General features: G+C 36.6%; 1 protein-coding gene, 1 long non-coding RNA gene and 4 pseudogenes across 2 annotated transcripts; all 6 read left to right on the forward strand.

Moving 5' to 3' along the window:
* Nucleotides 1–7,404: 7,404 nt before the first annotated feature.
* Nucleotides 7,405–22,595, forward strand: LOC128579432 (uncharacterized). The gene is made up of 4 exons (XR_008378149.1): nt 7,405–7,435; nt 7,517–7,598; nt 10,442–10,509; nt 22,538–22,595. It is a non-coding gene; the product is annotated as an uncharacterized LOC128579432 (long non-coding RNA).
* An 844-nt stretch (nt 22,596–23,439) lies between these two features.
* Nucleotides 23,440–98,497, forward strand: LOC128579437 (protein MCM10 homolog; annotated as a pseudogene).
* LOC128579458 (docking protein 4-like) lies at nt 31,535–32,846 on the forward strand (annotated as a pseudogene).
* Nucleotides 66,660–68,967, forward strand: LOC128579454 (protein lin-54 homolog; annotated as a pseudogene).
* Nucleotides 98,498–101,187: 2,690 nt separating the features above from the next.
* On the forward strand, nt 101,188–133,926 carry LOC128579438 (ankyrin repeat domain-containing protein 26-like). Its single transcript, XM_053581534.1, has 5 exons — nt 101,188–101,258; nt 113,142–113,212; nt 123,648–123,814; nt 133,162–133,195; nt 133,768–133,926. Exons 2-5 carry the CDS (start codon nt 113,156–113,158, stop codon nt 133,924–133,926), a joined length of 417 nt encoding a protein of 138 aa, XP_053437509.1. The 5' UTR covers nt 101,188–101,258; nt 113,142–113,155.
* On the forward strand, nt 103,133–105,487 carry LOC128579455 (protein lin-54 homolog; annotated as a pseudogene).
* Nucleotides 133,927–144,179: the final 10,253 nt, after the last annotated feature.

The raw sequence follows: 144,179 nt of genomic DNA on the forward strand, positions 1-144,179 counted from the left end.
CAAGAGGTTCTGGAAATTGGTGTCTTCATTATCTTTTTGTTCCAAAAATTTGGTAATTTTCTTCTTAATCTCACCTATGACTCAGCTATCATTCAGCATAAGATTATTTAGTTTTCATGTTTTTGTATGAGTATGCAGATTTCTCTTGTTACTTAATTCAACTTTTGATGATGATGGTCTGAGAAGATGCAAGGAATAATTTATATTCTTTTAAATGTACTGAGTTTATACTTGTGACCTAAGATGTGATCAGTTTTGGAGGATGTTACATGGGCTGATGAAAAGAATGTGTATTCAGTTTTCTTAGGATGGAATGTTCTGTAGATGTCTGTTAATTCCAAATGTTAAATGGTTAGGTTTAAGTCCAAAATGTCTGTGTGTACTTTCTGACTGGAGGATCTATCCAACACTGCCAAAGGAGTGCTAAAATCTCTATTATGGTGCTGTAGGAAATCAAATTACACATATCTGTTAGAGTCTCTCTTATAAGTTGAGGTGCATTCTGGTTGGGTGCAAAAATGTTAATAATTGAAATCTCATCATGTTGAACGTTTCCCTTACCAACAATGAAGTGACCTTCATTATCGTTCCTTGCTTTTTGGTATAAAGACTATTGTATCTGTGAATAAATTGTCAACCCCTACTTTTTTTCTGATTTCCATTTTCCTGTATTATAGATGACCATCCCTTCACCCTGAGTATATATTTATCTTTTAAGGTAAGAGGAGATTCTTGCATGCCACAGATATCTGACTTGAGTTTTTGTATCCGGTCAGCCAACCTGTGCCTCTTTAGAGGACACTATCCATTCACATTAATTGACAATACTGAGAAGCCTAGTAGTATTTTGGGTATCATGTTTTTTCAAAAGTCCACTGGGCATTTTTAATCCTTTTTCCACTGCGAAGTTGGAATTTTATCAAAAGTTTCTGAGTGAATTGACTTTGGTGGTAGAGGATTGTGCTGGTCACAGTAGAGGATATGATTGAGAATATCCTGGAGAGGTAGTTTCGTTATGGCAGATTTCTTCAACATGTGAATGTCATTAAAGTATTTAACTTCTCTATCATGAATGAACCTCGGTTTAGCTGGATACAGGATCCTGGGTTGAAAGTTATTTCATTGTAGGAAGTTAAAGTTCGATGACCACCCTCTTCTAGCTTGAAAAGTTTCAGTAAAGAGATCTGCAGTCATTCTAATATTCTTACCTTTGTAGGTTATGGTTTTCTTATGTCTGGCTGCTTGTAGAATTTTCTCCTTCATATTAACTTTGGCGAAGTTAGTTATAATATGTCTGGGAGATGCTTTATTTGGGTTGAGTCATGTTGGGGTTCTGAAACTGTCTGCTCTCTTAATTTCAGAATCTCTTGCCATGTTTGATAAGATCTCAATTATCCCTTGCAGTAGAGCATCTGTGGCTTTCGAGGCAACCTCATCCCCTTCAGGAATTGGTAACAGGCAAATGTTAGTTTTCTCTGAAGTGTCTCAGAGCTCTCTGAGAGAATGATCCATTTTTGCTCTCCCTTTCTCTCCACACTGAGCATTTGGGAGCATTCAAAAGCTTTGTCTTCAATGTCATAAATCCTTTCTTCTGCCTGCTCCACTCTGTTACTGAGGGATACTACTATATTTCTCAGATCTTTGAGGGCTACAAGTTCTTGCCTCAATGTGTCAAAACTTTGTTGACTTTGTCTTTGAATTCATTGAATTCTTGAGACAACTCAATTCTCACAGAAATTGCATTTCTTTCCTGGGTATATTCTCCTGCAGGCCAGGTGCTATTTGAGTTAACAGAAATTGTGACTGCCCTATATCACTCCTGTTGCATCAGTTCTCATGGAGCTGGCATCTCTGTCTCCATTACACTCTGTGTTGGGGCAGGTACAGTTAGAGCTTAGATATGGCTCTAGTTTCAGCCCTTCCCTGGACTGATGCTGCTGCTCCACCTGCTTTTGTCCCAGCTATGCTCCTCTGGGGGCCAGTTGCATCTTGGGCTCTCAGAAGCAGCATTTCTGACTCAGCCCTGCCCTGGTTGTATACCTTCTCTGTGTTCACGTGGATACTATTGTCTGTCCCTGTCACGCCACTCCAAGGCAGGTACTGCCTCAGGCGTATCCTTTGGTCATGGGCCTGTGTATCCATCTCAGATCTGTTCCACCCATGGCTGCCCCCAGAGCAGAAGCCAGCTGCCTGTTCTTGCTAAGAGAGGCGGGAAGTGTTTCTTCAAAACATCACCAGGGGTGTGAGCCCTATTGTTCATGCCACTGCCACTGCTGCGCTGCCCCCATGGAGTGCCATCTCTTCTTCTCTTGTATGGCTCCCTTGCTTCACAGTCCCCACTTTCCACCCATGCCTCTGTTTCAGCACAGACTCATAACAGCCCATGCCCTGTCCACAGCTCTCGAGAAAATGCCCACAAATCTGGACTCCATGGGGGACAGGCTTTCCAAAATATAGGGTGAGAGTGGAGGGGAGTGGTGGGAGTTCAGAATTGCAGGTAGAGTCTATGTTCAGTTTTATGCCTCATGGGAGAGCACCATGGCACACTAGTGGTACATCTCTGGGGAAGGAGTTCTGGTTTATAGAGTGTCTCTCACATGGGATAAAATAGGAGGAGATCTGAACTCTGTTTGCTTGTTTGTAGAAAGTATCCTGCGAGGTATTCTCATGGGGGAGAGGACTTACATCCACTTGGTGATGGGTTTTGTACTTATTGTTTGTTTCCTTGGGTTCTTAGCTCGCCTCAGCAGGGGTGATGTGTTCTTCAATCTTCACTCCTGGCTCAGCTCCAAACCATCAGCTTACTTGCTAAACTTCTGTCCTTTCACCCTCCTTTTGGACGGGTGCCTCTGTGGAAATCTTGCCTCCTCCCCGACAGTGGACATTTTCAATCCTTTCACTATGGTGGATGTTAGATTTCATTCCAGGTTTTCTGGGTGAGTTTACTTCAGTGGTAGACCATTAATCTGATCATGATGGAGGATGAGTCTGAGAATTTCATTGATACCTGGCTTAGTTATGGCTAATTTCTTCCACATGTGTGTGTCAGTGAAGTATTTGGTTCCTCGATCAAAAATGAAAGTCAGTCTAGCTTGATACAGGATCCTAGGCTGAAAGTTATTTTCTTTTAGGAGATTGAAAATGGATGTCCATCCTCTTGTGACTTGAAAAGTTTCAACAGAGAGATCTGCAGTCATTCTAATATTCTTCATCTTGTAGGTTATACTTTAGTTACATCTGGCTGTTTGCACAATTCTCTCCCTAATGTTTACTTGGGCATAGTTAATTACAGTGCATCCAGGAGATGCTTTATGTGGATTGAGCTCTTCAGAGAAGAAAAAGTTCAAGTTTAAAATGAGGTAGATGGTTCCCTTTGCCTCTGCTGCTTTATCCTTTGTCAGTGGTCTGGTCCATTCTGATTTTCCAAGTTTGAATGTTTTATTAATTACATCTAATTAATAAAGATTTGATTAGCAGAACTGAGGGTCACCATCTTCATCATGATTTTTATGTTCATTTGTATAATGTGTAGAAAAGAAAATGTACAAGTAAGTGCCCAGAACATTTTAGGTGCTTCTAAGAGATGTGTTCTCTGTTCCTATCCTTCCATTTTTATTAAGGATTGCCATACTTTCTTGAAGTTGTTTCCTAATTGGGAAGGAGATGCACAGTTTATGTACTGTTTGCTTGCTTTTACTTAAACATAAACATAAGGCAAGTTGTTCTTATGAGAGAATTTCTTTTTCTTCAACAAATTTTCCTATCAGTAAATATTTTATCACAAAACATTTTGATGTCTTCAAGGCTTTGTTTAGCTAAATGAAGCAGCATTGACATTGTTGAGCTTATACTCAACATGACATACTCCAAAGTTGCCCATTATGCCAGTATCTAACGTCAACACTGAAATATTTCTAGAGTGAGAAATATGTTAAGGATGTAATGCCAGAAGTATGATGGCCCATGTATTATATTATTCACAATGTTCATCTGTGTTTGGTGGAGAATGCAAAGTAATGTTATGGAAGGTGAAGTAAGATCCTTGTTGCTATATAACATGAGTTAATGTTGTGTTTTCGAATATGTTTCTTTTGGCTGCCCATGCTCAATTTACAGAACCTGTAGCCATACAGAAGTGGAAGGTAAGGTTCATCTCAAGAACATATGTATGGCTGCAATGCTCTGGTTTAGAAGACATTCTTTTTTTCTTTTAAAGTTAAAAAAAAATTATTCTTAGAGTAGAAAATTCAAACATTTTTTGGGCAGCGCCTATGGCTCAGTCGGTAAGGCGCCGGCCCCATATACTGAGGGTGACGGGTTCAAACCCGGCCCTGGCCAAACTGCAACCAAAAAATAGCCAGGCATTGTGGTGTGCACCTGTAGTCCCAGCTACTCGGGAGGCTGAGGCAAGAGAATCGCTTAAGCCCAGGAGTTGGAGGTTGCTGTGAGCTCTGTGAGGCCATGGCACTCTACCAAGGGCCATAAAGTGAGACTCTGTTTTTTCTAACATTCCATTAGAAATTTTGTGATTTTAAATGCCATTTCAGTGTGGAATATGTGACTGGGAGGAATGGAAGGCTGTATTCCAAAGGATATTTTTAGGTAAAAAAATGTGGACTCTTTAAATACAAAAAAAAAAAAAAAAAAAGAAAAGAAAAGAAAATTCAAACATTTTTGACAAAAGTGATTAGGAAATCTTGATACCACTTATTGTAACTATAACATACTTGAAACTTAATAGTTGATGTTAATATTAACAGAATTTATTGGAGAATCTTACCAAGGATGATTTTGGTGGTTCTTCTCGAAATGGAAATTCAAATGGAAACAAGAAAGTATGCAAACAATTATAGGGTAAACAATGTATCTTATGAAAAATGTCATGTGAACGAATCTTTATTGAGGAACATGAGCACCAAAAACAACCTTGTATTTTAGATATGTATGGTAGAAAAAAAAAAAAAAAAGAAGAAGAAGAAGAAGCAAAACAGTGATAAATTGTATCTCTTCTCAGGTGTCAGCAACAGATGATGATGAAATCAAGAGTATCACTAAATTAATGTAATCTTTAGTTCCATCTCAATATAGTGCAAGAGCTGAGCAAAGTCAGTAAATGAGGAAAAGGGCAGGTTTACAAAAGGGAATGAAGAACTGGGAAAGCAGACAGTACAGGGAATACATAGAGACAAAAGGAGCAGATGGATGTAATGGCAGAGTGTTCCAATAAAATACTTCTAAATAAAAGGTAGATTAAGGAGTTAGACAGGTGGGAAGAATATAATAAAATGAGCTTCCAGGGCCAAAATGAGTGAGACAAGTAGCACCAACTTCCATGTTCTCCCTGTTTCTCTCTGTTGGGAAGGCATTAAAGTCTGTGGCCCCTGGTCATGCAGGAGTGTGGAACTGTACTGGTATGCAATTTCTCATTGTATAAAGTGATGTTTCCTCATATCATATGGTTCAATTCAATTGATAGAAGACAATAGGCTTATTCATGGAGAGGTCAGGAAAGCTGTTGCCAAGTAACATTCCCTTAGAAATTTTGTGATTTTAAATGCCATTTCAGTGTGGAATATGTGACTGGGAGGAACTGGGAGCTGTATTCCAAAGGATATTTTTAGGTAAAGAAATGTGGACTCTTTAAATACAAGAGCTTCTCAAAACATTAAGAAATCATTGGGGACCATGTTAAAAATGCACACCGTGATTGAGCAGGTTTGTGATTCTACAGTCGTAATGCATTCTCATTTGTTTCCAGTGCTCTTGGTCCTCAGAATGCCCTGAATAACTAGGGTGTAAAGTTCTCTGTAGAGAAATGTGTAAGAGGCACCACTGAAGAACACTTCCAACGGAGAATCAAGGGAAAGCATTATTTTGCTCTTATTTCTGAGCATCTTCCTAGCTGGAGGATGACAATGAATGAGAGAAATTGAAATACTAGATATATGATGTTATTGCAAATAAAGAGGAAAGAGGTGGTGGAAATAATCCATCAAAAGAATGCAGATGGCAGATTGCAAGATTTTTTTTTTTTTTTTTTTTTTTTGGCAAACCAAGATTGGATTACTGCAGCTCCAGAGATTACTGGAAGGAGGAGGAAGTGCTGGGATTAGGGCAGAACACAGAAAGGCATTTCTTTTCTCCAGAAGGATCAGGCATCTGAGATATATGTTGCATTGATACTAATTAATAAGATGAGGTTACATTGAACAAAGATGGGTGGCTTTTTTTGCAAATGCTATTTTTTTCTATAAAGTAGGTGTTTCGTAAAATCCCTTAATGAGTTAATGTGAGATCTCCAAGAACATTCATTTTAGAAACAGTACACTTATCATTTGATTCAATCTGTATAAAAGTAAACTATGCAAGCAAAATATGTATCCCCTAATATTCTGAAAATTTAAAAAAAAAGCCTAAAAGCTTATTTTTTCTGAGTTTTAATGTCACGTGCAGTGAATATTCTAGTGATTTTTGAATACAAAAATTCATTAACATCTAATAATTCTTTTTTAAAAACACTTGAACTTTTTTTTTTTTTTTTTTAGGGCCAGGGCTTGGTTTGAACCTGCCACCTCTGGCATATGGGGCCAGTGCCCTACTCCTTGGAGCCACAGGAGCCACCCAACATCTAATAATTATATGGCCATTCAGTGTTTCCTTTTTGATAAATAATTCACCATAGATAGCTCAGTATAATTTCTCACATACCTCTTATATGAATTGAGAAAGAAAGTTAACAGCACAAAAGTAGAGGACCTAAGAAATATTGGTATACTTGCGTCTCTTGTGGGTGTGGAAAAGATCAAATTTTTAAAACTGCTATTCTACAAGGGTCTAGCCATGCAGATCGATTGAACCCTTCCTCTAATGAGAAATGGATTATATGCCCTCATCTGAACTGTCATCATAGCTGTGTTTCTTCCTAAATGACGTCCACAAACTGAAGAACTTGGCAGTTAATTGCAGCCTATTGTACAAATGATGTTTTGGGTTGTAGTAAAGGCATGCTGTAAGCTTCTGCCATCGGCCTTGCCTTTTATGCTCTCTGGGTCATGATTTGCTCCTTCAAATAAAGACCACTCTTCACTCTTCTGTATGTACACTTTTCTATATGAGTGATTTTCATTTGAAACATAATCTCACTTTTGAAGTTTTAACTGTATATTATATTAAACTTGTATTCCTGTTGTCTTCACTTTTCGTCTGTTATGCTCCTGTCTGCCCAAAAATCAATAAATCCACCAATAAAAGAGAGAAAAAGCAGCCAGAAACCTAAAGTAATTATTTTCAAAGCCCAGCTTGAGGCTTCTGCTCAATAGGAACTCTCCTCCACTGTATGTTTGGCTTTGTCATATTTACATTTACAGTGTCATTTACACTGATTGTATATTCTCTTTGTTTTTCAGTGCATGTTAAGACACAACCTCAGTATCAGGTAATAATATTCATTGTCTTGAATTATTTTCTGTACATTATGTGAAATTATGCTTTACTTATGATACAATTTGTTTCAAAGCTTACTGTGCGTGATGTTGATATAAAACCTCCTATTCCAAAAAAAGGAGTACAAAGGATTAAAGTTAAACCAGCTGCAACAGGTAATTTTCTTTTGTTGTTGTTGTTATTCTGCCTCCCATTGTTCTCTGATTTGGCATCCCTGTCCTTGTTAGGGAATTGACAGAGGTGAATTTGGTGATTCCACAACTTTCCAAGTGCTTCTTGGAATTCGAATCTTTACTTAGAGGAGCACTTCATGTTAACATCTCAGTCATGTTTAATTATTCCATCTTACTGATTTTGCACTGGTGATGCAAAGGAAGTCAGATGATCCAATTAGCAGAGTGTGTTTGTGTGAGGGAGTATGCTTATTAGTAAAATAATTAATCATTCCTTTATGACTATATGGTAGACACAGTCTTAAAACCATGATCCTGAAAGGTTGATAGTAGGAAATAGTGCTTCCGTACTATTGAATATATTACACAGAAGTAATCAACACTGGGAGTTGTCTGGACATTATTTCCATAGACTTTCAAAGTGTGTCTGGTGATAAATATTGCTGATAATTAGTCTTTGTGTCATTAAACTGTACAAAAATGGTATACATTGCAACTTCTTTATTTGCTCAACTTTACATTTTTTGCATCTGTTGAGAATGACACTAGTATCCTTGTTTAATTTAAGCTCTCTATACCTTTCCAACATATGTGTACCACACTTAACTGAACACTCTGAACGCAGATTAGAAAAGGGGCATTCGTAAGTAAATGTGATTGGGGATCCCTAGGAGCCTTTGTATACAGTCCATTGTAAACATTAAAGGTATTTGTACCAGAATGTTTATTGCAGCCCAATTCATAATTGCTAAGTCATGGAAGAAGCCCAAGTGCCCTTCGATCCATGAATGGATCAATAAATTGTGGTATATGTACACCATGGAATATTATGCAGCCTTAAAGAAAGATGAAGACTTTACTTCTTTCATGTTTACATGGGTGGAGCTGGAAAATATTCTTTTTAGCAAAGTATCTCAAGAACGGAAGAAAAAGTATCCAATGTACTCAGCCCTACTATGAAACTGATTTATAGCTTTCATATGAAAGCTATAACCCTATTAAAGCACAAGAATATGGGGAAGGGGGTAAGGGAGGGGAGGGAGAGGATGGGTGGATGGAGGGTAAATGGTGGGATCATACCTACAGAGCATTTTAAAAGGGTACAGGTGAAACTTACTAAATGCAGAATATAAATGTCTGAACACAACAATTAAGAAAATGCCATGAAGGCTATGTTAACCAGCTCAATGAAAATATTTCAAATTGTATATAAAACCAGCACATTGTACCCCATGATTACATTAATGTACACAGCTATGATTTAATTTAAAAAATCTTACTATACTGAGCATTGAAATTGAAAAAATTATAATACAAAACTCAGATTATTTTATTCATTCCATAAAAAACCACATTACACTGGAGGCTAACACTATGTGAAACATTTCTGGAACCATTCATATATTTCAGAAGTGCATTTATTTTGCAGTATAGCCTGTAAGTCATCTTCTGTTTATACATGTGGCCCTGGAATTTACCTTCCCTAACTGTGGTCCCTCTCCAGGGCCATTAGGATGATTAAGCAGACCTTGAATTGGTAATATAGTACCTACAATAGTACCTTAGGTCTCACATGGGGTTTTCACAATCTGACTTTTTCTCAACTTTCCATTTTAGCCCTTTCCCTGTGTGTCTGTCTTTTCACTAGCATTACTGAACTACCTCTGGGAGTGCCCTCTGAACCAATCCCTCTCTGTTGGACAAATGCACATCCTCTTTCAGACTTGTTTTTACTCCTGCTGCTTCCTGTCCTGCTCTCCCTTTTTCCTGGCCTCTCCATCTTTTCATCTTGCTCATCTTACCCTTTACTTCTCAGTTCAGACATGACTTCTGGAAAATCCAACCCTGACAGATCTTATTTATTTCCCTTTAACCACAGTATAATTATCAAGTAGAATAGATAAAAACTGTGTGCCCAACAATGCTGTGGAATATTGTGACCTACAGCCTTGGGATCTGGGGAATAGAAATGGAAAGAATTAACTTATAGTTCAGGTGGGGAAGGTGCAGAAGAGAAATCCATAAATGCTGAGGCCTCAGTGAGAGAGTAGATGCCGTTTGTCCAGGGAAAGAGCTGTAATTAACAGAGTCCTCACATAGCAATCTGTGTCCAAAAATAGAGAAGGAAAGAATGAAAGAAAATAAAAGAAAGGAGAAAAATAACAAGAAGAAAAAAGTAAAGAACAAACGGAATAAATATTGTCAGCATATTAGAAGGAAAGCATTTCACACGTAAGTCACAGGGCATACACTGATTATGGTATAAAAAGTAACAGCAACTTAGTGAATAACATGTGCAATGCCTGGCAGGTTCTATTAAGTAGGAGAAAGAAGTAAACAGGGCTACTTCATATGTTTTCCTGGATTGAAAATTTTTTCTTTGTTTATGATGGCTTTGTCATTTATGTTGGGTGGATGAATTTCTGCGTGAATCTGTGATCTTTGTGTGCCTTTTACACACTAATGCCTAGTAGTTTCTGAGTGGTTTTTCAAGTGTTAGATAATTAGGAGTATTTTTTAAAGAAGTATATAGTCTGCTAAAGACAACTTCATCTAACTCTCAATCTATAAAATAAAAAGAAATTTAGCTTTCTATCCATTTTTATAAAGCTGATAGCTTTTACCACATAATTCTAAGCAACTCATTGTTAGATTAATTAGGAGTATTTTTTAAGGAAGTCTATAGTCTGCTAAAGACTTAACCTCATCTAAACTCAATTTATAAAATCAACAGAAACGTAGCTTTCTATCCACTTTTATAAAGCTGATAGCTTTTATCACATCATTCTAATCAACTCATTTACCTAAATATATGAAATTTACAGTATACAACTTTGTTACATCAGAAGAAGAGGAAGAAGAGCCTAAAGGAGATGAAAATGACAAGCCACAGGTATAAACAAATTTACATTTATGTTTCTGGTTTAATACTGTTTTCTTTATGTGAATGATGTGACATTGTCCAAGGGACATTTCCTACTGGAATAGTATTTTAGAATTCATATGTCATAAGCTAATGTTTAAGTTGAGGGAGTTTTTTTAACTAGTTATAAAACTTAACCCTTGCTAGAGTGAGGAGTGACTTATAACTAATCTTTGTCCTTGGAATCGAGGCAGAGAATTTCTGATGTTTTTCTGGTTCTTTAGTTTTATAACCTTATATAATAAGGAAGGTATTGCCAAGTACAGAATCATATTACTAAGCAAGAGAAATTATGAGCAATTTCACCAAAATGGCCACTGAGTTGGACTCATGTTCAAAGAATCACCATTCCCAATGTCCCAAACTGTAGTGCAATTTTACACTGCCAGTCATTCATGCCAGGTAAAGTATTTCTTTCTCCTTATGGCCTCTGACTCAGTTCAGTGTGTGTTGAGTGAGGGAAAGGGGTCATTAGACTGTGCCTATGAAGATAATCCTACCTTAAGAATGGGACTTTGATGTGAGGGTGCAGCAGCAAGTTTGTAGCTACTTACCTGCAGGACATTATTAAATGGTATCAAGGTTCCTTCACGCACTGTCTTAAGAGGACATTAGAATATCTTAGTCATAGGCTTAAGCAGATAGATAGTCTGTGTCAGAAAATAGCACTGTCATATTATGGATATCATTTGAATTTACATTTGAGGATTGGCTTTTCTTTCTGATTGCTATTGATTTTATCATGTAATAATGTATAGTTTCCCAGGTTTGAGTTGTCATCAGTTTTTAAAAACAGTTTGGAAATGCAGTCTTGGGGGGGGCCACTATTGAGGTTAGAAGGTTTTAGTTAGGGAGGCTCTGTATTCACACTAGTTATCTGCTGATGCATTTGGTCGTTTTTAAAGATAATAAGTTAATTCTGGACTGAATGAGAATGTTACATTTGCTAGTTCACAATTTTTTTCTATGTGTTATTTAAGGAATATTACTTTTTAACATGTATTTAGAATCCAGTGATTTCAGAGTAGATAAATACATTTAGGAAGTTTTCCAGTACGATTCTTATTTTCTAATTTTATTTTGGAAAGAACATTCTCCTTGACAGAAAACACAACTGAGAAACAAAATAAGCACAAGAATATTGCATGTTTGCATATGAAAACATGTCTCCTGACTAGGAATAAATGAGGACTGATAGAATATATCTGTATATTCAGAACTTCCTTGTGTGCAAAAGTATGAGCAAATGTGGGGTCAATCAAGGTGAAGTGGAATGGGGAAATCAATAAAAACACCTAAGAAATGAGTTGTAACAGTGTTCTGACTAAAACTATGAATAATACAAAATTCCTGCTTGCCCTATAGCTGAGTTACTGTAAGGAAGAAGCAAAGTTTTTAAAAGCACCTTCTGTAAGTGTCCTTGTGATAAACGGATTTTTTTTTCTTTTGGGTAGATGCCCAGCAGTGGGATTGCAGGGTCAAATGGGTAGTCTAGCTTGAGGTCCTCGATGGTTCTCCACACTGCCTTCCAAAAAGGCTGTATTCATTTGCAGTTCCACCAGCAGTGTAAAAGTGTTTTCTCTCCTCACACATGCCAGCATCTACAGTTTTGAGACTGTGATGTGAGCCATTCTCCCTGGGGTTAGATGGTATTTCAGGGTGGTTTTCATTTGCATTTCTCTAATTATTAGGGATGATGTGCAGTTTTCATATATTAATAAGCCATTCCTCTGTTTGTCTTCTTTAGAAAAGTTTCTATTCATCTCTCTTGCCCAGTGATCTAAGGGATTGTTGACTGTTTCAATGTTTATTACTTCAAGTTCTCTGTAGATCCTAGTTATCAAGCTTTTGTCTGAATCAAAATATGCCAATAACCTTTCCCTATTTATTCCAGCCTATTTATTGAAGCTCAATTTACTATCACCAAAATGTGGAAGCAGCCTAAATGCCCACCAACTCAAGAATGGATTAAGAGCTGTGGTATTTGTATAGCATGGAATACTACTCAGTCACTAAAAAAGACGGAGATTTCACATCCTGTGTATTAACCTGGATGCATGTGGAACACATTATTTTTAGTAAAGCATCACAAGAATGGAGAAATAAGAACCCTATGTACTCAATTCTGATATGTGGACAATTAAGGTCCTAGTACACAATGGGGGTGAGGGATGGGGAGAGCTGAGAAAAGGAAGGAGGGAGGGCGTGGGGGATAGATTTCACCTTTTGTGGGGCAGGACACAAATATAATAGTCTCCTTATCTGACAAAACCAATTAATGTAACCTACTTCTATGTACCCTCAATGAGTCCCCAACAATTAAAAAAAAAAAAAAAGAGCTTCATCCAATTTAACAAATAGTATACCAGACTGTGAGGGGAAAGATGCACCTGGAGTGTCTGCTCCTTAGTGCTTCAGGCATTTTCTCAGAAAAAGTCCTCAGTCATAAAAAAATATCTTTTTATCTCATGCCTACATTGTGTCCCCTAGGAATACTCACCACTCACCCTCTAAACTTTATTTAAATGAAAAAAATAAACTCTGAAAATTATAACAATCCAGATAGACATTAGGAATACACTTGACGCAGGTGAGGAGAAATGTGAATATGTTACAGACAGTAAATAAGCAAGAAACTCAGAAGTTACAGTTGAAATGAATGGACACTAAGTTTTTTTTTTGTCTTTAATATGATGTTTTTATTTTATTTTTTTATTTCATAATTTTTTTTCAGTCATAACTGTGTTCCTTAATGCCTTTATGGGGTATAATGTGCTGATTTTATACACAATTTGGAATGCTTACATCAAACTGGTTAACATTGCCTTCACCTCACTTAATTATTTGTTGTGTTAAGACATTTATACTCTACTCCTAGTAGATTTAACATGTACCCTTAATATACACCATAGATGATGTCCCACCAATTATCCTCCATCTACCCGGCCTTCCCGGTCCCCTGCCCTTCCTCTCCTGTTCTCTGGTTCATTCTGGGCTACACTTGTGTTTTATCATTTGTGTAAAAGTGTGTGGGATTATATGTTGGTTTCATAATAGTACTGAGTACATTGGATACATTTTTCCCATTCTTGAGATACTTTTCACTAAGAATAATATGTTCCAGCTCCATCTATGTGACATAAAATAAATAAAGTCTCCATCATTTTATGGATGTATGATATTCAATTATACACACACACACATACACCATAAGTTGTTAATCCATTCATGGGTCTATGGGCACTTGGGCTTCTTCCATGACTGAGCAATTATGATTTGGGCTTAAATAAACATTGTGGTACAAATATCTATGTTGTAAAATGATTTGTGGTCATCTAATATAGACCTAGTAGAGGAATTGCAGGATCAAATGGCAGGTCTCCTTTCAGTTCCCTAAGTGTTATCCAAACCTCTTTCCAAAAGGAACATTTCAGCTTGCATTCTCACTAGTAGTGCAGAAGTGTTCCCTTCTCCCCACGTCCACACCAACATCTGCACTTTTGGGGTTTTGTGATGTGGGCTACTCTTACTGGAGTTAGATGATGTTTCAATGAGGTTTTGATTTGCATTTCTCTGATGAATAGGGATGATGAGCAGTTTTTTTCATGTGTCTATAGGCCATGCACCTGTCTTCTTCAGAGAAGCTTCCATTCAAATCTTTTGCCCACAATGAAATGGGATCACTTGTTCTTTTTTTATTAATTAGCTTGAGTTTTCTGTGGATTCTAGTTCTCAAAACTTTGTCAGAAACATAACCTGCAAATATCTTCTCCCATTCTGAACTTTATTTAAATGAAAAGAAGTATAATGTGAAAATGTTAATAATGCGCAAAGAACCTGGACATGTATTTAACAAACATGAGGAGAAATGTGAAAATTATACTGACACTAAAAGAAGGAAGGAACTCAGAAGTTACCACTGGAATGAAGGAAGACCATGACTTTCAAAGTGTAGTGGCAAGAAATAGGAACCAAACACCATTAATTGGATATTAGATATCAGAACTATGGTTCAATCTAGCAATGCAAAATTTGTGACTTGATAACTTTAGAGAAATGAAGTGTGGGCTTGTTCAAGTGAAAGGGCACAGTGCTTCTGCTTCTACAGGCACTTATGAAGAAGGAAAAGCAGTACATACTGCACGTGTTCCTGAGGCATGAATCAGAAAATATTCATCCCATCTTTTTTAATGGCTGGATATTATTCCATTGTATACTTATACCACAGCTTATGAATCCATTCTTGGGTTTGGAGGCATTTAGGCTGTTTCCACATTTTGACAATTGTAAATTGAGCTGCCGTAAACAGTCTAGTGCAAGTGTCCTTATGGTAAAAGGATTTTTTTTTCCTTCTGGGTAGAAACCAAGTAATGGGTTTGCAGGATCAAATGGGAGGTCTACCTGGAGTTCTTTGAGGGTTCTCCACACTGCCTTCCAAAAAGTTAGTATTACTTTGGCAGTGTAGAAGTGTTCCCTTCTTTCCACATTCATGCCAGCATATGCAGTTTTGAGATTTTGTGATGTGTACTATTCTCACTGTGTTTAGATGATCTCTCAGGGTGGTTTTGATTTGCATTTTTCTAATAATTAGAGATCATGAGCATTTTTTCATATGTTAGCCATTAGTCAATCTTCTTTAGAGAAGGTTATATTCATCTCTCTTGACCAGGGATTTATGGGATTGTTGGCTTTTTTCTTGTGGATTAATTTGAGTTCTCTGTAGATCCTAGTTATCAATCTTTTGTCTGATTCAAAATCTGGAAATATCCTTTCCTATTGTGTAGTTATCTATTTGCTTTGGTTCTTGTCTCCTTAGCTGTACAGAAGCTTTTTAATTTAATTAAGTCCCATTTGTTTATTTTTGTTGTTGCAATTGCTATGTAAGTCTTCTTCACAAGGTCTTTCCCCAGGCTGATATCTTGCGGTGTTTTTCCAATGCTTTCTTTGAGGATTTTTATCATTTCATGCCTTAAATTAAGGTCTTTATTTCCATCTTGAATCATTTTTTGTAAGTGGAGAAAAGTGTGGGTCCAGTTTCAGTCTCTTACATGTGGATATCCAGTTCTCCCAGCACCATTTATTGATTACAGATTCTTTCCTCCAGTATATGTTCTTGTTTGTTTTATCAAAGATTAGGTGGCTGTACCATGTTAGTTTCATTCCCTGGTTTTCTACTCAAATCCAAATGTATATGTCTCTATTTTTGTCAGTGTCATGCTGTTTTGACCACTATGGCCTTGTAGTACAGCCTAAAGTCTGGTATGCTGATGCCCTCAGGTTGGTTTTTACCCTCAAGAACTGCTTTGGCTATATGGAATTTTTTATGGTTCCATACAAAATGAAGAATTATTTTTTCCAGCTCTTGAAAGCACAGCGAGTACTTTAATAAGAATGGCATTGAATCTGTAGTTTGCTTTGGGATGTATAGACATTTTAACAATGTTGATTCTTCCCAGCTATGAGCATAGTCTGTTCTTCCATTTGTTAATATCTTCTGTTATGTTTTTTTTAGGGTTCGTAGTTTTCTTTGTACAGGTCGCTCACCTCTTTGGTGATGTATATTTCTGGGCATTTCATTTTCTTTTAAGCTACTGTGAAGGGTATTATGTCCTTAATTACCTTCTCATCTTGGCTGTTATTGGCATTTGCATAAGCTACTGATTTTTGGACATTGGTTTCATATCCTGAGACATTACTGTATTTTTTTTTTTTATCGCTTCCAGGAGTCTTCTGGTTGCATCCTTATGGTTATTTAACTATAAGGTCATATCATCAGCAAAGAGGGAGAGCTTCACTTCTTCTGCCCCCTTTTGCATCCCCTTTATTTCCTTCTCTTGCCTCATTGTATTGGCTAGAACTTCCAGCACTACCTTGAATAGTAGTGGTGATAGAGGACAACATTGTCTGTTCCAGTTCTGAGTGGAAAAGTTTTCAGTTTTATTCCATTCAGTATAATATAAGCTGTGGCTTTGTCATAGATAGCTTCAAGCAGTTTAAGGAATACACCACCAATGCCTATATTCTTCAGAGTTCTAATTAGAAAAGGATGTTTCATTTTTACCAAATTTTTTTTTTCTGCTTCTATTGAGAGCATGATATGGTCTTTGTTTTTGGTTCTATTGATATGGTGAATTAGATTTATGGATTTGTATATGTTAAAACAGCCTTGCATCCCTGGGCTGAATCCTGCTTGACCATGATGTATGAATTTTTTAATGATAAACTGTCATCTACAGGCTAGGATTTTATCGAGAATTTTTGCAACTATATTCATTAGTAAAATTGGTCTGTAGTTCTCCTTTTTAGTTGGATTTTTTCCTGGTTTTGATATCAGAGTTATGTTTACTTCATAGAATGTTTTAGTGAAGATTCCTTCCTCCTCAATTTTTTGGAATAATTTTTTCAGTATGGGTATAAGCTGCTCTTTGAAAGTTTGATAGAACTGTGGTGTCAGGCCATCTGACCTGGGCATTTTTAGGGTGGGGGTATATTTTATTGCTTCTTTGATCTCAGTGCTTGAAATTGGTCTGTTCAGAAAGTCTATTTCTTCTTAAGTCTAGTACAAGGGCATGTTTCCAATTATTGATCCATTTCCTCCACATTGTCAAATTTCTGGGCATAGAGTTTCTTGAAGTATTCAGTGATAATATATCTTATATCTCTGTAGCATTTGTTGTTATTTCACCTTTATCATTTATAATTGAGGTTACTAGAGATTTTACTTCCCTGTTTCCAGTTAGTGTGGTCAAAAGTTTATCTGTTATTTACTTTTTCAAAAATCCAACTTTTTATTTCATTCATTTTCTGAATTTTTGTTTTGTTTTGTTTTCAATTTCATTAACATCTGATTTAATTTTGGCTATCTCTTTTCTTCTGCTGAGATTAGGGTCTTTTTCCAATTCCATAAGATGACTTGTGAGTGTGCTGATGCACTCAATTTTGGGTTTTTGAAGGTGGGCTTGTAGCACAATAAATTTTCCTCTCAGGATAGATTTTGTTGCATCCCAGAGGTTTTGGTAACTTCTGTCATAACTGTTGTTATGTTTGAAGAAATTAACCCTTTCCTTTTTTTTTTTATCTCTTTCTGAACCCAACTATCATTCAGCATAAGGTTGTGAAGTTTACAAGACTTTGTGTGGGCATGAACAATTTTATTAGAGTTGATCATCAGCATTATAGTCTTGTGTTCTGAGAAGAAGCATGATATAATTTCTATTCCTTTAATTTTGCCGAGATTTGATTTGTATCATAGTATGTGATATATTTTGGAGCATGTGCCATGAGCTGATTAAAAAAAAAAGTATATTCTTTTGCTTTAGGATGGTGTATTCTACCCGTTTGTTCTAGAGTCATATTTAAGTCATTTGTAGCCTAGTTTAGTTTCTGTTTAGAGGATATGTCCAATTTTGTCAGAAGGGTGTCGAAGTCCTGACTGTTAAGATTTTCTGGGATATAGGCGGCGCCTGTGGCTCAGTGAGTAGGGCACCGGCCCCATATGCCGAGAGTGGCGGGTTCAGGCCTAGCCCCTGCCAAACTGCAACAAAAAAATAGCTGGGCGTTGTGGTGGGTGCCTGTAGTCCCAGCTGCTTGGGAGGCTGAGGCAAGAGAATCACTTAAGCCCAGGAGTTGGAGGTTGCTGTGAGCCGTGTGATGCCATGGCACTCAAATCAAGAGCGGTACAATGAGACTCTGTCTCTACAAAAAAAAAAAAAAAAGATATTCTGGGATATCACATTGCTGAGACCATTCAAGGTCTGTTGTATAAATCTGGGAGTATTTAAGTTAGGTGCATAAATGTTTAAAATTGAGGTCTCTTCTTGTTGTGTTGTTCCTTTTACAACTATGAAGTGTCCTTGTTTGTCTTTCTTAACTAAAGTTGCTTTGAATCTGATTGTATCTGAGAATATAATTGCAGCCCTTTATGATTTCCATTTGCTTGGTGCACTGTTTTCTATCCCTTAACCCTGAGGCTTGATTTGTCCTTCAGGGCTAGGTGTGTCTCTTGGAAACAGCATATGGATGTCTTGGGGGTTATTATTGTTGTTTGTTTGTTTGTTTTCGTTTGTCTTTTTATCCAATAAGACAGCCTGTACCTCTTCAGTGGGGAATTCAATCCATTTACATTTATTGAGAATGTTGATTAGATGGTAGAATTCTATTCATGTCATTATGAGATGGTTTGTTCTGTAATTTTATTCTTTCTGCCATTGTGGAAGCTAAGCTTTGGTTTTTGGCTGCTAGGTATTTTCTTTGTTAGTGGTTCACTGTGGTGTGCAGTATTGAGAATAGGTCTAAGTATTTCCTTTCGAGCTGGTCTTCTTGTGAGAAATTTCCTCAGTGCTTGTATGTCAGAAAAAGATTGGATTTCTCCATCCATTTTGAAGCTAAGTTTAGCAGGACACAGGATTCTGGGCTGAAAATTATTTTGTTTAAGGATGTTGAAGGTGTATGACCATGCTCTTCTGGCTTGGAACGTTTCAGTTGAAAAGTCTGCTATCAACCTACTGACCTTGTAGGTCAATTGGCACTTATTCCTAGCTGCTTGCAGAGTTTTCTCCTTCATCTTGACTTGTGACACGTTGATCAAATTGTGTCTTGGAGAGGCTCTGTTAGAATTGAGATGACTCCGGTTTGATATCCATCTGAAAAGTGTGTGTCAGGATCTTTAGTAAAACTAGGAAAGTTTTCATTTATCATAGTCTCCAGTAGGGCTTCCTTGCCTTTGGGTCAGTCTTCTTCCTCTTTTGGTATTCCTATCATCCATATGTTTGAATGCTTCATGGCATCTCCTAGTTCTATAAGCTCCTACTCTGCTATCTCTCTCTTCTTTTCTGACTCTGTAACATCCTGTGTTAACTCAAAGACTTTATGCTCTTAACTCTGATGTTCTTTCTTCTCTGTGGTATACTCTATTTGATACTTTTGACTGCTTCTTTACATTCCCAGATTGTCTGCTTCACTTATTTCAGCTCATCTGCATCCTATATTCTACCTATCTCTCATCTGACCTTTGGTTTTGTCTTTCCATTTTCTTATTCAATCCTTTTTGTGTCTTAATCATCCATATTTTCAAATTGCCTTTCTGTTAAATCCATTAATTCCTTATAGGAAGAGTCTTCCTTAAAAATTTCTTGACGGTCCCTTGGAAGAGTTGCTCTATTTTGGTTCTTCATGGTGCCTGAGTTTTCTTTTCGTCCCTCCTCATTTGTGCTCTCTTCTTGTTCACTTCTTTTTGCTCCTTTCTCCTTCTTACTTCCTCCTCTCCTTCAAGTTACCTTGTCTCAGATTTTAGGCCTCAGAAGAGGCCTCTTGTTGTGGGGTCAATAGGCAGAGGAGAGTAGGAGTAAGCAAGGAGAGGCAAGAGAAAAGAAAAAGAGAAAAAAAGATGGAAAAAAGAAGGAAAGAGTAAGAGAAAAGCAAAAGAAAGGAACACAAAAGGAAAAAAAAAAAAAAGCCAAAGTGTGTAGGGGGAATAATGGAAGAAAATTGAAGAACAGGTGAAAAGGAGAATAGGAAGGGAGCATGAGAGTGATGGCACAAATGTTATTTTTCAGCAGGTTATATTTCATGCATGTTATGGCCAAGCCTATAGCTCAAGGTTTTTGTGGAGCTGGGCTGGGTGGATTCCTCTAGTTCAGGCACTCCTTACAAGCTTGAACACATCCTGACTCTTCCTCTGCCATTAATAAAAACAAACAAACAACAATAACAAACCCAAAAACCAAGAAGGAAAAATTGAGTAAGGATGAAAAAAGAAAGAAAAAAATATATAGCAAAATAGGAAACTTTTACAGCATGATCTTCCCAATACTATCTTCCTGGGGCCAACACTAGAAAGTTTTCCTGGCTTCTTTGAGCCAGACTACTGCTGAAATCGACCTGCCAGACCACCGCTGTGTCACACCCACCCTCAGAAAAGAAAGGATGGAAAAAGAAGAAAAAATAAAAATACAAATATGAGAATAGATACATAAAATTAAATGTACTGTTTAATCAAAGGGGAGAGAGAGGAGACAAATAAATAAAGAAGAAAGAGAACACACCAAGAAGAAAAAAAAAATGTGGGAGGGGAATATCCTAGCTGATGCAGAAGCACTTTGGGAGAGGTGATAGATAAGAGTCTCTATCAACTGAGAGAATGCTGAGGAGTGAAGTGCGGACAGAAAAAAGCAAGCTAAAATTCAGCAACAACAACAGCAACAACAACAAAATACTGGAAACCTTGCCCTTTTTGAATGTAAAAATGAAAGTTAGTTAAAGAATCAGCCAAACAACTTAACAGGAAACAAAATACATTGAAATAAGATAAAGTGGGGGGGGGAAGAAGTTCAAATAGCTTGATGTAAGCAATCTCAGCCACCAATAGAGGAAGGAAAGAAGAGAAATAAAAGAAACAATGATATCAACCCAAAGAAATTGTGTGTGTGTGTGTGTGTGTGTGTATATATGGCTGATTCTTTAACTAACTTCAATATTTACATTCAACAAGGGCAAGCGTTCCTGTATTTTTTTTTTTTGGGGTGCAGGATTTTAGCTTGTTTATATAGTACATGTATATAAACATACACATGTATATGAGGTAGGGATACAACTTTAGTAGGAATATATTTATGTTGCAATATGTACTTCCTGAACACCTGATGGTGCAGTGAATATGGGGGACAAACAACACAACTGTTAACTTCTCTCTGATCCTCAGGCTTAGAGCTGTTTCCCAGGTTAGCTGTTGGTGATCACATGTTCACCTGCGATCAGGCTCTGCTGATCTGAGATTCCACAGCTCTGAAAAATTCTTTAGCCACAGGTCTGACAGATTTCTTCTACAACAGTTCCCATGGAGTTCGGGAGCCCCTCATGAGTGTAGGTCCACTCCTCACAGGCAGAACACAGATTACCACATCATAGGCCCCCAGCAAGAGGGTCCCCCCACAACCATCTGGTGCCCTTTATGACAATGGTGGCATTCTATATGGGGACTTTCCCCATGAGAATATTTCACCCACTGCCAAACTGCAGCAGAACTGCGCTAAACAGCACCCTACTCTGACCATCAAATTCTGCTCAGGAGTACACACTACAATCTTTTCACTCAATGCCCAGTTTCCCCTAAGAACCAAAAACCATGAAAGGCTTCTTCTGGGACAGCTGTGGGGAGACTGGATGTCATGGAGGCCACTACTGGTGACTCAGCCTCCACTGAAGCCAGAGTGGACTCACAGAAACTTGCCTGTTGTGGTGGGGCTTTACTGTTCCGGCAAATCCAATAGTACACCACATCACCATACACCCTGAATTACCACTCATGCCAATATTCCATGCTGGCAATGGTCTGGCCTTCTCCAGGAGAGCTCAGTTAAATGTCTTTCCCATCCACTGTCATGCTCTGGCCCATCAAGTTTTTCTTCTCATAGGGTTTCCTTTCTTTAAAGCATTTTCCCTATCAGCAAACATTTTATCAAAAATATTTAGATGTAGTCAAGGAATTGTTCAGCTAAATAGAGGAGTGTTGACAATGGTGGTGTTATACTTAACATAGTCCAAAGTTGTCCATTATGCCAGTATCTAATGTTAACATGGAAATATTTCTAGGGTTAAAAATATTTTAATGATGTAATGCCAGAACTATGACAACCCATGTGTTAATCTTTTGCAACATTCACTTGTGTTAGAGAATACAAAGTAAAGTTATGGAAGGTGAAGTAAGTTCCTTGTTGCAATATGACATGAGTTAAGATTTTGCATTTGAATATGTTTCCTTTGGCTGTCCATGTGAGGTGACAGTATCAATAGCAACACCTAGGTGAAAGGTAAGGTTCATCTAGAGAGCATATGTAAGGTTGCAAAGCTTTGATTTTCAAGAAATTCTTCTTTTATTTAAAGGTAAAATTATTGTTTTTAGAGTAGAAAATTCAGACATTTTTTAAGAAAGTGATTAGGAAATCTTGGTGCCACTTATTATACTGTAATTGAAACTCAATATTGATGTTACTTTTAACAGAGTCATTCTTCTGGGACTGGCAATTCAAATGGAACCAAGACAGTACCAGAACAAGTAAATGGTAAGGACTGCATCATATGGAAAATGTCATGTGAAAGAATATTTATTGAAAAACATGAGCACCAAGATCTCATAAATGCCAAAGGAAACCACCTATTACATGTACAATTAAAAAAAATAAAATGAAAAAGCGAAACAGGTGTTAGCAACAAGTGAGGATGAAAGAGAGAGTATCACTAAAGGAGCAGAATCTTTATCCCATCTCCATATAGTCTGAAAGCTGAGCAAAGTCAGGAAATCGGGAAGTGAACAGGTTTACAAAAGGGAATGAAGAATGGGAAAGCAGACAGTACAGGGGTACATGGAGAGAAAAGGAGCAGATGGATGTAATAGCAAAGTGGTTCAGTAAAATACTTCCTAAATAAAAGGTAGATCAAGGTGTTATACAGGTGGGAAGAATATAATAAAATGAGCTTCCAGTGCCAAAAGGAGTGAGAGAAGTAGCACCAACTTCCCTGTTTTCTGTGTGTTTCTTAATGTTGGCAAGGCATTAAGGTCTGAGGCCCCTGGTCATGCAGAGCTGTCTGATGGAGAGTGGAGATGTTACATGTATGCAATTTCATGTCGTATAAAGTGATGGTTCTTCATAACATATGGTTCAATTGGATGCAATTGGATGGAAGACAGTAGGCTTAGTTGTGGAGAGGCCAGGAAAGCTATAAACCTCTAACATTCCATTAGAAACTTTGTGATTTTAAATACCATTTCAGTGTGGAATATGTGATGGAGAGGAACTGGAGTCTATATTCCAAAGGATAATTTCAGGGAAAGGAATGTATATTCACACTCTTTAGAGACCAGAGCTTCTCAAACATAAAGACATCAGTGGGGGCCATGTTAAAATGCACATTGTGATTGAGCAGGTTTGTGATTCTGCAGTGCTAATGCATTCTCAGGTGAGTCCAGGGCTGCTGTTCCTCACACCACCTTGAATAACTAGGGTATAGACTTCTCTGTAGGAAATCTGTAGGAGGAGCTATTGAAGAATACCTCCAACCTAGAATCAAGGGAAAGCTTTATTTTGGTCTTATTTTTGAGCATGTTTCCAGATGAAGGATAACACTGAATTATAGAGAGATTGAAATTCTAGGTATAAAATGTTATTGCTAAATAAAGAGGAAAAAGGTGGTGGAAATAATCCATCAAAGGAATGCAAATGTCAGAATGTCAGATTTCAAGTTTTTTTTTTGCAAAGCAAGAGGGTTTGTGAGTGGGCACAGAGGCAGGGAAGAAAGAAGTTAGCTAGGTAATTTCTCATTCCGGATGCGCAAACGTGATAGAACTCAGTTCAGGTGGCTTCAGGAAATTGGCACACACATAGAAGATTGGATTATTGCAGCCCCAGAGATTACTGGAAGGAGGAAGAAATGCTGGGATTGAGGCAGACCACAGAGATGCATTTCTTTTCTCTGGAATTATCAGGCATCAGAGATATGTTTTTCATTGATACTAGTTAATCAGATGAGGTTACTTTGAAAATAGATGACTGGCTTTTAAATGCTATTTTTTCCTATAAAGCAGCTGTTTCCTAAAATCCCTTAATGGATTAATGTGACAACCCAAGGACACTAATTTTAGAAACAATACACTTATCACTTGATTAAATCTGTATAGGAGGAAAGTAGGTAAACAAAATACGTATCCCTTAATATTCTAAAAATGTGAAAAACTGCCTAAAAGCTTATGTATGCCTTTTATAAATTTTAATGTCATGTCCAGTGAATAGTCTAGTGATTTTGGAATATAAAATTTCATTTATAGCTCATAATTCTGTGGCCATTCAGTGTGTTCCTTTTTGATAAATAGTTCATGATTGATAGGTCAGTATATATAATTTCTTGCATACCTCTTATGTGAGTTGAGGAAGAAAATTAATATGACAAAGTAGAGGACACAAAAAATATTGGTATACTTGTGTATTTATGGGTATGGAAAAAAAATCACATTTTTAAAACTTATTTTACAAGGATCTATCCATGTAGATCGATTGAACCCTTTCTCTAATGAGAAATGGATTATAACCTCCACTGAACTGTTATCACGGCTGTGTTCCTTCTGAAATGGAGCACAGGCTGCAGAACATGTCAGATCCTTGCAGCATATGGTATAAATGATGTTGTGGGTTGCACTAAACACATACTGTAAGCTTCTTACATCAGCCTGGTCCTTTATCCTCTCTGGATCATGATTTGCTCCTTTGAATAAAGACCACTCTTCACCCTGCTGTATGTGCACTTTTTCATTTGAATGTTTTTTTTTTATTATTTATGTTTCATTTGAGTGAAAGATAATGCCACTTTTGAAGTTTGAACTGAACATGATATTAAAATTATATCCTATTGTGTTCAATTTTTGTCTGTTATGTTCCTGTCTACCCCTAAATCAGTCAATCAATAAAACAATCAATACAAGAGGGAAAAAGCAGACCCAAACCTAAAGTAATTACTTTTAAAGCCAAGCTGGAGGGTTCAGCTCAATAGGAACTCTCCTCAACTGTATGCTTGGTTTCATCATATCTACATTTACACTGTCATTTACACCGATTTTATGTGTTCTTTGTTTTTTAGGGGATTCTAAGATAGAACCTCAGTTTCAGGTAACAACATTCATTGTTTGTCTTGAATTATTCCCTGTATATTTTGTGAAATTATGCATTACTTATGATATACTTTTTTTCAAAGTTCACTGTAAGTACCTGTGACACAGAAGCTGTTACTCCAGATAAAGGAGTAGAAACAATTAAAGTGCAAGAAGCCACGACAGGTAATTTTCTTTTCTTTTGTTGTTCTTCTGGTTTTGGTTATTCTGCCTCACATAGTTCTCTGATTTGGCATCCCTTTCCTTGTTAGGGAATTGACTGAGGTGAATTTTGTAACTCCACAATTTTTCAAGTGCTTATTGAAATTCAAATCTTTACTTAGAGCAACACTTCATGTTAACACGTCAGTCATGTTTTAACTTTAATTATTCCATCTTACTGATTTTACTGAAATCAGATGATCCAATTAGCAGACTGTGTACGTGTGAGAGTGTATCCTTATTAGTAAAATTCTGCAACTTCTTTATTTTCTCAACATTACATTTTTTGGATCTGTTGAGATTGACCCTAGTGCCCTTGTTTAATTTAACCTTTCTATACCATTCCAACATACGTGTACCACACTTAACCCTCTGAGTTCAGATTAAAAAGGGGGCAAATGCAAGTAAAAGTGATTGGGATCATTAGGAGCTTTCGTATACCATGGATTGTAAACATAAATACTTAGTGTAATTAAGTATTACACTGTGCTTTAAAATTGAAAAAAAAAAAATGAAATGCCAAACCCAGATTCTTTTATTTATTAAATAAAAATCCACATTACACTGGGCACTGACACTATGTGAAGCATTTCTGGAAACATTCATATATTTCAGAAGTGCATTTTTTTTGCTATATGGCCTGTATTATTTATTCATGTGCCCCTAGAATTCATCTTCCTGACAGTATTTACTGTGGCCTCTCTCCAGGGCCAGTAGGATGATTAAATGTTTTTAAATTAGTAATATCCTAGTACTTTTAAGTTTCACAGAAGGCTTTTGTAATCTGACTTGTTCTCAACTCTCCATTTTAGCCCTCTCCCTGTGTGTCTGCCTTACTCTAGCACTACCGAAGAACCTCTGGGAGTGCCCTCTGAGCCAATCCCTCTATTTTGGACAAATGCACACCCTATTGCAGGCTTCTCTTTCCTCTTGCTGCTTTCTGTCCTGCTCTCCCTTTTTCCTGGCCTCCTCACTTTTTCACCTTGTTCATCTCACCCTTTACTTCTCAGCTCAGACATGACTTCTGGAAAAGCCAACCTTGATGCATTTTATGTACATATTTTTAAACTTAGAGCCAAGAATAGCCACACAAAACAAGATTCAGACTATTGGTCTAATGGGACTTTGGAAGATTTCACCCTTAAATGGCTTACAAGACAAAGGGATAGAAATGGAAAAAAAAAAAAAACGGTTCAAAAGCAATTTAAATAACCAATAATTTTATGGCTCTATAATTTTCTGTAACAGATAAAGACAAGACAAAAAATCAAAAAATTTAAAAAGAAAATAAATTTATTTAAATTATATTGTGAAGCAAAAAGGAAATAAATGAACCACAGTTCAGGATTAAAAGTTGCAGAGGAGAAATCTAAGTAGTAAGGCAGCCCCAAGAGAGGCTAGATAGCTGTTCATCTGGGGAAAATGCGAGAATCAGTGAAGGCTTGATATAGCAGTCTAACAGTGCAAGGTGATTTGTCAGAATATTAGAGGAAAGCATTTCTCATGTAAGGAGCAGGACATACACTGATAAAGGAATAAAACCTAATAGCAAATTTGAGAACTATTATTTTTTATTTATTATTTTTATTGTTGGGGATTCATTGTGAGGGTACAATAAGCCAGGTTACAATGATTGCAATTGTTAGGCAAAGTCCCTCTTGCAATCATGTCTTGCCCCCATAATGTGTGACACAACGTGCACACTATGTTACAGGTACTATTTTGAAGTAGACCAGAGTATACAGTGATACCTTTATGTTTTACTAGATTTGTAAATCTTGCTTTCTTTATGAATTTTTTGCCATTTTTATTGAGTGGATGAATTTATGATATTTGTGGCTTTTATCCTCATAAAAGCTATCTAGTAGCATTCTCAGTGGTTTAAAGTGTTAGATAGTTAGGGCAGGAATGGTGGCTCATGCCCGTAATCCTAATACTCAGAGGCCAAAGCTGGTGGATCACTCAAGCTAAGGAATTTGAGATCACCCTAAGGAAGGACAAGACCCCATCTCTACTGAAAATAGAAAATCTAGCCTGGCATTGTGGTAGATTCCTGTAGGCCCAGCTTCTTGGGAATCTGAGGCAAGAAGATGGCTTGAGCCCAAGGGACGGAGGTTGCTGTGGGCTCGGAAGCCATGGACCTTGACTCAAGGGATCACAATGAGACTCTGTCTGAAAAGAAAAATGAATAAAAATAATGTGTAAGCTAATTAGTCATATTTAAAAAGAAGTATGTAGTCTGCTAAAGATTTACCTTCATCTAAACCCTCAATTTATAAAATAAAAATAAATTTTGCTTTCTATCAATTTTTATAAAGATGATAGCTTTTATGAAATCATTCTAAGCAACTCATTTACCTAAATATATGAAATTTACAGTACTAAAGTCGGTATCCATATCAAAGGAAGAGCAAGAAGAGCTTAAAGGAAGTGAAAATAACCACCCACAGGTATCAACAAATTTTAATTTCAGTTCCTGGTTTAATATTATTTTCTTTACATGAGTAATGTGACATAGTCCAAGGGACATTTTCACTGGGATAGCATTTTATAATCCATATGCTGAAGGTAATATTTAATTTTAAGAAGTTTTTTCACTAGTTTAAAACTTAAAGATTCCAAAAGTAAAGAATGACTTACATCTAATCTTTGCCCTTGGACTAGAGGTAGAGGGTTTCTGGTGTTTTCCTTGTTCTGCAATTTTATAACCTTACATGATAAGGAAGGTAATGCCAAGTAAAGAATCATATTACTAAGCAAGAGAAAATATGAGTAATTTCACCATGATGGCCACTGAGTTGGACTCATGTCCAAAGAGTCACCATTCCCAATGTCCCAAACTGTAGCATAGTTTTATACCATCAGTCATTCATGCCAGCTAGTGTACTTCTTCCTGCTTGTGGCCTCTAACTCAGTTCAGTGTGTGTTGAGAGAGGGAATGGGGTCATTAGACTGTGCCTCTGAGGAGAATCCTACTTTGCAGAATGGGACCTTGTTGTGAGGACGCAGCAGAAAGTTTGTAACTCACTTACCTGTGGAAATCTTTAAACGGTATCAAGGTTCTTTCACCCACTGTTTTATGAGGACATTAGAATCTATTAGACGTAGGCTTAAGCAGATTGCCTGTGTCAGAACATAACACAGTCATATTATGTCATATTATTTGAATTAAAATTTGAAAGTTCACTTATCTTTCTGATTGTTGTTGATGTTCTTTGCTGGCAATGTAAAGTTTGTCCAGTGTCTCATTGTTAACCTTTAGAGAAAGTACTGAGAAGCAATGTAGGGATCTGCTATCAAAGGTATATGCACGAAAGTTTCTCAACTGAGGAAGGCTTTGCAGTACTACAAGTCTTCTGCTAATACATTTTAGTAGGTTTAATAGATAATCAGTGAATTATAGGCAAAGAATGAAAATGCTGAAGTACTCGTTCACACTTTTCTGTCATGTAGACTATGGAAAATTATTTTTTTTTAACTTTTTATTTGCAATCCAATGATTTGGGAGTAGCTAAATATAGATCCGAGGTGTTTTCCTGTTCCATTTTTGAATTTTCTGTTTTTTTTTTCTAACTTGGTGCACACATGATTGGTAAGGATATATTTATTTGGAAAAAAAATGCTCCCTGATAGGTGAAAATACAACTGAGTAACAAAATAAGCACATTGAACTTGCATGTTTGCATCTGAAAACTTGTTTCAAGTAATAAGAATTAATCAGAATTATGGTAGAGAGAATATACTTGTATATCTGTCCTTGTGTAAACAAGTATGAGAAAGTACAGATCAAACAAGGCAAAGGAGAATAAAGAAATTAGGTAAATCCCACGTCAAATGAGTTAAGCCACATGGTTAGTGATAAAAAAAAAAAAGAACATTCATGTCCTGTACCAGAGTATAGAAGCAAGAAACTAAAGGTGAAAAAGATTTAATTTTTAAAAAGCACCATTTATTTTGAAAAATAATATAGCTGATTGTGAAGGAAAAGATGCACCTGGAGTGTCCACCTTTTTAGTGTTTCAGGTATTTTCTCAAGAAAAAGGCCCATGCACCTGGAGTGTCCACCTATATAGTGTTTCAGGCATTTCTCAAGAAAAAGGCCTCAGTCACAAAAATATCTTTCCATCTCATGCCTACTTTGTGTCCCTGAAGTATACTCACCACTCAACTTCTGAACTTTATGGAAATGAAAAAAAAAAAAAAAGATAGAGTGAATATTGTAACAATGGAGACAGACACTCTGGGCATGTGTTTAAGATAGGTGAGGAGACATGTGAAAAAGATACAGACACCAAAAGAAGCAAGGAACTCAGAAGTCACAGTTGAAATCAAGGGACACCGAGAGTTTGGTAGTGAAGTGGCAAGAAATAGGTGCCCAGACATCATTAATTGGATATTAGATATCAGAACTATGCTTCAGTCTAGTGATGCAAAATCTGACTTGATAACAACAAAGAAATGAAGTGTGTGCTTGTTCAAGTGAAAGGACACAGTGCTTCTGCTGCTACAGACACTTACGAGGAAGGAAAAACAGTACATACTGCACATGATCCTGAGGCATTAGATGAGGACAACAGTGCTACTATGTATAAACCATGAACCTGAATCAGAAAACTTGCATCTCTCCCCACCACATAGAGACAGATCATCAAAAGCATATGTGTTTATGAAGAAAGAAATACAGCAAGAGATGCTAAGGGTCAGGAATGAGGAAGGCAGGTTACCGGTAGCATTCCCATGTTTGGAGAAGAAAAAGTTCAAGTTCAAAATGAGGTGGCTGCTGCACTTGTCATTGCAGCTTTGTCCTTGGTCAGTTGCCTGGTCCATTCTGATTTTCCACTTTGTCATGCTGTATTAATCACATATTTTTACCATTTTACTCTTATCTCCTACATCGACCAGAAAGCAGAACCTGGGGTCACCATCTTCATCATGATTTTTATTTTCATTACTATAATGTGTAGAGAAGAAAACGTACAAGTAAGTGACTGGAATACTTTAGAAGTTTCCAGAAGACGTCTTCTCTGTTCCCATCCTTCAATTTTTATTAAGCCTTGCCATACTTTCTTAAAGGTGTTTCCTAATTGGGAAGGAGTTACATGGTATATATACTTCTTTTGCTTTTACTTAAACATAAACCATAAGGCAAGTTTTGCTTATCATAGGTTTTCTGTTTCTTCAGCAATTTTACCTATCAGTAAAAATTGTATCACAAAACATTTAGATGTTTTCAAGGCCTTATTGTTGAGCCTATACTCAACATGACATACTCCAAAGTTGCCCATTATGCTGGTATCTAGTGTTAACACTGAAATATTTCTTGAGTAAGAAATATTTTAATGATGTAATGCCAGAAGTATGATAGCCCATGTATTAAACTTTTTGCAACATTTGTTTGTGTTGGTGGAGAATGCAAAGTAATGTTATGGAAGGTGAAGATAGTTCCTTATTGTGATATGACATGAGTTAATGTTTCCTTTGGCTGCCTTTGCTCCATTTACAGAATCAGTAGCCATACACAGGTAGAAGGTAAGGTTCATCTAGAGAGCATATGTAAGGTTGCAATGCTTTGGTTTTCAAGACATTCTTCTATTTAAAGGTAAAATTAATTGTTTTTAGAGTAGAAATTTCAGACATTTTTGAAGGAAGTGATTAGGAAATCTTAGTGCCACATATTATCATTATACTGTAATTGAAACTCAATACTTATGTTATTTTTAACAGAATTTATCAGAGAATCTTACCAAAGAGGATCTTCGTTGTTCTTCTGGGAGTGGCAATTCAAATGAAACCAAGACAGTACCCAAACAAGTAAAGGGTAAGCAGTGCATTTTATTGAAAAAGTCATTTGAAAAAATGTTTATCGAAAAACATGAGCACCAACATATTCTAAATGCCAAGGAAAATGACCTATTAAATGTATAGTAAAAAAAAAATGAAGAAGCGAATAGTGTTAAATTGTATCTCTTCTCAGGTGTTAGCAACAGGTAAAGATGAAATACAGTGTATGACTAAAGGTGCTGAAGCTTTAGTCCCATCTCAATACAATTTGAGAGCTCAGCAAAGTCAGGAAATCAGAAGAGGACAGGTTTACAAAAGGGGATGAAGAATAGGGAAAGCAGACAGTACAGGGAGTACATGGAGAGAAAAGGAGCAGATGGATGTAATGTCAGGGTGGTCCAATAAAATACTTCCTAAATAAAAGGTAGAGCAGGAGTCTCAGCTGGAGCGTGAGCCTGCTGGCTGCATCTCCGTAACTACCCTGCCTGCTCTGGCAGTCCCCAGCAGTTAGGCGGGCATGTTCCTGCCCTGAGGCCTCGCCCAGCGGGCTCCAGACCCGGCTTGGAGCCCAATAGGCGCCTGGTGAAGGAGCTGCTAGAATAATACTGAGGCGGGGAGGTCAGGAGTGGCCAGCAAGAGGAGTATCTGGAAGTGGTGATCTGAGGTGCCCCAAGCCGGGCCCTGGACATCCCTCCCCTCACCTCAACAAGCCTGGTGCCCAGGGATGGGGGAGAAACCATTGAAACTGATTTCAGTCACATTCTCAAGCAAGGCCACATGATGAAGAGCAGGAAGCTGGGAATCTACCAGCGGTGCTGACTGGTGTTTTGCAAATCCTCCAACAAGGGGCCTCTGTGGCTGGAGAAGTATCCAGATGAGACGTCAGTGCACCTCCGAGGCTGTCCCAAGGTGACTGACATCAGCAATGTCAAGTATGTTACATGGCTTCCTGAGGAGACCTAGCGGCAGGCAGCAGCCATCGCATTCACCAATGACTGGGCACAGGCCTTCACCTGGGACCCAGAGCTGGAGGCTAAATAGTGGTGCAAGACACTATCTGTGGAGTGTCTGGGATCGGCTGAATGACACCAGTCAGGGAAAGCCTGACCTGGCCCCAGGGGCGCATGGCATCTTCCTGCCTAACTGCCCCCACCTGGACGTGTATGGTGAGTGCAAACTGCAGATCACCTAGGAGAACAGCTTCTTCCTCTGGGACACAGCAGTCTGAAGCTTGTCTCATTGCATCTCTATGACTGGGACGCAACATGCTTTACCTTTGAGGCTGGCAGCTTGTGCAACACTGGAGAAGAGCTCTGCACCTTCCAGACACAGGAACTGGAGTGGATTTACCAGCAGGCCCACAGTGCCACACTGGCCATCGCCAAGCATCACAAGTGGGTCTTGCTGGAGATGGAGAAGAATGTGAGGCTGCTTAACAAGGAAACAGAACATTATTCATGTCCTCACACACCCACCACCTTGCTGCCCCGCATGCTACTGGCACCACAACACAGATTAGCAGAACATGGCTGAAGCCTCCAGCTACACTCCTGAGGGCTATGCAGCAGCCCAGGCGAGTTCAGAAATGGCCCTCCTCTACAGATTCATCTTGCTTAAGCCAAAACCCAGCCAGAGGGAGAGCAGCGAGGCCAAGACCCCCTTCCTGTGACAGCTGTGCTGGTGAACAGAGAAGGGTGCAGGGGGCAGCCTGTAGCCTTCCATGGACAGCCAGCCTCAAGGGGCTGTTGGCCAACAGCCTGAAGAAAGGGAGGAAGCGGTCCCGCTCCTTGACTCCAAAGGGGAGACTGGACCAAGGGAAAGGGCTGGCCACACCACCCGAGCATGTGTGATGCTGATTTGGGGTATAAGGGCAGCAGTTTCCATTGCCTCCATGGCACACACCTGTTTCTCTTTCTCTCAATGACTTTATTTTGTTTTGTTTTGTTTTATTTTAGGTACAATGTGCTGATTTTATGTAGAATTTGGAATGCTTACATCAAAGTGGTTAACCTAGCCTTCACCTCAGTTAATTATTGTGTTAAGGCATTTATACTCTATTTTTAATAGATTTGACATGTACCCTTGCAATATGCACCATAGGTGAGGTCCCACCAATTATCCTCCCTTCCCTCCCCTCTCCCTCCTCTTCCCTCTGTCATCTTGGCTATATTTGTGTTTTATCATTTGTGTAAAAGTGTGGGGGATTATATATTGATTTCCTAAAAGTACTGAGTAAGTTGGATACTTTTTTTTCCATTCTTGAGATACTATACTAAGAACAATATGTTAATTGGCCTGGAAGAATACTTTATGAGGAGCACCCCCCAGGGAATTGAAGCAACCCCAAAAATATATTACTGATCAAACTAAACAGCTTCTGCACAGCCAAGAGCACACTTAGTAAAGCAAACAGACAGTCCTCAGAATGGGAGAAGATATTTTCAGATTATGTTCCTAACAAAGGTTTGGTGATCAGAATCCACAGAGAACTCAAACTTATTAATAAGTAAAGAACAAGTGATCCCATTTCATTGTGGACAAGAGAGTTGAACAGAAGCTTCTTTGAAGAAGACAGGTGCATGGCCTACAGACAAATAAACACATACTCATCATCTTTAATCATCAGGGAAATGCAAATCAAAACCAGTATGAGATATCATCTAACTCCAGGAAGAGTAGCCCACATCACAAAATCCCCCAAACTACAGATGTTGGCATGGATATGGAGACAAGGGAACAGTTCTGCACTGCTGGTGGGAATGCAAGCTAATATGTTCCTTTTGTTTTTTTTTTTTATACTTTGAAAGTTACTTTAATTGATAATTTATTTATTTATGACATTTATTTTTAAAACATAAAGATATTTAGAAAAATCACTAACAATGTCAACTCCCCAAGAAGATACTATTTTTTTTTATTAAATCATAATTGTATACAATGATATGATCATGGGGCAACATACACTCGCTTCATAAACCATTTGACACATTTTTATCACAGTGGTTAACATAGCCTTCCTGGCGTTATCTCAGTTACTGTGCCAAAACATTTACATTCTACATTTACCAAGTTTCGCAAATACCCCTGTAAGATGCACCACAGGTGTGATCCCACCGATCCCCCTCCCTCTACCCACCCCCCCTTTCCCACTTCCCCCTATTGTTAAGTTGTAGCTGGGTTATAGCTTTCATGTGAGAGTCCCAAATTAGTTTCATAGTAGGGCTCAGAACACAGTAAGCAGAGCAAGCAGACAGCCCTCAGAATGGGAGAATATATTTGCAGGGTATATCTCTGACAAAGGTTTAATAACCAGAATCCACAGAGAACTCAAACACATCAGCAAGAAAAAAATAAGGGATCCCATCGCAGGCTGGGCAAGGGATTTGAAGAGAAACTTCTCTGAAGAAGACAGGCGCAAGGCCTTCAGACATATGAAAAAATGCTCATCATCTTTAATCATCAGAGAAATGCAAATCAAAACTACTTTAAGATATCATCTAACTCCAATGAGACTAGCCTATATCACAAAATCTCAAGACCAGAGATGTTGGCGTGGATGCGGAGAAAAGGGAACACTTCTGCACTGCTGGTGGGAATGCAAATTAATACATTTCTTTTGGAAAGATATATGGAGAAAACTCAGAGATCTAAAAATAGATCTGCCATTCAATCCTGTAATTCCACTGCTGGGCATATACCCAGAAGACCAAAAATCACAACATAACAAATATATTTGTACCAGAATGTTTATTGCAGCCCAATTCATAATAGCTAAGTCATGGAAAAAGCCCAAGTGCCCATCGATTCACGAATGGATTAATAAATTGTGGCATATGTATACCATGGAATACTATGCAGCCTTAAAGAAAGATGGAGACTTTACCTCTTTCATGTTTACATGGATGGAGCTGGAACATATTCTTCTTAGTAAAGTATCCCAAGAATGGAAGAAAAAGTACCCAATATGTTCCTTTTGGAAAGAGGTTTGGAGAGCACTTAGGGAGCTAAAAGTAAACTTGCCATTCGATCCTGCAATTCCTCTACTAAGTATATATTCAGAAGACCAAAAATCATTTTACAACAAAGTTATTTGCACCAGAATGTTTATTGCAGCCCAATTCATAATTGCCAAGTCATCGAAGAAGCCCAAGTGCCCATCAACCCATGAATGGATTAATAAATTGTGGTATATGTATGCCTGAAACTGAACACAACCCTCTTTCTGCCAGGCCTTGTTTGAACTGTGAGGGCCAGAGGAGGGGGACAGTCAGAACTTGAGGCAGGCTGGCACTCTGAACAGCCTGGGGGCCAGATAACAGGTGGGTTCTCAGTTTCTCTGGGCCTAGAATGGCACAAGAAGGACCTAACCTTCCTCTGTGCTACTTGCCAGTCTTGGGCTTGGCATGTTAAGCAGGGGGATATCTGGGTTTGCCTCAGGTGAAAATCTGTTTTTGCAATGTAATTTGCACACAAACTCTTTCCTGCTTAGAACGCGGAGAAGATGCCCTTGGGGTGGGGTGTCAATTACCTCAGCCTTGCTGAGGAAGGCTAGAGCTTGTTTCTTCCCAGGGCCAGGCGGGAAGGTTACAGAGCACTCCTGCTGCCCTCTGTCACTGACCAGGGGTAGACAATGCCCCAGCAGAGGGAGGCCCTCTGCCCAGTGTCTAGCCACACTTGGCCAACCAAAAGCACTCAGAAACCAAGACCTTCCCATTTTCTCCTCCCTACATGGTGTTGAGGCTCCCTGCTGAAATGCAATTAAAGCAATTGCTTTTCAAAAAAAAATTAAAAGGTAGAGCAAGGTGTTAGGTGAGAAGAATATAATAAAATGAGCTTCCAGTGCCAAAATGACTCAGAGAAGTAGCACAAACTTCCCTGTTCTTCCTATGTTTCTCCCTGTTGGGAAGGCATTAAGGTCTGAGGGCCCTGGTCCTGCAGAGCTGTTGGATGTAGTGTGGAGGAGTGGAAGCAGAGAAGGTGAGCCGTACGTGTCTGCAATTTCATGTCATATAAAGTGATGGTACTTCATAGCATTTTATCATGTAATTGAAGGTTTGTGAAGCAGGAAGAATACAGTAGTTGTATCTATCAAGTGCTCAGGGCATCTCTCACCTTATGAAGATTGCACTGAAATCTGTATTATTTTTGATTTCCTTTCTATTTGGAGGATGTGATAGGGAAGAACTTGAGGTTAGACTCTAAATAGGTAAATTCAGGTAAGTTATGTGTTATACCCACTCAGTATAGATCAGAACTGTCAAATTAGAACTGTGCTGGGAATCTTGTTTAAAATGCACATATTGATTTAGTCGGCGTGGGCTTCTGCATTTTTTATACATGTGATGTTGGTGCTGCTGGTTGTTGGGCCACCCTGAGTAGCAAGTGTGCAAACTTTGTTGTAGAGAAATCTGTAGAGAGAGTCATTGGAGAGCACTTTCATGATGTGTTAATCAAGGAAAAGCATTGTTTTTCTGTTATGTCTGAGCATGTTTCCAGCTAGAAGGCACGGAACAAAGAAATTAAGACTTTGAAATAATAGATACAATATATTTCTGCTAAGAGAAAAGACGTGATGAAGATGATCCAGCAGGAGAATGCAGACCTCAAATCTGAAGGTTACTCTGCAAAGGAATAGGCATTTTAAATGGGGACAGAGGGAGGCTAGAGGGTGTTAGCTGGGTAACAATGCAGTTAATGATGAGAAAACAGGAGAAAACTCACTGCAGATAGATTCAGCAGATTTGCACTCAGAGGTAAGATTAGGCTCCAGATATCTCTAGAAGCAGGAGGGAGTGCTAGATTTGGGACAAACCACAATAACCCATTTCATTGCTCCATAACTATCAGTCATTAGAGATCTGTGTTTCATTGATATTATTTAATTGGAAATTAATTTACATATACAAGCATTGACTACTATTTTCAGAACTAGCTATTTTATAGAAATAGCAATGCACTCAACCCTACTATGAAACCAATATATAAGCACCCACCCTTCCATATGAGAACTATAACCCAACTACAGCCCAAGATGAAGGGAAAAGAGGAAGGGAAAAGGAGGGGAGGGGGAAGGACAGGTGGAGGGAGGGTAATTGGTGGGACCACACCTATGGTACATTTCACAAGGATACATGTCAAATCTGTAAAGTGTGGAGTACAACTATCTTAGCACAATAAGTAAGAAAGTATGGTGAAGGCTATGTTAACCAATTTGATGAAAGTATTTCAGATTATATATAAAACCAAGGCATTGTACCCTATAAATGCATTAATATACACAGCTATCATTTAATGAAAATTATACTAGTATAAGAATATTAACTTTTACTAAAATTAATGAAATGTTCAATGCCTGACACAACACTCTTTATGGTAGGGTCCTTAAGATAACTGCAGATGTAATTAAAGGCAATATTATTTAACAGAATTTTATGGAAGACAGAAGAAACTCAGTTCCAAGAATGCACGAAATGTGGATGATATAGCATCTTTTCTGTGTGTGTATCAAGTACAAACACGCAAATTAACCTGAATGTACATAAATGCTCATTTAGGGCAATTTTAGAGATGAAATTCCTTAAAGATCTGAACAAATATAGATAAGTGGTTGTATATTCAAAACCTGGAATTTATCAGCAGAATTTCTCTCCCAACTTGCAATCACTTTAAAGAACACAGAACACAATGTGGCAGATGATATTAGTCTTGTAAGTGTCAGACCTCTTTATATGACTTCTACAAGGAAAGGACTTGTAAGATAGCTAAAGAAGAAACAAAAAATATGAACTTATGGTATCCTAAAAAGGACTTAGCTATTATCTTGCCTAGGATTTCCATTCCATTAGGAGGGTACGTAGGAAGATCACTTGCTGACCAAATGATAACTTTGTTTTTTCTTTAATCTTCTTATAAGAAATAGCTCCGTGTTGTGATTATTTTAAATCTTTTTTTTTTTTAATAAAAGACATTGCTTCAGGTAGATATCATCTAATTCAATCTAGAAAATATTCATCTGACTGCATGTCAAAGTATTTTTTAAACGTACGGATCCCATTAATATTGTATTACATATAATCTATAATCCTATTTATGATTCTTCTTATTTAAGATTTACGTGAGTTTGGGAGATTGCTGATGTTTTTATATTATTAAAATTTGCTAATTTTTAAACTTAAAAAAGAAATTATTAAGTCATTAAGATATAGAAATAGTCATTAAGCCATTAAAGTGATATGTCTACTCCACTAAACAAATTTTAGAAAAGATAAAATTATATAGGTTATTTCTTGATTTTTTTGTTATTTTCAATTAATTTTCCATTTATCTTGAATTATGGTGGTTATTAATGAAATTTGTAGTAATTTTATGGCATTCACTGTCTCCTTTTTGATAAATATTTTAATAATGACAGCTTATTTTATGTAATTTCTCCATTATATCCTATATACCGCTTGATTGGGTCAATGAAAGTCTTTAAAATGACAAAACTAGAGGACATAAGACATGTAGTCCTATTCTTAGTTCACATGAGCATGGGAAAATGTGAATATTTTTCTCTGCTGTTATTCTACAAGAATATATACATGCTTGTCAATTAAAAACACGAAACGCAGTATACATTCAACTAAATTGTGATCCCAACTGTGTCCTTCCTAAATAACATGACAAACTGAAGAACTTATAGTGTAATGGTATAAATAATTCTTATGTGTTGCTCTGAAGATATCCTATAGGCTTCAACCATCAGCCTTGTTATTTATCTTTTAGGTTTATGGTTTGTTCCTCTGATTAAAGATCACTGCTCACATTGGCATACGTTCAGTTTTCTATTTAAATTTTCTTATTTGAAACATAATCTTTCTTTTGAAATCTTAGCTGCTTATTGTATATTATATTCCTATTTTTCTTCTACTTATTTCTGTCACATTTCTGTCAGCAGCAAGAAAAATAATAACAATAATAGAATGATCCAAAACCTAAAGTAATTAAATTATTTTCTTACTTGAGGATTCAGCTCAATAGAAACTTTCCATGAATGTATGTTTGGCTTTGTCATATTTGCATTTCTACTGTCATTTAAATTGATTATATGTTCCTTTTGTTTTTTAGGGTCTTTTAAGAAACATCCATTGAAGGTAATAACATTCATTTTTTCATCTGGAATTATTCATGGCACATTGTGTGCAATGTTCATTATTTATGTTACAATGTGTTTTCAAGGCTATTCAGAGCACTATTAACATGACAGTTTCCAGTCTGAAGAAAGCAGTAGGAAGGAGGAATGTGAAAATATCCAGATCAGGTAATTGGTTTTTTCTTTGATAAAAATCCTTTCATTGCAATACAGCATTTAAAGTTTATATAGCCATGTTTACTATGAATTATTTTTATTAAAATATCTGTTAGAATATTGAAGTGTTACTAATAACAAATGTTAACATTTTTTTAATTCCATAGGCCATGACATTTTAATATATGGATAAAATCCCCATTTAAAAGACTTTAAGCATAACTGTACACAGGGAATCTTTTATAAAATGTCATTATTTACTGTTCATTGAGTCTTATAGAAATTTAGTTTTAAAAATGCATTTGTTAGTTGTCTTCTGTTTTGAAAAACCTTTTTACACTGTATAGTTCTCACTAGATGATCATCCTTACTCTTCTCCAGTGAGTAAAACAAAAACTCAGTAAATATTTTTTTAAGATTGCTCTTCTTCTAACATATTTTAGGTATATAAAGCAGGAGATTCATAATAATAAAAGCAGCAATATGAGAAAAATTAAATGGTTGTTTCATATTTACTGAACAAATTCATTGTGAAAACTCTACACAACTAGTTGTGGTGGCTTTCTCACATCATTTGTAATGAAAGGAAGGGAGGGAGGAAGGGAAAGAAAAGAGAGAGAGGAAGGGATGGAGGAAAGAAAGTGTAGGAAAAATGAAACAGAAAAAAGAAAAAATAAGCAAAGGAAAAGAGAAAGAAAGAAATTGCTACAGGTTCTTTTTTTAACCCCTTGCCTTTATTTTTTATTCATTTTAAAAATTTTATTATTGGGGAATCATGGAGGGTACAAGACCAGGTTATGCAGCTTGCATTTGTTAGGTAAAGTCCCTCTTATAATTGTGCCCCGCCCCCAAGAGGTGTGTCACACACTGTGAGCTGCCAACCCCCTCCCCGCTTCCTTCTCTCTGTTCCCCAACTCCCCCACCCCCAAAATCCCCCACCCCATAATTAATTGTCCTCATATAGAATTGAGGACCTTGCTTTCTTTCTTTTCCATTCTTGTGATGCTTTACTAAGAAGAATGTATTTCAACTCCCAAGTTAACACAAAAGATGTAAAGTCACCATCTTTTTTAGTGACTGAATAGTATTCTATGGTGTACATGTACCACAGCTTGTTAATCTATTCCTGGTTTGGTGGGCATTTAGGTTGTTTCTACAATTTGGCAATTGTAAATTGAGCTTCAGTAAGCAGTCTAGTGTAAATGTTCTTATGATAAAATTATTTTTTTTTTCCTTTCTGGGTAGATGTCCAGTAATGGGTTTGCAAGATCGAAGGGAGGTGTAGTTTGAGTTATTTGAGGATTCTCCATACTTCCTTCCAGAATGGTTGTATTAATTTGCAGTCCCAGCAGCAGTGGAAAAGTGTTTCCTTTTCTCCCCTTCCACATCAGCATCTACATCTTTGAGATTTTGTGATGTGGGCTATTCTCATTGGGGTTAGATGATATCTCAGAGTGGTTTTGATTTGCATTTCCTTGATGATTATAGACAATGAGCATCTTTTCATATTTGTTATCCATTCATCTATCTTCTTTAGAGAAGGTTCTATTCATCTCATTTTCCCACTGATATAAGTGATTGTTGGCTCTTATTGTTGTTGCTTAATTTGAGTTCTTTGTAGAGTCTATTTATTAAAGTATTTTTTTTTTGTTTCTTTTTCTTTTTCAAGAGGCATAGTTACACTTTGTTGCCTTGGTAGGGTGCTGTGGTGTCACAGCTCACAGCAACCTTCAGTTCTTGGGCTTAGGCAATTCTCTTGCCTCAGCCTCCCGAGTAGCTGGGACTACCACACCTACCACAATGCCCAACTTACTTATCAAGGTTTTGTCTTATTCATAATATGAAAATATCTTTTCCCATTCTGCTGGTTGTCTGTTTGCTTTGGTTGTTTTCTCCTTCGCTGTGCAGAAGCTATTCAGTTGAATTAAGTCACATTTGTTTTTCTTTTGTTGCAATTGCCCCAGGGCCATAACTGCAAGTGATTTCCCCAGAGTTTCTTCAAGGATTTTTATTGTTTCATGCCTTATATTTAGATCCTTTCTCCATCTTGAATCAATTTTAATGAGTGGAGAAAGATGCGGGTCTAGTTTCAGTCTTTTACATGTGGATATCCAGTTCTCCCAGCACCATTTATTGAATAGGGATTCTTTTCCCCAGTGTATGTTATTGTATGGTTTGTTAAAGATCATATGGCTATAATAGTTTCATTTCATGATTTGCTATACGGTTCTAGATGTCTATGTCTCTATTTTTTGCCAGTAACATGCTGTTTACATTATGATGACATTGTAGAATAGCCTAATGTCTGGTAGGTTGATACCCTGACTTTGCTTCTGTTACTAAGAATTCCCCCTTGGCTATCTGGAATTTTTTCTGGTTCCATACAAAATGAAGTACTATTTTTCCCAAATATGTAAAGTATGACAAAGTTATTTTAATGGGGATTGCATTGAATCTGTAGATTGCTTTGGGAAGTATAGAAATGTTAACAATGTTGATTCTTCCCAGCTATGAGATGGTATGTTTTTCCATTTATTAATATTTTCTGCTACTTCTTTTCATACAGTTTTGTAATTTTCTTTAAAGGGTGTTTCATCTTTTTGGTAGGTATATTGCAAGGTATTTCATTTTCTTTGAAGTACGGTGAAGGGAATTATTTCCTTGATTTACTTCTCATTTTGGCTATTATTGGCATATGCAAAATCTACTGATTTGCAGACATTGAATTTGTATCCTGCAATATTACTGTATTTTTGATCACTTTTATGAATCTCGTGGTTGAGGCATTGGGGTTTTCTAAGTATATCATCAGCAAAGAGGGAGAGTTTCATTTCCTCTGCCCCCATTTGAATGCCCTTTATTTCCTTCTCTTGCCTGATTATTTTGGCTGGGACTTTTATCCTGATTAGTAGTGACAGAGGACAAACTTGTCTTCTTCCAGTTGCTGAGTGGAAAAGCTTTCACTTTTACTTCATTTAGTATAATATTAGCTGTGGGTTTGTCATAGACGAGAACATTTCAGACATAGGAACAGGATATACACTGATGAAGGTATAAAAAGCAACGCCAACTGTGTGAACCATTAATATAAGAACACACAGGCAATGTTTTTGAACATACAATTATGAAGTAGAGACTAGTATACAGTGATACTTCATATGTTTATGATAATTTTAAATTTTGTTCATTTATGTTGGGTAGACAAATGGAGGAATGAATATTTGAGATGTTGGTATGCCTTGAATCTGGGGACATCAGATGCCTCCCTGAGTGTATTTTGAAAATTTTTATAAGAAAATAAATACTCTTCTAAAGATTAATTTCCATTTAAACTATCAGTTTATAAAATGAAAAAAATTCTCTCTTCTTTTATAAACACTATAGCTTTAATTGGATCATTCTAAGTAGATTATATTAACTAAATTTATGGTTTTGACAGCAAAACAAGACTTTATGGTAATATCAGAGGAAAAAGAAGAAAAGCAGGATGGAAGGAAAAATAATCATCCACAGGTATAAAAAAATTGAAATTTTAATTTCGGGTTAATTATGGTTTTATTTGCATTGGTAACATAGAATAGTTGAAAATAAATTAAAATTTGGACTAGCATTTAAGAATTGATAGGTTATAATTTGATATTAAATTTTAAAAATCTATTTAACTATTGTAAAGTTTAAAACATTTTTTAAAATAAATAATAAATTATAGATAAATTTGCCATTGGTATAGAGGCAAGTGTTTTCTGGGATTTTGTGTATTTTATAATTTTTATAATTATATTCCTTGTATTATAAATTTCTTATGTGATAAGGAAGGTAACATCAGCTGTTTAATCATATTGCTAAGCAGTAGAATTTGTGAACAATTTTACAGTGGTGGCCACTGAGTACATTAAAAGAATAATCATTCACAGTGTTTCCAAATTTACAATTTTATGTTGCCAGTCAGTAATGCTTAGGCTAAATATTTCTTATGCCTAGTGATCCCTAACTCACTTCAGTGTCTATATTGAAGGAGAGATTTGAGTCATAAATATTGTGTCTACGAAGAGAGTTTGTATCATAAAGTATGAGGCCTTAGGTGAAACTTACTAAATGCAGAATATAAATGTCTGAACACAATAACTAAGAAAATGCCATGAAGGCTATGTTAACTAGTTCGATGAAAATATTTCAAATTGTATATAAAACCAGCGCATTGTACCCCACAATTGCATTAATGTACACAGCTATGATTTAATAAAAAAAGGAAAAAAAAAAGAATGAGGCCTTTGGTAACGGGGCTCATTATTCTTGGGGTAACAATAGCAAGCTTATAACATATTTACATGTAGCAAATCAGTAAACAGTATCAAAATGATTTTATTCACTGTCATTAGAGGACATTAGGATGTATTAGACCTAGACTTAAGCAGTTAGGCTGTGTCACAACATAGCACTGTCATATTATTTTATATAATTTTAATTAAAGCTAAATAATTGACTTTTATGTCTGATTGCATTGATTTAGTCTGCTAATAGCATAAAGCTTTCCAAGTCTCCAAATGTTGCCCTTTAGAAGAGTACTGAAGTACAACGTAGAGGTTTACTATTGAAGTTAGGTAAAATCATTTTAAGTGAGGAAGGAAGGCATTGTAATATTACAAAATTACCTGCTTATTCAGTTTTGGTAGATTAAAATATAATAAATTAACTTAATTTCAAACAGAGAGTGATAAAGTTGTCTAGTTCCTATTGGAGGCTGAGGAAAACTATTTTTCACTTGTTAGTTGCAGTCCAGGATTTGGAAGTAGCTAAATACAGATTTAAGAAATGTGTTAGTTAAAGTTTATTTATTTTCTGAATATCTTTGCCCATATTTGGGTGAGAGGATCACATCATTTTGAAAACCTGTAACCTGACAGAAAACATAACTAACAAAATAAACACATTAATCTTTTATGTTTGCATCTGCAAACAGTTCTCAAAAACTAGAAATACATAGGGTTTGTGGAAGAGGGGATATACTGTATATTATGGATTTCCTTATGTGCAAAAGTTAGAGTAATTGTGGATAGATCAAGGCAAAGTAGAGTGGTGAAATAAATTAAAATTTAAGAAAAATGAGTAAAACCAAAGGTTTGGTTAAATTTGTGAATACATATAACACAAAAGTCCAGTTTGTCCTTAGGCAGTTACTACACAACTCTAAAAGAGTAACAAGCTTATATTAAAAAGAAAAAAAAACCCTGTAATTTGGCAAAATTACAGATTCCTCCTGATTGTGAGGATAATAGGTCCACCTGAAGTGTCCATCTCTAAAATACCTCATGCATTCTCTGAACAAAAGCACATCAGTCTCAGAAATGTCTTTTCATCCCATTTCTACTTTGGGTCCCTGAAATAAACTTGACACTTATCTTCTAAGCTTTATTTAAAAGAAAACACAGTATATCGGGAATATGAGAACAGCCCTGGCAGACCCTGGGTATGTTGTTGTTGCTGTTTTTTTTTTTTTTTAATTTCATATTACTATGAGGGTAAAAATGATTAGGTTACATTGTTTGCATATCTTAGGTAAAATTCAGGTTGGAGCTGATCCCTTCACCCACGGAGTGTGCTGTGTGTCCTCACATTGTGTACATTTGATGAGAGCAAATGTGCACACTATGCACTCTCCTTCAGCCCTCCCATTTCAACTCAATTGTATTTTTCTCTCCTGTGGGTGTGTAGTTCTTTATGTAATTGTTTCATATTAGTATTGAGTATATTGGATACTTTTCTATTCATGCACACTTTGCTAAGAAGAATGCTTTTCAACTCCATCCAGGTAAAAGCAAAATATGTAGTTTTCATCTTTTTCTTTTTTATGACTGAAAGGGGTCCATGGTATACATATACCACCGTTTTTTAATCCATTCCTGGGTTGATGTGCACATGGGTTTCTTCTACATCCTGGCAATTATGAATTGAGCTGCAGTAAAGATTCTAGTGTGGATGTCCTTATTGTAAAATGTTGTTTTCTTCTGGGTAGATACCTAGTAAAGAGATTGCAGGATCAAATAGAAGGTATACTTTTAGTTCTTTGAGAATTCTCCATAATTCTTTCCACAGAGGCTATGGAAAATATCTGTTTGCAGTTTTACTAACAGTGTAGAAGTGTTCCCTTCTCTCCACATCCACACCAGCATCTGCATCTTTGGGACTTTGTGATGTGGGCTATTCCACTGGGATTAGGTAATACCTTCATGTAGCTTTGAATTGCATTTATCTGATGATAAGTATTTTTTCATGTGTTTTTTGGCCATTCATCCATCTTCTTCAGGAAAGTTTTTGTCCACTTTTGACATAGGATTGTTTGTTCTTTTCTTGTGAATTAGTTTGAGTTCTCTGTAAATTCCAGTTATCAGCTCTTTGTCCGAGTCACAGTGTGCAAATACCTTCTACCATTTCATAGGCTGTTTTCTTTAGTTCTTGTACCTTTAGTTGTGCAGAAGCTTTTTAGTATGGTTATGTTCAATTTATTTATTTTTAATATTGCTGTAGTTGCCAAGGGGGTCTTGTTCATAAGCTGTTTTTCAGGCTGATTTTGCCAAGAGTTTTTTCCACCCTTTCTTCCAGATTTTTTGTCATTTAGTGTCTTAAATTTAGATATTTTATCCAATGAGAGTCACTTTTTGTAAGTCGTGAGAAGTCTAGTTTTAGTCTTCCCGTTGTGGCTAACCAGTTCTCCCAGGACCATGTATTAAATATGAATTCTTTTTCCCAGTGTATGCTTTTGTTTGGTTATCAAAGATCAGATGGTAAGTGGCTGGGTTCACTTCTAGGTTCTCTGTTTTCTTCCATAGGTACCTATTCTTTTGCCAGTATCGTGCTGTTTTGATCACTGTAGATTTGTAGCATTACCCGAAGTCTGGTGATATAATGCCTCCAGATTTGTTTTTATTGTTTAGAATTGCATTTATTATTTGTTTTTTTTCTAGATGCACAGTATTATTTTTTCTAGATCTTCAAAATATGACATTGATGCTTTGATGGGGATTGCATTAAATCTGTAGATTGTTTTGGGTAGTATGGACATTTTATGATGTTGATTCTTCTCAACTGTGAGTGAATATGGTGTGTTCTTTCACTTGTTAATGTCTTCTGCTATTTCTTTTCTCAGGATTTCGTAGTTCTCTCTGTAGAAATTCTTCACATCCTTTGTTAAGTATATTCCCAAGCATTTCATTGTTTTTTTTTAAGCTACTGTGAAGGAATAATGTGTCTTTGACCTTATTCTCACCTTGACTGTTACTGGCATACCATTCTGGAGGGGCCTGAGTTGTGGACCTTGATTTTATGTACTAATTTTTTTTTTTTTTTTTTTTTTATTAAAAAGTCAAATGGGTTTTTTATTTTTTTTTTTTTTTTTTTTTTTTAATTTTTTTATTAAATCATAAGTGTATACAATGATATGATTATGGGGCATCATACACTCACTTCATAAACCATTTGACACATTTTTATCACAGTGGTTAACATAGCCTTTCCGGCGTTATCTCAGTTACTGTGCCAAAACATTTACATTCTACATTTACCAAGTTTCGCAAATACCCCTGTAATATGCACCACAGGTGTGATCCCACCGATTCCCCTCCCTCTACCTACCACCCCCTTTCCCACTTCCCCCTATTGTTAAGTTGTAGTTGGGTTATAGCTTTCATGTGAGAGTCCCAAATTAGTTTCATAGTAGGGCTGTGTACATTGGGTATTTTTTCTTCCATTCTTGGGATACTTTACTAAGAAGAATATGTTCCAGCTCCATGCATGTAAACATGAAAGAGGTAAAGTCTCCATCTTTCTTTAAGGCTGCATAGTATTCCATGGTATACATATACCACAATTTATTAATCCATTCGTGGATCAAAACAAAAGACGTGAAAGATCTCTATAAAGAGAACTATGAAACTCTAAGAAAAGAAATAGCTGAAAATGTTAACAAATGGAAAAACATACCATGCTCATGGCTAGGAAGAATCAACATTATCAAAATGTCCATACTACCCAAAGCAATATATAATTTCAACGCACTCCCTATTAAAGCTCCACTGTCATATTTTAAAGATCTTGAAAAAACATTACTTCGTTTTATATGGAATCAGAAAAAACCTCGAATAGCCAAGACATTACTCAGAAATAAAAACAAAACAGGAGGAATCACACTACCAGACCTCAGACTTTACTACAAATCGATAGTGATCAAAACAGCATGGTATTGGCACAAAAACAGAGAAGTAGATATCTGGAATAAAACTTTTTATTCCTTGCTCACTTCCAGGAACCTTGTAGTTGAGTCTCTGGGGTTTCCAAAGTATAAAATCGTATGATCAGCAAAGAGGGAGATCTTGACCTCCTCTGCTCCTATTTCAATGCCATTAATATCCATCCCTTACCTGATTGCATTGGCTAGATCTTTCAGCACTAGGTTGAGTAGCAGTGGTGATAGTGGACCTCCTTGTCTGGTCCCAATTCTAAGTGCAAAAGCTTTCAGTTTTCCTCCATTCAGTATGCTATTTTCTGTAGGTTTGTTGTGGGGTGGTGTCTATCAGTTTAGGAAATGTCCCATCTATGCCTATTTTCTTAAGTGTTCTTGCAGAAAAGGATGGTGACTTTTGTTGAATGCTTCTTCTGCATCTATTGAGAGGCTCATATGGTCTTTCCTTCTGAATCTATTTAAACAGTGAATTATATTTATGGATTTATGAATCAACTTTCTATCCCTGGGATAAAACTCATTTGGTCATGATGTGTAATTTTTTAATGTGTAGCTGTACTCTGTTGGCTAGGATTTTATTGAATATTTTTGAATCAATATTTATTAATGATATTGGTCTGTAGTTTTCCTTTTTTGTTGGCTCTTCCTCTGGTTTTGGAATCAGGGTGATGTTTGTTTCATAGAACGTGTTGGGGAAGTTTCCTTCCTTTATATTTTGGAATAGTTTCTGCAATATAGGTATTCTTTGAAGGTTTGGTAGAATTCCGGTGTGACACCAGCTGGTCCAGGACTTTTTGAGGGAAGATTTATTGTTATTGCAGATTTATACTGGTCTGTTCAGAGTTTCTAGTTCTTTATGGTTGAGCTTAGGGGAGATGATATGAGTCCACATTTTGGTACAGTTCCTCTACGTTTTAGAATTTCTGAGAATATAGATTTTTGTAGAGTCACTGAAGATTTTTTGTATCTCTGTGGTTTCTATTGTTATTTTCCCTCTTTTATTTCTGATTGAAGTTATTAGAGATCTTTTCTGTTGCTAGTCAGTCTGGCCAAGGGTACTTTGATTTTATTAATATTTTAAAAGAAACAACTTTTTCTTTCTCCGATCTTTTGAATGGTCCTTATGTTCTCAATTTCATTAAATTCTGATTTATTTTATGTCTTTTCTCCTACTAGGTTTGAGATTGGATTATTCTTTCTTTTCCAGTTGCTTCAAATGGTTTATTGGGTTATTGATTTGCATTTTTTCTGTTTTTTGAATGAGAACATTTAATCCAATAACTTTTACCCTTAGGACTGCCTTTCCAGTATCCCACAGGTTTTGATAGTATGTGGCTTCGTTGTCATTTTTTCATGAAAGATAATGATTTATTTCTTTATCTCCTCCTTGACTCAGTTCTTTGCTCTAAGGTTACTTCATTTCCATGACTTTGTACAGGCATGCAGGCATAAGGATCTTTTTTTTTTTTAGTTGAGTTCTGCCTTTATTCCCTAATGATCTGGAAAGATACAAAATATAATTTCTATTCTTTAGATTTTGTTGAGGTTTGATTTGTGTCCATTTTTTTTTAATATAATCCATGAGCTGGAGAGAAGAACGCATACTCAGTAGTTTTTGGATTTATGTTCTGTATATTTCCGTAAAACCCAATTGTTCTAGGCACACATTTAACTCCCTTGTTTATTTGTTTAGTTTCTGCTTGGAGAGTCAGTACGGTTTTGTCAGAAGAGTGTTGCAATGCCCACTTAATATGGTTTCACAGGATATCATGTTGTTCAAATTGGTTAGGGTTCATTTTAAATGTCTGGGAGTGTTTCAGTTGTGTGCATAGATATTTAGGATTCAAATGTCTCATTGTTATATTGTTCCCTTGACCAGAGAATAGCATCCATCTTTGTTTTTGTTTATAGGTTTAAATCTAATAAACATCTCATAATATCTAAAAATACAATTGTACCCCCTACTTTCTCCTGATTTCCATTTGCCTGAAATGTTTTTTTTCCTACCATTCACTCTCTTCTTATCCTTCAGAAATCCCAATGATTTGAATGCTTGATCTTTTGGAGTAGTTCTATAACTTGCTCAGATAAAGCTGTTTTTATTCTGCTTTTTTCCCCTGTCTCTTTGAATGATTAGGTTAGTTCAAAATTCTTGTCTTCCATTTCTGAGATTCTTTCTTCTCCATGTTCTGTTCTACTGCTGAGACTTGTCGCGGACCGCCAGTCGATGGGCCTCAGTCTGAGGGTGCTCAGGGTGAACGGTACAGGTTGATTGAAAGGTCGACGCAGGATGAATTGACAGACTGCTACACAAAGCAGCTGCACTTTATTGATTTTTAAGTCTGGTATTTATACATTTTCTTTCCAGGGTTAAAACAATGTAATTATTACTTTGCTTATGCTTGTGAATTATCTTTGTGTCTCCAATTATCTTTGTGTCTCCATATGTGGTTTATCATGCACTATATGTTTTCAAGGTTTTTCTTTTTGGAGGGAGGTGGTTTCATTAGTAACACCTGGTTGCTTCCCCTTATCTAGGAATGTCAAGGCTTGTAACTTCTCTTAGTTCTGTAATTGGTCTCAGTTTCTTATGATCTCTTTTTTTAAAAACAGCTGAACATGCTCTTTTATGTATAATGTTTGACTACTTCTATATATATTCTATGTATTTTTACTCTAATTAGTAACTATATTTTGATTCATAGTTAATTGCTTGTTAAACATTAAACTACTTTATTGATTTGTGTTACATATGAAAATTAGTGAAGTAAGATGTTTTTCTAAGTAAAGTTTTACTAATTAGTGAAGTTAGATGTTTTTCTAAGTAAAGTTTTACTGCAGGAGGTGTCATGTTGGAACATCTTGTTTGCCGTGCCTGCATTGTCTCAAGTCACTGACATTTATGGTAGGGACGTGCTGTTGTGCAGGCTCTCTTGGAGCCACTGAGTTCAGCACAGCTATACTTGCTGTGTTTAATTGTGGATCAGTAAGTCACTGTGTTTATTCTTAGTTTCTCAAGACAATCAGGCAATCAACTGAACAGACAGGTTTCAGAGCAAAGGTTTTTTAGGCTTTTATGCCGCACCTCGTGAGTCATTACGTTCAAACAAAGGCATGCTAGGCAACTTATGCGCTGCTGTCACAAACCAGGGGGGCTGGGGGTTTCGCTCCGGGGAGCACATACCACCTACTCATGCATTTTATAATGCGGACAGCGCCACTTCACCCCGGCTAGATGCCGGGGGTGCGGCAGAGACTCCATACTGTTTGAATCTCCTTGAATGCCTCTTTCCATTTCTTAAGCTCTGCTATAATTGTGTCCAGATCCTTGGTGACTAAAACTAAATCTGGTGGGCTGAAGTCAGATCCAGAGGCTCCTGTATATGGAGTTGCTCACTCTACTTTACACCTAACTATTCAAACAAACTCTTCTTTTTCTCTGAAGTCCCAGCTGTGACAGATTCAAACTGAGGAGGCTTTTTGACTATGGTAGGGAAGGGAGATCTTGGGCCTACCATCTGCTTCCAAGGCTTTCCCGGATTGGGTTGCCTGTCAGAGACTAGGCCCATCCACCTTCAATTTGGCAGAAGTGGAGTCAGGGGCCAAACCTCCAGGAGGGGCCTGCTAGGCACAGATGCTAGACAATGCCATTCCAATGGGTAGGGAAAGTTCCCCCCTAGCAGGATGGAGGCTTAGGAGGGACCTTGTCATGCATTGTCAGTGCAGCCAAGCCACCATTTCCTCCAACAGGGTTGAGGCATCCTCAGTTCATTGGGCCACACAATGCAGAGATCTCTCAGAGTCCACATGGCCTGATAAAGACCCTGATGATTCTTGGTGACAGAGAAAGCAACCTCTGTAAACCCTCGCTCCCTCAGTTGCTCTGAGGGGTGGGTAGGGTCCAAAGCACTTTCACCTGTTGTTGCCAGTGGGTGGGTCAACCCCCCCCTCCAGTCTGGTCTGGGCTAGTGCTTCTAGTTGGTGCCACTGGAAAGCAGAGTTCTGCAGTGGGGGCAGACTGTTGGGCAACCCAAAAAAGAGAGGGTATACAGACTCAGAAGCGGATATGCCTTGGTGCAAAAATAGTGGGATGTTTTATCCTTCTTGGGACTTCCTTATGAGGCAAGTGATGGCGTGTTTTGCTGTTTGCAGAAAGACTGCAGGTGGGAGAAGTCTCTTACTCTTCTGTTTTCAAGAATCATCTAGACTGATCCAATCTAACTCTCCTCAGTTCTCTTCCTTCCTCTTACTCATCTTGGTCCTCGCAGTTTGTCTGTGCAGGGTTACTGAACCCCTTGGTTCTTCTTGCAATCTAGCCCCCAATTACACTACTCTGGGTTACTTCATTAAAATTTCCCTCCTTCTGGATGAGAGTTTCCACAAAATCTGCCTCTAGTCAGCCATCTTGTCCCTTTCCCAGCACCGGGCATGTGAGGAGAATATTATAATGACACACACACTAAAAAAGCAAGGAGCTCAGAAGATACAGTTGAAACAAAGGAACACTAAGAAGTTTGATTTTGAAATGGCCAAAACAATTTTTTTTTGGAAATTGGCATCAGAAATGTACCTGTCAAGAAATCCAAACTTTGTGGCTTAAAAGGAAATGAAGTGTGTGCTTCAAACAAAAAGGTGCAGTATTTCTGCTGCTATATCCACTAATAATGAAGTAAAACCAGTACATACTGTATGTGTTCCTGAGGCATTAGATGAGGACAGAGATGCTGAAAAGTACAAACCATGAAGCCTGAATCAGAAAATATGCATCCCTCTCCACCACATAGTGACAGATCATCAAAAGCATCTGTGTTTATAAAGGAAGAAATATGGCAGGATATGAAAAAGGGTAAGAATGAGGATGACATGTTACAAGTAGAATCCCCACCTTTGGAGAAGAAAAATTCAAGTTCAAAATGAAGTAGATGTTCATTTGTCACTGCTGCTTTTATCCCTCTGGTCCATTCTGATTTTCCACTTTTGCATGTTGTATTAATCACATCTATTCACCATTTTATTCTGAACTTCTTGAAATGACCAGAAAGCAGAACCTGGGGTCACCATGATTTTAATCTTTATTATTATAATGTGTAGAAAAGACAAAACACAAGTAAGTGCTTGGCATGTTTTATATGCTTCAAAAGCAAATGTTCTTATTCTTCCCTTTTTATTAAGTCTTGCTATGCTTTATTGAATTTATATCTTAATTGAGAAAGAGATGCATACAGCGTATATATATATATACACATATACATATATATACACATATGTATATATGTGTATATATATGTATATATATACACATATGTGTGTGTGTATATATATATATACATACATATATATATATGTACACACACACACCATGGAGTGCTATTCAGTCATAAAAAGATGGAGACTTTACATCTTTTGTGTTAACCTGAATGGAGTTGAAACACATTCTTCTTAGTAAAGTATCATAAGAATGGATAAGCAGACTGAAGCCAGCTTTCCACAGAGGCTCCCATCCATTAGGAGAGTTAAAGGACAAAAATTCAGCAAGTAACCTAGTGGATTTGAGCTGCACTAAGAGAGAAGGTTGAAGAACGCACATCAACCCCGCTGAGGCAAGCTGCGACCCCAACATACAAACAAAAGGTACAAAATCCATCACCATGTGGACGGGAGTCCCCTCCCCCATGAGAACAGCTCAGAGTGCCCCACAAACAATCGGGCAGAGTTCAAAGGTCCTCCAACTACACTCCACGGGACAGACCCTCTAACAACTGGACCTACCTCCCCTACTAGGGTGCCACAGCGTTCTCCTGCCAGGCATAAAACTGTATAAAACTGTGTATAGTCTCTACCTGGAATTCTGAGCTCCCAGCGCTCCCCTCCACTCACACTGAGGTCTGGAGGCCAGTCCCCAGGAGTTCAGAGTCTTAGGTGATTTCTCGAGGGGTGTGGACGAGGCCTTGACTGCAGCTGGTCGGCACCAGCTCTGGGCATGGGAGTGAGGAGAGGATGGTTGGCAGAGAGGGGACTGCACCGGAGCGGCAGTCCCCTGAGGCACAGTGCAACAGCCATATTTTGGTGACAATACAGCCAGGCATAAAACTGTGTGTGTTCTCTGCCCGTAACCCCAGGCTCCCAGTGCTCCCTGCAGTCCCGTCTGCTCTCGCTGTAAGGTCTGGAGGCCTGTTCCCCAGGGGTCCAGACTCTTGGGCAATTGCTCGAGGGGTATAGACAGTGCTGGGCTGCAGCCAGTCGGTGCAGACTCTGGGGCATGGGAGCAGAGAGAGGACGGTTGGTCAGAGGGGAGCTGCACTGGAGCAGTGGTTCTGTGAGGCATAAAACAGCAGCCCTCTTTTTCTAGCAATACAGGTCACTACTGAATATTCTGAAGCCACACCCCGGTCTCCCTGGGCAACCAGAGACTGTGAGTATAGGATTTGCCTTAGGCAACTCCAACTTGCAAACCAGGGAAACTCCCAGGGCGGGGCTGACCCAGAGGTCCACTTTACTAAACCTAAGATGCACCTGGCCCTCAGGGGATCGTCAGCCTATAGACAATACAAGAGCAAAGACAAGCTGATTTGAAACTCAATTCAGCTTCTCTTCTGCAGGGGAACCGAAAATTTGGTCTGTTCTGTTCTGTCAGTAACATTAATCAGGGGCAAGACTGGACCTGAGTGAAAACCCCCCAACCTTCATCAAGCGTCCGAGGTTGTCAGTCCTCACCTCCTCCAGCTAGAGAGAGGCTGAGCGCAGCGGCCTGGCAGACTTCCTTGTGATTCAGGCAGGTGCAAACTCCTGGAGTACCGGTTCACTACAGGCAACTTGATCAGCCAACTTCAGGGCTATCAGTGACTGGGTGCGACAGTGGTGCAAGGTGGGGAAGGAGGCAGCAACCTTACCAGACTAATCTATTGGCTGGGTGGCTCCTCCTGACTCCACGCAGCACTGGAGCAAGCCACACCAGAGTAGTCCCCAGACCCCTGTGATCCAGTTCCCAGAGACCTCTTAAACTCTCTCACCCGAGACAGGTGCAGACTGAGACAATTGATTTGGACCTTTTGAACTGAACCAATCGCTTGAGGACAAATCAGGTGGTGCCGTGGGTGCACGGTGGTAGGAAGGTTTGATTTTTCTTTTCCAATTGTTTGCCGATGTGGGGTGGGGTGACTCAATTGCTGATATTTCTCCACAGCTGAGACTTCAATCCAGAGTATCTGTTTCACTAGGGTGGAACAGAAACCAACTGAAAATAAGACAGAACCACTTAGCCCCACCACACCAGACAGGGCCCCAGTTTCTCAGGAAACAGCACTGTACAGGCCCTCAACAAAGCCCCAGGGGGGAAAAACCAAAGGGAGTAAAACAACCATGGGGCAGAATCAGCGAAAAACTCTGGTAACATGAATAATCAGAATAGATCAACACCCCCAAGGAAAGATATGGCAGACGTAATTGAAGATCCCATTCATAAACAACTGGCTGAGATGTCAGAAATCGAATTCAGAATTTGAATTGCAGACAAGATTAATAAAGTGGAATTAGGAATTTGAGGAGAAATTCAAAAGTTGTCTCAAGAATTTAGTGAATTTAAAGACAAAACCACCAAAGACTTAGACATACTGAAGCAAGAATTTGCAGCCCTCAAAGATATGAAAAATACAGTAGAATCCCTCAGCAACAGAATCGAGCAAGCAGAAGAAAGGATTTCTGACATTGAAGATAAAGCCTTTGAACACTCCCAAACTCTCAAAGAGGAAGAGAAATGGAGAGCAAAAACGGATCATTCTCTCCGAGAGCTCTGGGATAATTCGAAGAAGGCGAATATCCGAATCATTGGAGTTCCAGAAAAAGATGAAGTGGCCTCGCTGGGCACAGAGGCCCTTCTGCATGATATTATGACAGAGAATTTTCCAGACATGCCTAGAGATTCTGAAATTTAGATAGCGGACAGCTTCAGAACCCCAGCACGACTCAACCCCAATAAGACATCCCCAAGGCATATCATAATTAACATCACTAAAGTTAATATGAAGGAGAAAATTCTCAAACCTTCCAGGAGAAAGAAAACCGTTATCTTCAAAGGGAAGAATATTATAATAACTGCAGATCTCTCTGCTGAAATTTTTTAAGCCAGAAGAAAATGGTCACTGAGTTTTAATCTCCTAAAGCAAAATAACTTTCAACCCCGGATCTTGTATCCAGCTAAACTGAGTTTCATTTATAATGGAGAAATTAAATACTTTAATGTCATTTATATGTTGAAGAAATTTGCCATAACCAAACCAGCTCTTCAGGATATTCTCAGACCTATCCTCCATAATGACCAACCCAATCCTATACCACAAAAGTAAACTCACTCATAAACTTCGGATGAAACTCCAATTTCGACACTGGCAAAAGGATTAAAAATGGCCACTGGATCTTTGAAAAACTCGATACCCAAAACGTCACCAGACTTATCAATATTCTCCATTAATATGAACGGCTTAAACTGTCCTCTAAAGAGGCATAGGTTAGCTGACTGGATACAAAACTCAGGCCAGATATTTGTTGCATACAAGAGTCACATCTTAACTTAAAAGACAAATACAGACTCCGGATGAAAGGATGGTCATCCATATTTCAGGCAAATGGTAATCATAAAAAAGCAGGTGTTGCAATTCTATTTGTAGATACAATAGGCTTTAAACCAACAAAATTAAGGAAGGACAAGAATGGTCACTTGATAATTGTTAAGGGTAATACTTAATATTATGAGATCTCAATTATTAATATCTATGCACCCAACCAGAATGCACCTCAATTTATAAGAGAAACTCTAAGAGATATGAGCAACTTGATTTCCTCCAGCTCCATAATAGTCGGAGATTTCAACACTCCTTTGGCAGTGTTGGATCGATCCTCCAACAAGAAGCTGAGCAAAGAAATCTTAGATTTAAACCTAACCATCCAACATTTGGATTTAGCAGACATCTACAGAAGATTTCATCCCAACAAAACTGAATACACATACTTCTCATCAGCTCATGGAACTTACTCAGAAATCGATCACAAGTCTAACCTCAGTAAATTTAAAGGAATTGAAATTATTCCATGCATCTTCTCATACCACCATGGAATAAGACTTGAGCTGAGTAACAACAGGAATCTGCATACTCATACAAAAACATGGAAGTTAAATAACCTTATGCTGAATGATAGCTGGGTCAGAGATGAGATTAAGAAAGAAATCGCTAATTTTTTGGAACAAAACAACCATGAAGACACAAACTATCAGAACCTCTGGGACAGCGCAAAAGCAGTTCTAAGAGGGATATTTATAGCACTGCAAGCCTTCCTCAAGAGAACGGAAAGAGAGGAAGTTAACAACTTAATGGGACATCTCAAGCAACAGGAAAAGGAAGAACATTCCAACCCAAAACCCAGTAGATAAAAAGAAATAACCAAAATTAGAGTAGAATTAAATGAAATTGAAAACAAAAGAATAATACAACAGATCAATAAATCAAAAAGCTGGTTTTTTGAAAAGGTCAATAAAATAGATAAACTTTTGGCCAACCTAATCAGGAAAAAAAAAAGAGTAAACTCTCTAATCTCATCAATCAGAAACAACAAAGATGAAATAACAACAGACTCCTCAGAAATCAAAAAAAATCCTTAATGAATATTACAAGAAACTTTATTCTCAGAAATATGAAAATCTGAAGGAAATTTACCAATACTTGGAAGCACGTCACCTTCCAAGACTTAGCCAGAATCAAGTGGAAATGTTGAACAGGCCCATATCAACTTTGGAAATAGCATCAACCATACAAAACCTCCCTAAAAAGAAAAGCCCGGGACCAGATGGTTTCATGTCAGAATTCTACCAAACCTTTAAAGAGGAATTAGTACCTATATTACTCAAGCTGTTCTAAAAGGTAGAAAAAGAAGGAAGACTACCCAACATGTTCTATGAAGCAAACATCACCCTGATCCCCAAACCAGGAAAAGACCCAACAAGAAAAGAAAATTATAGACCAATGTCACTAATGAATATAGATGCAAAAATATTCAACAAGATCCTAACAAACAGAATCCAGCAACACATCAAACAAATTATACATCATGACCAAGTCAGTTTTATCCCAGAGTCTCAAGGCTGGTTCAATATATGTAAATCTATAAATGTAACCCAGCACATAAATTAAAAAACAAAGACCATATGATTCTCTCAATCGATGCAGAAAAAGTTTTTGATAATATCCAACATCCCTTCATGATCAGAACACTTAAGAAAATCGGTATAGAAGGGACATTTCTTAAACTGATAGAGGCCATCTACAGCAAACCCACAGCCAATATCATATTGAATGGAGTTAAATTGGAATCATTTCCACTCAGATCAGGAACCAGACAAGGCTGCCCATTGTCTCCATTGCTATTTAACATTGTAATGGAAGTTTTAGCCACCGCAATTAGGGAAGAAAAGGCAATCGAGGGTATCCACAGTATATCTGGAAAACACTAGGGACTCTACTACTAAACTCTTAGAAGTGATCAAGGAATACAGCAGCGTCTCAGGTTACAAAATCAACATTCATAAATCGGTAGCCTTTATATATACCAACGATATTCAAGTTGAAAAAACCGTTAAGGTCTCTATCCTGTTCACAGTAGTGCCAAAGAAGATGAAATATTTGGGAATTTATCTAACAAAGGACATGAAAGATCTCTATAAAGAGAACTATGAAACTCTAAGAAAAGAAATAGCTGAAACTATTAACAAATGGAAAAACATACCATGCTCATGGCTGGGAAGAATCAACATTGTTAAAATGTCCATACTACCCAAAGCAATATATAATTTCAATGCAATCCCTATTAAAGCTCCACTGTCATACTTTAAAGATCTTGAAAAAACAATACTTCGTTTATATGGAATCAGAAAAAACCTCGAATAGCCTAGACATTACTCAGAAATAAAAATAAAGCAGGAGGAATTACTCTACCAGACCTCAGACTATACTACAAATCGATAGTGATCAAACAGCATGGTATTGGCACAAAAACAGAGAAGTAGATGTCTGGAACAGAATAGAGAACCAAGAGATGAATCCAGCTTCTTAACATTATTTAATCTTTGACAAGCCAATTAAAAACATTCAGTGGGGAAAAGATTCCCTATTTAACAAATGGTGCTGGGTTAACTGGCTGGTAACCTGCAGAAGGCTGAAACTGGACCCACACCTTTCACCATTAACAAAGATAGACTCTCAGTGGATTAAAGATTTAAACTTAAGACATGAAACTATAGAAATACTAGAGGAGAATGCAGGCAAAACCCTTGAGGAAATCGGTCTGGTCGAGTATTTTATGAGGAGGACCCCCCGGTCAATTGAAGCAGCATCAAAAATACACTACTGGAACTTGATCCAACTAAAAAGCTGCACAGCCAAGAACACATTAAAGCAAGAAAACAGCCCTCAGAATGGGAGAAGATATTTGCATGTTATGTCTCCTACAAAGTTTAATAACCAGAATCCACAGAGAATTCAAATGCATTAGCAAAACTAGAACAAGGGATCCCATCGCAGGCTGGGCAAGGGATTTGAAGAGCAACTTCTCTGAAGAAGATAGGTGTGCGGCCTTCAGACATATGAAAAAATGCTCATCATCTTTAATAATCACAGAAATACAAATCAAAACTGCTTTGAGTTATCATCTAACTCCAGTGAGACTAGCCTATATCACAAAATCCCAAGACCAGAGATGTTGGCGTGGATGTGGAGAAAAGGGAACACTTTTGCATGGCTGTTGGGAATGCAAATTAATACATTCCTTTTGGAAAGAGATATGGAGAACACTAGAGATCTAAAAATAGATCTGCCATTCAATCCTGTAATCCCTCTACTGGGCATATACCTAGAAGACCAAAAATCTCATCATAACAAAGATATTTGTACCAGAATGTTTATTGTAGCCCAATTCATAATTTCTAAGTCATGGAAAAAGCCCAAGTGCCTATCGATCCACGAATGGATTAATAAATTGTGGTATATGTACACCATGGAACATTATGCAGCCTTAAAGAAAGATGAAGACTTTATCTCTTTCATATTTACATGGATGTAGCTGGAACATACTCTTCTTAGTAAAGTATCTCAAGAATGGAAGAAAAAGTACCCAATGTACTCAGCCCTACCATGAAACTAATTTAGCGTTTTCACATAAAAGCTATAAGCCAGTTACAACCTAACAATAGGGAGAAGGGGGAATGGGAGGGGAGGGAGGGGGGAAGTGTTGGAGGGTAGGGGATTGGCGGGATTACATCAGTGGTGCATCTTACAAGGGTATATGTGAAACTTGGTACATGTGGAATGTAAGTGTCTTGGCACAGTGACTGAGAGAATGCCAGGAAGGCTATGTTAACCAGTGTGATGAAAGTGTGTCAAATGGTCTGTGAAGCTAGTGAATGATGCCCCATGATCATATCAATGTACACAGCTATGATTTAATAAATAATAAAAAATAGAATGGATAAGCAAGTATCCAATATACTCAATACTAATATGAAACCAATATATAAACAACTACAAGCCCACATCTAACAAAAATGCTAGTCTCATGAGATGGAGGAGAGAGGAGGCAGAGAGGAGAGAAGATGAAGGGAGGGTGATTGGTGGGATCCGATCTAATGTGCACAATGTCAAACTGTTCAGCATGTATCCTGGGTGAAGGGCTCAACTAAAAATTGAAAATTATTTTAGAAATGAAAACAATGTAATCTAAAAGTTTATGCCCTCATCTCAATCTAAAGTTTGAAAAATATAAATTTGTTTTAAAGTATTATTTCCCTAAATAAAGAAGCTTTGATAATGTTCAGTTTATGTTCATAATGACATACTCCAAAGGTTCCCATTTGGCCAATACTAATTTATCACCAACATATTTCTAGAATAAGGAATACCAATTTATTTAATGTTGTAAGTATTATAGTCAGTATATTGTATGTTCTTATAATGTTCACTTATTTTTGGTGGGGAGTGAAGATTAGAGTTATGTATTTTGAAGAAAATTGCTTGTTGGCATAGGCATATAAATTTATATTTTCTCAATTAACCATTGAATATTAGGTGAGTCTTTCTTTTTTTTTTAGCTCCCTGTTTAGTTCACAGAATCAGTCATGAAAAACAGATGTAATACAGGCTTCATCTGGAGACCAAATATGAAGTCTTCAATTGCAGTGTTCTGCTTTTAAACAGATACTGCTTTTATTATAACTGCTTTTGCATAAAAAATTCTGATTGGGAAATTTTCATGAACCTTAATACTTTAATTTAAGGTAGTGATTAGGAAATCTTCAAGGACCTTAGTATTTTAATTTATTTAAAACTCAATGTTGTTATTAATTTTCACAGAGCATCTCACAGAATCTTAAAAAGAAGGATCTTGGGTATTCATCTGAGGCTTCTAATCAAAAAGGAAAAAATACAGCGAATGAACAAGTCGAAGGTAACAATTGTATATTTCTGAAAAAGCTATTTGACACAAAATTTGCTTAAAATGCATTGATATATTGTAAGAGCCAAGGAAAGTCACCAATTGCATGCATACAAGGAGAAGAAAGAGAAGTGAAATGGTGATAAGTTGTGCGTGTTCTTTTAATTTTTTTATTAAATCATAACTGTATGCATTTATGGAGCATAATATGGTGATTTGATATACAATTGGAATGCTTAAATCAAACTGATTAACATAACCACCACTTCATTTATTTTTTATGGTAAGACATAATTTACTCTTCAGTTATTTTGAAGTATACATTTGCATTATGCACTTTAGGTGAGATCCAAGCAAATAACCTCCCTCTTCCCACTTATCACCTTCCCTCTTCCCCTCCCATCTCCCATTCCCCTTGTTAGACTGTATTTGTGTTTTGTCATTCATATGAGAGTAGAAGTGTTTATATATTGGTTTCATAATAGTATTGAGTACATTGAACACTTTTTTTGTTTGTTTGTTTCCATTCTTGAGATATTTTACTGAGAAGAATATGTTCCAACTGCATCCAGGTAAAAATAAAAGATGTAAAGTCTCCATTTTAATTCATTTATTCACTTATTTGTTTATTTATTGTTTGTTTGTGATTCATTGCGGGTACAAAGAATAAGGTTACACTGATTGCATTTGTTAGATGAAGTCCCTCTTATAGTTGTGCCCCACGCACAAGAGGTGTAACATACCCTGCCACCCCACCCCTTTCCCTCCACCCCTCTTCCCACTTGCTCATTCTCTTAGCCCCCGCCCCTGTATTAGGGGCTGCCTTCATATTGGAATAGAGTACATTGGATTCTTGCTTCTCTATTCTTTTGATGCTTTACTAAGAAAACTTTGTTCCACCAAGTCTCCATTTTTTTATGGCTGAATATTTTCCATGGTATAATTATAAAGCTCTTTTGCATCCTTTGTAAGATAAATTCTCAGATATTTCATCATCTTTGGCACTACTGTAAAAGGAACAGAATCTATGATTATATTTTCAGTTTGACTATCATTGGAATATATAAAAGCTACTGATTTCTAGGTATGGATTTTGTGTCCTGAGACACTGCTATATTCCTTGATCAGTTCTAAAAGCTTTGTAGTTGGGTCCCTGGGTTTTCCAGATATAAGATCATGTCATATGTGAAAAGCAAGAGTTTGACCTCTTCTGTCCCCATTTGAATACCCTTGATCTCCTTCACTTACCTGATTGAAATGGATGTTGAATAGCAGTGGAGACACTATCTTTGTCTAGTTCCAGATCTGAGTGGAAATGTTTTCAATTATACTTCATTCAATTTGATATTGACTGTGGGTTTTCTGTAGATGGCCTCTATCAGTTTAAGAAATGTCCCATCTAACCCTGTTTTCCTAAGTGTTCCAAACATGAAATGATCTCGATTATCAGAAGCCTTTTCTGCATCAATAGATAGAATCATGTGGTGATATTTTTTTTTATTTTTTTATGCGCTATATTATATTTCTAGATTTATGTATGTTGAACCAAACTCATAACCCTGGGATAAAACCAACTTGATCATGGTATAAAACTTTTTTGATGTGTCACTGAATTCTGTTTGCTAGGATCTTATTGAATATTTTTGCATCGATATCCATTAATGATATTCATGTATATTTTTCTTCCTTTGTTGGGGCCTTACATGTTTTGAGGATCAAGGTCATATTTGCTTTGTAAAATGTGTTGGGGAGGATTTCTTCCTTTTCTATGTTTTGGAATAGGTTATGTAATATAGGTACTAGTTCCTCTTTGAAGGTTTGATAGAATTCTGATGTGCAACCGTTTGAATATTTATTTTGGGGAGATTTTGTATAGTTGATAGTTTAGTGCTTGATAAAGGTCTATTCAAAATTTCTAATTCTTTCTGGTTCCATCTAGGAAGGTGATATGCTTACAGGTATTGGTCAATTTCCTTTATATTATCATGTATCTGAGAATAGAGTTATTTTGTGGTAGTCATTAAGAATTTTTTGAATTTGTGTGGTATCTGTGTTCCCCCCCTTTACTGTTTCTGATTGATGTTCTTAGAGATTTTATTTTTCTTCTTTTGCTTAGTCTAGCCAAAGGTTAATTAATTTTATTAATCTTTTCAAAAACCCAACTTTCTGTTATGATGACCTACTGGGTGATTCTTTTGTTTTCAATTCTATTTAATTCTGCTCTAAGTTTGGTTATTTCTTTTCATCTGCTGGGTTTGCAGTTGGATTTATCTTTCATTTCCTGTTGCTTAAGATAGCCTATTAGGTTGCTGACTTGCTCTCCTCGTTTTATTTTTTTTTATTATTTATTTATTTTATTTTTTTGTAGAGACAGAGTCTCACTTTATGGCCCTCGGTAGAGTGCCGTGGCCTCACACAGCTCACAGCAACCTCCAACTCCTGGGCTTAAGCGATTCTCTTGCCTCAGCCTCTTCTTGATGAAGACTTCTAATGCTATGAACTTCCCTCTTAGGACTGCCTTTGCAGTATCCCACAGGTTTTGATAGTTTGTGTCTTCATTATCATTTTGTTCAGCAAATCTGATGATTTCTTTCTTAATCTCATCTTTGACCTAGCTATCATTTATACTAAGGTTATTTCACTTCCATGACTTTGAGTATGAATATTTCTTTTGCTAGAAGGTATAATTGGTATTATTTTAAATGCATTGAGGTTAGACTTGTGTTTGAAGATATGATCAGTTTTGAAGATATGATCTGTGGGCTGGTGAAAAAAATGTGTATTCAGTTTTATTAGGATGAAAGGTTCTGTAGTTGTCGGTTATGTCCATTCTTTTCAAGGTTCAAGTTTAAGACCATTATTTCTTAGTTTCTTTTTGGATGATCTATCCTGAATAGCTAAAGGGGTATTTAAAATGTCCAGTTATTTATAGTACAGGAAGGTATCATATTGTTCAGATCCATTAGGGTTTGTTTTGTAAATAGAGGAACATTCAGAAAGGGCACATAAATGTTAATTATTGAAAGCTATTCATGTTGATTGTTGCCCTTGACAAATATTTAGTATCTGTCCTTGTATTTTGTTATTTGTTTTTGTTTTAATTCAATTATATCTGCAAATAAGATTGCTATCCCTGCTTTTTTCTGATGTCCATTTGCCTGATCTCCATTCATTCGCTCTGAGTCTTTCTTTGTCCTTTGAGGTAAGATGAGACGCCATTGGCAACAATTACTGGCCTTAGTTTTTTAAAACCAGTCAGCCATTCTGTGCCTTTAGGGGAGAATTTAGGCTATTCACATTAATTGAGATAATTGATAGGTATGGTAGTATTTTGGTTGTTTTGTTTTTCAAATGTCTATTGCATATTTTTAACCCTTTGACCATTGTGAAATCTAGGCTTTGTTGTTCAAATTCTGGGTGTATTTCTTTGGGTTGTAGAAAACTGTGCTGGTCATTACAGAAAATGGTTCTGTGTATTTCCTGGATAGCTCATCTTGTTATGGCAAATTTCCTCAACATGTGGGTATCAGTGAAGTATTTGATTTCTCCATCACAAATGAAACTCATTTTATCTGGATATGGGATTCTGAGCTAAAAGTTATTTTGTTTTAGGAGATTGAAGGTCCATGATGATCCTCTTCTGCCTTAAAAAATTTTGGCTAAAAGATGTGCGGTCAACCTAATATTTTTCCCTTTGTCGGTTAGATTTTTGTTACACCTGGCTGTTTGTAGGACTTTTTCCTTGATATTAACTTTGGCAAAGTTAAATACAATGTATCTAAGAAATGGTTTATTTGGATTGCATTGCGCTGGGGTTCTGAAACTTTCTACTATCTGAAATTTTGTATCTCTTGCAATGCTTTGGAAATTCTCCTGCATAATATCTTGGAGTCAAGCATTTGTGCCTTAAGGATCATCATTTTCTTCTTCAGGAATCTCTATACTTTGGATGTTTGATCTTTTGGAATGGCCCCACAACTCTTTCAGAGAATGTTCTGTTCTGATTCTCCTGTTTTCTGCCTGTTTGAATAATTGGTATCATTCAAAAGCCTTGTCTTTAATTTCTGATACACTTTATTACCTGCTAAACTCAATTAGTGAGGAACCCTACTGTATTTCAAAGTTCTTAGAACACTTTTTTCATTTCATTAAGCTCTGCTATATCTTTCTCATTATGTTCATATCCTTGGTGACTTTGTCTTTGAATTCTTTAGTTTCTTGAGACAATTTTTGAACAGTTTTTTGGATGTCTCTTTTCATCTTTTCCTCCACTCTATTCGTCTTATTTTTCAACTATATTCTGAATTCTGTTTCTGACATTTGAGCCACTTCTCTATGAATAGTATCTTTTGTTGTATCTCCTTTTTCATCCATTGGTGTATGTGATCTTCACTGATTTTTCATGTTGCCAAAGTTCTTCCACTGGTTCTTCCTCAGGAGTATTTTCTCCAATATTGCCTTTAAAACTTGTGGGGGGAGTTTGGTTTGGTGGCTTCAGGTACTGGTGCTAAGCAGTCCATTACCAATGACCTGGAGCTTGTGATTGTGGCTTTTCCCCTACAGCCTTTGACCATTGTGAAAGGTCAATCCTGTTGAATCTCAGCTGTAGAACTATATCAACATCTGGGTTGCCCCACCTCCCCCACACTAGTAACAGCTAGAGGAGGAGAATCTATAACTCTCCACTACAAAACAACTACAACTCAACTTTGGAGGGTCCCCAGGTAGACATTCCAGGTTGAAAGTTCTAATCAGATTGTCCCAGGGAGTACAATCACTGTTCACGAGAAAGAGTTCAGAGTTTCAAGCATCCAGTTTTAGGAATTCACAGGCATTCTGTCCAGCAAACCCATGGGGCTAGACTCTGGTCCCCTCTCGTGGGTAAGGGAGTCAGGAAAGTTGCCCATTAATGTCAGAACTTGGATGTCAGTTCCTCTGCCAGCTGCACACCATCTCCACATCCCTGTCTCTCCAGACACCATTCTCTCTCTGCAGCCCCCGTTTCCTCACTAGTTGCTGCCCGTGATGCCATCTAGAGGTCTACACAATGCCTGGGCCTGTGAATTCACCAAACACTCTGGGCTCTGCAGGGGGTATACTTTCAGGCATCCAGGCTCCTGGCAAAGGGTTAACTGTGCATTCAGATTTTCAGGGAAAATATTTGATTGATTTTATGACCAGTCGGATGGCACCTAAGCTCACAGGTGGGAACTCCCGGGAAGAAGAAGACAGGGAGGAAGTACACTAAGTGAAAAGGATCAGGTGGCATGATTCAGGCTGGTCAAATGATACAATTTCTGGAGAGGGTGCATGGGTGGCAAGGGCCTACGTATTATGGGGTGAAGCGGTAGAATGGTTCTGGGCTAGTGAATTTGAACAGTCCCTGCCCTGAGTCTCCAAGGCAGCTACTGCTGCTGCCACAGATGGGAGCCCAGAGAGCTGCTGGGTTTGTGCCTGATTAACTTTCTAGCAGGAGAATGATCATGGAGGTGGTCCCTGCCAAAGTGAAAGGTTTGCTTCCAGAGGAGATAATGGACACTGGTATGACTTCAGTTGGTGACCATAGTATTGAAGCTGGGGAAGACCCAATTCCCATAGAGACAGAAGTGGAAGAAATTGTCAACATAAATTTTACTGGTGGCTCTACAGCCATGCCTATTTCCACAGAACCAATCACAGTGGACAGTAAGCACACTAACCAAGTTACAGGGAATGCCACAATTACTAAGGCAAATTGTAACACCACAGTGAAACCAGCTTTTCCAAGTGGCGTTCAGAAATTTCGTGCTCAGACTCCTATGACTGTATCAGTCCATCATATTATGTTAAACAAAGTACCACAGACAGCTGATGTTAAACTGGTAGTCAGAAACTTAAACCAGATGAACAGAAGTTAATTTTAACCACTTTGGTTAAGTCTCATTCTAGCACTACCCCAAAGACAACTACCACAGACTCATAAAGTTACAACTGAGGCCCAATCAGGAGATAGTAAGTTACCACTGCAGCAAATTAAAATAGTTAATCATGGGAAGAAGGCCAGAGTTGAAACCTGTCATTGGAGTCTCAGCACTGACCCTAGGAAGCCAACAGATGAATAGTGTAACACAGCCCTTGTTATAGACCAAACAGTAAAAAACACTACAGATTGCTAAGAAGCCTCAAATACCAACCTCTGGTTTGGTAATCAAGAAGCTGATCTTTGCAAAACCAAGTAGTAGGAAAGCAGTTACAGAACAGACAACTCAAGTATCACCTCCAGTCATTGCAGGTAGGGTTCTTTCACAGTCTATTCCCAGAACTCCATCAAAGACCACAACAATATCTGAAAGTGGTTTTATTGGATCGCCTTTAAATTATACAACACAGACACTAAAGAAAATAGCCATATCTCCTTTGAAGTCACCAAATAAGGCAGTGGAATCAACTGTGCAGACCATCACTGTTAGGGGAGTAAGCACATCAAAGTTTAAAGCAATTGCACGTCTGGAAACTGCTCTCAGTGTCCGGAAGATTCAGTTACCTGGAAGCAAGTTTTATTTTGTCTGACTTGTTACTGCCACACAACCAGTAGCTCACCCCAGCCAGATAGAATCCCAGTAAAAACACTCAAAGACAGTAAGGAAAGACATTGGTTGTGAATACAACCCCAGTTCAGATGTCCGTTCCAATTATCATGGCTTAGGTTGTCAAACAAGTTGCTCCCAACCAATCAATCTAACTTCACAAATCATAACTACGAGCCAGCCACAGGACCGGCTCATCATGCCTGCCGCAACACTGCCACAGATTCAGCCCAACCTCACCAACGGGCCACCAGGCCTTGTCCTGGCAGTGTCTTGGCCACAGCTCTGGGAACAGGGATTGTGGGCTATGCTGTGCTTCCAGCTCAGTACTTTACTCAGCTACAGTAGTCTTCATACGTGTCTAGAGCAAGCTATTCTAACTTTGTTGGAATATTTGGTATCCAGATCCAGTCGAGACTTCCATTCAATGGTATAATCCCATCTGTGTATTCCATTGGGCCTAGAAAGCCCTGTAAGTGTGTAATATCACTGTGTTTGACATTATATTGTGATTGCTTTGCAAATAGTGAATTTTACAACATCCACAATTATACTAGTTATTATAACAATTTGTAACATGAAAATGAAAGACAAAAAGCAATAAAAACATGCCTTGACAGAAATCCAGAAGGCTTCAAGGGAAAGGAAAGGAGGGAGAATCAGATTGATATCATAGCAAAGGATGTAATTGCAAATGATCAGGCTGTCTTAAAAACTATTGTGAATGCTATGAGGCAAAAATAATGTGTTCCTCAATATACAAATGTAATGGGTGTAAAATTTTGAGAAAGCCCAGAAAGAAAGACATTGATGTACTTGGCAGAGGCAGCTGAAGTAAGAGTACAGCAACAAACAGCGGCAAAGACTAAGTTGTCTTCTCCAATTTCAGACTTGTTTACTAGGCCAAACAACTTTGAATAGTGGATGAGGAAAATTGTTGTTTACAGTCGTGACTAAGGAAGTAGCTGAAGCCATGTGTGACTACCTTCTTGCCCAGACAGAGCAGGCAGACAAGAGGGAAAATAAAAAGCAGCAGCTGAAAGGGTAATAGGAACACATTTATAAGAGGGATTTTGCTTGACAAATGCAATTAGTGTAACCTGGATGTTTGTACGCTCAATGAATCCCCAACAATAAAAAAAGTAAAGGATTTGGATGAGGTTTGATGAGCATCATTAACTTAGCAGGAAAAGCAAAATGTGACCCCTGTGCCATGAATTGCTAACTCTTGCACAAAAGACTGATAAATGGAACAGTAAAGAAAATTTAAGGTGCAGGGACACTTGATTTTTTGGAAAATTGTTTAACAATTACTGTGCTTTAATTCACTTCTTGTTTTAAGAGATTTGAATTATAACATTGAAAGAGAAGATATTTAAAATGAGGAAATTAGTGCATTTTAAATCTTACTTAAATCGGCTTATGGCCTAAATTTAAGTTTTCTTTCTTGTATTATATAGATTTTTCATTGGCTTAGGTTTTTTTTTTTTAGAGACAGAGTCTCACTTTATGGCCCTCGGTAGAGTGCCGTGGCCTAACACAGCTCACAGCAACCTCCAACTCCTGGGCTTAAGCGATTCACTTGCTTCAGCCTCCCGAGTAGCTGGGACTACAGGCGCCCGCCACAACGCCCGGCTATTTTTTGGTTGCAGTTTGGCTGGGGCCCGGTTTGAACCCGCCACCCTCGGTATATGGGGCCGGCACCTTACCGACTGAGCCACAGGCGCCGGCCATTGGCTTAGGTTTTTAAACAGTTAGATGGTCTATCCTTCTGATTCTATTGACAAAGGATATTTATAATTACTATAATTTACAATGTGTGGTGTCACATGATTTTTTTCAGTAGAGAAATTCAAAGTACCAGTGGTTGTTAACCAGTCATCCTTTGAGTATAGATTTAGAGCGTATTCAGACAGAATGTCTAACATAAAAAATTCTTAAGAAACATTCAGATAGCCTTTTGTGTTTAGAAAATCACCATATTTTTAAAAAAATCAAGTTTTAAGGTGGATTCTGGAATAATATCTTGTTGTTAATTTGGGAATGTCAGAGGGAACCCTCAGGCACACTCTTAAAATTAAGAGGGGAGAGGGATAGGGTGAGTGGAGGGAGGGTAGTATAAACGTCTAAACACATAACTAAGAAAATGTGGTGAAGGCTATATTAACCAGTTTGATGAAAGTATTTCAGATTGTGTACAGAACCAGCACACTGTACCCCATAGTTGCATTAATGTACACAGCTACGATTCAATAAAAAAAGAAAAAAATAAACATATAAAATATTAAGGGGGGTAGCACCTGTGCCTCATTGAGTAAGGTGCTGGCCCCATATACCAAGGGTGGCAGGTTCAATCCTGGCTCTGGCCAAACAGCAACAAAAAAATAGCCAGGCATTGTAATGGACATGGATAGTCCCAGCTACTCTGGAGGCTGAGGCAATAGAATCACCTAAGCCCAAGAGCCGAAAATTGCTGTGAGCTGTGACACCACTGCACTCTACAGAGGGTGAAAAGTAAGACTCTTTCTCTAAAAAAAAAAAGTAAAAAAGACAGTAAATGATAAATGATACTTAGAGAATTAACAATGTGTTTCTATGATAAGGAATGGCCAATAAAAACTCCCATTTTCTCTCAAAGAGTTGGCATGTATTTGAAATAATAAATTGTCAAAGTGATTACTGAGTGCTATACAAATAAGAGGTGTGTATAAGTAGAAGTAAACTTATCATGTAGTGATTATATAGAACCTCACATAATTATCAAGTATAAAATTTAGCCTAGATGAAGAAATAAAGAATAAGGAAGCTGTAAGAAATGAATTTGGAGAAGGATTTTTCATCTATACAAATATTTCTCTTTGTAAACTTTTGAACTAAGAAGTTTCAAATCAATACATGACTCTTACTTGATTTACTGAAATGGGCTTCACAACAAAGCCTTCAAAATTATAATGGGAAAAATTCTTTTTATAACAGTAGTCAGGCATGTTTCCATTGCTCTATTGGTTTGTTTTTATAATGGAAGTTTAATGTAGCATGATTTTACTCAGTTATTTGGGTAAGCGGAAGGTATGAGTATAATTACTCAAATAATCTAAATCATTTTCAGTAATTCTAAAACTCTGAATTTAGGAGTGTGTTGTAATGGGACTCTTGGTTTATAACAATAAAAAGACCATGTTGGAATTCAGTAATTTTGTTAGGTACCTTAATCCTCAGTAATTATTCATGTATGATTATTGCAGTTCCTAAAGGGACTCTATAGTGTTTCTGTATGTAGTTAGAATATACGTTCATATGAACGGTCCTGATATAGGCAATAGAAACTAAGTGATCCAAAAGAGGATTCCATTATTCAATAAACAGAATCCTTCCTTTTGAAATTTGGATTTACAAAATTATAGGGCATTAACTTTAAGTATAGATAGTGCACACATTCTTAGCACCTCAATCTAGTATGTTTAATTAAAATTTTTATAAATGTAAATTAGTGTAAGATGATAAAATAATGTCTAGTCAACTTATTTTCAACAAATCAGAATATGTTTTTGGTCTAGGCCTAAATTTTGTTCATTTTGCAAATATTCTGTATTCTAATTGCACATTTGTGATGTGTATTTCTATACAGTGTGAAGAAAATGTGAAATTTTGTTTTCAATTGTAGATTATATGTGGTGGCATTGTTTAAGAGTGTTTGCTTATAAAAATTTTGAGGTGGAATCAAATGCTACCACCAGTTTTTCTGATTTTCAAGAAGCTTTGTAAAATACTAAGCCATTTCCTTCCTCTGTAGTACTTACTGAACATTTTGTATTTAGGAATTTGCATCAAATTGCTGAACAAAAGAACTAGCCATATTAATTCAACAATTTTAAAAACTACTTGAAGAGGGTTGGGCATACAATTTTTAGCTCTAATTCTATCACAAAGTAGAAAGATTAAATTTATATTTGTTAGAGCTATTCAAAGAATACAATTTTCTACACTGTAGAAACAGGACAGCCAATTAGTAATACAAAAAAATTAACATTTATACTGTCTTAAAAGAAATCAATTTCTTTTTCTTTTTTTAATGTTGAGGATTCATTGAGAGTACATGAAACCAGGTTACACTGATTGCATTTGTTAGGCAAAATCCCTCTTGCAATCCTATCTTGTCCCTAAAAGGTGTGGCACACACCAAGGCTCCACCTCCCCCTCCTCCCTGCTCTCTGCTATTCTTTTCCCCACACCTCCCTCCTTTCTCTCTCTGCTCTCCACTTTCCCTACCCCTACCATGTCCTTAATTGTCATTAATTGTCCTTAAATTAAAATTGAGTACATAGGAAAAATAGTAATTTCTTAGTGCAAAGTGGACAGGGCATTACAAAGGTGGCAAGAATATAAAGTGAGCTCCCAGTTTCAAAATGTGTCAGAGACAGAGAGCACATACCCTCGCTGCTCCCATGTTCCTCACTGTTAGAGAGGCATGAAAGACTGAAGTCTCTGATCATGCAGAGGTGTGTTTCATCTAACACAGAGGAAAGGAAGCATAGGGTCAGGCACAAATGTCTATAATTCAGTGTCATATAAACTATTTTACTTTATTGAACAGTAGTATCATATACTTCACAATAAGGAAGCTAGAATGGAGAGAAGAGGGTTAGTTATGAAGATATATTGGAAAGTATAGCCTGATAAAAAGTCCATCAGAAACTTGATGATTTGTGATGCCTTTTCATCTTGGAGTATGTTACACGGAGGGACTGGTGGTGAGATTCTAAAGGGGAAGCTCAGGTAAGGAAATGTGGACGCAAATCACTGCAGACCAGAGCTTCTCAAACTTTCTGATATCTCCTGGATACCTGGTTAAAAATGCACTTTGTGATTCAGTAGGTCTAGGTATCTTCATTTCTAACACACACAAGTGACGCTGAGGTTGCTGGTCCTTGGATCCCCATGAGTAGCAAGGGTATACACTTGCCTATAGAGAAATCTGGAAAAAAAGCCTGGAAGAACAGTTTCACCATAGCAGGATCAAGAAAAGGCATTATTTTGCTCTTATTTCTGAGCATGAGTTTAGCTGGAGGAGAAGGAGCAAAGAAACAAAGAAATCAAGTTATAAATGTGAGATCGTTTTGCTAAATGAAGAGGGAAGAAATGGCAGAAATAATCCATGAAAACAATGGAAGACCACAGGGTTACAGAATACTTTTTGAAGGGAAGAGACATTCTGGGTAGGGAAAGAGAGTGGAAAGAAGAAAGTTAACTAGGTAATTTTATAGTTAATGATGAAGAAACTTGAGAGTACTGACCAAGATGGATTTAGGAAACCGGCAGTCACACAAGATAGATTGTTGCTGCCCCAGAGATCACTAGAAGCAGGAGAGTGCTGGAATTGGGGTAAACCAGAGAGATCCATTTCTCCTCTCCACGAATGCCAGGCATCAGAGATGCATGTTGCCTTGATATTACATTATCAAATAAGACTAATTTGTATACAACAGTGGCTGCTTTTTTAAGACAGATTTTTTTCCTATAAAATGGCTATTTTCCAAAGATCTTAAAAGATTAATAGGATATACCAAAGGAAACTAATTTTATAAAAATGTAATTATCTTCCATGACTTGGTAATTATGAATTGAGCTGCAGTGAAGAATCTGGTGCAAATATCTTTATTGCCAAATGACTTTTGGTCATTTGGATATACACCTAGAAGAGGAATTGCAGGATCAAAAGTCAGGTGTACATTTAGATCTCTAAGGGTTCTCCAAACTTCCTTCCAAAAGGAACGTACTAGGTTGCATTGCCACCAGCAGTGCAAAAGTGTTCCCTTTTCTCCACAACCACACCAACATCTAGAGTTTGGGAATTTAGTGATGTGGGATACTCTTACTGGAGTTAGGTGGTATCTCAGAGTAGTTTTCGTTTGCATTTCTCAGATGATTAAAGATGGTGAGCATTTTTTTCATGTGTCTGTAGACCATGCGCCTGTCTTCTTCAGAGAAGTTTCTGTTCATGTCTCTTGCCCACAATTAAATGAAATCACTTTTTTTTTCTTAGTCATAATTTTGAGTTCTCTGTGGATTCAGGTTATTAGACCTTTGTCAGAAATATAACTAGAAAAAATCCTCTCCCATTTTGACGCTATTTGCTTTATTTACTGTTTTCTTGGCAGTGCAGAAACTTTTTAATTTGATCAGATCTCAGTAATGTATTTATGATGTTGCTTCAATTGTCCGGGGTGTCCTCCTCATCAATTTTTTCAAGCATTTCCCTGCACTCTCTCTACGAATTTTTTATAGTTTCATGTCTTAAGTTTAAGTCCTTTAACCAGTGAGAGTCAATTTTTGTTAGAGGAGAAAGGTGTTGGTCCAGTTTGAGTCTTTTACAGTTTGCCAGCCAGTATACCATGGAACACTATGCAGCATTAAAAAAAAAAAAAGAAAAGAAAGGGAGACTTTACCTCTATTATGTTTACATGGATGGAGCTGGAAAACAATCTTCTTAGTAAAGTATCTCAGGAATGGAAAATAAAATCTAATGTACTCAGTGCTACTGTGAAACTAATCTATAATCACTCACACTTGCATATGAAAAATGAAACATGGGGCGGTGCCTGTGGCTCAAGGAGTAAGGCACTGGCCCCATATGCCAGAGGTGGTGGGTTCAAACCCAGCCCTGGCCAAAAACTGCAAAAAAAAAAAAAAAGAAAGAGAGAAAAATGAAACTCAACTTTAGCCTAGGATGAAGGAGGGAAGGGGAGGGAGAAGGGAAAGGAGGGAGATGGGTTGATAGAGGGAGGGTTAGTAGGGGGATCACACCTATGGAGCATATTGCAAGTACAAGTTGGATCTATCAGGTGTAGAACAAAAATGTCTTAATGCTGCAATTGGGGAAATGAGGTGAAAGCTATGTTGATTAGTAGGGTGTAAGCACTCCAAATTGTACAAATAATCAACACATCGAATCCCATAATGGCATAAATGTACTTATGATCTATGTACAAATGACTTAATTAAATATTTATGTGTGTATATATGTATGTATTCATGTTTTTTCCAAAACTTTTTCTTATTTTTAGCAAATATTGCTTTTATTTTGAAATGTAAAAGGTTATTAATTTCATATAATTCTGTGACATTTCAATTTTTTTCTTTTTGGATAAATGTTTTGATATTTGAAATTTATTGTTCATAATTTCTTTGGTGTATTTTATATGTCCTTAGGTGAGTGGGTAATGAAACTCTTAGATGGCAAAGTAGATGGTAGAAGAAATGTAGGTATATCTGCAGCTTACATGGATATGGACCAAAGGGAATGTTTATATTAACTATTAATTATTCTACAAGTGTACATCCATGCTGCTCTATTAAAAATACTTTCTCTAAGAGAAATATAGATTAAACTGTACTGTCATTAGAAGTGTGTCCTTTATAAATAACAAAACAAAGATCAGATGAATACTTATATGTATAAAGGATGCTTTTGTGTCTCGTTAAAGCTATGCTGTAGGCTTCTGCCATCAGCTTTGTCATTTATCCTCTCAGTGGTGTGATTTGCTCCTCTGATTAAAGACACCATTCACATTGCCATATGTGCACTACTGTATTTGAATGGTTTTCCTCTGAAATACTTTAGAAATCTCAAGTGGACGGTGTATTAAATGTATGTTCCCTTTCTTTTCTTTGTTTATTTCTGTCATATTGCTGTCCACAATAAAAAAAGAAAAAGGAAAACAACTTCAGAGCTAAAATAATCATGTACAATGTCAAACTTGAGGATTAAGCTCAATATTAACTCTCCATAACTGCACGTTTGGCACTATCGTATTTACATTTATATTGTCATTTACATTGATTGTCTGTGTTTTTTGTTTTTTTAGGGTTTTCCGAGAAACATTGCCAGTTGAAGGTAACCACATTTATTTTTTTATCTGGAATTATTCACTGTGTGTCATACGAAATATACATTACTTATGAAACCCTTTATTTTAAAGTCCACTCAGCATGCCATTAAGATGGAAGTTTCCCATGGCAAGAACGCAGTAAAACAGAAGAATGTGCAACTATCCAGATCAGGTAATTTTTGGGGGGGAAAGTGGATACATGTTCTTGCTATGTGTAGTGACTATAGTTCACTGTAACTTCAAAATCCTGGGGTGAAGGGATCTTTCTTCCTTCTTTAATTTTCAACTTAAAATTCCTGTTTTTGTTAGGGAGTGGACAGAGATGAACTATGAAACTACACAATTTTCTAGTAATTCAAAGAATTTATGAAATTCTGACTTTACATAGTGGAATGCATTATACTAACAAGTTCTTTTAACTTTAGTTATTTTATCCAGTTTTTAGACTGATGATATTAAGGCAATAAATGTCTGATTAGCAGAACCTATGTGTATGTGTGTCATCATTAATTATTAAAAACAAGGAAAATAATAAATTATCCTTCCATGGCTATTTGAAAGACATAGTCTTTTAAAATGGCAGTACTAAATGTTTTGGCTTTAGGGTCCTCTCAAACTATTACAGATAATTGAGTGGAAGTATCCAACACCTAGAATTAGCTGTATGTTATTACTATGAACTCATACTCTGAAAATGTTTTACTTCATAGGTGACATAGGTGTACAATCATAATTTGTTTCCATGTCCTAAAATTTCATATAACTGATATATACACTTTGTACAAAATAAGATGATGAAGTTTGTGAACTCATCCTAGAAAAAGCACTGCATACCTCATTGCTGAATATCACCATAGTCACCTTTGAAGTACTTCCCTTAGAAAGTTGTGCACCAATACTAGTGCCTCATCCAGGTTCCAAAGCAATTTTGGAACTTTTTTTCTGGAATAGCCATCAGCACTGACATTGTATTATATTTGATGTCCTAAATGTTATAAAAATATCATCCTTTAAAATGTTCCTTCATCTTCGGGTAAAGAAAAAGGTCATTGGGAGCCAGATTATATGAGTAGGGAGGATGTTCTAATACAGTTATTAGTTTACTGAGTAAAAACTCCGCACAGACGGTACTGTGTGACTTGGTGCATTGTCACACAGCAAGAACCATTGCCCCCCTGATGCAAGAGCCATGATTTGGCAAAAAGTTCAGGTCATTTTCATCTAACTTTTCCATGTAGCCTTTTCAGCACTTTCAAATAGTAAACTTTGTTAACTGTGCAGTTGTCGAAAATTCCTAATGAACAATCCCTCTGATATCAAGAAGGTTAGCAATATCATTTTCACATTTTGTTAGAACTAAAGGAATGTTTTGATTGTGGAGAAGACTGACTTTCATTGTGCACTTTGATGCTTTTCTTCAGTTCACGTTGGTATGCCCATGTTTCATCACCAGTGATAACATGGCTCAAAACTTCATCTTGCTTCTCTGTGAGGTCTTGTCAAAATTTGACTCTCCTTTCCATTTTTTTCCACTGGTGATCTACTTGGGAATCATTTTGTCCAAGTTTTTTCTTGTCAAGATTTTCCATTATGATTTTCCTGGTATTTTTATTAGATCATAACTGTGTACATTACTGCATTTGTGTGGTACAGTGTGCTGATTTTATATATAATTTGGAATGTTTACATCAAACTGGTTAACATAGCATTCACCTCCCCTCCTTCCCTCCCCTGTTTGAATTCGGTATTTAAAAAAAAAATTTCCCAAGGGCGGCACCTGTCGCTCAGTGAGTAGGGCGCCAGCCCCATATGCCGAGGGTGGCGGGTTCGGACCCAGCCCCGGCCAAACTGCAACAGAAAAATAGCTGGGCGTTGTGGCGCGCACCTGTAGTCCCAGCTCCTCGGGAGATTGAGGCAAGAGAATCGCGTAAGCCCAAGAGTTAGAGGTTGCTGTGAACTGTGTGACACCACGGCACTCTGCCCGAGGGTGGTACAGTGAGACTCCGTCTCTAAAAAAAAAAAAAAAAAAAAAAAAAAAAAAATTTCCCGGTTGATTCCATTAATCCATATAACCCAACTATTGATATGACAGACGTATGTGTGTATATTGACCTTTCAAACACACTTTATACTACATTTATCTAATGCTACACTCTTCTTATGTAAATAAATGTTTGCTAACTAAAAGAAAGAAAAAAAAACATAGCATTCACCTCACTTATTTATTTTCTTTTTCTTTCAGTTTTTTACTGGGACCGGGTTTGAATCCACCCCCTCTGGTCTATAGGGCTGGCTCCCTAATTCTTTGAGCCTATAGGCACCACCCACTTATTTAATTGTTGTGTTTAGACATTTATACTCTACTATTAATAAAATATTAAATTTAATATTAATAGCGGAATATACATGTCTACAAATTTTAATACCAGTATTAATATTTAATAGTATTGATATTTAATTCTTAATATTTAATAGTATTAATGCTTAACTAATAGTAGATTATAAATGTCTCTACAATACTTAAGAGTAGTGTTAATATTTAATAGTAGAGTATAAATGTCTAAACACAACAAGTAAGTAAGTGAAGTGAATTCTGTGTTAACAAGTTTGATTTAAACATTCCAAATTGTATATAAAATCAGCACATTATACCCCATAAATGGAGTAATGTATGCAGTTATGATCTAATAAAATAAATTAAAAAAAAGACTTTCCTACTTATTTCTCTATTGATGTTTACTTGATATGCTATGCTTCTCACAGTCAGCTAATAGTTTTGATGCAAAATTCAATGAATTTTTGTAAGGTTTTCATGACTTTCATTCTTATCACTGGGCACCCTTAACTCTCTTCTTCAATGCTGCTTTTTATCCCTTCAGAAAACTATTTAATCTATTTGCAAACTGCTGATTTTTTTGTGGCATTATCTGCAAACTAACATGTCCCTGACTTCCCTTTCATGCTTGCTAAGTTTAACAAGATTAACATTTATTCATCGCTCTAATTCAGGTTCTGAAATTCTCATAACAGCACACAATCATGCAGCAATGATAATGAACTCCATTCTGAAAGACAGTCAACATAAACACAACTATGAGACACTGATACAACAAAGTTATGAAACTTTAATGAGGGGCTTGTACAGTACTAACAACATAAGCACACGGTTGTGAGCTTGTGAACTTAATTGTCAAGGCTTCATATGTCATTCTGTGACTTTCTCTTATTTGCTCAGTATTGTATTTGTGAGATCAATCCATATTGACACATGTATATTTGGCTTAATTTATTTTGATTTTTATAACATTCCATCACATAAATGCTGCAACATCAAACTCTTCGAAAGCTGATATATATATATATATATATGTGTGTGTGTGTGAGTGTGTGTCGTATATCCATATATATATATATATATATATATATGAATGATAGTCATAATGGCTTTTGTATTATATAGGTGTATCTACAGATATTTATTGTATTGTTTATTAATACTGAAAAAATCAAAATACAAAACCAAGTTTTATATGTTTATTTATTTTATAAAAACATCCATCCTCTATGGGACACTGATATTTGATATCCAAAATATTTCCATAAACATTCACTTATCTCAGGCCCACATTGCCTTTATTTTCCAACATTTCCTTGTAATGCATCTTCTGCCATTCACTTGTGTTTTTCTGAAATTCGTCTTTCATATAGAATTTACAGTGATTTACTTCAGTGAAAATGGGATAATTAATATCTCTTTGAAATATTAATATTCAACCACCATGAAATTTCATAGAAGGATTTCTGCTATCCCTTCTTGTCTGCATTTTTTTCTAGCATTCCTGAGATTCTAGAATGCCTGGCTCACCAATCCCTCCACTGTAGACAAATACATATACATATGTTTCTTCAGGAATTTTTCTCTCTCTCTTTCTGCTTTCTGTCTTGCCCTCATCCTTTCCTGTCCCCTATGCCCTTTAATTTGGCTCATCTAACATTATAAGTATCAGCTCAGACATGATCTCTGAAAAACTCATTTTTGACAGTTTTATTTATATTCCTTCCAGCCACAGTCTCAATCATTATTGAGTAAAACAGATAAAGACTATTCCAGAAGTTTTGAAATATTGTGCTTACAGTCCAGGGGCAAAGGGTAGAGACATGGCAAGAAATGATTTACAGTTTTGGTAGGAAAATTGCAGTAGAGATGACACTATAGTACTAAGGCCACCCGGAGGGAGGAGATGCCTATTTATCTGGGGAAACAGCAGGAATCAATGAAAGCTTCATGTAGCAGGCTAAGGCCTTAAAAGATGAAAATAAAATTGTTAGAATAGAAGAGGAAATCTTTTCACATGTAACAAACAGGATGTACACTGATGAAAATAGAAAAAGTAACAGAAATTTGTGAATTATTGATAAAACAACATGCACAGCATGCTGTTAAAAGGTACTATTATGAAGTAGAGAATAATCCACAATGTTATTTCATATGTGTGTATTGTATATTTAAATTCTGTTTCTCCTCTAACATTATATGTATATTCATTAGGTGGAAAAATCTGTGAGTAAATCTGTGATATGTGTGTATTTGTTGAACCTAGTGACATCTAGTGCCCTCTGGGTTGTTTTGCAAAGTTTTGGATAATTAGAAGTATTTTTTTTTTTTTACAGAAGTAAATATTTGGCTAAAGATTAAGCTTAACTTAAACTCTCAATTTACACAGAAATTACCTTTTTACCCTTTTGTATCAAACAGTGTCAATTTTGTTGAACTGTGGTCCACTTAACTAAATGTATGGTCTATCAGCAGAACAAGCCTTGCAGATGTCATCAGACGAAGAGAAAGAAAGTCATGAAGGAAATAAAAATAAACTGTCAAAGGTATGAAAATATTTAATTTTAGATTTCTGATTTAATGTTGATTTCTTTTGCAATGATATATTGAATGGCATTTGCAATGTAGAATAGTCCAAAATAAAATTATATTTTGGACTAACATCTTAGACTCAATAGGTCACAATTTAATATTTTCTTTAAAATATATTCTCAAATACTTAAAATAATTAAAAATCCTGAAATCTCAGATAGTCTTTGTCTTTGGAATAGAGATAAAGAATTTCTGGGTGGAGCAAATTTGGGAATCAGAAAGATCATTCAGCTGAGTTCTCCTAGAAGGACTGGGGAAAAAGAGAGAACCCAGCTATACCTGGCATGAAGACCTTACCCAGAGTCATAGCTAAGGGAGCACAGTGATGAGGTGGTGAGATGGATATAGTTTATGAACTGGAGTGGTGGAAATCTGATGAATTAGGTAGGTGATTGAGACTGGCTGGGATCAGCTGGCCACCCACAGAGGCTTGGGACAGGAAGAAGCCTTTCTTGAATTTTCAGTTGTTGGGACAAGCTGTGTGTTGAGTGAAAAGCTTGGAAGAGAAGGCAAGCTCAAACAGCATACAGCAACCAGATTCAAATGCTGGTTTGAGTGGATGTGCCATAGGTTTGTGGCTGGTGAGGCAACTATAATGAGAAGGTCTCAGTGGCCAGGAGGCTGCCATTGTGGGAAGTCCTGACAAGGTCTTAGCAGGAGCCTAAAGCACGGCTGTCTTAATTCCTTCCGCCAGGATCAGAACGCATCTATTGGGGCAGGCTGAGGGACTCCTGCAACCTACAGGAACTAGAGTCAGGGGGCACTGTGAAACCTGCCCCTGAAGGATTCTAGTGAGCTTTAAGATCCCAACCCAGCAGGATCTGAATGCTGAGAAAACAATCAGGTGATTGCCCAAGGCAATAATTTTGGAATTAGGACAATAGAGGTTGCTGGCTGTGCTCTCGGTCTCCTAAAAAACCCACAGCGCCACCTGGTGCCCCAGAAACGTACTGTCATCATGCAACATACTGTCATCAAGAGCAAGGACTTCTCTTTAAAACAAACGAGGTAGTGAGAAGTAAAAAGGAGCATAAGGAGGTAAACAAGAAGAAAGAACACATGAGGAGGAACCAATAGAAAAATTCAGGCAACCTGAAAAATAAGAACAGAGGATCCCCCACAATGAACCGTGAGGCACCTACTGCAGAAGACGCCATCTATAAAGAATTAGTGGACTTCTCCCAGAGCTGGACATATCCTCTAAACAGAAATTAAACAAAGATATAAGAGATTGAAATGAGACCCTAGCAAAACTGTGCTTGATAGATGTATATAGAACACTCCATCCCCCAAATATGAATATACATTATTGTCATCATCCCATGGAACATTCTCAAAAATTATCACATCCTATTACAGAAAACAAAACTCAACAAAATCAAAAGAATTGAAATTTTATCATGCATCTTCTCAGACCACAAGGCACTAAAATTCGAACTCAACTTCAACAAAAATGTTCAACCTCACAAAAAGGCATAGAAGTTCAACAACCTTGTGCTGAATGACAGTTGGGTGCTGGAAGAAATAAAAAAGGAGATCATTAAATTCCTTCAGTATAACAACAATGAAGATACAAGTTAAAAAAAAACTGTGGATATAGCAAAAGCAGAAAAAAATGATCACTTTAGAAGCCTATATTCAAAAAACAGAAAAAAAGAAAGATGGAGACTTTACCTTTTTTATGTTTACATGGATGGAGCTGGAACATATTTTTCTTAGCAAAGTATCTCAAGAATGGAAGAAAAAGTATCCAATGTACTCAGCCCTACTATGAAGCTAATGTATAGCTTTCAAATGAAAGCTATAACTCAGTTATAACCTAAGAATATGGGGACCAGGGAGGGGGAGGGTAGAGAGGGGGTAGGATGGGAGGAGGGAGGGTGATTGGTGGGATTACACCTGTGGTGCATCTTACAAGGATACATGTGAAACTAAGTAAATGTAGACTATAAATGCCTTAACACAATAACTAAGAAAATACCAGGAAGGCTATGTTAACCAGTGTGATGAAAGTGTGTTAAACGGCCTATAAAAGCAGTATACGGTGCCCAGTGATTGCATTAATGTACACTGTTATGATTTAATAAAAAAAAATTAATGTTCACATAATGTACCTTGGTCAAAATTAAATCCAATTTATGTAATAATTGGTCACTAAATTGCCCTCTAAAGAGACACAGGTTGTTTGACTAAATAGAAAAACTCAGGCCAGACATCTGCTGCATTCAAGAGTCTCATCTTTCCTTAAAAGACAAAAATAGACTCAAGGTGAAGGAATGGTCACCTTTAATTCAGGCAAATGGAAATCAGAAAAAAGTAGGTGTGGCAATTATATTCTCAGATACAATAGGCTTTAAACCAATCAAAGTAAGAAAAGATAATGATGGTCACTTCTTATTTCTTAAGGGCTACACTCAACATGATGAGATTTCAATTATCAACATTTATGCACCCAACCAGAATGCACCTCAATTTATAAGAGAAATTTTAGCTGACATGAGCAACTTGATTTCCCCCGCACCATAATTGTTGGAGACTTTAACACTCCTCTGGCAGTGTTGGATAGATCCTCACACAAAAAAGAAGCTAAGCAAAGAAATTTTAGAACTAAACTTAACCATTCAACATTTACATATAATAGACATCTACAGAACATTTCATCCTAATTAAACTGAATACACATTCTTCTCATCAGCCAAGGGATCATCCTCCAAAATTGATCACATCTTGGATCACAAGTTTAACATCAGCAAATTTTAAAAAATATAATTCATTCCTTGTATTTTCTCAGACCATCATGGAATAAAAGTTGAACTCAGTAAAAACAGGAATCTCCACATGCATACAAAAACATTGAAACTAAATAACTTCATGTTGAATGATAGCTGGGTCATAGATGAGATTAAGAAGGAAATTACCAAATTTTTGGAACAAAACAATAATGAAGTCGCAAACTATCAGAACCTCTGGGATACCACAAAGGGAGTCCTAAGAGGAAAATGTATAGCATTGCAAGCTTTCCTCGAGAGAACGGAAAGAGAGGAAGTCAATAACTTAATGGGACATCTCAAGCAATGGAAAATGAAGAACTTTACAACCCTAAACCCAGCAGAAGAAAATAATTAAAATTAGAGCACAAGTAAATGAAATTGAAGACCAAAGAATCATACAACAGATCAACCAATCAAAGAGTTGGTTTTTTGAAAAGCTCAAGAAAATAGATAAAACTTAGGCTAACCTAACCAGAAGTAGAAGAGTAGAATCCCCTATTCATCAATTAGAAAAGATAAAGGCCAAATAACAACAGACTCCATAGAAATCGAACAAGTCCTTAATGAATACCATATAATATATATATATATATATTATATAATATTCATACTATATAATAAAACTCTGCTCTCAGAAGTATGAAAATCTGAAGGAAAGAGATCAATACTTGGAAACACGCCACCCTCCTAGACTTAGCCAGAAAGAAGTGCAAATGTTGAACAAGCCTATAACAAGCTCTGAAATAGCATCAAGTATAAGAAATCTCCCCCAAAAGAACAGCCCAGGACCAGATGGCTTCACATCAGAATTCTACCAAACCTTTAAGGAGGAACTAATACCTATATTACTTAATCTTTTCCAAAACATACTAAAAGAAGGAATACTTCACAATATATTCTCTGAAGCAAATATTATGCTGATATCCAAACCAGAAAAAGACCCAACAACAAAAGAAAATTAGATACCAATATCTCTAATGAATATTGATGCAAAAATATTCAATAAGATCCTAGCAAACAATCCAATAACACATCAAACACATTATACACCACAACCAGGTGTGTTTCATCCCAGGGTCCCAAGGATGGTCCAATATACATAAATTCATAAATATAATACATCACATAGACAAATTAAAAAACAAAGACCATATGATTCTCTCAATTGATGCAGAAAAAGCTTTTGACAATACCCAACATCCTCTCTTGATCAGAATGCTTTAGAAAATAGGTATAGAATTTATTGAATTCTTGAGACATCTTTTGGGTTACTGCTTGGAATTCTAATTTGATCAATTGGCACTTGCTACTGGCTGCTTGAAGAATTTTTTTCTTCTTGACTTCAGACAGGTTCATTACAATGTGTCTTGGAGAGGCTCTGTTAGCATTGAAATTACCCAGGGTTTGATATGCATCTGAAAGGGGTGTGTTGGGGTCTTTAGTGAAACTTGGGAAGTTTTCCTTTATGATAGATAGTCTCCTGAATGGCTTCCAGGCTTCCTTTCCTTTGGGGCAATCTTCTTCCCCTTTAGGAATCCCTATTCATATATTTGAATACTTCAAGGAGTATTGTAGTTCTCTAAGGACATGTTATGCTTTCTCTCTCTTCTTTTCTGCTCATCAACTCTCTGGGTTAAGTGAAAATTTGGTCCTGTAGCTCTGAGCTTCTTTTTTCTCCATAGTCTACCCTATTTTTGATACGTTTTACTGCAGCTTTACATTCCCTGATTGTTTCCTTCATTTCCTTAAGCTCCACCATATCCTTTCTGTATTGTACATATCTCTTGTCTCATTTTTGGTTCTTTCTTTCCATGTTCTTGCCCATTCCTTTTAATGTCTTTATCATCCATATTTTAAACTCCCTTTCTATCAACTCTATTAATTATTTTTGTTTATTTTCTCCATACATATACATGTGTTTATTTGGTTTCCACTTTTTGCCTGCACAAAATTAAAAAGACTTAAAATTTAAAAACAATAGCATTGATTACAATAAGCACTAGAAACAAAAATGTCATCAAGAATGAGCAAAGATAAAAACATTCATAAAAGAAATCAGATAATTGCTGCCAGAAAATATTGAGCAATAATAATAAGAATGCAAAAAAAAAGTAACATTCATATGGTTAGATAAGAGTATGTCTATCATAGAATGCTTTGACTTTGAGGTTCAGTATGGGGTCATCAGTTAACTTCTTTTTCTTTTTTATTTTTCCAAAGTCTCAAAAAATAGACAACTATTCTTGCTAATATGTTTGAGTTTTCTGTGGATTCTGGTTACTAAACATTGTTCGGAGGTTTAACCTGCAAATATTTTCTCCTATTTTGAGGGCTGTCTGCTTGCTATACTTACTATGTTCTTGGCTGTGCAGAAGATTTTCAGTTTGATCAGGTCCCAGTAGTGAATTTTTGATACTGCTTCAATTGCCTGGGGAATCCTCCTCATTAAATATTCACCGAGGCCGATTCCTTCAAGAGTTTTCCCTGCTTTTTCTTCTAGTATTTTTATAGTTTCATGTCTTAAGTTTAAAGATTTTACCCAGTGAGAGTCTATCTTAGTTAATGGTGAAAGGTGTTGGTTCAATTTCAATCTTCTACAGGTTGCCAGCCTGTTTCTTAGGGTAGGCAAAGGAATGGAAGAGAAACTTCTCTAAAGAAGACAGACGCACGGACTACAGACACATGAAAAAATGCTCATCATCCTTAATCATCAGAGAAATGCAACTCAAAACTACTTTGAGATATCACCTAACTCCAGTAAGAGTAGCCCACATAACAAAATCCCCAAACCAGAGATGTTGGCGTGGATGTGGAGAAAGGGCACACTTCTACACTGCTGGTGTGAATGCCCACTAATACGTTCCTTTTGGAAGGATGTTTGGAAAATACTTAGATACCTAAAAATAGAGATGCCATTCGATCCTATAATTCCTTTACTAGGTAAATGCCTAGAAGACCAAAAATCACAATATAACAAAGACATCTGTACCAGAATATTTATTGCAGCTCAATCCATAATTGCTAAGCCATGGAAGAAGCCCAAGTGCCCGTCAACCCACGAATGGACTAGCTAATTGTGGCACATGTATACCATGGAATGTTATGCAACCTTAAAGAAAGATGGATAGAGCTGGAACATATTCTTCTTAGCAAAGTATCTGAAGAATGGAAGAAAAAGTACCCAATGTACTCAGCTCTACTGTGAAGGTAATTTATAGCTTTCATATGAAGGCTATAACCCACCTATATCACAAGAATATGGGGAATGGGCCATGAGAGGGTCAGGGAGGAGAGAAGTCAGGGTGGAGGGAGGGTAATGGGTGGGGCCACACCTACGGTGCTTATTAAAATGGGTACAGGCAAAACCTACTAAATGCAGAATACAAATTTCTACATACAATAACTAAGAAAATGCCATGAAGTCTACTTTGAACAGTTTGATGAGAATATTTTTGATTGTATATGAAACCAGCACATTGTACCCCTTGGTTGCACAAATGCACACAGCTATGATTTAACAATAAAAAAAAGAAGGAAAATAAGTATAGAAGTAACATTTCTTAAACTGATAGAGGCCAACTGCTGCAAACCCACAGCCAATATCATAGTGAATGGAGTAAAATTGAAATCATTTCCACTCAGATCAGGAACCAGACAAGGATGCCTACTGTCTCCACTACTTTTTAACATTGTAAGGGAAGTTTTAGCCACCACAATCAGGCAAGAGAAGACAGTCAAGGGGATCCAAATAGGACCAGAAGAGATCAAATTGTCACTCTTCACAGGCGATATGGTTATATATCCAGAAAATCCAAGGGAATCAACTACAAAACTCCTAGAAGTGATCAAGGCATATAGTAATGTTTCAGGATACAAAATTAACACTCATAAATCTGTAGCCTTTATATATACCAACAATAGTCAAGGAGAAAAAACAGTCAAGGACTTCATTCCCTTTACAATTGTCGCAAAGAAGATGAATTATCTGGGAGTGTATCCAACTAAGGACATGAAATATCTCTATAAAGAAAACTATGAAACTCTGAGAAAAGAAATAGCTGAAGATGTTAACAAATTGAAAAATGTATCATGCTCGTGGTTGGGAAGAATCAACGTTGTTAAAATGTCTATACTACCTAAAGCAATCTACAGATTTAATGCAATCTCTATTAAAGCACCTCTGTCATATTTTAAAGACCTGGAAAAATTAGTACTTTGTTTTATACGGAAACAGAAAAAAACTCAAATAGCCAAGACATAACTCAGAAATAAAAACAAATTGGGAGGTACCACGCTTCCAGACTTCAAACTATACTATAAATCGATAGTGATCAAAACAGTATGGTACTGGTACAAAAATAGAGAGGTAGATGTGTACTCAGCCCTACTATGAAGCTAAATTATAGCTATCACATGAAGGCTATAACCCAACTAAAGCACAAGACTATGAGGAAAGGGCCAAGGAAGGGGAAGGGAGGGGGTAGATTATGGTGGAGGTAGAGTAATGGGTGGGGCCACACCTACCGTGCATCTTAGAATGGGTACAGGCCAAACTTACTAAAGGTAGAATACAAATGTCTACATACAATAACCATGAAAATGCCATGAAGGCTACGTTGAATAATTAGATTAGAATATTTCAATTGTATATGAAACTAGCACATTGTACCCCTTGATTGCACTGATGTACACAGCTAACAATAAAAAAATAAAAAATAAATAAAAGGCAAAAAAAAAGAGGTAAACCCAGACACTTATTGTCATTTGATTTTCGATAAGCCTATTAAAAATATAAATTTTGGGAAAGATTCCTTATTCAATAAATGGTGCTGAATGAATTGGCTGGAAACTTGTAGAGGACTGAAACTGGACCCACATCTTTCTCCTCTAATAAAAATTGACTCTTACTGGTTAAAAGACTCATACTTAAGACATGAAACTATTAATATTCTTAGAGAAAGTGCAAGGGAAATGCTTGAAAAACTTGGCCTGGGAGAATACTTCATGAGGAAGACACCCCGGGCAATTGAAGCACCATCAAAAATACATTACTGGGATCTGATCAAATTAAAAAGCTTCTGCACTGCCAAGAACACACTAAGTAAAGCCCTCAGATAGACAGCCCTCAGAATGGGAGAGGATTTTTGCAAGTTATACTACCAACAAAGGTCTAAGAACCAAAATCCACAGAGAACTCAAACTTCTTACTAAGCAAAAAACAAGTGATCCCATTTCATTGTGGGCAAGAAACGTGAACAGAAGCTTCTCTGAAGAAGACAGACACATTTCCTACAGACACATGAAAAAATGCTCATCTTTAATCATCATAGAAATGCAAACCAAAACTACTCTGAGAAACCATTTAACTCCAGTAGGACTAGCCCACATCACAAAATCCCAAAACAACAGATGTTGGTGTGGATGTGGAGAAAAGGGAACACTTCTGCACTGCTGGTGGGAATGCAAACTAGTATTTTCCTTTTGGAGGGAAGTTTGGAGAACACTCAGGGATCTAAATGTAGACCTGCCATTTGTCCTACAATTCCTCTTCTAGGTGTATATCCAAAGGACCAAAAATCTTTTGGCAATAAAGATATTTGCACCAGATTGTTCATTGCAGCTCAATTCATAATTGCCAACTCATGGAAGAAGCCCAAGTGCCCATGGACCCATGAATGGATTAATAAATTGTGGTATATGTATACCATGGAGTACTAGCAGCAGTAAAAAAAAAAAAATAAAATGGAGACTTTACCTCTTTTATGCTTACATGGATGGAGCTGGAAAATATTCTTCTTAGTAAAGTATCTCAGGAATGAAAATAAAAGTATCTAATATACTCAGTACTACTGTGAAACCAATTTATAGTCACTCACACATGCAAATGAAAAATGAAACACAACTTTAGCCTAGGATGAAGGAGGGAAGGGGAGAGTGAGGGGAGGGAAGGGGGTGGGAGGGATAGTAGGGGGACCACACCTATGGAGCACATTGCAAGTACAAGTTGGATCTATTATGTGTTTACCACAAATGTCCTTATAATATAATAGGGTAAATGAGGTGAAATCTATGTTGATTAATATGATGTAAGCACTGCAATTTGTACAAATAATGAACACATTGAAAATGGCATTAATGTATTTATGACCTATGTACAAAAGACTTAATAAAAAAAGAAAGAAAAAAATCATACATTATGATCAAATAAGATTCATCTTACATTAATTTTTTGAGTGGTGAGAAGTATGGATTCTTTTTTATTCTTCTGCATATGGCTATACAAATACAATTTTACCTGCACCTTTTATTGAAAATGGAGAGATTCCCCCAATGTATGTTGTTGCCTGCTTTGTCAAAGATAAGGTGGCTATATGTGGATGGTTTACTGTATGGGTATTTAGTCTTGTTTCATCAGCCTGTGTCTCCATTTTTGTGTCAATACCATGCTGTCTTGGTTACTATAGCCTTGTAGTGTAGTTTGAAGGTGGTAATGTGATGCCTCCAAATTTGTAAAAGAAGCATTATATCAAAAAATACCTGTATTCAAATGTTCTTTGCAACACAATTCACAATTACAAAGATGGGGAATCAACCAAATGCGCATCAATTCATGAGTAGATTAATAAAACATGGTACACGTATTCCATAGAATACTAAACCACAAACAATGACTTAATGCCTTTTCAACAATCTGTATATAACTAGGGACCATTAGAACTAGGGACGATTATCCTCAGTGAAGTATCTAAAGAATGAAAACACGAATACAACATGTACTTACTACTAAATTGGAATTAAATTGATGGGCACACATGTGAAGTAAACCTCAATAGAAATGAAGCAGGGGGTTACAGGGGGAGAGGAAGCAGAAACCTATCTAACAGGTAGAGCGAACACTCTCTGGGTGAAAGACATACTTCCAATGAAGACTGAAAGATTACAAAAAGAAATCTACATAACCAAAATATTTGTACCCCCATAATACTTTTAGATAAATAAATAAGTATATAAATAAATAAATGAAAGAATAGAAGATGGCATCTTTTGTGTGTCTTTTTATTTCTCAATTTCTGACAGTGAAATGGGGTGAAAATTCATTCAGTACCAAGAGGAAAGGGGAATGACAAAGTTAAGAATGGCCCTTTTTGAAATTTTGAAAAATTCTGTTTGACTCACTCAAAGAGAAATAAAGAAGATTCTCCAAACAATTTAAATAACAATTATAATTATATCTCACAATTATGTGATAATACTCAAATGTAATGCTAAAATTAATAACAAAATATTTTTCTGGCTCTAATCATAACAAAGTAAAGTGATAAAATCAATGAAAAGAAAAAATTTCTTTTTGTAGACTAAAGTAGTAGCAATTATCCTTTCTATTAAACTTTTCATCAAGGTTAAAAAACAAAGGAAGAAGTGTGAAGCTAATGAGATAGAAGTATCTAAATACCTCTGTGATTTTGCAACTGATAACAGTGATGATGATGGATTAATTCAAAAAAGAAAGGCTGGAGAAACCTACAATCAGCAGTTTTCCAGGAAGGAGAATGAAAAGTGGGACAGGTGAGCCTGTAGTGGTGTTTCATAGTAGATAATTATTACTGTACAAGAAAACTAATTTTAATTTGGACTAACATTCACAATTAACAAGTTGTATTCTTAACCTAAGGATTTTCAGCCTTTGCCTGCTATAAGAACAATGCAAATTTACAAACAATGGGTTTTCAGTCATGCTGACATTTTTTTTTTAACAAAAACAGTGCTGAGAAATGTGCAGAAAAGTTATTGTCATGCACTATTTGTTGATAAAACCAGTAAATCCTTTTGACAGGTGATTTAGCAATGGGCATCAAATCTCAAATATGTCATTCATTGAATGTAAGAGGTCCAGTTCTGCAGCTAGATCCTACAGGAAAATATGACCCATCTAAACACACAGACGTGTTAAGAACATTTGTTATCTGTGATATATACTTAAAATAAACCAATATTTATGTATCTAATATATAATATGTGTTAAGATACATAGTATTTATGTATGTTAAGGACATTTATATAACTATGTTATCTATATATGTGTATTACAGAAGTTTATTATAACATTGTCATATCAAAAGTTGGAGATAGTCTAAATATGTGTCAGTAAGGAAATACTTAAAATACCACACCCATAAAGTAATGTTGCATACAACGATTTTCTAAAATGAGGTGAATCTGTAGTATACTAATCATTTCCCAATGAAAGTATGCTTAAAGTATTTAGTTTAGTGATACATACAACCAAATTTTGATAGAATTGCTTAAATATCTGCTGAGTTGCAAAAGGCAGCTACATGTTGTATTGGCATTCTAGCTTATAACCAAGAAGGTTGGAGGTTATTATATTTTTGGTTTTGTTCTCCATACATGAGTACTCAACTATTGGAACATCAAATTAGTCTGAATATCAGCAAATGATTGCACATGGCACTCATTTTCCATATATACATTTCAATAAGGTGTAAAAATGATTACATCAAAGGTTATTTAATCTAATAAAATTAGCCTTGGCCAAATTTTCCTTTAAAAAGCCAGAGAGTAAATATGTTTTAGACTTTGTGGGCCATATGGTTTTTATTATAGTCCAAAATCTGTCACAGAAAATGAAGGAACCGGCATGCCTGTGATCCAATAAAACTTTGCTGACAAAAGCAGGCAGTGGGCTGAGCTTGGCTCACATGTGCAAATTTACTGACTCTTGTGGTAAAACCCAGTACTACTAATGCAGCAAGTCTTCTTTTAAAAGATTATGCATTTCAATATGAACCACATCACATTATTCAACAGATCTCATGTTACATTATTTACACAATAAGATTGTTTTTGCAATTTTTCCCCTTTTATTTCCATTATGGAATTCAAAATTTTAACATAAATATTTACTTTGTATAGTGAATGAGTATAAAATATCCTAAATTTGGATGGTTTTTATCACGCAATACATACTTCCCTTGAAATTTTAGTCATTCTTTGGTCTTTATTTATATACATGGGCAAAATGATAATCAGGTCTTTTCCAGTTTCTTTTTTTTTTTTTTTTTCTGTAGAGACAGTCTCACTGTACCGCCCTCGGGTAGAGTGCCGTGGCGTCACACGGCTCACAGCAACCTCTAACTCTTGGGCTTATGCGATTCTCTTGCCTCAGCCTCCCGAGCAGCTGGGACTACAGGCGCCCGCCACAACACCCGGCTATTTTTTTGTTGCAGTTTTGCCGGGGCTGGGCTTGAACCCACCACCCTCGGCATACGGGGCTGGCGCCCTACTCACTGAGCCACAGGCGCCGCCCTCTTTTTTTTTTTTTCTTTTTAATTTCATGTTAATGTGAGGGTATAAACAACTAGATTACGTTATTTTCATTAGTTAGGTAGAGTCCTTCTTGTAGTTGTGTCTCACACCCAAGAGGTGTTCCATGTAACCTTAAAACCTGCTTATTAAGTGGGAGAACACCAATCTCCCTCTAACCTTCTCTTGCCCCTTCCTTTGTTCCCCTTCCTCCTAACTTGAATTGAAATGAGATTTTCTCTTATGTCGACATGTATTAGGTTGTCTATTGGCTTTATATTACCATTGAGTATGATGGATATTTGTGTTTCTATTTTCTGATGCTTTGCTAAAGAATGCATTTCACCTCCATCCAGGTTAATATCAAAGATGTAAACTCTCCGTTTTTAAAATGACTAAGAAGTATGGTGTACACATACCACAGTTTTTTGATCCATTTTTGAGTTGATGGGCATTCAGGTTGTTTCAAAATCTTGGCAAATGTAAACTGAGCTGCAGTAAACAATCTAGTGAAAATGTCTTTATTAAAAAATATTTTTTTTCTGAGTAGTTCCACCTCTATTAATGGGATTGCAGGATCAAATAAAAGTTCGATTTGAGTTCTATGCGGATTCTCCATACTTTTTTCTAAAGAGGCTGCATTAGTTTGTAGTCCCTGCAAGGGTGTAAAAGTGTTCCCCATTACCAACATCAGCAATTTTGGGACTTTGTGATGTTTGCTATTCTCACTGGAGTTGGATGATATCTAGAGTGGTTTTGATTTGCATTTCTCTGTTGATCAGGGAAGATGAGTAATTTTTTATTTGTTTGTTAGCCACTCATCTGCTTCCTCAGAGAAGGTTCTGTTCATATCACTTGACCAGTAGTAGATGGATTTCTTTTTGGCTCTATTGATGTTGATTTAATTTGAGTTCTCTGTAGATTCTAATTATAAAAACTTTATCAGATCCATAATATGTAAACCCATTCTGAAGGTTGTCTATTTGTTTTACCTGTTGTGTCCTTAGCTGGACAGAAGTTTTTCAGCTTAATTAAGTCCCATTTGTTCATTTTACTTGTTGTTGTGATTGCTACTGATTTCTTTGTCATAAAATCTTTCCCGAGTCCAACATCATCAAGAACTTTTCCCACACTTTCTTCTAAGATTCTTATTTCATGTCTTAGATTTAAATCTTTTATCCATCTTAAGTCAATTATTTTAAGGGGTGAAAGGTATTGGTTGAGTTTCAGTCTACTACAAGAAATTATGTCTAGAAATTTGGCAATGTGGAGGAAATGGACCAATAGCTGCAATCATGAGATCTTCCTAGACTTAACCAGAAATAGATCTCCTGAAAAGGCATATATCAAATGTTAAGAGTGCAGAAACAATAAAAAAGGTTATAGCACCAACAGCAGCAACAGAAGCCCAGGACCAGATGGCTTCACAACAGAATTCTATCACACCTTCAATGATGAACTTCTACCTATACTGCAGAACCTGTTTCAAAATATTGATAAGGCTGGAGCCTTCCCAAACATATTCTATAAACCAAATATCACTTTTGTTTTGATTCTAAAACCAGGAAGGGACTTAACAAACAAGAACTTCAGACCAATTTAACTAATGAGTATAGAGGGAAAAATACTCCACAAAATCTTAGCTAATAGATTACAGTTACTCATTTCAAAAAAATTATGCATTACCATCAAGTATATTTCATCCAAGAGATGTAGGTTGTTTTAACATATGTAAATTCATAAATGTAATACATCCTATCCATAAAAACAAAGTCTATATGATGCTCTCAAAAGAGGCAGAAAAAGCATTTGTTATAATTCAGAATTCTATACTAACAAGAACATTTAAAAAAAATAGGCAAATTTGTATATTTCTTAAGATGATTGAAGTCATCTGTCCACAGTTAACATCATGCAGAATGGTGTAAAATTGAAAGCTTTTCCAAAGAGAACTGGAACCAGACAAGGATGCACACTCTCACCACTATTATTCAACATGGTTCTAGCCAATACAATCAGGCAAGAGAAGGATATACAGTGCATCCAAATTGCTTCAGAGGAGATCAAACTCTCCCTCTTTCCTGATGATATAATCTTATACTTAGAAAACCCAAGAGACTCAACCACAAACTCCTGGAAGTTATCAGGAAATACAGTAATGTCTCAGGGTATAAAATCAATTTCCAAAGATCTTGTATATGCCAGTAACAACTAAGCTGTTGAGCTTCTCTTGATTTGAGAAGCAAATCAAGGACATAATTCCCTTCAGAGTATCTTCAAAGAAAATTAAATACTTAAGAATATACCTAACAAAAGAGCTGAACTATCTTTTCACAAAGAATTATGAAACCCCAGGAAACAAAATTGCAGAAAATACTAACAAATTGCAGAGCATACCATGCTCTTTGCTGGGAAGAATCAACATTGCCAAAATGCCTATTCTACACAAAGTAATCTACAAATTTAAGGCAATGGGGATTAAAATACTGACATCATATTTTGAAGAACTGGAAATAATAGTACTTCATTTTTTATGGAACCAGAAAACAAGCAATATAGCTAAGGCTATTCTTAGTAATAAAAACAAAGTCAGAAGCATCACCCTACCAGACTTTGGGCTGTATTAGAAGTCTGCCATAAACAAAACACCATGGCATTGACACACATAGACATATGGAACCAAATTTAAAACCAAGAGATCAAACCAATCTCCTCTTGCCATCTGATCTTTGATAAACCAAACAAAAATATACAGTGTGGAAAATAATTAATTTTCAAAAAATGGTGCTGGGAAAACTACATAACCACATGAAAAGACTGAAACTTTCCCCACAAATTTAACCCATTATAAAACTTGTCTCAAGATAGATGAGAGACATCAAACTAAGACACAAAACAATAAAAATCTTGGAAGAAAGCATAGGGGGAAACTCTTGATGATGTTGAGCTAGGGAAAAATTTTATGACAAAGACTTCAGACCCATCATAACAGCAACAAAAATTAACAAATGGACTTAATTAAGCTGAAAAGCTTCTGCATCACTAAGGACACAACAAGGAAAGCAAGAAGATAATCTTCTGAATGGTAAAAGATATTTGCCAGGGTATGAATCTGACAAAGGACTGATAACTAGAATCTACAGAGAACTCAAGTTAATCAACAGAACAGAGTAAACAATCCAATCTACCTCGGGGCAAGAGATACAAACAGAACCTTCTCTGACAAAGACAGACAAATGGCTAAGAAATATCTGAAAAATGCTCATCTTCCTTGATCATCAGAGAAATGTAAATCATAACTACCCTGAGATACCACCTAACCCCAATGAGAATAGCACACATCACAAAGTCTTAAATCTGCAGATGCTGGTGTGGATATGGAGAGAAGGGAACACTTTTACACTGCTGGTGGTACTGAAAACCAATACAACCTTTTTGGAAGGAAGTATGGAGAATCCTCTAAGAACTCAAGCTAGCCCTCCCATTTGATCCTGCATTTCCACGGTGAGGCATCTAGCCACATGGAAAAAAATCGTACTAAATATTTGCACTGGACATTTGCAGCTCACTTTACAATTGCCAAACTGTGGAAACAACCGAAATGCCCACCAACCGAGGAATGGATTAATAAGCTGTAGTTTCTGTATACCATGAAATACTATTGTGCCATTAAAAAAGATGGAGATTTTACATCTTTTTTACTAACCTGTATGGAGGTGGAACACATTCCTCTTCATAAAGCATCAGAAGAGTGGAGAAGAAAGAACGCAATGTACTCAATTCTATAAGAAGGCTGTAAGTGGTCTAATAGAAGGTGGGGGGTAGGGAAATGAAGGATGGGGAGAGGGGCGGAGGGAGTAGGGTAAGGGGTCACAGTGTATGGCACACCTCTTGGGGGTGGGACACAATTACAAGAGGGAGTTTACCTAACAGCTGCAATCGGTGTAACCTAATTCTTTGTACCCTTAATAAATTTCAAACAATAAAAATAAAATGAATAATAAAATTGAAGATAGAACAAGGTGCTTTTATAAGATTGCTCAATGCTAATCCCATGAAGCCCAAGGATGGCTCAGAGAAGGTGTCCTTAGCTATGGATCATCCCCAGAATCTCTTAATTATGGGTGAAGCTCTTGATCTTGAAACCTATAAAGCAAAGAAAAAGAATGGAGAACCTCATGCACAGATGGTTAATTTGTGAAACTCTGAATACTTGAGTGTCACATCCAGGCTCAGTACTGGAAACTCAGTGCACAACAGGCTGACCTGCAGTCCACCTTATCCAGAGGATAAATTCCAAAGAAGTTTGCCTGCAAAGTCACCAGCCTAGAAGAATTTTTATGTCAAGATGGTTTTTACCACTGAGGAGTTTCTTCTGCATCCTATGTGGCCTCAGTTGCAGCAGCTGTTGTGCCTACGAAGATGATTCAAACCACTCTGAGCAATCTGGTTGTCAAAGGTGCAGACTTGATCATTCAGGAAACAAAACAAATACTCAGAATGCCCCAGAAGAGCTTGTCTTGCTCTGAGGAGTTCAAAGAATTGAGGGATCTGCCACTGAGTGGAGCCAGAAGCCTGTAGCATTTAGTCAAGACCATGACTACAGGGATTATGGGAAGCCCCAAACCTGCCATGCAGTCTGTATCGGCATTGGCCCTCTTAAAACAACAGAAGCAGGGCGGCACCTGTGGCTCAGTGAATAAGGCACTGGCCCCATATACCGAGGGTGACTGGTTGAAACCCAGCCCGGGCCAAACTCTAACCACAAAATAGCCGGGTGTTGTGGCGGGTGCCTGTAGTCCTAGCTACTCAGGAGGCTGAGGCAAGAGAATCGCTTAAGCCCAGGAGTTGGAGGCTGCTGTGAGCTGTGTGAGGCCATGGCACTCTACCGAGGGCCATAAAGTGAGACTCTGTCTCTACAAAAAAAAAAAAAACAGAAGCAGCAGATGTTGGAGATGAGGGAAAGGAAATCAGAAGCTTTTTGGAGACAATTTCTCCAAGGCTCAATTGAAGTCAAGAGCCTGGCTCTGCCATCCTCATCTTAATAGCCCACTGCCCAATCTGCATAGATGGGGACTGAATTCCCCAGGCTGGAAGGAAGTCTGACCATGTGGATGACCAAGATTGGGTGTGGCAACTCAAAAAGAGATGACGTTCTCTTTTCTGATGAGTCACAACCACCAAAACCAAAACTGAGTGCTTTAGCAGAAACGAAAAACTTGGCTGCTATCACCAAATTAAGAGCAAAGTCCAGGTTTTTACAGAAACACACCAAAACAGCCTCTAAATGATACAAAAGGATTCCCAGTATACCGTGGGAGTGATGAAATGTGTAGAAAAGAACACCATGTTTTCTTCCCAAGATGAGGATGAATTGGAGCCTGCCATGAAGAAAAGGAGAGAGCAGTTTGCCTGACTGGAATCTGAGTAATTTCAGGAAATTCTAAAAGTAAAGTCAAAGTGCACAGGTGTCCTGAAAGAGGCTGAGGCTGAGCTGCATAAATGCTATTTTGAGGCACTGGTGAAAAAAGAACAAATGGAAGAAAAGATGAGAAACATCAGAGAAGTGAAGTGTCTGGTCGTGGCATGCAAGGTGAGTACCTACTCCCATCTCCATGTGCTGGAGACCTGTGTCAATGAGCAGCACGACCTCCACTGGCTCAATGGCATGAAAAAGTTTTTCAAGTGTCCCTGTGGGGACAGACTCCCACACAAGCACTGCATTAATCGTGGCCTCTAAAAAAAAGGGAGGGAATGCTAAAAGAAAACTCTGGTCCATAGATCAGAGGAGAAATTTTGTTACCAAGAGGAGAACACACCAAATTTCTAAATAGCCTCAAATAACCCTAAAGTCATTTGCCTCAATCTTTTTTTTCTTCATGTGGCTCTGGAAAGGCCTAGGATGGACTCCGGATTGCCTTTGTTTCTGACTGACACCAGCAAAAACCCATGCTGGTTAAGCCCATAAGCCTTGTCTGCTTATTTCTGCAGTTGTGTGGGCTTGACACCAAATTTAACATTGATGTTTAAGTGGAAAACCAGAATATTGTCTTCCCTGTTCTCACTACAGTATTGTGGCAACATTACAGCTTTCACAGAAATTTTTGGCCCCAAACTGGAAGGTAAACCAAGAGGTGTGTTTCTGTACCTCTTGGTTATACACTCCTTTACCTCAATGAAGTTCTAGTGTTACATGGAGATAAAAATATACATTGTATAATGACATTAACAATAGCATCATTGTGATTTTACGAGATACTCTAAATTATCAGAGGTATAACCTTTATAGTTTAGACAAGGGAAATTTTGATTATGTACAATAGAAAAATAAAAGATTACTGCTTTCACAGAAATTTTTGGCCCCAAACGGGAAGGTAAACCAAGAGGTGTGTTTCTGTACCTCTTTGTTATACACTCCTTTATCTCAGTGAAGTTCTAGTGTTACATGGAGATAAAAATTTACATAGTATAATGGCATTAACAATAGCATCATTGTGATTTTATGAGATACTCTAAATTATTAGAGGTATAACCTTTATAGCCTAGACAAGGGAAGATTTTGATTATGTACAATAGAAAAATAAATGATTGACAGTTTATTTCAGATAACACTTTTTTGTATTATAAATTTATAAAGCTTGAAAACCACGTTTCTTTGTACCAATAGTGTCATGGACGTTTATTGTGTGCTCAATAAGTATTTGTTGAGTACATGAATAAATAGTTGAATAGATAAATTAGTGCTGATGATGAATTTTCTTAGAAAAATTTTTCTTAGAAAAGTTTCTTAGAAAAATAAGTTTTGAACTTGTTGAAAGTAGGTTTCTCTAATTGCCTAGATACAACAATATGAAGGCTTTTAGTTTTTAAAAAATATGTGAGATTTAGAAAATTTTATTTATAATTATGGCCATAAATAGAATGATTATATGGATTTATCTACTATCCCATCATTTAAGAGCAGTTGACAATAAATTTGATTTTCACAACAGGCTATGAAGCTCATGTGTTTGAGCCAGAATTCTGGGGTTTGAATGTGTGGTCTCTACTGACCATCTGTATGTGGTGGGCAAATTACTTGGTGTTCTGAGCCTAGTCTCCTCCTTTATAAAACCATACAGGATGATAACATCTCTAAAACAGTAGCTACATCACAAAGCTCTTGTAAGGATTCACATTAATTAAATACATGTACAGTGTTTTAAGTACTACATAGTAAGGACATAGTAAGTTGTGAAAATGCAGATGAAAAACATTATTATTATTGTTCTGTTTTAAAGACAGAGTCTCACTTTGTAACACTTGGTAGAATGCTATGGTGTCACAGCTCACAGCAACCTCAAACTATTGGGCTTATGCGATTCTCTTGCCTCAGCTTCCCAAGTAGCTGGGACTACAGGCCCCGACCACAATGCCTGGCTATTTTTAGTGACAGTGTCTCACTCTCGCTAAGGCTAGTCTTGTACTCATGAGTTTAGGCAGTTCACTGCCTCTGTTTCTCAGAGTCCTGGGATTGCAGGTGTGAGCCACTGCTTCTGGTCTTGAATTTAACATTATTAATATTATTACAAAAAGAATTTCCCTCATATAAGTATGTTAGAAAAATAATGCAAATAAGTCTTAGTGCCTATAAATGACCATGTTTATTAAAAAGGAGAGTGACAAACACCTGGTATATTTCTATCAAATAATGCAAGTATGATTGTCCTTTCTCTTTTTCAGAAAGCTTGATCTAAATGTAATTCTTTGTTAGGATGTTATGTAGTAAGTTTTCTTCGTCTCTTAATGTTACTGTTTATACTTCAATCCCTCTTGTAGAAAATGATTAATTTTACATTATGTATTAAAAACCCTAAAAACTCTATAAGTAGGAGAAATAAATGACAAATGCAGATATTTTATTAAACAGCAATTGTTTTAGATATTTTGCATTTGTATATTTCCTATTTGCTAAAAGGAATTATTTGTGTTTTTTAGGCCTACAAAGAGAACATCTAAGAAAAAGAACAAGGTATTATTAAAAAATCATCAAACATGTCATTATTTGAAAATATAAAGTTAAAGTAAAAAACAGAGTCTTTTGCTATAAAGACATTTCCTTTAAAAACTGATTAAGGAACCATAGCCATAGGTAAAAGTGTCATCCTTTTAGCACACATCAGTACTTTACAAAATATCTGTGGTTTTGCTCATATAAAAAATAGATAATTTTTTTTTCATTCCTGAGATACTTTATGAAGAAGAGTATTTTCCATCTCCATCCATGTAAACATAAAAGAGGTAAAGTGGTAGAAATAATCAACACATTGAATCCCGAAATGGCATAAATGTGTTTATGATCTATGTACAAATGAATTAATAAAAAAAAAAAGAAAAGAAAATGGATAACTACCACTTCTGTACATTTAGACTATGCTGTAAACATTTGGGGGACATTTTGAAGCACTGTTCTTTATTTTATAGGTGAAAAAACAAATACACACTATGGATGACCATGATGACGTAACCTGGTCATCTGAGGGAGACTCAGAGGATTATGAGTTGCCTTCTGTTAATTATAAGAATTTGACATTTCTTGCTAAACAACATGGAAAGCACTATAAAGGTAGGACCACTGCATGAGTGTAAGGCCTTTTTATGTGTCCTACAGTAGCATATGCATTGCTTAGCACTGCACCATTAAGCACAGAAGTGTTATGGTGACATTAATCTCAGAAATGTGCTTTATGTTCATATACAATGAGAACTAGAGTATGTTGTGAACTCTCAGTCAAAGAGCTCTGACAATCCCACTGTACTTCTCTCAGTGTGAATGACACCCCCGGTGTGTTGCTGACCCTACTTCTCTCTTACGCTTTCCCAAGATCAGGTTGCCATTATCTCCCACTCGGAATGCTAGGGTAACCTTGGAACTGCTTTCCTCACAACCCCATCTCCTGAGGCCATGCTCTACTCTGCAACCATTATATATATCATCAAGCCTCTGTGAGTTGACCTCCCAAGGGACTATAACGAACTGGTCAACACATGGAGATGGCCAACATAAGTAACTAGGCCTACTGTACAGATACGTATGTGTGGTGCATGTGTGGTCAACTTGAGGTCAAATTGAGGTGGTCAGTGCAGAGCGGTGGTCAACTATGGAGGGTCTACTGTACTTTTAAAAATGAGGATCCCATTGTGTTAAAAATCCTTGTTGAAAATACATTTACCACTTCTCATTATTATAAGATTAGAGATCTCAACTCTAGCATTATCCTGCTAGAGTTGTGTCTGGCTGTTCTTTCTCTGTGTGTTTCGGTCACTATCTTAGGTGTTTGTTCCTGCTTTCAGTGGCTTTAGAGAGGCGTAATTAGTATATGATCAACTGTGCACATTTCTAATGTACAATATTGTAAGTTTTGAAACATACAAGTGAACCCATGGCCATAATAAGAGAGTTAACATATTCATCACCCACAGCACTCTCCTCCTGGCGTTTTGCATTTCCTTATTTTAGAACCTGCTAAGTTACTTTCCATAGTATTCATAGTATTTGTACCATTTTCCATTCCTGACAGCAGTCCATGACAGTTCCATTCTCTGCATCTTCACACTCAGTATATCATTGTTTTTAATTTTAGACATTCTGATGTGTATGCATTGTGCATACTATTTTGGTTTCAATACACAGCATCCTAATGACTCATAATGTTGAGCATCCTCCCATGTGCATATTTGCCATCTGTACATCTTCGATGAGCTATCTTTGCAAATTTCTTGCCATTTAAAAAATTAGACTGTTCTTCTCTTTGTTGAGTTTTAAGAGTTCTTTATATATTCTGGATACAGTTTCTTTACTAGCTTTGTTTTTTGCAAGGACTCTTTCCTGGTTTGCATTCCAAGGAATGTTTCCAAACATTCCAAAAACTGTTTCCCAGTTTTCATTTTTAATAGTATTCCAATGAATTCTGTTTTATCTGTTTGTTTAATTATGGCATCTCCACGTCCCTCTCTCTCCAGACACCACTCTCTCTCTGCAGCCCCCTGCTTCCTCAGTAGTCACTGTTTGTGATGCCATCTAGAGGTCTACACAATGCCTGGGGCTCTCTGGGAATTCACCAAACACTCTGAGCTCTGCAGGGGGTAGACTTTCAGGCAGCCAGGCTCTGGGCAAAGGGTTAACTGTGCATTCAGAGTTTTAGGGAAAATATTTGATTGCTTTTATGACCAGTAGGATGGCACCTAAGCTCATAGGTGGGACCTCCCTGGAAGAGGAAGTACATTAAGGGAAAAGGATTAGGTGGCATGATTCAGGTTGGTCAAATGATACAATTTCTGGAGAGGGTGCATGGGTGGCAAGGGCCTACGTATTATGGGGTGAAGCGGTAGAATGGTTCTGGGCGAGTGAATTTGAACAGTCCCTGCCCTGAGTCTCCAAGGCAGCTACTGCTGCTGCCACAGATAGTGGGAGCCCAGAGAGCTGCTGGGTTTGTGCCTGATTAACTATCTAGCAGGAGAATGATCATGGAGGTGGTCACTGCCAAAGTGAAAGGTTTGCTTCCAGAGGAGATAATGGACACTGGTATAACTTCAGTTGGTGACCATAGTATTGAAGCTGGGGAAGACCCAATTCCCATAGAGACAGAAGTGGAAGAAATTGTCAACATAAATTTTACTGGTGGCTCTACAGCCATGCCTATTTCCACGGAACCAATCACAGTGGACAGTAAGCACACTAACCAAGTTACAGTGAATGCCATAATTCCTAAGGCAGATTGTAACACCACAGTGAAACCAGCTTTTCCAAGTGGCATTCACAAATTTGGTGCTCAGACTCCTATGACTATATCAGTCCATCATATTATGTTAAACAAAGTATCACAGACAGCTGATGTTAAACTGGTAGTCAGAAACTTAAACCAGATGAACAGAAGTTAATTTTAACCACTTTGGTTAAGTCCCGTTCTAGAACTACCCCATAGCCAACTACAACAGACTCAAAAAGTTACAACTGAGGCCCAATCATGAGATACTAAGTTACCACTGTAGCAAATTAAAATAGTTAATTATGGGAAGAAGGCCAGAGGTGAAACCTGTCATTGGAGTCTCAGCACTGACCCCAGGAAGTTAACAGATGACATGTAACACATGTCCTTGGTGTTATAGACCAAACAGTAAAAAACACTACAGATTGCTAAGAAGCCTCAAATACCAACCTCTGGTTTGGTAATCAAGAAGCTGATCTTTGCAAAACCAAGTAATAGGAAAGCAGTTACAGGACAGACAACTCAAGTATCACCTCCAGTCATTGCAGGTAGGGTTCTTTCACAGTCTATTCCCAGAACTCCATCAAAGACCACAACAATATCTGAAAGTGGTTTTATTGGATCGCCTTTAAATTATACAACACAGACACTAAAGAAAATAGCCATATCTCCTTTGAAATCACCAAATAAGGCAGTGGAATCAACTGTGCAGACCATCACTGTTAGGGGAGTAAGCACATCAAAGTTTAAAGCAATTACACCTCTGGAAACTGCTCTCAGTGTCCGGAAGATTCAGTTACCTGGAAACAAGTTTTATTATATCTGACTTGTTACTGCCTCACAACCAGTAGCTCACCCCAGCCAGTTAGTCAGAATCCCAGTACAAACACTCGACCTTTTCAGCAAGCAAAGCCATTGGTTGTGAATACTACCACAGTGCAGATGTCCGTTCCAATTATCTTGCCTTAGGTTGTCAAACAAGTTGCTCCCAACCAATCAATCCAACTTCACAAATCATAACTACCAGCCACCCACAGGACCGGCTCATCATGCCTGCCGCAACACTGCCACAGATTCAGCCCAACCTCACCAATGGACCACTAGGCCTTGTCCTGGCAGTGTCTTGGCCCCAACTCTGGGAACAGGGATTGTGGGCTATGCTGTGCTTCCAGCTCAGTACTTTAGTCAGCTACAGCAGTCTTCATATGTGTGTATAGCAAGCTATTCTAACTTCGTTGGAATATTTGGTATCCAGATCCAGTCGAGGCTTCCATTCAAAGGCATAATCCCATCTGTGTCTTCCATTGGGCATAGAAAGCCCTGTAAGTGTGAATATCACTGTGTTTGGCATTATATTCTGATTGCTTTGCAAATAGTGAATTTTACAACAACCACAATTGTACTAGTTATTATAACAATTTGGAACATGAAAATGAAAGGCAAAAAGCAATAAAAGCATGCCTTGACAGAAATCCAGAAGGCTTCAAGCCTAAGATAGGGAAAGGAAAGGAGGGAGAATCAGATTGACATCATAGCAAAGGATGTAATTGCAAATGATCAGGCTGTCTTAAAAACTATTGTGAATGCTATGAGGCAAAAATAATGTGTTCCTCAATATCCAAATATAATGGGTGTAAAATTTTGAGAAAGCCCAGAAAGAAAGACATTGATGCACTTGGCAGAGGCAGCTGAAGTAAGAGTACAGCAACAAACAGCAGCAAAAAGTAAGTTGTCTTCCCCAATTTCAGACTACTTTAGTAGGCCAAACCAACTTTGAATAGTGGATGAGGAAAATTGTTGTTTACAGTCGTGACTAAGGAAGTAGCTGAAGCCATGTGTGACTACCTTCTTGCCCAGACAGAGCAGGCAGACAAGAAGGGAAAATAAAAATCAGCAGCTGAAAGAGTAATAGGAACACATTTATAAGAGGGACTTTGCTTGACAAGTGCAATTAGTGTAACCTGGATGTTTGTACGCTCAATGAATCCCCAAAAATAAAAAAAGAAAAGGATTTGGATGAGGTTTGATGAGCATCGTTAACTTAGCAGGAAAAGCAAAATATGACCCCTGTGCCATGAATTGCTAGCTCTTGTACAAAAGACTGATAAATGGTACAGTACAGAAAATTTAAGGTGCAGGGACACTTGATTTTTTGGAAAATTGTTTAACAATTACTGTGTTTTAATTCACTTCTTGTTTTAAGAGACTTCAAATTATAACATTGAAAGGGAAGAGATTTAAAATGAGGAAATTAGTACATTTTAAATCTTAGTTAAATCTGCTTATGGCCTAAATTAAACTTTTCTTTCTTGTATTATATAGATTTTTCATTGGCTTAGGTTTTTAAACAGTTAGATGGTCTATTCTTCTGATTCTATTGACAAAGAATATTTATAAATTACTATAATTTACAATGTGTGGTGTCACATGATTTTTCTCGGTAGAGAAAGTCAAAGTACCAGTGGTTGTTAACCAGTCATCCTTTGAGTATGATTTAGAGCGTATTCAGACAGAATCTCTAACTTAAAAAATTCTTGAGAAACATTCAGATGGCCTTTTGTGTTTAGAAAGCACCATATTTTAAAGAAAAATCAAGTTTTAAGGTGGATTCTGGAATAATAATATCTTGTTGTTAATTTGGGAATGTCAGAAGGGAACCCTCAGGCACACTCTTAAAATTAAGAGGGGGAGAGGGATAGGGTGAGTGGAGGGAGGGTAGTATAAATGTCTAAACACATAACTAAGAAAATGTGGTGAAGGCTATATTAACCAGTTTGATGAAAGTATTTCAGATTGTGTACAGAACCAGCACACTGTACCCCATAGTTGCATTAATGTACACAGCTATGATTCAATAAGAAAAAAATAAACATATAAAATATTAAGGGGGGCAGCACCTGCGCCTCATTGAGTAAGGTGCTGGCCCCATATACCGAGGGTGGCAGGTTCAATCCTGGCTCTGGCCAAACAGCAACAAAAAAATAGCCCGGCATTATAATGGGCACCGGTAGTCCCAGCTACTCTGGAGGCTGAGGCAATAGAATCACGTAAGCCCAAGAGCTTAAGATTGCTGTGAGCTGTGACACCACTGCACCCTACAGAGGGTGAAAAGTAAGACTCTTTCTCTAAAAAAAAAAAAAAATTAAAAAAGACAGTAAATGATAAATGATACTTAGAGAATTAACAATGTGTTTCTATGATAAGGAATGGCCAACAAAGACTCCATTTTCTCTCAAAGAGGTGGCATGTATTTGAAATAATAAATTGTCAAAGTGTTTACTGGGTGCTTTGCAAATAAGAAGTGTATATAAGAAGTAAACTTATCATGTAGTGATTTTATAGAACCTCACATAATTATCAAGTATAAAATTTAGCCTAGATGAAGAAATAAAGAATAAGGAAGCTGTAAGAAATGAATTTGGAGAAGGATTTTTCATCTATACAAATATTTCTCTTTGTAAACTTTTGAACTAAGAAGTTTCAAATCAATACATGACTCTTACTTGATTTACTGAAATGGGCTTCACAACAAAGCCTTCAAAATTATAATGGGAAAAATTCTTTTTATAACAGTAGTCAGGCATGTTTCCATTGCTCTATTGGTTTGTTTTTATAATGGAAGTTTAATGTAGCATGATTTTACTCAGTTATTTGGGTAAGCGGAAGGTATGAGTATAATTACTCAAATAATCTAAATCATTTTCAGTAATTCTAAAACTCTGAATTTAGGAGTGTGTTGTAATGGGACTCTTGGTTTATAACAATAAAAAGACCATGTTGGAATTCAGTAATTTTGTTAGGTACCTTAATCCTCAGTAATTATTCATGTATGATTATTGCAGTTCCTAAAGGGACTCTATAGTGTTTCTGTATGTAGTGAGAATATACGTTCATATGAACGGGCCTGATATAGGCAGTAGAAACTAAGTGATCCAAAAGAGGATTCCATTATTCAATAAACAGAATCCTTCCTTTTGAAATTTGGATTTATAAAATTATAGGGCATTGACTTTAAGTATAGATAGTGCACACATTCTTAGCACCTCAATCTAGTATGTTTAATTAAAATTTTTATAAATGTAAATTAGCGTAAGATGATAAAATAATGTCTAGTCAACTTATTTTCAACAAATCGGAATATGTTTTTGGTCTAGGCCTAAATTTTGTTCATTTTGCAAATATTCTGTATTAATTCTAATTGCACATTTGTGATGTGTATTTCTATACAGTGTGAAGAAAATGTGAAATTTTGTTTACAATTGTAGATTATATGTGGTGGCATTGTTTAAGAGTGTTTGCTTATAGAAATTTTGAGGTGCAATCAAATGCTACCAGTTTTTTCTGATTTTCAAGAAGCTTTGTAAAATACTAAGCCATTTCCTTCCTCTGTACTGAACATTTTGTATTTAAGCATTTGCATCAAATTGCTGAACAAAAGAAGTAGCTATATTAATTCAACAATTTTAAAAAATACTTGAAGAGGGTTGGGCATATAATTTTTTAGCTCTAATTCTATCACAAAGTAGAAAGATTAAATTTATATTTGTTAGAGCTATTCAAAGAATACAATTTTCTACACTGTAGAAACAGGACAGCCAATTAGTAATACAAAAAAATTTAACTTTTATACTGTCTTAAATCAATTTCATTTTTTTTTAATGTTAAGGATTCATTGAGAGTACATGAAACCAGGTTACACTGATTGCATTTGTTAGGCAAAATCCCTCTTGCAATCCTATCTTGTCCCTAAAAGGTGTGGAACACACCAAGGCTCCACCTCCCCCTCCTCCCCGCTTCTACTATTCTTTTCCCCACACCTCCCTCCTTTCTCTCTCTGCTCTCCACTTTCCCTACCCCCACCATGTCCTTAATTTCATTAATTGTCCTTAAATTAAAATTGAGTACACAGGAAAAAAAAGTAATTTCTTAGTGCAAAGTGGAACAGGGCATTACAAAGGTGGCAAGAATATAAAGTGAGCTCCCAGTTTCAAAATGTGTCAGAGACAGAGAGCACATACCCTCGCTGCTCCCATGTTCCTCACTGTTAGGGAGGCATGAAAGACTGAAGTCTCTGATCATGCAGAGGTGTGTTTCATCTAACACAGAGGAAAGGAAGCATAGGATCAGGCACAAATGTCTATAATTCAGTGTCATATAAACTATTTTACTTTATTGAACAGTAGTATCATATACTTCACAATAAGGAAGCTAGAATGGAGAGAAGAGGGTTAGTTATGAAGATATATTGGAAAGTATAGCCTGATAAAAAGTCCATCAGAAACTTGATGATTTGTGATGCCTTTTCATCTTGGAGTATGTTACACGGAGGGACTGGTGGTGAGATTCTAAAGGGGAAGCTCAGGTAAGGAAATGTGGACGCAAATCACTGCAGACCAGAGCTTCTCAAACTTTCTGATATCTCCTGGATACCTGGTTAAAAATGCACTTTGTGATTCAGTAGGTCTAGGTATCTTCATTTCTAACACACACAAGTGACGCTGAGGCTGCTGGTCCTTGGATCCCCATGAGTAGCAAGGGTATACACTTGCCTATAGAGAAATCTGGAAAAAAAGCCTGGAAGAACAGTTTCACCATAGCAGGATCAAGAAAAGGCATTATTTTGCTCTTATTTCTGAGCATGAGTTTAGCTGGAGGAGAAGGAGCAAAGAAACAAAGAAATCAAGTTATAAATGTGAGATCGTTTTGCTAAATGAAGAGGGAAGAAATGGCAGAAATAATCCATGAAAACAATGGAAGACCACAGGGTTACAGAATACTTTTTGAAGGGAAGAGACATTCTGGGTAGGGAAAGAGAGTGGAAAGAAGAAAGTTAACTAGGTAATTTTGTAGTTAATGATGAGGAAACTTGAGAGTACTGACCAAGGTGGATTTAGGAAACTGGCAGTCACACAAGATAGATTGTTGCTGCCCCAGAGATCACTAGAAGCAGGAGAGTGCTGGAATTGTGGTAAAGCAGAGAGATGCATGTCTCCTCTTCACAAATGCCAGGCATCAGAGATGCATGTTGCATTGATATTACGTTATCAAATAAGACTAATTTGCATACAAGCAGTGGCTGCTTTTTTAATACAGATTTTCTGTTCTATAAAATGACTATTTTCCAAAGATCTTAAAAGATTAGTAGGATATACCAAAGGAAACTAATTTTATAAAAATGTAATTATCTTCCATGAGTTGGCAATTATGAATTGAGCTGCATTGAACAATCTGGTGCAAATATCTTTATTGCCAAATGACTTTTGGTCCTTTCGATATACACCTAGAAGAGGAATTGCAGGATCAAAAGTCAGGTGTACATTTAGATCCCTGAGTGTTCTCCAAACTTCCTTCCAAAAGGAATGTACTAGCTTGCATTCCCAGCAGCAGTGCAAAAGTGTTCCCTTTTCTCCACAACCACGCCAACATCTAGAGTTTGGGGATTTTGTGATGTTAGATGGTATCTCAGAGTAGTTTTTGTTTGCATTTCTCAGATGATTAAAGATGGTGAGCATTTTTTCATGTGTCTGTAGACCATCTGCCTATCTTCAGAGAAGCTTCTGTTCATGTCTCTTGCCCACAATTAAATGGAATCACTTTTTTTTTTCTTCTTAGTCATATGTTTGAGTTCTCTGTGGATTCAGGTTATTAGACCTTTGTCAGAAATATAACTTGCAAAAATCCTCTCCCATTTTGACGCTATTTGCTTTATTTACTGTTTTCTTGGCAGTGCAGAAACTTTTTAATTTGATCAGATCTCAGTAATGTATCTTTGATGTTGTTTCAATTGCTCGGGGTGTCCTCTTCATCAAATATTCTTTCAGGCCAATTTTTTCAAGCATTTCCCTGCACTCTCTCAATGAATTTTTTATAGTTTCATGTCTTAAGTTTAAGTCCTTTAACCAGTGAGAGTCAATATTTGTTAGAGGAGAAAGGTGTTGGTCCAGTTTGAGTCTTTTACAGGTTGCCAGCCAGTATACCAGGGAATACTATGCAGCATTAAAAAAAAAAAATGGAGACATTACCTATTTTATGTTTACATGGTTGGAGCTGTAAAATACTCTTCTTAGTAAAGTATCTCAGGAATGGAAAAAAAAATCTAACGTACTCAGTGCTACTGTGAAACCAATTTATAATCACTCACACTTGTATATGAAAAATGAAACACAACTTTAGCCTAGAATGAAGGAGGGAAGGGGAGGGAGAAGAGAAAGGAGGGAGATGGGTTGATGGAGGGAGGGTTAGTAGGGGGATCACACCTATGGAGCATATTGCAAGTACAAGTTGGATCTATCAGGTGTAGAACACAAATGTCTTAATGCTGCAATTGGGGAAATGAGGTGAAGGTTATGTTGATTAGTAGGATGTAAGCACTCCAGTTTGTACCAATAATCAACACATGGAATCCCATTTGGCATAAATGTACTTATGATCTATGTACAAGTGACTTAATTAAATATATATGTGTGTATATATATTTATGTATTCATGTTTTTTTCAAAACTTTCTTATTTTTACCAAATATTGCTTTTATTTTGAAATGTAAAAGGTTATTAATTTCACATAATTCTGTGAGATCTCAATTTTTTTTCTTTTTGGATAAATGTTTTGATACTTGAAATGTATTGTTCATAATTTCTTTGATGTATTTTATATGTCCTTAGGTGAGTGGGTAATGAAACTCTTAGATGGCAATAGTAGATGGTAGAAGAAATGTAGGTGTATCTGCAGCTTACATGGATATGGAACAAAGAGAATGTTTATATTAACTATTATTCTACAAGTGTACATCCATGCTGCTCTATTAAAAATACTTTCTCTAAGAGAAATATATTATAGATTCAACCCTACTGTCATTAGAAGTGTGTCCTTTATAAATAACAAAACAAAGATCAGATGATTACTTACGTGCATAAATGATGCTTTTGTGTCGCATTAAAGCTATGCTAAAGGCTTCTGCCATCAGTCTTGTCATTTGTTCTCTCAGGGGTATGATTTGCTCCTCTGATTAAAGACACCATTCACATTGCCATATGCGCACTGCCGTGTTTGAGTGGTTTTCCTCTGAAATACTTTGGAAATCTTAAGTGGATGTTGTACTAAATGTATGTTCCCTTACTTTTCTTTGTTTATTTCTGTCATATTACTTTCCACATCAAACTGTTCGAATGCTTTTTTATATATATTCATATATATAGTGTGTGTGTATATATATATATATATATATATATGAATGATAGTCATAATGGCTTTTGTATTATATAGGTGTATCCACAGATATTTATTGTATTGTTTATTAATATTTAAAAAATTAAAATACAAAACCAAGATTTATATGTTCATTTATTTTATAAAAACATGCATCCTATATGGGACACTGATATTTGATATCCAAAATATTTCCATAAACATTCACTTATTTCAGGCCCACATTGCCTTTATTTTCCAATATGTCCTTGTAATTCATTTTCTGCCATTCACTTGTGTTGTTCTGAAATTCATCTTCCATATAGAGTTTAGAGTGATTTACTTAAGTGAAAATGGGATAATTAATATCTCTTTGAAATATTAACATCCAAGCGCCATGAAATTTCATAGAAGGATTTCTGCTATCCCTTCTTGTCGGCATTTTTTTCTGGCATTCCTGAGCTTCTAGAATGCCTGGCTCACCAATCCCTCCACTGCAGACAAATACATATACATATGTTTCTTCAGAAATTGTTTCCTCTCTCTCCTGCTTTCTGTCCTGCTCTCATTGTTTCCTGGCCCCTATGCCCTTTAATTTGGCTCATCTAACATTATAAGTATCAGCTCAGACATGATCTCTGAAAAACTCATTTTTGACAGTTTTATTTATATTCCTTCCAGCCAGAGCATCAATAATTATTGAGTAAAACAGATAAAGACTGTTCCAGAAGTTTTGAAATATTGTGCTTATAGTCCAGGGGAAAGGGTAGAGACATGGCAAGAAACGACTTACAGTTTAGGTAGAAACACTGAAGTAGAGATGACACTAGAGTACTAAGGCCACCCTGAGGGAGAAGATGCCTATTTATCTGGAGAAACAGCAGGAATCAATGAAGGCTTCATGTTGCAGTCTAAGGCCTTAAAAGATAAAATAAAATTGTTATAATATCACAGTAAATCTTTTCACATGTAACAAACAGGATGCACAATGATGAAAATACAAAAAGTAACAGAAATTTGTGAATTATTATTATTATTATTATTATTATTTTTTAATTTGGCCGGGGCTGGGTTTGAACCCACCACCTCCGGCATATGGGACCGGCGCCCTACCCGCTGAGCCACAGGCACCACCCGAAATTTGTGAATTATTAATAAAACAACATGCACAACATGCTTTTCAAAGGTACTATTATGAAATAGAGAACAATCCACAATGTTATTTCATATGTGTGTATTGTATATTTAAATTCTGTTTTTCTTCTGACATTATGTGTGTATACATTAGGTGGAAAAATCTGTGAGTAAATCTGTGATATGTCTGTATTTGTTGAACCTAGTGACATCTAGTGCCTTCTGGGTTGTTTTGCAAAGTTTTGGATAATTAGAAGTATTTTATTTTTTTTTTTTTTTACAGAAGTAAATATTTGGCTAAAGATTAAGCTTAACATAAACTCTCAATTTACACATAAATTACTTTTTTACCCCTTTTTATCAAACAATGTCAATTTTGTTGAACTGTGGTCCACTTAACTAAATGTATGGTCTATCAGTAGAGCCAGCCTTGCAGATGTCATCAGATGAAGAGAAAGAAAGTCATGAAGGAAATAAAAATAAACAGTCACAGGTATGAAACAATTTAATTTTAGATTTCTGATTTAATATTGCTTTCTTTTGCAATGGTATTTTGAATGGTATTTGCAATGTAGAATAGTCCAAATAAAAATATCTTCTGGACTAACATCTTATACTGAATAGGTCACAATTTAATATTTTCTTTAAAATATATTCTTAACTAGTTAAAATATTTAAAAATCCTGAAAACTCAGATAGCCTTTGTCTTTGGAATAGAGGTAAAGAATTTCTGGGCTTGGGATGGAGCAAGTTGGGGAACCAGAAAAATCATTCAGCTGAGTTCTCCTAGAACAACTGGGGAAAAAGAGAGAAACCAGCTGTACCTTACCCAGAGTACTAGCTAAGGGAGCACAGTGAGGAGGTGGTGAGAAGGATATAGCTTATGATCTGGAGAGGTGGAAATCTGATGAATTAGGTAAGTAATTGTGACTGGCTGGGATCAGCTGTCACAAACCTCTGTGGAAGGAAGCCTTTCTTGAACTTTCAGTTATTGGGGCAAGCTGTGTGTTGAGTGGAAAGCTTGGAAGAGAAGGCAAGCTCAAACAATAAACAGCCTAACCATATTCAAATGCTGGTTGGAGTGGATGTGCCATAGGTTTGTGCCTGGTGAGGCAGCTATAATGAGAAGTTCTCGGTCGCCAGGTGGCTGCCATTGTGGGAAGTCCTGACAAGGTCTTAGCAGGAGCCTAAAGCACTGTTGTCTTAATACCTTCTGCCAAGATCAGAACTCATCTATTGGGGCAGGCTGAGGGACTCCTGCAACCTACAGGAACTAGAGTCAGGGGGCACTGAGAAACCTGCCCCTGAAGGATTCTAGCCAGCTTTAAGATCCCAACTCAGCAGCATCTGAATGCTGAGAAAACAATCAGGTGATTGCCCAAGGCAATAATTTTGGAATTAGGATGACAGAGGTTGCTGCTGTGCTCTCTGTCTCCTAAAGAACCCACAGCACGACCTGTTGCCCCAGAAACATACTGTCATCATGCAACATACTGTCATCAAGGGCAAGGACTTCTCTTTAAAACAAACGAGGTAGTGAGAAGTAAAAAGGAGCATAAGGAGGTAAACAAGAAGAAAGAACACATGAGGAGGAACCAATAGAAAAATTCAGGCAAACTGAAAAATAAGAACAGAGAATCCCCCGCAATGAACCATGAGGCACCTACTGCAGAAGACCCCATCTATAAAGAATTAGTTGACTTCTCTCAGAGCTGGAAAGATCCTCTAAACAGAAATTAAACAAAGATATAAGAGATTGAAATGAGACCCTAGAAAAACTGTGCTTGATAGATGTATATAGACCACTCCATCCCCAAAATAAGAATATACATTATTGTCATCATCCCATGAAACATTCTCCAAAATCATCTCATCCTGTGACAGAAAATGACACTCAACAAAATCAAAAGAATTGAAATTTTACCGGGCATCTTCTCAGAGCACAAGGCACTAAAAGTCAAACTCAACTTCAACAAAAACGTTCAACCTCACAAAAACGCATGGAAGTTCAACAACCTTATGCTGAATGACAATTGGGTGCTGGAAGAAATACAAAAGGAAATTATTAACTTCCTTGAGTATAACAACAATGAAGATACAAGCTAAAAAGAAACTGTGGGATACAGCAAAAGCAGAAAAAAAATACCACTTTAGAAGCCTATATTCAAAAAACAGAAAAAAAGAAAGATGGAGACTTTACCTTTTTCATGTTTATTACATGGATGGAGCTGGAACTTATTCTTCTTAGCAAAGTATCTCGAGAATGGAAAAAAAAGTATCCAATGTACTCAGCCCTACTATGAAACTAATTTATAGCTTTCATATGAAAGCTATAACTCAGTTATAATTTAAGAATATGGGAAAGGGGGAGAGGGAGGAGAAGGATGGGTGGAGGGAGAGTGATTGGTGGTCTCCTGTGGTGCATCTTAAAAGGGTACATGTGAAACTTAGTAAATGTAGAATATAAATGCCTTAACACAACTAAGAAAATGCCAGAAAGGCTATGTAAACCAGTGTGATGAATGTGTGTCAGTCTATAAAAGCAGTATATGGTGCCCAATGATTGCATTAATGTACACTGCTATGATTTAATAAAAAAAAAATTAATGTTCAAATAATGTACCTTGGTCAAAATTAAATCCAATTTATGTAATAATTGGTCACTAAATTGCCCTCAAAAGAGACACAGGTTGGTTGACTAAATAGAAAACCTCAGGCCAGACATCTGCTGCATTCAAGAGTCTCGTCTTTCCTTAAAAGATAAACATACACTAAAGGTGAAGGAATGGTCACCTTTAATTCAGGCAAATGGAAATCAGAAAAAAGTAGGTGTGGCAATTATATTCTCAGATACAATAGGCTTTAAACCAATCAAAGTAAGAAAAGATAATGATGGTCACTTCTTATTTCTTAAGGGCTACACTCAACATGATGAGATTTCAATTATCAACATTTATGCACCCAACCAGAATGCACCTCAATTTATAAGAGAAATTTTAGCTGACATGAACAATTTGATTTCCCCCTGCACCAAAATAGATGGAGACTTTAACACTCCTCTGGCAGTGTTGGATAGATCCTCACACAAAAAAGAAGCTAAGCAAAGAAATTTTAGAACTAAACTTAACCATTCAACATTTATATATAATAGACATCTACAGAACATTTCATCCTAATTAAACTGAATACACATTCTTCTCATCAGCCGAGGGATTATCCTCCAAAATTGATCACATCTTGGGTCACAAGTTTAACATCAGCAAATTTTAAAAAATATAATTCATTCCTTGTATTTTCTCAGACCATCATGGAATAAAAGTTGAACTCAGTAAAAACAGGAATCTTCACATGCATACAAAAACATTGAAATTAAATAACTTCATGTTGAATGATAGCTGGGTCATAGATGAGATTAAGAAGGAAATTACCAAATTTTTGGAACAAAACAATAATGAAGTCGCAAACTATCAGAACCTCTGGGATACCACAAAGGCAGTCCTAAGGAAAATATATAGTATTGCAAGCCTTCCTCAAGAGAATGGAAAGAGAGGAAGTCAATAACTTCATGGGACATCTCAAGCAACTGGAAAAGGAAGAAATTTCCAACCCTAAATCCAGCAGAAGAAAAAAAAGATAACTAAAATTAGAACAGAACTAAACGAAATTGAAAACCAAAGAATCGTACAACAGATCATCCAATCAAAGAGTTGTTTTTTGAAAAGGTCAATAAAATAGATAAACCTTTGGCTAACCTAACAAGAAGTAGAAGAGTAGAATCCCCTATTCATCAATCAGAAAAGATAAAGGCCAAATAACAACAGACTCCTCAGAAATCCAACAAATCCTTAATGAATAGTACATAAAACTCTACTCTCAGAAGTATGAAAATCTGAAGGAAAGAGATCAATACTTGGAAACATGCCAGCCTCCTAGACTTAGCCAGAAAGAAGTGGAAATGTTGAACAAGCGTATAACAAGCTCTGAAATAGCATCAAGTATAAGAAATCTCCCCCAAAAGAACAGCCCAGGACCAGATGGCTTCACATCAGAATTCTACCAAACCTTTAAGGAGGAACTAGTACCTATATTACTTAATCTTTTCCAAAACATACTAAAAGAAGGAATACTTCTCAATATATTCTATGAATTGAATATCATGCTTATATCTAAACCAGAAAAAGACCCAACAAGAAAAGAAAATTAGAGACCAATATCTCTAATGAATATTGATGCAAAACTATTCAATAAGATCCTAGGAAACAATCCAATAACACATCAAACACATTATACACCACAACCAGGTGTGTTTCATCCCAGGGTCCCAAGGATGGTCCAGTATACATAAATTCATAAATACAATACATCACATAGACAAATTAAAAATCAAAGACCATATGATTCAATTGATGCAGAAAAAGCTTTAGACAATACCCAGCATCCTCTCTTGATCAGAACACTTAAGAAAATAGGTATAGAATTCACTGAATTCTTGAGACATCTTTTGGGTTACTGCTTGGAATTCTAATTTGATCAATTGATGCTTACTACTGGCTGCTTGAAGAATTTTTTTCATCTTGACTTCAGACAGGTTCATTACAATGTGTCTTGGAGAGGCTCTGTTAGCATTGAAATTACCCAGGGTTTGATATGCATCTGAAAGGGGTGTGTGGGGGTCTTTAGTGAAACTTGGGAAGTTTTCCTTTATGATAGTCTCCTGAATGGCTTCCATTCCTTTGGGGCAATCTTCTTCCCCTTTAGGAATCCCTATTCATATATTTGAATACTTCATGGAGTATTGTAGTTTTCTAAGCGCATGTTATGCTTTCTTTCTCTTCTTTTCTGCTCATCAACTCTCTGGGTTAAGTAAAAACTTTATCCTGTAGCTCTGAGCTTCTTTTTTCTACATAGTCTACCCTATTTTTGATATTTTTCACTGCAGGTTTACATTCCCTGATTGTTTCCTTCATTTCCTTAATCTCCACCTTATCCTTTCTATGTTCTACGTATCAATCATCAGATTTTTGGTTCTTTCTTTCCATGTTCTTGCCCATTCCTTTTAGTGTCTTTATCATCCATATTTTAAATTCCCTTTCTATCAACTCCATTAATTCTTTTATTTTCTCCATACAAATCAATGTGTTTATTTGCTTTCCAATTTTGCCTGCACAAAATTAAGAAGACTTAAAATTTAAAAACAATGGCATTGATTAAAATAAGCACTAGAAACAAAAACGTCATCAAGAACAAGCAAAGATAAAAACATTCATAGAAGAGATCAGATTATTGCTGCCAGAAAATATTGAGCAATAATAATAAGAATGCAAAAAAAAGTAACATTCATATTGTTAGATAAGAGTATGTCTATCATAGAATGCTTTGACTTTGAGGTTCAGTATGGGGTCATCAGTTAACTTCTTTTTCTTTTTTATTTTTCCAAAGTCTCAAAAAATAGACAACTATTCTTGCTAATACGTTTGAGTTCTCTGTGGATTCTGGTTATTAAACATTGGTCAAAGGTTTAACCTGCTAATATTTTCTTCCGTTTTGAGGGATGTCTGCTTGCTATACTTAACTATGTTCTTGGCTGTGCAGAAGGTTTTCAGTTTGATCAGGTTCCAGTGGTGTATTTTTGATACTGCTTCAATTGCCTGGGGAGTCCTCCTCATTAAATATTCACCAAGGCCGATCCCTTCAAGAGTTTTCCCTGCTCTTTCATTTAGTATTTTTATAGTTTCATGTCTTAAGTTTAAAGATTTTACCCAGTGAGAGTCTATCTTACTTAATGGTGAAAGTTGTGGATCCAATTTCAGTCTACTACAGATCGCCAGCCAGTTTCTCACTGTGGGCAAAGGAATGGAAGAGAAACTTCTCTAAGGAAGACAGGCGCATGGACTACAGACACATGAAAAAATGCTCATCATCCTTAATCATCAGAGAAATGCAACTCAAAACTACTTTGAGATATCACCTAACTCCAGTAAGAGTAGCCCACATAACAAAATCCCCAAACCAGAGATGTTGGCATGGATGTGGAGAAAAGTGCACACTTCTGCACTGCTGGGGGGAATGCACACTAATATGTTTCTTTTGGAAGGATGTTTGGAAGACACTTAGAGTCCTAAAAATAGAGGTGCCATTCAATCCTATAATTCCTTAATTAGGTAAATACCAGAAGACCCAAAATCACAATACAAAAAAGACATCTGTACCAGAATATTTATTGCAGCCCAATTCATAATTGCCAAGCTATGGAAGAAGCCCAAGTGCCCATCGACCCATGAATGGACTAGCAAATTGTGGTACATGTATACCATGGAATATTATACAGCCTTAAAGAAAGATGGAGACTTTATCTCTTCCATGCTCACATGGCTAGAGCTGGAACATATTCTTCTTAGCAAAGTATCTCAAGAATGGAAGAAAAAGTATCCAATGTGCTCAGCCTTACTGTGAAGGTAATTTATAGTTTTCATATGCAGGCTATAACCCAACTGTAGCACAAGAATTTGGGGAATGGGCCATAGGCGAGGAAGAGAGAGGGGAATTCAGGGTGAGGGAGGTTAATGGGTGGGGCCACACCTACGGTACATATTATAATGGGTACAGGCAAAACCTACTAAATGCAGAATACAAATGTCTACATACAATAACTAAGAAAATGCCATGAAGGCTACGTTGAACAATTTGATGAAAATAATTTAGATTGTATATGATACCAGCACATTGTAACCCTTGATTGCACAAATGTACACAGCTATGATTTAACAATAAAAAAAGAAAGAAAATAAGTATAGAAGTAACATTTCTTAACTGATAGAGGCCATCTGCTGCAAACCCACAGCCAATATCATAGTTAATGGTGTAAAATTGAAATCATTTCCACTCAGATCAGGAACCAGGCAAGGGTGCCTACTGTCTCCACTACTTTTTAACATTGTAATGGAAGTTTTAGCCACCACAATCAGGCTAGAGAAGACAATCAAGGGATCCAAATAGGACCAGAGGAGATCAAATTGTCACTCTTCACAGACGATATGATTATATATCTGAAAAATCCAAGAGAATCAACGACAAAACTCCTAGAAGTGATCATGGCATATAGTAAGGTCTCAGGATACTAAATTAACACTCATAAATCTGTAGCCTTTATATATACCAACAATAGTCACAGGGAAAAAAACAATCAAGGACTTCATTCCCTTTACAATAGTCCCAAAGAAGATGAAATATCTGGGAGTGTATCCAACTAAGGATGTGAAATATCTCTATAAAGAAAACTATGAAACTCTGAGAAAAGAAATAGCTGAAGATGTTAACAAATCGAAAAATGTATCATGCTCATGGCTGGGAAGAATCAATGTTGTTAAAATGTCTATACTACCTAAAGCAATCTACAGATTTAATGCAATCTCTATTAAAGCACCTCTGTCATATTTTAAAGACCTGGAAAAATTAGTGCTTTGTTTTATACGGAAACAGAAAAAAACCTCAAATAGCCAAGACATAACTCAGAAATAAAAACAAATTGGGAGGTATCATGCTTCCAGACTTCAAACTATACTATAAATTGATAGTGGTTAAAGCAGCATGGTACTGGTACAAAAATAGAGAAGTAGATGTGTACTCAGCCCTACTATGAAGCTAAATTATAGCTTTCACATGAAGGCTATAACCCAACTAAAGCACAAGACTATGAGGAAAGGACCAAGGAAGGGGAAGGGAGGGGGGTGATTATGGTGGAGGCAGGGTAATGGGTGGGGCCACACTTACGGTGCATCTCAGAATGGGTACAGGCGAAACTTACTAAAGGTAGAATACAAATGTCTCTATACAATAACCATGAAAATGCCATGAGGGCTACGTTGAACAGTTAGATGAGAATATTTCAGATTGTATATGAAACCAGCATATTGTACCCCTTGATTGCACTAATGTACACAGTTATGATTTAACAATAAAAAATAAATAAATAAATAAAAGGGAAAAAAAAAGAGGTAAACCCAGACATTTATTGTCATTTGATTTTCAAAAAGCATATTAAAAATATAAATTTTGGGAAAGATTCCTTATTCAATAAATGGTGCTGGATGAATTGGCTGGAAACTTGTAGAAGACTGAAACTGGATCCACACCTTTCTCCTTTAACAAAATTGACTCTTACTGGTTAAAAGACTCATAATTAAAACATGAAATTATTAATATTCTTACAGAAAGTGCAAGGGAAATGCTTGAAAAAATTGGCCTGGGAGAATACTTCATGAGGAAGACACCCCAGGCAATTGAAGCACCATCAAAAATACAATACTGGGATCTGATCAAATCAAATGCTTCTGCACTGCCAAGAACACACTAAGTAAAGCAAATAGACAGCCTTCAGAATGGGAGAGGGTTGTTTTTTTTTTGTAGAGACAGAGTCTCACTGTACCGCCCTCGGGTAGAGTGCCGTGGCGTCACACGGCTCACAGCAACCTCTAACTCTTGGGCTTAGGCGATTCTCTTGCCTCAGCCTCCCGAGCAGCTGGAACTACAGGCGTCTGCCACAACGCCCGGCTATTTTTTGGTTTCAGTTTGGCCGGGGCTGTTTTTGAACCCACCACCCTCGGCATAGGGGGCTGGCGCCCTACTCACTGAGCCACAGGCGCCGCCCAGGAGAGGGTTTTTGCAAGTTATACTACTGACAAAGGTCTAAGAACCAGAATCCACAGAGAATCCATTCAAACTTCTTACTAAGCAAAAAACAAGTGATCCCATTTCATTGTGGGCAAGAAACGTGAACAGAAGCTTCTCTGAAGAAGACAGATGCATGGCCTACAGATACATGAAAAAAATGCTCATCATCTTTAATCATTAGGGAAATTCAAATCAAAACTACTCTAACATACCACCTAACTCCAGTAAGAGTAGCCCACATCACAAAATCCCAAAACAACAGATGTTGGCGTGGATGTGGAGAAAAGGGAAGACTTCTGCACTGCTGCTGGGAATGCAAACTATTATGTTCCTTTTGGAAGGAAGTTTGGAGAACACTCAGGGATCTAAATGTAGACCTACCGTTTGATCCTGCAATTCTTCTTCTAGGTGTATATCCAAAGGACCAAAAATCATTTGGCAATAAAGATATTTGCACCAGATTTTTCATTGCAGCTCAATTCATAATTGCCAACTCACAGAAGAAGCCCAGGTGCTCATGGACCCATGAATGGATTAATATATTGTGGTATATGTATACCATGGAGTACTATGCAGCAGTAAAAAAAAAAATGGAGACTTTACCTCTTTTATGTTTACATGGTTGGAGCTGGAAAATATTCTTCTTAGTAAAGTATCTCAGGAATGAAAATAAAAGTATACAATATACTCAGTACTACTGTGAAACCAATTTATAATCACTGACACTTGCATATGAAAATTGAAACACAACTTTAGCCTAGGATGAAGGAGGGAAGGGGAGGGAAAGTAGAAGGGAGGCAGTGGGAGGGATAGTAGGGGATAGAAGGAGGACCACACCTATGGAGCACATTGCAAGTACAAGTTGGATCTATCATGTGTAGACCACAAATGTCCTTATAATATAATTGGGTAAATGAGGTGAAAGCTACATTGATTAATATGATGTGTAAGCACTCCCAATTTGTATAAGTAATCAACACACTGAAAATGGCATTAATGTGTTTATGATCTATGTACAAAAGACTTAATAAAAAAAGAAAAAAAATTATACATTATGATCAAATAAGATTCATCTTATATTAATTTTTTGAGTGGTGAGAAGTATGGATCCTATTTTATTCTTCTGCATATGGCTATACAAATACAATATTACTGGCACCTTTTATTGAAAGGGAGAGATACCCCAACATATGTTGTTGCCTGCTTTGTCAAAGATCAGGTGGCTATATGTGGATGGTTTTGTATATGGGTATTTTGTCTTGTTTAATCAGCCTGTGTCTCTATTTTTGTGTCAAAACCATGTTGTCTTGGTTACTTTATACTTGTAGTATAGTTTGAAGGTGGTAATGTGATGCCTCCAAATTTGTAAAAGAAGTCATTTTATCAAAAAATACCTGTACTCAAGTGTTCATTGCAACACAATTCACAATTACAAAGATGGGGAATCAACCAAAATGCGCATCAATTCATGAGTAGATTAATAAAACATGGTTCATGTATTCCATAGAATACTAAGCCTCAAAGAATGACTTAATGTCTTTGCAACAATCTGGATATAACTAGGGACCATTAGAACTAGGGACGATTATCCTCAGTGAAGTATCTAAAGAATGAAAACATGAATATCACATGTACTTACTACTAAAATGGAATTAAATTGATGGGCACACATGTGAAGTAAACCTCAATAGAAATGAAGCAGGGGGTGACGGGGGAGGGGAAGCAGAAACCTATCTAACAGGTACAGTGAACACTCTCTGGGTGAAAGACATACTTCTATCGATGACTGAAACATTACAAAAGCAATCTACGTAACCAAACTATTTGTACCTCCATAATACTTTTAGATAAATAAGTATATAAAGAAATAAATGAAAGGATAGAAGGTGGCATCTTTTGTTTGTCTTTTTATTTCTCAATTTCTGACACTCAAATGGGGTGAAAATTCATTCAATACCAACAGGAAAAGGGAATGACAAAGTTAAGAATGGCCCTTTTTGAAATTTTGAAAAATTCTGTTTGACTCACTCAAAGTGATATAAAGAAGATTCTCCAAACAATTTAAATAACAAAGTTATAATTATATCTCACAATTATGTGATAATACTCAAATGTAATGCTAAAATTAAAGTAATAACAAAATATTTTGCTGGCTCTAATCATAACAAAGTAAAGTGATAAAATCAATCAAAACAAAAAAATTCTTTTTAAGGACTAAAGTAGTAACAATTATCCCTTCTATTAAACTTTTCATCAAGGTTAAAAAACAAAGGAAGAAGTGTGAAGCTAATGAGATAGAAGTATCTAAATACCTCTGTGATTTTGCAACTGATGACAGTGATGATGATGGATTTACTCAAAAAAGAAAGGCTGGAGAAACCTACAATCAGCAGTTTTCTAGGAAGGAGAATGAAAAGTGGGACAGGTGAGCCTGTAGCGGTGTTTCATAGTAGATAATTATTACTGTACAAGAAAACTAATTTTAATTTGGACTAACATTCACAATTAACCAGTTGTATACTTAACCTAAGGATTTTCAGCCTTTGCCTGCTATTAGAACAATGCAAATTTACAACAAGTTACAAACAATGGGAGATCATTGTTTTCAGTCATGCTGATATTTTTGTTTAACAAAAGCAGTGCTGAGAAATGTGTAGAAAATTTATTGTCATGCACTATTTGTTGATAAACTGGTAAATTCACGTTGACAGGTAATTTAGCAATGGGCATCAAATTTCAAATATGTCATTCATTGAATCTAAGAGGTCCAGTTCTGCAGCTAGATCCTACAGGAAAATATGACCCATGTAAACACACAAACATGTTAAGAACATTTGTTATCTATGATATATACATAAAATAAACCAATATGTTTGTATCTAATATATATATAACCTATGTTAAAATACATAGTACTAATTATGTATGTTAAGAACTTTTATATAACTATGTTATCATATATGTGTATCACAGAAGTTTATTATAACATTGTCATATCAAAAGTTGGATATAGTGTAAATACGTGTCAGTAAGGAAATACTTAAACACCACACCCATAAAGTAATGTTGCATGCAATTATTTTCTAAAATGAGGTGAATCTGTAGTATACTAATGAGGTGAATCTGTAGTATACTAATCTAAAATGAGGTGAATCTGTAGTATACTAATCATTTCCCAATGAAAGTATGCTTAAAGTATTTAGTTTAGTGATACATATAATCAAATTTTGATAGAATTGCTTAAATATCTGCCTGGTTGCAAAAGGCAGCTACATGTTGTTGGAATTCTAGCTTATAACCAAGAAGGTTGGAGGTTATTACATTTTTGGTTTTGTTCTCAATACATGAGTGAGTGCTCAACTATTGGAACCTCAAATTAGTCTGAATATCAGCAAATGATTGCACATTGGCACTCGTTTTCCATATATACATTTCAATAAAGTGTAAAAATGATTACATCAGAGGTCGTTTAATCTAATAAAATTAGTCTTGGCCAAATTTTCCTTTAAAAAGCCAGAGAGTAGGTAGGTGGCGCCTGTGGCTCAGTGAGTGGGGCGCCAGCCCCATATGCTGAGGGTGGCGGGTTCAGACCAAGCCCCCGCCAAACTGCAACAGGAAAATAGCCGGGCGTTGTGGCGCGCGCCTGTAGTCCCAGCTAATCGGGAGGCTGAGGCAAGAGAATCGCGTAAGCCCGAGAGTTAGAGGTTGCTGTGAGCCGTGTGACGCCACAGCACTCTACCTTAGGGCGGTACAGTGAGACTCTGTCTCTACAAAATAAATAAATAATAAAAAAAAAAAAAGCCAGAGAGTAAATATGTTTTAGACTTTGTGAGCCATATGGATTTTGTTATAGTCCAAAATCTGTCATAGAAAATGAAGGAACCGGCATGCCTGTGATCCAATAAAACTTTGCTGACAAAAGCAGGCAGTGGGCTGAGCTTGGCTCACGTGTTAATTTACTGACTCTTGTGGTAAAACCCAGTACTACTAATGCAGCAAGTCTTCTTTTAAAAGATTATGCATTTCAATATGAACCACATCACATTATTCAACAGATCTCATGTTGCATTATTTATACAATAAGATTGTTTTTGCAAATTTTCCCCTTTTATTTCCATTATGGAATTCAAAATTTTAACATAAATATTTACTTTGTATAGTGAATGAGTATAAAATATCCTAAATTTGGATGATTTTTATCACACAATACATACTTCCCTTGAAATTTCAGTCATTCTTCGGTCTTTATTTATATACATGGACAAAATGATAATCAGGTCTTTTCTTTTCCTGTTTCTTTTTTTTTTAATTTCATGTTAATGTGAGGGTATAAACAATTATATTACATTATTTTCATTAGTTAGGTAGAGTCCCTCTTGTAGTTGTGTCCCGGATTCAAGAGGTGTTCCATGTACCCTTACATTCTGCCTATTAAGTAGGAGCACACCAATCTCCCTCCAACCTTCTCTTGCCCCTTCCCTTGTTCCCCTTCCTCCCAACTTGAACTGAAATGAGATTTTCTCTTATGTGGACATGTATTAGATTGTCTACTGGCTTTGTACTACTATTGAGTATGTTGGATATTTGTGTTTCTATTTTCTGATGCTTTACTGAAGAATGCATTTCACCTCCATCCAGGTTAATATCAAAGATGTAAACTCTCTGTTTTTAAAATGACTGAGAAGTATGGTGTACACATACCACAGTTTCTTGATCCATTTCTGAGTTGATGGGCATTCAGGTTGTTTCAAAATCTTGGCAAATGTAAACTGAGCTGCAGTAAACAATCTAGTGAAAATGTCTTTATTAAAAAATATTTTTTTTCTTCTGAGTAGTTATATCTCTATTAATGTGATTTGAGGATCAAATAAAAGTTCTGATTTGAGTTCTCTGAAGATTCTCCATACTTTTATCCAAAAAGGTTGCATTAGTTTGCAGTTCCTGCTAGGGTGTAAAGTGTTCCCCATTACCAACATCAGCAACTTTGGGACTTTGTGATGTGGGCTATTCTCACTGGAGTTGGATGATGTCTAGGGCGGTTTTGATTTGCGTTTCTCTATTGATCAGGGAAGATGAGTATTTTTTCATATGTTTATTAGCCACTCATCGGTTTCCTCAGAGAAGGTTCTGTTCATATCACTTGACCAGTAGTAGATGGAATTTTTTTGCTCTATTGATGTTGATTTAATTTGAGTTCTCTGTAGATTCTAATTATCAAACCTTTATCAGATTCATAACATGTGTAAAACCATTCTAAAGGTTGTCTATTTGCTTTACCTGTTGTGTCCTTAGCTGGACAGAAGTTTATTCAGCTTAATTAAGTCCCATTTGTTCATTTTACTTGTTGTTGTGATTGCTACTGAGGTCTTTGTCATAACATCTTTCCCGAGTCCAACATCATCAAGAACTTTTCCCACACATTCTTCTAAGATTCTTATCATTTCATGTCTTAGATTTAAATCTTTTATCCATCTTAAGTCAATTATTTTAAGGGGTGAATGGTATTGGTCGAGTTTCAGTCTACTACAAGAAATTATGTCTAGAAATTTGGCAATGTGGAGGAAATGGACCAATAGCTGCAATCATGCCATCTTCCTAGACTTAACCAGGAAGAAATAGATCTCCTGAAAAGGCAGATATCAAATGCTGAGAGTGCAGAAACAGTAACAAAGATTCTAACACCAACAACAACAAAAGCCCAGGAACAGATGACTTCACAACAGAATTCTATCACACCTTCAAAGATGAGCTCCTATCTATACTGAAGAACCTATTTCAAAACATTGACAAGGCTGGAGCCTTCCCAAACACATTCTATAAAGCAAATATCACTTTTGTTTTGATTCCAAAACCAGGAAGGGACTTAACAAACAAGGAGAACTTCAGACCAATTTAACTAATGAATATAGATGGAAAAATACTCCATAAAATCTTAGCTAATAGATTACAGCTACTCATTTCAAAAAAAGTATGCATCACAATTAAGTAGATTGCATCCAAGGGATGCAGGTTTTTTTAACGTATGTAAATGCATAAATGTAATACATCCTATCCATAAAAACAAAGTCTAAATGATGCTCTCAATAGAGGCAGAAAAAGCATTTGTTAAAATTCAGAATTCTTTACTAACAAGAACATTTAAAATATAGGCATATTTGGTATATTTCTTAAGATGATTGAAGACATCTGTCCACAGCTAACGTCATGCAGAATGGTGTAAAATTGAATGCTTTTCCAAGAGAATTGGAACCGGACAAGGATGCACACTCTCACCACTATTACTCAGCAGAGTTCTAGAAATTCTAGCCTATACAATCAGGCAATAGAAAGAAATAAATGACATCCCAATGGGAGCAGAGGAGGTCCAACTCTCCCTCTTTCCTGCTGATATACTGTTATATTTAGAAAACCTGGAGACTCAACCAAACACTCTTGGAAGTTATCAGGAAATACCAGAAATGTCTCAGGGTATAAAATCAATTTCCAAAGATCAGTAGCCTTGTATATGCCAGTAACAACTAAGTTCAGCTTCTCTTGATTGAGAAGCAAATCATGGACATAATTCCCTTCAGAGTATCTTCAAAGAAAATTAAATATTTAAGAATATACCTAACAAAAGAGGTGAACTATCTTTGCACAAAAGATTATGAAACCCTACGAAAAGAAATTGCAGAAGATACTAACAAATTGCAGAACATACCATGCTCTTTGCTGGGAAGAATCAACATTGCCAAAATGCCTATTCTACACAAAGTAATCTACAAATTTGAGGCAATGGGGATTAAAATACTGACATATTTTGAACAACTGGAAAAAATAGTACTTCATTTTTTATGGAACCAAAAAACAAGCAATATAGCTAAGGCTATTCTTAGTAATAAAAACAAAGTCAGAGGCATCACCCTAATAGACTTTGGGCTATATTACAAATCTGCCATAAACAAAACACCATGGCATTGGCACACAAATAGAGACATAGACATATGGAACCAAATTTAAAACCAAGAGATCAAACCAATCTCCTCTTGCCATCTGATCTTTGATAAACCAAACAAAAATACACAGTGTGGAAAATAACTAATTTTCAAAAAATGGTGCTGGGAAAACTACATAACCACATGAAAAGACTGAAACTTGCCCCACACATTTCACCCCTTATAAAAATTGGCTCAAGATAGATAAGAGACTTCAATCTAAGACACAAAATGATAAAGATCTTAGAAGAAAATGTAGGGGGAAACTCTTGATGATGTTGAGCTAGGGAAAAATTTTATGACAAAGACTTTAGGGCCCATCATAACAACAACAAAAATTAACAAATGGACTTAATTAAGCTGAAAATCTTCTGCATCACTAAGGACACAACAAGGAAAGCAAGAAGAAAATCTTCAGAATGGTAAAAGATATTTGCCAGGGCATGAATCTGACAAAGGACTGATAACTAGAATCTACAGAGAACTCAAGTTAATCGAAAGAAAAAGAGTAAACAATCTCATCTACCTCGGGGCAAGAGACACAAACAGAACCTTCTCTGACAAAGACAGACAAATGGCTAAGAAACATTTGAAAAATGCTCATCTTCCCTGATCATCAGAAAAATGTAAATCATAACTACCCTGAGATACCACCTAACCCCAATTAGAATAGCCCACATCACAAAGTCTTAAATCTGCAGATGCTGGTGTGGATATGGAGAGAAGGGAACACTTTTACAGTGCTGGTGGTACTGAAAACCAATACAACCTTTTTGGAAGGAAGTATGGAGAATCCTCTAAGAACTCAAACTAGCCCTCCCATTCAGTCCTGCATTTCCTTAATGAGGCATCTAGCCACATGGAAAAAAAATTGTACTAAACATTTGCACTGGACATTTGCAGCTCAATTTACAATTGCCAAACTGTGGAAAAAACCTAAATGCCCATCAACTGAGGAATGGATTAACAAGCTGTAGTTTCTGTATGCCATGAAATACTATTGTGTCATTAAAAAAGATGGAGATTTTACATCTTTTTTACTAACCTGTATGGAGGTGGAACACATTTCTCTTCATAAAGCATCAGAAGAGTGGAGAAGAAAGAATGCAATGTACTCAATTCTAATAAGAAGGCTGTAAGTGGTCTAATAGAAGGTGGGGGGTAGGGAAATGAGGAATGGGGAGAGGGGCGGAGTCAGTATGGTAAGGGGTCACAGTGTATGGCACACCTCTTGGGGGTGGAACACAATTACAAGAGGGAGTTTACCTAACAACTTCAATCAGTGTAACCTAATTCTTTGTACCCTTAATAAATTTCAAACAATAAAAATAAATAAAATAAATACATAAATGAATAAATAGTAAAATTGAAGTTAGAACAAGGTTCTTTTATAGGATTGCTCAATGCTCACCCGTGAAGCCCAAGGATGGCTCAGAGAAGGTGTCCTTAGCTATGGATCATCCCCAGAATCTCTTAATTATGGGTGAAGCTCTTGATCTTGAAACCTATAAAGCAAAGAAAAAGAATGGAGAACCTCATGCACAGATGGTTAATTTGTGAAACTCTGAATACTTGAGTGTCACATCCAGGCTCAGTACTGGAAACTCAGTGCACAACAGGCTGACCTGCAGTCCACCTTATCCAGAGGATAAATTCCAAAGAAGTTTGTCTGCAAAGTCACCAGCCTTGAAGAATGGCTATGTCAAGATGGTTTTTACCACTGAGGAGTTTCTTCCGCGTCCTATGTGGCCTCAGTTGTAGCAGCTGTTGTGCCTACGAAGATGATTCAAACCACTCTGAGCAATATGGTTGTCATAGGTGCAGACTTGATCATACAGGAAACAAAACAAATACTCAGAATGCCCCCAGAAGAGCTTGTCTTGCTCTGTGGAGTTCAAAGAATTGAGGGATCTGCCACTGAGTGAAGCCAGAAGCCTGTAGCATTTAGTCAAGGCCATGACTACAGGGATCATGGGAAGCCCCAAACCTGCCATGCAGTCTGTATTGGCATCGGCCCTCTTAAACAACAGAAGCAGCAAATGTTGTAGATGAGGGAAAGGAAATCAGAAGCTTTTTGGAGACAATTTCTCCAAGGCTGAAATGAAGTCAAGAGCCTGGCTCTGCCATCCTCATCTTAATAGCCCAATGCCCAGTCTTCATGGATGGGGACTGATTTCCCCAGGATGGAAGGCATCCTGACCAGGTGGATGCCCAAGATTGGGTGTGGCATCTCAAAAGGAAATGACATTCTCTTTTCTGATGAGTCACAACCACCAAAACCAAAACTGAGTGCTTTAGCAGAAACAAAAAAACTTGGCTGCTATCACCAAATTATGAGCAAAGGCCAGCTTCTTACAGAAACACAACAAATTAGCCTCAAAATGATACAAAAGGATTCCCAGTATACCGTGGGAGTGATGAAATGTGTAGAAAAGAACACCATGTTTTCTTCCCAAGATGAGGATGAATTGGAGCCTGCCATGAAGAAAAGGAAAGAGCAGTTTGCCTGACTGGAATCTGAGTAATTTCAGGAAATTCTAAAAGTAAAGTCAAAGTGCACAGGTGTCCTGAAAGAGGCTGAGGCTGAGCTGCATAAATGCTATTTTGAGGCACTGGTGAAAAAAGAACAAATGGAAGAAAAGATGAGAAACATCAGAGAAGTGAAGTGTCTGGTCGTGACATGCAAGATGGACACCTACACCCATCTCCATGTGCTGGAGACCTGTGTCAGTGAGCAGCACGACCTCCACTGGCTCAATGGCATGAAAAAGTTTTTCAAGTGTCCCTGTGGGGACAGACTCCCACACAAGCACTGCATTAATCGTGGCCTCTAAAAAAAAAGGGAGGGAATGCTAAAAGAAAACTCTGGTCCATAGATCAGAGGAGAAATTTTGTTACCAAGAGGAGAACACGCCAAATTTCTAAATAGCCTCAAATAACCCTAACGTCATTTGCCTCAATCTTTTTTTCTTCATGTGGCTATGGAAAGGCCAAAGATGGACTCCGGATTGCCTTTGTTTCTGACTGACACCAGCAAAAACCCATGCACAGATGGTTCAGTTGTGTGGGCTTGACACCAAATTTAACATTGATGTTTAAGTGGAAAACCAGAATATTGTCTTCCCTGTTCTCACTACAGTATTGTGGCAACATTACAGCTTTCACAGAAATTTTTGGCCCCAAACTGGCAGGTAAACCGAGAGATGTGTTTCTGTACCTCTTGGTTATACACTCCTTTATCTCAATGAAGTTCTAGTGTTACATGGAGATAAAAATATACATAGTATAATGACATTAACAATAGCAGCATTGTGATTTTATGAGATACTCTAAATTATCAAAGGTATTATCTTTATAGCCTAGAAAAGGGAAGATTTTGATTATGTACAATAGAAAAATAAATGATTGACAGTTTATCGCAGATAACACTTTTTTGTATCGTAAATTTATAAAGCTTGAAAACCACGTTTCTTTGTATCAATAGTGTCATGGACATGTATTGTATACTCAATAAGTATTTGTTGAATACACGATTAAACAGTGGAATAGATAATTTAGTGCTGATGAGGAATTTTCTTTAGAAAAATAAGTTTTGAACTTGTTGAAAGTAGGTTTCTCTAATTGCCTAGATACAACAATATGAAGGCTTTTAGTTTTTAAAAAATATGTGAGATTTAGAAAATTTTGTTTATAATTATGGCCATAAAAAGAATGATTATATTGATTTATCTACTATCCTATCATTTAAGAGCAGTTGACAATAAATTTGATTTTCACAACAGGGTATGAAGCTCATGTGTTGGAGCCAGAATTCTGGGGTTTGAATGTGTGGTCTCTACTGACCATCTGTATGTGCTTGGGCAAATTACTTGGTGTTCTGAGCCTAGTCTCCTCCTTTATAAAACCATACAGGATGATAACATCTGTAAAAGGGTAGCTACATCACAGAGCTCTGTAAGGATTCACATTAATTAAATACATATACAGTGCTTTAAATACTACATAGTAATTACATAGTAAGTTGTGAAAGTACAGATGAAAAACATTATTATAATTATTGTTCTTTTTTAAAGACAGAGTCTCACTTTGTAACACTTGGTAGAATGCTATGGTGTCACAGCTCACAGCAACCTCCAACTATTAGGCTTACGCGATTCTCTTGGTCAACTTCCCAAGTAGCTGGGACTACAGGCCCCGACCACAATGCCTGGCTATTTTTAGTGACAGTGTCTCACTCTCGCTCAGGCTAGTCTTGTACTCATGAGTTCAGGCAGTTCACTGCCTCTGCTTCCCAGAGTGCTGGGATTACAGGTGTGAGCCACAGCTTCTTTCCTTGAATTTAACATTATTAACATTATTACAAACATTTAACATTATTAAAAAAAGAATTTCCCTCATATAAGTATGTTAGAAAGATAATGCAAATAAAAATAAGTATTAGTGCCTGTAAATTACCATATATATTAAAAAGGAGAGTGACAAACACCTGGTATATTTCTATCAAATAATGCAAGAAGTATGATTGTCCTTTCTCTTTTTCAGAAGGCTTGATCTAAATGTAATTCTTTGTTAGGATGTTATGTAGTATGTTTTCTTTGTCTCTTAATGTTACTGTTTATACTTCAATCCCTCTTGTAGAACATGATTGATTTTACATTATGTATTAAAAACCCTAAAAACTCTATAAGTAGGAGAAATAAATGACAAATGCAGATATTTTATTAAACAGCAATTATTTTAGATATTTTGCATTTTGAATATTTCCTATTTGCTAAAAGGAATTATTTGTGTTTTTTAGGCCTACAAAGAGAACATCTAAGAACAAGAACAAGGTATTATTAAAAAATCATCAAACATGTCATTATTTGAAAATATAAAGTTAAGGGGTGGTGCCTGTGGCTCAAAGGGGTAGGGCGCCAGCCCCATATGCCAGAGGTGGTGGGTTCAAACCCAGCCCTGGCCAAAAAAAACTGCAAAAAAATATATATATATATAAAGTTAAAGTAAAAACAGAGTCTTTTGCTATAAAGACATTTCCTTTAAAAACTGATTAAGGAACCATAGCCATAGGTAAAAGTGTCATCCTTTTAGCACACATCAGTACTTTACAAAATATCTGTGGTTTTGCTCATATAAAAAATAAATATTTTTTTTCATTCCTGAGATACTTTACGAAGAAGAGTATTTTCCAGCTCCATCCATGTAAACATAAAAGAAGTAAAGTGGTACAAATAATCAACACATTGAATCCCGAAATGGCATAAATGTGTTTATGATCTATGTACAAATAACTTATTAAAAAAGCAAGAAAAGAAAAGAAAATGGATAACTATCACTTCTGTACATTTAGACTATGCTGTAAACATTTGGGGGACATTTTGAAGCACTGTTCTTTATTTTATAGGTGAAAAAACAAATACACACTATGGATGACCATGATGACTTAACCTGTTCATCTGAGGGAGACTCAGAGGATTATGAGTTGCCTTCTGTTAATTATAAGAATTTGACATTTCTTGCTAAACAACATGGAAAGCACTATAAAGGTAGGACCAGTGCATGAGTGTAAGACCTTTTTATGTGTCCTACAGTAGCATATGCATTGCTTAGCACTGCACCATAGAGCACACATGTATTATGGTAACATTAATCTCAGAAATGGCTTTATGTTCATGTAGAATGAGAACTACATTATGTTATGAGCTCAGTCAAAGCGTTCTGAGAATCCCACTGTACTTCTCTCAGTGTAAATGGCACCCACGTGTGTTGCTGACCCTACTTCTCTCTTACACTTCCCCAAGATCAGGTTGCCATTATCTCCCACTCGGAATGCTAGGGTAACCTTAGAACTGCTTTCCTCACAACCCCATCTCCTGAGGCCATGCTCTACTCTGCAACCATTATATATATATATCATCAATCCTCTGTGAGTTGACCACTCAAGGGACTATAACGAACTGGTCAACACATGGAGATGGCCAACATAAGGAACTAGGCCTACTGTACAGATACGTATGTGTGGTGGATGTGTGGTCAACCTGAGGTCAAATTGAGGTGGTCAATGCAGGGAGGTGGTCAACTATGGAGGGCCTACTGTACTTTTAAAAATGAGGATCCCATCGTGTTAAAAATCCTTGTTGAAAATACGTCTACCACTTCTCATTATTATAAGATTAGAGATCTCAACTCTAGCATTATCTTGCTAGAGTTGTGCCTGGCTGTTCTTTCTTTGTGTGTTTCAGCCACTGTCTTAGGTGTTTGTTCCTGCTTTCAATGGCTTCAGAGAGGCGTAATTAGTATATGAAGAAATGTGCAATATCATAAGTTTTGAAATATACAAGTGAACCCATGGCCATAATAAGAGAGTTAACATATTCATCACCCACAGCACTCTCCTCCTGGCGTTTTACATTCCCTTATTTTAGAACCTGCTAAATTACTTTCCATAGTATTCATAGTATTTGTACCATTTTCCATTCCTGACAGCAGTCCATGACAGTTCCATTCTCTCTGCATCTTCACACTCAGTATATCATTGTTTTTAATTTTAGACATTCTGATGTGCATGCATTGTGCATACTATTTTGGTTTCAATACACAGCATCCTAATGACTCATCGTGTTGAGCATCCTCCCATGCCCATGTGCATATTTGCCATCTGTTCATCTTCAATGAGCTGTCTTTGCAAATTTCTTGCCATTTAAAAAATTAGACTGTTCTTCTCTTTGTTGAGTTTTAAGAGTTCTTTACATATTCTGGATACAGTTTCTTTACTAGCTTTGTTTTTTGTAAGGAATCTTTCCTGGTTTGCATTCCAAGGAATGTTTCCAAACGTTCCAAAAAATGTTTCCCAGTGTTCATTTTTTTTTTTTTTTGTAGAGACAGAGTTTCACTTTATGGCCCTCGGTAGAGTGCCGTGGCGTCACACAGCTCACAGCAACCTCCAACTCCTGGACCTAGGCGATTCTCCTGCCTCAGCCTCCCGAGTAGCTGGGACTACAGGCGCCCACCACAACGCCCGGCTTTTTTTTGTTGCAGTTTGGCCGGGGCAGGTTTTGAACCCGCCACCCTGGTATATGGGGCCGGCACCCTGCTCACTGAGCCACAGGGGCCACACCCCAGTGTTCATTTTTTTAATAGTATTCCAATGAATTCTGGTTTATCTGTTTGTTTAATAATGGCTTTTGTTTTGTCCTATTTAAGAATGGTCTACCTAGTGAAAGGTCACAAATAATTTCTCCTATACATCTAAAAGTTTTACAGTCTTTGTTGTTACATTTAAGCTTATAATCCTTCTTGAATTCTTCTTTGTTCATGGTTTGAGGTATGGATTTCAGTTCAATTTGGGGATGTGGAACTCCAGTTTGTTCATATGCCAAAAAAGCCATTGTTGCTCTGGTGCATTGACATTGCACCTTTGTTGAAAACAAGTTGTCTGTACACATGCTGGTCCGTTTCTGGATGTTCTATTGTGTTCCACTAATCTATAGGTGCTCCTCAAATATACAGCTATGTCCTGATAAAACCATCATAATTAAAAATCCATTTAATGCCCCCAATAAGTCCATCAAAAAGTTGAAAAATTCTAAGTCAAACCATCTTAAGTTTGGCTGCCATTATACAAGTTGAGCATCCCTATTCCAAAACTCTGAAATATGAAAGGCTCCTCAATCTGAATTTTTTTTAATTTTTTTATTTATTCCTTTTTTTGAGACAGAGTCTCACTATGTTGTGCTCAGTAGAGTGCCATAGCGTTACAACTCACAGCAACCTCAAACTCTTGTGCTTAAGCAATTCTCAGGTACCTCAGCCTCCCAAGTAGCTGGGACTCCGAGCACCTGCCACAATGCCTGGCTATTATGGTTGCTGTTGTCACTGTTATTTACTTGGCCTGGGCCAGGTTAGAACCTGCCACCCTCGGTGTATGTGGCTAGCGCCATAACCACTGTGCTATTGGCACCAAGCTGTACATGTGAAACTTTTGGAGTGTCAACATAATACCACAAGTGGAAAATTCCATACCTGACCTCATGTACACAAACATTGTTCATGCACAAAATTATTCAAAAGCCTGTAGAAAATTATTCTCAAACTATTGCAAGATGTATATAAAACCTAGGTGTAATTTTGTGTTTAGATTTAGGTTTCATCCCCAAGATGATCTTATTTTATGTATACGTATGTTTCAAGATCTGAAACACTTTTGCTCTCAAGCGTTTTGGATAAGGGACACTCAAGCTGTGTCTGTTTCATGTTGTTCTAGTTAATAAGGGTTCATACAATTCCTAAAAGCACCCCTGCAATTTGGTTATATTTTTCAGGGTTATTTTGGTGCATAAATGTTAGAATAGCTTGTCAATTAAAAACAAGTTACTGGGTGGCGCTTGCGGCTCAGTGGGCAGGGCGCCAGCCCCATATACTGATGGTGGCATGTTCAAAGGATGGTTGCAGCCTGGCCCCGGCCAAACTGCAAATAAAAAATAGCCAGTAGTTGTGGCAGGTGCCTGTAGTCCCAGGTACTCAGGAGGCTGAAATAAGAGACTCACCTAAGGCCTGGAGTTGAAGGTTGCTGTGAGCTATTGCCCTACCAAGGGTAACAATGTGAGACTCTGTCTCTACAAAAATGAACAAACAAACAAAAAGAAGCAAACAAACAAACAAAAAACAACTTACTGGCCTACTAGGAATTAGGTTGTGCTTATGATGCTTCTATAGGTTAATTTGGAGATAATTGACTTCTTAACAATAATGAATTATTTCATTCCTGAATAAAGTGCATTACTTTATTTGTGAAGGTCATATTTAATTTTCTCAGCTAACATTTTGTGCTATGGAGTATATACATCCTCCCTATTTTATTGCATTTATCTGTATTTTATGTTGTTATAAATGACATTTTAAACATTTTTGCTTTTATATTTTAATGCCAGTTGTATTTGGACATACAGGTGATTTCTATATGTTGATTTTGTATCATCAACTTACTCAACTCATTTATGACTTGTAGTACCTTCTTTGATAGATTCATTGAGATTTTCTAAATGGACTGTATGTTGTCAAAGCTTTGCTTTCTCAAACTACTTTCTTCATGGATGTGGAGAAAAGGGAACAATTCTGCACTGCTGTTGGGAATGCAAGCTAATACATTCTTTTTGGAAAGAAGTTTGGAGAACACTTAGGGAACCAAAAGTAGACTTGCTATATGATCCTCCAATTCCTCTCCTATATCCAGATGACCAAAAATCATTATACAACAAAGATATTTGCAGAATGTTTATTGCAACCAATGCATAATTGCCCAATCATGGATGAAGCTCAACCGCCCATGAATGGATTAATAAACTGTGGTATATGTATACCAGGAATGTTATGCAGCCTTAAAAAAACATGGAGACTTTAGCTCTTTTATGTTTACATGGATGGAGCTGGAACATATTCTTCTTAGTAAAGTATCTCAAGAATGCAAGAAAAAGTATCCAATGTACTCAGTACTTTTGAGAAACCAATATGCAATCACCCCCACTTTCATATGAAAGATAAAACACAACTATCGCCCAGAATGAAGGAGGAAAGAGGACAGTGAGGGGAGGGGAGGGGTCAGGTAATTTGGGGGTGCAGGTAATTTCAAGGGTACATGTCAAATCTATTAAGAGTAGAGTATAAATACGTCTTAACACAATAAGTAAGTAAGTGAGGTGAAGGCTATAGTAAACAGTTTGATGTAAGCATTCCAAATTATATATAAAATCAGCACATTGTACCCCAGAAATGCATTAATGTAAACAGTTATGATTTAATAAAAAATTATTGAGAAATAAAAAAAGATTGTAAATATTTTAAACCTGTTGTAAAGCAAACTCTGATGTAGCTCATCAATTCTGTCATTATTGTATGACAGTAGTCATAGAGCAGTCAATACAGACATTAATGAACATCTGCGTTATCATAAAACAAAGCTAGCTCACAGGTTGGAGTTCACTCACCCTAGCATGTGATCATGGTTGTAAATAAAGATCACGTTTTACTTCTTCCTTCCAATTAGGATGCCTTTGATTCCTGTTTCTGGCTCACTGTACTGGCCAGAATCTTCAGTGCAATGCTGAATGACAGCACTGAAAGCAGCATTCCTGTGTTGTTCCTGGTCTTAGAGAGAAAGCATTCAGTTCTCCCCATGACATCTGTTAGCTGAAAGTTTATCACAGGTGCTCCTTGTCATGCTGAAGAAGTTCCTTTATATTCTTAGTTTGCTGAGAGTGTTTTTAAATACAGAATGAGTATTAAATTTTTTCTCATGCCTCCGTCTACTGAGATGGTCCTATAATTCACTTTTGATTTGTAATATGGTGAATAACATGGATTTTTGAATGTTAAATTAACCCTGTGTTCCTGGGATAAACCTCATTTGTTTATAAGGTATTATCCTTTTAATATATCTTTGAATTTTATTTGTTAACATTTAGTTTAGATTTTTTTAAAGATTTCATTTCTTTTAGAGCCATCTTATTTTATTTATTATTTCAGATTAATATGAGGGTAGATGCCTAGTAATGGGATTGTGGGATATCTGGAAGGTCTGATTTGAGTTCTTTGAGGATTCTCCATACTTCTTTCCAAAGAGGCTGCATTAGTTTTCACTCCCACCAAAACTGTAAAAGCATTGATAATGAACTCCATTCTGAAAGACAGTCAACATAAACAGAGTTATGAGACATTTATACACCAAGGTTGTGAAACCTTAATGAGGGGCTTGTACAGTACTACCAACATAAGCACAGGGTTGTGAGTTTGTAAACTTAATTGTCAGGCTTCATATGTCATTCTGTGACTTTCTTTTATTTGCTCAGTATTTGTGAGATCAATCCATATTGACACAAGTATATTTGGTTTAATTTATTTTGCTTTTTATAATATTCCATCACATAAATGCTGCAACATCAAACTCTTTGAAAGCTGTTATGATACTCCTAATGGCTTTTGTATTACGTAAACATATCCACAGATATTTATTATGTTTTTTATTAATATTGAAACAATTAAAATACAAAACCAGGGTTTATATGTTTATTTATTTGGTAAAAACATCCAACCTATATGGGGCACTGATATTTGATATCCAAAATATTTCCAAGAAACATTCACTTATTTCAGGCCCACATTGACTTTATCTTCCAATATTTCCTTGTAATTCATCTACTGCCATTCACTTGTGTTTTACTGAAATTCATCTTCCATATAGAATTTAGAGTGATTTACTTCGGTGAAAATGGGATAATTAATATCTCTTTGAAATACTAATATCCAAGCACATGAAATTTCATAGAAGGATTTCTGCTATCTCTTCCTTGTCTGCATTTTTTGCTGTCATCCCTGAGCTTCTAGAATGCCTGGCTCACCAATCCCTCTACTGTAGACAAATACATATACATATGTTTTTTCAGGAATTTTTCTCTCTCGCTTTCTGCTTCCTCTCCTGCTCTCATCCTTTCCTGGCCCCTACGCCCTTTAATTTGGCTCATCTAAGTGTCAACTCAGACATGATCTCTGGAAAACTCATTTTTGACAGTTTTATTTATATTCCTTCCAGCTACAGCATCAATAATTATTCAGTAAAACAGATAAAGAGTGTTCCAGAAGTTTTGAAATATTGTGCTTACAGTCCAGGGGCAAAGGGTAGAGACATGGCAAGAAACGACTTACAGTTTAGGTAGGAACATTGCAGTAGAGATGACACTAGAGTACTAAGGCAGCCCTGAGGATGGAGGTGCCTATTTATCTGGCGAAACAGCAGGAATCAATGAAGGCTTCATGTAGCAGTCTAAGGCCTTAAAAGATGAAAATAAAATTGTTAGAATAGCAGAGGAAATCTTTTCATATGTAACAAACAGGATGTACACTGATGGAAATATAAAAAGTAACAGAAGTTTGTGAATTATTAATAAAACAACATGCACAGCATGCTGTTGAACGGTCCTATTATGAAGTAGAGAACAATCTACAATGTTATTTTATATGTGTATTGTATATTTAAATTCTGTTTTTCTTCTAACATTATATGTATATACATTAGGTGGATAAATCTGTGAGTAAATCTGTGATATGTCTGTATTTGTTGAACCTAGTGACATCTAGTTCCCTTTGGGTGGTTTTGTGAAGTTTTGGATAATTAGAAGTATTTTTTCATCAAAGGTTTCTCACAGATCACAAATATCTCAGTTTTGTGAATATTTTCTTTCATGATATCTAATCTTTTTTTTTTTTTTTTTTTTTTCCTATCTGGTGTAGTCTGCCTCTCTGACATTACAATTTACACGTCTATCAGTACAGGTTTTTTTAATTTTTAATTTCTTCCATGTCTATACTTATCTTCTTAAGATTTACATAGGGATAGGGTTGCATTACTTTAAAACAACTTGTCTCTTTCTGCTGTTGCTTTTATAATTTGAGATAATACCCTACGCAAGAGGCAAGACCTATTTCATGATTATCTTATGCAGTCTGTGTTTTTCCATCCTTCATTATGAGAATGGACACTTCCTGGCACTATATGAGCACCGGGCTTGGTTTACCTTGATGTTGTTTAGATAATTTTTCTCTTAGTCTCAAATAATTCCTAGCACACATGCACAGTTGACTATTCTGATAAATACCTGAGAGGGGAATCTCCACACATCTCCAGGATTCTTTCACTATACTGCTTTCTCCTCTTCAGTTGCTATCCTGTGATCACTGTCTGCTTTGGTCTTTTCAGACTCTCCTTACTCAACTACAATTAGGGGAGTCTGGTAGCGTGTAGGTCAGGCTTTTTCTTTTTTTTATTTTTTTTCTCCAGGTGTGCTTTCCTGAAAACTCTGTTAAGGCAGGGATCTGGGGCATTCCCAAGGCTTCCTTCTCTTGTTTTCTATTTTTCAAAGATCTTTGTCTTTGTTGCCTAAATTCTACTGTCTGAATAATAACTGTTTAATGTGTTTTGGCTGGGGTTTTTTTTGGGGGGGGTAAGGGGGAAGATGGAAAATTCACACCTGTTCCTCTGTCTTGGCTAGAAGGAGATTGCAGTAGAACTTTAGCACATGCTATGGACTGGCCAGCATGCTTTTATTCTTGCTTTACTTTACTGCTTGCTTCTCATCCTTCATTTGTCAGTATGGCCATCTCTTCCTCAGAGAAATCTTCCCTGGGCCCAGTATAGATTAAATTCTCTTATATAACAGACTAATTTTCTTACAGAATCTATCTGAATTAATAATTGTCACTGTTTTGTCTTCTTTTTTTTTTTTCACTTTACTTCAAGCTAAATAAGAGCAGAGGTCCTGTCTAGTCTGTAGAGCTCAGTATCACATGTCCACCACGGTACCCACTGGGTTATATATGTATAATGTGTGAGTGAGTGACTGTGAGAATGTGAAGCCCTTTATATATAAAAACTGTTCCTGTATTCTCTTTCTTTTTTTTCATACTGATATAGATTCTTTTAACCAATTGGAAATTCAAAACACAGCTCTTCCCTGTAAGAGCCATGCAGAACGTAACAAAAATTATTATAAAAAACTTACAGATAATATCAAAGCACTGGAAACTATGATTATTTTTCTAAAAATGAAGCTATCTAAATCGAAAGGAATAAACTTACAGTTATACCATCAAAGATGTGAATGGGAGCAAAAACTCCACAGTTTGAGGTATGAAATCCTAGCTTTAAAGAAACATTTGAACTATTTATTTAGAACTATTTATTTGAAATATTTATTTATTTATATATTGGAGAATTTTTGACATTGCTGACATATCATCTGGTATTTAATAGGAGAGAAGTCATCTTAGTCTTCTGCGGTATAAAATTCTTGGAAATAATAAAATAAGTTCTTAATTGTAATTATCATTACTGATAATTAAATGTATATTCTTTTAAATCATAATTCTAATAACTATATTAGAAGTTCACCTTAGGGAAATCTCCTTTTATTTAACAAATTGAATTTGGAATTTTAAATATTTGTATTATAATTAATACTGTTATGAACATTTTTACACAAGTCTTAATTTTCAAATTATATGCCTTTAACATATTCTTCAATATAGAATTCTTGGGTTAAAGTAATCTAATGAAAATGGCTTTGATCAATATTTTGAAATGGTTCTCAGGAATGTTTATGCAAATTTATAACTCAACCAACAGAGTTTCAATTGGCCTTTTTCACCCCAGAAGAAGTTTCTTAAGGAAATTACATAGTTTGTTTTCATAATGCAGGGAATGAAAAGGAAAATGGAAAGTGACTACTGATTCGCTTGTTCAACATCTCTCCTACACAGATAAAATTAATTTAAACTTTTGTGTTGAAAACATATATTATTCTTCATTGTTTAATTAAATATTAGACCTTGTCTTTCCCCAAAAGGAATTTCAGAATTGTTTATAATATATACCAGCATCAACAAGTACCTTGAAATTATCACTCAGAACAGAAACACAGAACACGTGGGTAGCAAATATAAAAATAGCAGTCTGCAATTATATGTTGTGTGAGAGACATCGGAATGAGTTCTCTTACACTGCCAGTGACTTTCAGGAATGCTTGTGCTGTTTTGTGGAGATGAACATTTCCCTCCAGTGAATTCATAAACTTATTTATAAATGGTAAATTTTGGTTAGTTTACACTCCATGATCTGTCCCAGTTTGGGAGTAATTATGACTATGTAAAAAAGTAATTTTCAACTTATACATTTGAAAATTTTCAGTATCCTTTTCAAGAGTAACTAAACTAACAGAAACTTACTTACCAATTAGGAGAATGTTCTTTCACATCTACTTTTCATGTGTACACATCTTTTGGGAGAAAATGAAGTGAGATATTCAAAACCTTAGAACTAGAAAAAACAAATATTCAAGAAAACAGACATTTTATTAGATAATCAATGAATAGATTAAGAGTCAGGTCTCAAAATGAACTTTTCGCTAACAAAATGAATTTTAAGATAAGTATATTTAACTGCAGATTCACACTAAAAGAAATGGAAGAGATGAGAAAAAATGATTCTATAGCATTTGAACAAATTAAGGAAAAGTTAACAAGAGAAATAGAGCAACATAGAAAAGAAGTTGCGATAAAAGAAGAATTGGAACACAGACTGAGAGCCCAAAATGTGGAGTTGGGGACCCTTAGAAATAATCTGGAGGTAAATTAATCTTTGGTTAACATCACATTTATTATTTTACTTCATCACTATTAGTTGTGATGTCTCTTTGATTCAATGCTTATTGTTATAAAACAAACCAAAATCGGGTGGCGCCTGTGGCTCAGCGGGTAGGGCGCCGGTCCCATATGCCGGAGGTGGCGGGTTCAAACCCAGCCCCGGCCAAAAAAAAAAAAAAAAATCTTGCCTTAAAAATTAACTATGATATTTATAGCTAAAGTTGTTTATTATAAATCTTGGCATCCAAGTAGTATCTTATTTCAATACAAAGAATTTTTTAAAATAATATACCATAATATATACTTAATGATGACTTATTAGGGGTTTTGTTCCTAGTAAAATAGTTCAGTGATTTTTTTCCCCTATTTCACATTTATTACAACTTCAAACATTATGAAGAGGAAAGAAACAAAATGTATTATAATCTAAAGTAATCTCATGATTTTCTAAGAAGACCTCTGCAAATTTTATCTTATTTGTCATTTGTGTTTTGAAATATCAGGCTTATTTTGCATTTATCTATTTATTCCAGAGAGGTAACTGTGATTTGGTAGATGAGCCTCATGGGTTAGGATCAGAAGACTGAGGAAAATCCTACAAGGGGCTTATACGTTTAATCTCTCCTT

Source organism: Nycticebus coucang, unplaced genomic scaffold (assembly GCF_027406575.1).
Source record: "Nycticebus coucang isolate mNycCou1 unplaced genomic scaffold, mNycCou1.pri scaffold_54, whole genome shotgun sequence".
Classification (NCBI taxonomy): Eukaryota; Metazoa; Chordata; class Mammalia; order Primates; family Lorisidae; genus Nycticebus; species Nycticebus coucang.

Coding starts and splice junctions, on each gene's coding strand:
- LOC128579438 (XM_053581534.1), top strand. CDS start 113,156: ATGTCATCAGATGAAGAGAAAGAAAGTCATGAAGGAAATAAAAATAAA. Junction 123,815..133,161: donor GAGAATGAAAAGTGGGACAG/GTGAGCCTGTAG, acceptor TGTGTTTTTTAG/GCCTACAAAGAGAACATCTA. Junction 133,196..133,767: donor CATCTAAGAACAAGAACAAG/GTATTATTAAAA, acceptor TTTATTTTATAG/GTGAAAAAACAAATACACAC.